This window comes from Pipistrellus hanaki (assembly GCF_964339955.1).
Source record: "Pipistrellus hanaki genome assembly, chromosome: 5".
NCBI classification, from domain to species: Eukaryota; Metazoa; Chordata; class Mammalia; order Chiroptera; family Vespertilionidae; genus Pipistrellus; species Pipistrellus hanaki.
In genome coordinates, this window is record NC_140507.1 from 69239426 (window position 1) to 69383604 (window position 144179).

Genomic DNA, 144179 nt, shown 5'->3' on the forward strand with positions numbered 1-144179 from the left:
AGAGCCTATCTCCTAAGATTCTGTGATTTAATCACCCGGCTGTCTCTCTTGCACTAACTGCTACAGCATTTCCTATGCGGTGGGCACTCAATACACACCTGCAACAGGTGCTCTATAAACATTGGTTCAATAAATGAACACACGTTAAACTGAATGTGGTTATTACAAGTTAGCAGAATTTCTAAATATCTGTATTTCTTCTCAGCCACACACACACACACACACACACACAAAATGATTGCTACTCTATGCTTTTCGTTAATAAAAATTACATAATAATCAAACATTCTGAGAGTATTTGTAACCTGGGAGGAAGTTCAGCCTTACATACAGGCATATATATATATATATATATATATATATATATATATAGTCTTATTAAGCCAGAGTTGTCCCTCTGAAGGGCTGGCATTGGCTATAAAAAGCAGTTTGTCCTTCCCTGCATGTCTCTTCCTTCTATTTATCTTAAAAAGGACCTCTATTTGGTGGTAAAATGGAATCAGTCCAAAGCAAGACCAAAGAAAAGGCGAAGGGCAGATACGATGACTGTTGTCCTTCGCGCCACCCCGTTGTTCGCGGCCGCCGCTGGGGCCGTGCGCGCGCATTTTGAAAGCCCGGCGGGTTCCAGGCGCTTCGGGAGCAGACGGACGTTGTGCAGGGCCAGCGAGACGCCGAAGGGATTGTGGGGTCTTGTCGGCGGCCCCTCGGGACCAGAGTTTGAGGCAGCCTTGGCCTGGACCTCCCGTGGGCCGCGGGCTCCTCCTCCACCTGCAGCGTGGCCGCCGCGGCCGGGTAAGCGGGGCTCCCCTCCTCGGTCCCCGGCCGCGCGGGCCGGGGGCGGGCGGGGCGTTCGCGTCGGCCCCGGCTCGCGGCCTGGCGGGCGAGTGGAAGACGTTGGACGGGAGGCGTTAAACCGGGAACTCTCTTAGGGCTCCTCTTCGCGACCCAGACTCGAGTGCGCGCCTGCATCGCGGGGTAGGATGGGGTTCGGGAAAGCAGTGGCTCTTCCTCGAGGCGGTCTATCTGTACCTGTTGATGGGGGCTCCGGGGGAGAAGACATTGGTCAGACAGATTTGGGGGACCCCCCCCCTGGTCCAGCAAGCCGACATGGCGGTTCGGAGGGCTCGCGGGGAGGCCCCCGGCTTTAGGCCGGTGTCGGTGGGGCGCCCGATCCCAACACCAGGCCTCATGCCTGGGGGAAACTGTCATCTCAGTTTCATGTCTTTTTTTTTTTTTTAATATATATTTTATTGATTTTTTACAGAGAGGAAGGGAGAGGGATAGACAGGTAGAAACATCGATGAGAAAACAAAAAAACATCCATCAGCTGCCCCCTGCACACCTACTGGGGATGTACCCTCAACCAAGGTACATGCCCTTGACCGGAATCGAACCCGGGACCTTTCCGTCCGTAGGCTGAAGCTCTATCCTCTGAGCCAAACCGGTTTCGGCTCAGTTTCATCTCTTAAGGGAGGTTAGAACCGGTGGAGGGTTTGTGGTGGGAATGGAGTGGGCTGGCGTTTGAGGAAGAAGCGTGACGCGCAGTTCCCTACTTTGAATCCCTCCACGAATGTTGCTCCCGGTTTTCAGATGAGCTGCCTGCGCAGGTGGGAGAAGGATTTGAACCGCCAGCCCCTCCACAAACTCCTAGAAGAGGGGATAAACAGTCTGAGCCTCTAGTCCCAGGAGTCCGGCTGAGGGTGCAGAATGCACAGAACCTCAGGAATAATCTGATCAGAGCTTCCCCCTTTGGTTTGCATCCCGCGTTTCCCCTCTGTGTTGCTTCTATTGGTTGTCTACGCTTTAGCTTTAGCCGTATGGTGGGTTCCAGGATAATGAAAAAGGGGTCTTCAGTGTGACTCTAGACAGTGGTGATTGTAGCTACCTTTAAAAAAATGAACAAACTTCTCAATAGGGAATTAAAGCTGGGCCTTAGAGATGATTTCTTTTTCCTTGGCAAGTTTTTATGTTTTAATATATTTTATTGATTTTTTTTTTTTTTACAGAGAGGGAGAGAGAGCTAGAAACATCGATGAGAGAGAGACATTGATCAGCTGCTTCCTGCACACACACACCCCTCCCAAAACTGGGGATGTGCCCGCAACCAAGGCACATGCCCTTGACCCGAATTGATCCTGGGACCCTTCAGTCCGCAGGCCGACGCTCTATCCACTGAGCCAAACTGGTTTCAGCGGCACAGAGTTTTTAAAGGTGCTGTTTTTTTAAGGGTTCTAAAAAAAATTAAATCAAATATTTTTTATAGACAAACCAAATGAGCTTTAGACATGTAGGCACAATTTGTTTTACAGTAACTAATAATATGAAATCTCACTTTTAGGAAAAAAAAGAAAAATTAATTTTGTAAAAAAAAAAATCTTTAAGAAATATGTTATGGAAGAAATAAAAAGCTTAGATTAACTTGCATATATGTGCAGTATGTACATTTTATTTGCATAGATGATTTTTATAATAGCTTGTTGAGATATAATTCACCTAGCATAAAATTCATCCTTTAAAAGTATATAATTTAGCCGGGACCGGTTTGGCTCAATGGATAGAGCGTCGGCTTGGGGACTGAAGGGCCCCGGGTTCGATTCCGGTTAAGGGCATGTACCTTGGTTGCGGGCATATCCCCAGTAGGGGGTGTGCAAGAGGCAGCTGATAGATGACTCTCTCTCATCGATGTTTCTAACTATCTCTCTCCCTTCCACTCTGTACAAAAAATCAATAAAATATATTTAAAAAATAAAAAATAATAATAAATAAAAAAAATTAAGTCTTTAAAAAAAAAGTATATAATTTAGTGATATACTCAGTCCTATTGTTGAATATATTAAGCCACTACCTAATTTAGAACATTTTCATCACCCCAAAAAGAATCCCCACACCCACTTCTTCCCAACCCCCAGACAGCTGCTAATCTATTTTTGTCTGGATTTGCCCATTCTAGGCATTTCTTGTACGTGGAATTACCTACTTATCTATTCATCATCTGATGGATATTTCTGTTCTCTTTTTTTGGCTACTATAAATAATGCTGCTTGCATAGACAATTTCTTTAAAGGGTATGAAAGCCCTGTTAACTACTTTCAGGAAGTGTGAGAAGGAGATTACTTTTTACCTTTTTGCAGTGGTGATTTTTTTTTTTTTAAGCCAAGTTCATATATTTTAATTAAGACAAAAAATGCCTTAGTTAGGGAAATGAAGGGACCCAGATTCGATTCTGATCCAGGGCATATGCCTTGGCTGCATGCTCAATTCTGGCCCCCGCCTTGTGCAGGAGGCAACGTATCACAAATGAGACACATCCATGTTTTTCTCTCTGCTGGTTTGATTGGGTTGCGAGCTCAATCCCTTGTAGGGGTAGGGTAATGCATGAAGCAGCTGGTGGATGTGTCTCCCTCATCAGTGTTTCTCTCTCTCTCTCTGTCTACCTTCCTCTCTGGAAAAAAGAAAAAAAAAAACTATATAAAAAAAGACAACAAAAGGAGATATATGTACTCATATTTGTAATACTTTAAACAAAATAAAATTTAAAAAAAAAAACTAGGAATGTTTGTAAGGACCAAAAAACAAAACAAAACAAAATATATTTTGCTAATAGTATGACCTTGGGTAAGTAATAGTACCTGTCTGGGTTTCAGTTTTCTCGTTTCTCATGCAAATAAAATTGGACTAGATAGTTTTATCTTTTTTCTTTCTTTTTAAAAAAATATTTTTTACCATGAGTGAAAACTTGATTGCTCCAAGCAATATGTGAATGTCACCAACACCTCATTGGGGCAAATATATTAAAAAGCACAATCATCTCAACTTCTCAACTAACGCACTGTACAGAAGCTTCCCAGGCCACACCCTCAGCACAACGGTTGCATTTCAGTGGCAGCAGCTGCACTTGCGGGAGCCTCCTCTGCAGATGCAGCCCTAGGCACACATGGAGTGGGGTGGGGGGAGGGAAGCAGTAGCTTTTTCAACATGTTTTACAGTTGCAAGCTGTGCATTTGTAGTTGTCTCCACAGATGCATATTCCTCCAGATCAGGGGTCCTCAAACTTTTTAAAGTGGGGGCCAGATCACGGTCCCTCAGAGAGCTGGAGGGCCGGACTATATGAACTACTAATTCCTACTGTAACACCTCGGCTGCGCTCACTGCCCAAAAAACCTGGCGGGCCGGATCAGACTCCTCTGCGGGCCGCATGTGGCCCGCGGGCCGTAGTTTGAAGACCCCTGCTCCAGATAAGCAGGAGCATTCCCTGGGGTCCGTGGTCCAGGTGTCCTAAGAGGCTCCCCTGCTGGCTGTGCTGGAGAAGGGAGGCTCTAGACTAGATCTTTTTCATGGTCTTTTTCAGTTTTCAAATTTAATGCTTCATATGATAAAATGAGAACTAGTATAGAAGGTTTTTCTTAATGAACTAGAGTTGTGCTCTTTATAACTGCAATGTAACTTTCAATTTATTTTTATCATAGGACCTAGAGTGATTATTACAATGGACGAAATCAATAATTTTAAGACACCAAGCAAATTATCTGAAAAAAGAAAATCTGGTAAGATAGGTATACTAGTAAAACTTTTTTTTTGTTGTTATTGTTATTAAAACTGTAGTTTGATGCTTTAATTACCATCCACAATTTTAGGATAAGTTGTCTTTATAATGTTGATCTTAGCAAATTAGACTAACACTGTTGGCCAGGACATGGTCATCTGTGACCTGATTTCCTTTATTCCTGATTATCAGGAATGTGTATTAAACTTTGTCAAGAGCATTTTCAGAATATATTGGGATAGTTTTATTTCTTTGTCTGTCAATATGGTAAATAAAATGTTAAACCAAACTTTCACTCTTGGGGTAAAGCCAATGTAGTCATGAGGTATCTATAATAATAAAAGTGTAATATGCTAATTAGACCAGACAGCCAAACAACCTTCCAGCCATCATTCCAAACGTCCTTCTGGATGAAGCCCGAGGCAGAATCAGTTAGGGGCAATCAAGCAGGCATGCATAGTGGTTAGGGATGATCAGGCAGGCAGGCAAACGGTTAGGAGCCAGTGGTTGTGGATTGCGAGAGGGATGTCCGACTGCTGGCTTAGGCCTGATCCCTGGGGTCCTGGATTGTGAGATGGTGCAAGCTGGGCTGAGGACCCCCCTCCCCCATGCACAAATTTTATGCACCAAGCCTCTAGTTTTATATATAACTTGATTTAATTTGCTAATATTTTCTGTGTTCAAGAGGGGATCCCTCAGCCTGGCCTGCCCCCTCTCACAGTCCGGGAGCCCTCAGGGGCGGGAAGCGACCTGGCGATCAGGGGAAGGCGACTTCCCCATCACACCTCTGCTGCTGCCATTGTCGGCAGTGCAAGGCTCGGCCGGCCCCAGTTACCTGAGCCTTGGGCAGCCACCATCCGAGGCTTGCCTGTGCTTCAGGCAGGCCCTGGGCTGCTGGGGGGCTGAGGGTATGGGGGACTCCAGAGGCAGGCACAGGGAGTGGCTGGACCGCGTGCCTGCCACCCAGGCAGGGCTGAGGGGACTGGGCACCACCATCTTGTGGCTCTAGGTGCTGCCATCTTTGAGGGCATGACAGCCAATTATCATATTCCCTCCTTATTGCCTGTGGGTTCCACCATCTTTATGAGGGTGTGATGGTCTATTAGCATATTCCCTCTTTATTAGATAGGATAATGCTTTGTAATATAGATATACTATAATTATGACCAATAATTATTACTAAGGTTTTTCTGAAGCTACAAAAGTGAATCCCAGTATTCAAATATATATGCTTGCTTGCATGTATGTGTATGATGTCTTTGTGCACATGCTGTATTGAGGCATTGGCAAACTATTTGTAAAGGGCCAGATAGTAAATAGTTTAGACTTCCTTGGCCATACAGAAACATCATTGCATTTTTTTTTTTTACTTTTTTTTTTTAAATCAACCCTTTCAAAAACAATTCTTAACTTCTGGATCATATAAAAACAAACTTCAGTGTTACTGTAACATAGAGCTCCAAACGTAGACTTACTCAAGGGGTCTCCATTTAAAACTAGGATGGTTAGTGTCAGATTGCTCTCCAAAAGATTATGCCAATTAATACTCTTATCAATAGTGTATTGCAAATGTTCAGATGCATTTGTCTTTTCAAATACTAATTTTATTTTTTAATTCTTTCTGACACTTAGTGTTATGTTCAACTCCATGTATAAAAATTCCTGCCTCTCCGTTTATGCAGAAGCTTGGCTATGGCACAGGGGTAAATGTCTACCTAATGAAAAGGTGAGTATACGATTTTAGATTAACCTTTTAAATGGAACCATAGTTCAGTTGTACTTGGAGACAAAGGAATAGGAAAATTCAAGTATTTGGATTTGAGGTTTTTTCCTGAACCTGCTGTATTCAGTCTCAGAACCTTTTATAACTTTACCAGAGCCCTACCTGTTATACATTTCTTTTAACTTTTCTCCTAATGGATTATTAAAGAGACAGTAATTTACCTTATCATTTTTCCTGGGCTTTATGGGTAGGGAATCAGCCTGCCTAACACAACATGTCTTTAGGTTTATATTGTTTCTAGATAGAAATGCTTTCTTTAATATAAAGCTAATTAATTGAGAATAGCATAGCAATAATATGTAAGTGGATGTTTTGAAGCATTTTTTGCCGTTTAAACACTCCTTTTGTTGTGTTTATATGTTTTTTTAGTGCCTAAAAACTGTCATCTAAGTTATTTTGAAAGAAAAAAATTCTTGTAGACTCATGGCTAGTCTCATTTTTTTTTTTTCCTTTCTTAAAATCTTTAAATGTAAAGTGTGTTGTTAATAAGTTCTGTATATAGCCGAGACCGGTTTGGCTCAGTGGATAGAGCCTCAGCCTGCAGACTGAAAGGTCCCAGGTTTGATTCCGGTCAAGGGCATGTACCTTGGTTGCGGGCACATCGCTAGTAGGGGGTGTGCAAGAGGCAGCTGGTCGATGATTCTGTCTCATCGGTGTTTCTAACTCTCTATCCCTCTCTCTTCCTCTCTGTAAAAAATCAATAAAAATATATTTAAAAAAATAATAAGTTCTGTATATAATAATAAAAAAGCTTCATATGGTGGCTGATTGAAAAATAGCAGTCCTGCCTGGTCCTACTACTCCTTGTAATGTGTCCCTGTCAGCCTGGGATTTTCCCTCCTGCAGCCTGGAGACCCTTTGTTTCCCTGGTGAACTGGATCTCCTGTTGTTCTGTACCTCACGTCTCACTATTTCTTGGTTTATATTTTGTTTTGTTTAAGGACATTTGGTAGCTCCCTATGAAAAAGTACACAGGAGATACATTTAAAAATAAGATATTTTTATGGATTTCAGAGAGGGCAGGAAAGAGAAACATGATGAAAGAGAATCATTGATTGGCTGCCTCCTGCATGCCCCCTAATGGGGATCGAGCTCTCAACCCTGGGCATATGCCCTTGTCTAGAATCGAACGTGGGACCCTTTAGTCCACAGGCTGACACTCTATCCACTGAGCCAAACTGGCTAGAGCCACAGGACATGCGTTTTTGAGAATTGGCATGTATTTATTTATTTATATTTTATTAAGTTTTTACAGAGAGGAAGGGAGAGCGACAGAGAGCTAGAAACATCGATGAGAGAGAAACATCAACCAGCTGCCAAGGTACGTGCCCTTGACTGGAATCGAACCTGGGACCTTTCAGTCCACAGGCGGAAGTTCTGTCCACTGACCCAAACTGGTTTCAGTGAGAATTTGCATTTTTGAAATGTTTTCGTTCTACACTAATACTTGAATGGCTCTTTTGTTTTCCTGGGCCAGAATTCTTTTTGGACATAATTTTCCTCCACAAGTTTGAGGATTTTGTTCCATTATTTGTTAGCCTGCTGAAAATTCTTAAGTGTTCCCACTGAGAATTCTGAAGCCTTCCTGATTGCTGATTCTTTTTGTTACCTGTTTTATGTTAGCTATTTCTCCCAGTGGTCTCCCAGATCCATTCATCACCAGTGTTCTTAAATTTCACAGTGACATGCATGGGTGTGGGCCTCTTGTATTCTGAAAATTCCTGTTCTTAAATTTTTAAGAAGTTATTAAAATTCCTTACTGACATTTTCCACCCCTGTCTTCCTATTTTTTTTTGTGGATGTTCTTATTAGACTGATCTCTGGTTTTTCCCTGATTTTCCTATTTTCTCTTTGTTCTATTTTCTGAGAGATTTTCCCAACTTCATCTTCTTATACTTCTCTTGAGTTTTTCAATTTTGTCTATTTTGTTTTTAATTAATTATCTGAAAATTCTCCTTTTTAAAATGGAATCCTAAGTTTTGGGATGTTCAAAATATAGAAATGTTCTATATTTTGATCTTGATTGTGATAGCACATATGAAAACTCATTGAACATATAGTATGCATATGGTTATGAATTACTGTGTGTTGGTATGTTCACAGACATTCAACTTTACCAGTAAACCTCAAACTAAAGACCTGCTTTAGCCACTTCCTTTTTTAAAAAAACTATATTTTATTGATTTATTTTTTACAGAGAGGATAGGAGAGGGAGAGAGAGTTAGAAACATCTACGAGAGAGAAACATCTATCAGCTGCCTCCTGCACACCCCCTAGTGGGGATGTGCCCAAAACCAAGGTATATACCCTTGACCGGAATCGAACCCAGGACCCTTTAGTCCACAGGCTGATGGTCTATCCACTGAGCCAAACTGGTTTTGGCAGATTTTTTTTCTTTAGAATTTGACCATTTTGTCTTTTAAAATTATTGGTTTAAAAGTTTTATTATTTTTTTAATCTTAATTGTTGAAAGTATTACATATGTCTCCCTCCTCTCCACTTGACCTATTCCAGCCCACTAAAAGTTTTATTTATTCACTTTTATTTTTTAATTTCTGCTGTTTCTATAGTTATGTCCTCATTTTTTATTGCAATATTATTTGTACCTCCTTTTATTTTTTTCTTGTGCAATCTCTGTTTTATTAGCCTTTTTAGTAAACTAACTTTTAGCTTGATTAAGTATTTTATTCAGATTTTATAGTTTTTGTCATATAGATCAGGATATGTTATGGAAAAGGTAAAGGATGGACTTGGTCCCCCTCTCTGCCTGGCCTGGTCAACCCCAACTTCCCCTCCCTTCCGGCCTGGTCGCCCCACACAGCCTGCTGTTCAATTGTTTGGTCAACCCTCATTAATCCCTCTGCCAGCCTTGTCACCCCACACAGCCTGTGTTCGGTCATCTGTCCAGTTGTTTTGGTCATGATGGCCCCTGGCTTTTTATATATTAGGATTATTATTGCCTTAGCTCATGTCTTTGAGTATTCAGTGAAGGTAGAGATGGATTGGTTAGTGAAGAGGCACAATATTTGTTGGAGAACAGTCTGCTATATGGATGATTACATATGGGCCAAATGTTCCTTACATGTCTCTTTTTTAAATTGTTTTTTAGAGATTAGTGTTTGTTATTTAGCATTCTAGAACTTGTCTGTGGTACATATAGTTAAACTAGTGGCCTGGTGCATGAAATTTGTGCATGGCGGGGGGGGGGGGGGGTATCCCTCAGCCTGGCCTGTGCCCTCTCCAGTCTGGGATCTCTCTTGAAATCTGGGATTGCTTGCTCCTAACTGCTCACCTGCCTGCTGGCTTGCTCACCCCCAACTGACCCCCTCCCTGCTGGCCTGATGACCCCCAACTGCCCCCTGCTCACCCCCATTCCCCCCTCAGCTGACCTGCTTGCCCCCAACTGCCCCCCACACCACAACCACCCAGCTGGCCTGCTCACCCCCAATGAGCTCACCTAGCGGCCTGCTCGCCCTGAATTGCCCCCCTGCCAGCCTGCTCACCACCAACTGTCCCCCCTTCCCCCATCAGCCTGCTTGCTCCCAACTGTGCCCCCCCCTTTCCCCATCAGCCTGCTCGGCCCCAACTGTCTCCCCACCCCCCACCCACACTCCTCTTGCTGGCCTGCTCACCCCTAACTGCCCCGATGATGGCCTGTTCACCTCCAACTGCCCTCCCCTGCTATCTGATCACCCTAACCACCTCTGCCTCGGTCCCACCACCATGGCTTTGTCCAAAAGGTCTCCCAGTCTAATTAGCATATTACCCTTTTATTAGTATAAATGTTTGATAAGTAGTTGGTAGTATGACATGCTTGATTAGAAAAATTTAAAAATATATAAGAACTCTTTTTTCTTTTAGTTCTCCCTTTTTATCCCTTCTTTCCAGCAATAAATATCAGACTACTCTTGTAATCAATTGATGTATCAGCTATTTCTCTTCCAGTTTGAAAAGGAAATGTAGCAGAGGTGTTGATAGTATAAAATTTTGCAAATTTAAAAAAATAACAACAAATTATCAAGTCCTTTTAAAAAATTGGAAGTTCTTGTTAGTCATTTGGAAATGTATTTATTATTTTTAGTTATCTTTATACTTTTTATGATTGATTATTTTTTTAAGATCTCCAAGAGGCTTGTCTCATTCTCCTTGGGCTGTGAAAAAGATTAATTCTAAATGTAATGGTGATTATCAAAGTATGTATCAAAAGAGATTAACTGATGAAGCTAAGATTTTGAAAAGCCTTAATCATCCAAATATTATAGGTAAGTTTAAATTTTATTTGGTAGCGGGAACTTATATATTATTCTGTTTATCAGAAATAATTTATATAATTTCTTAACCATTTTCAGTAATAAAAATGAAGAGGATGGTGGTAGAGTTTGGTAAGAATCAAAGTAATGTAAACATTCTGAAATAAAAGTTAGTATACATCTTTAGATGCTTAAGTATGTATTTAAAACATCATGGGATCACTTATATGAGGAATCTAATAAACAAAATAAGCTATGAACAAAAAAGATCCAGAGGCATTAAAGTATTCAACAGACTGACTTGTTTCAGAGGGAAGGTGGGAGGTGGGGGGGGAGAGATTACTCGATCTTACCTAATAATAGATAAACATGTAAATTAACCATACCTCCACTATGCCACCAGCCAATCAGGAATGATATGCAAATTAACCCAACAAAGATAGTGATTACTTTGTATGCGCATGTACCAAGTGACGGCCATGGCAATGATGCAAGCATTCTGCCCTAACCCTGGTCTCAGGGCCTCTGGGCAGCATGGGAAGGCGAGGCTGGAGTGGAAAGAGGCGGCTCTGGGGCCTGAGCAGAAAGGAACTGGGCCAGAGTGGAAAGGCAGTGTTGGCAGCCAGGGAAAGGAAAGCCCATCCTAACATGAATATTTGTGCATCAGGCTTCTAGTAAACTTATAAGCATATATGCATTGCCCATGAACAGACAGTGTGGGGAAGGCATGGGGGAAGAGGCAGAATCAGGGTGGAGAGATTCAGTGGGGGGAAAGGGGGAAATCTAATAATTTCAACAGTAAACATAAATTCAAAAAAATAATAATTTAAAAAATCATGGGAGTAGTCATGCCCTAGCTGGCTTGGCTCAGTGGATAGAGCATCAGCCTGCAGACTAAAGTGTCCTGGATTCATTTTCTGTCAGGGACACATGCCTGGATTGCGGACTCGATCCCCACTGCCCATCGATGATTCTCTCATCATTGATGTTTCTATCTCTCCCTCTCTCTTCCTCTCTGAAATCAATAAAAATAAGAATATTAAAAATACATAATTAAATAAATACTCATGATGCTGATACTATGAGGAATTCAGGAATATAGAGTGATCTTCATTTAGATAATTTCCTTTTCATTTTTAATATAAGTAGGGCTCAAGCCATTATATTTAGGAATCCATAAAATATTTTAAAATCTTAATTTGTGATACTATTTGTAAACACTGAAGGCATTTTAAAATAGATGATTGAATTAGTTTTATAAATATCTAAGTTCCCTTGACCTGGCCTGTGTCCTCTTGCAATCCGGGACCCCTTGGGAGATATTGGAGAGCCAGTTTCTGCCTGATCCCAACAGGCCAGGCCGAGGGACCCCACCAGTGCACGAATCTATGCACCAAGCCTCTAGTAGTATGTGTATAAGATCTTGGGTTAATCTCTTCCTGCCCTCCCCACTTCTCTCTGAGATTAATCAGTCTGTTCCATGTTTCCATGCCTATGGTTTCCGCTCCTGTGTTAAGTGTCTGTCACTAGTGGTCATTGTGCATCATAGCTACCAGCCATTCACTTAGGCTTTTATATATATAGATAGCTGTTTCATTATATATTTGTCAGCGGTAATCCAGGTCCATTTTCAGTCACAGTACTATAAAAAACTTAAGTACTGCTGTTCTTCCCTATTCTAGTAGAAAATGTTATGTTTCTTTAAGGTTATCGTGCTTTCACTGAAGCCAATGATGGGAGTCTGTGCCTTGCTATGGAATATGGGGGTGAAAAGTCTCTAAATGACTTAATCGAAGAACGAAATAAAGACAGCCACAGTCCTTTTCCAGCAGCCACAATTTTAAAAGTTGCTTTGAACATGGCAAGAGGGTTAAAGGTAACTGTACCATTATATTTTTTTGTGGAACATTAAAAAACTAAGTACAGTCTAGCTCAGGGGTCTTCAAACTACGGCCCGCGGGCCACATGCGGCCCGCAGAGGAGTCTGATCCGGCCCGCCAGGTTTTTTGGGCAGTGAGTGCAGCCGAGGTGTTACAGTAGGAATTAGTAGTTCATATAGTCCGGCCCTCCAGCTCTCTGAGGGACCGTGATCTGGCCCCCACTTTAAAAAGTTTGAGGACCCCTGGATAGAGTATCGGCCTGCAGACTTGAAGGGTCTCGGGTTCGATTCTGATCAAGGGCACGTGCCTGGGTTGTGGGCCTGTCTTCAGTGGAAGACATGCAGGAGGCAACCGATCCGTGGTTCTCTCATCATTGATGTCTCAATCTCTTTCTCCCTTTCCTTTCCTCTCTGAAATCAATAAAAATATATTAAAAAAAAAAAAAAAAGATTTGGGATAAGTTTTGGCATCATGAATAGTCATCTATAGCAGCAGTCGCCAACCTTTCGGACCTCACGGACCACTGGTTGGCGACCGCTGATCTACAGGTCAAATGAGAAAGCTCTCAATTTTATGCAAACAAATTATTGTGCCTTTGGATGGACACAGTGTTAGAAATAAAAATAATTCCATATCCTAAATAACTTAAACAGAAGTAGTGATGGTGCCACAAAACTGTTGAACAACCCAAATGCAGATAATGTAATGATACTGATGTCAAAATTGTATGTTAGAGTTTAAATAGAATTGATTTATGAAGCATGAAATTAGAAAAAGGCAATAATATTTCTAAAGATACATATTTTATTTTTGAAATATATTTTTATTGATTTCAGAGAGGGAGAGAGAATCATTGATTGGCTGCTTCCTGCATGCGCCCCACTGGGAATCAAGCCCCCAACCTGGACATGTGCCCCAACCAGGAATCAAACCGTGACTTTCTGTTTCATAGGTCTACACTCAACTACTGAGCCTTGCTGGTCAGGCCAAGTATATATTTTTAATATGTGTATAGAAAAAAACAATTTTAAGTGCATAAGATAAACTAAATCAATTTGATTATTTAATAAATGACTTTAAATATATATAATGGAATTAATAAATTATGTATTTGAGCATATTGTCTTTATGATGGGCAACATTTAAATCAAGCACAGTGAGTATTTCAAATTATATTACAAGAATTATCTCTGCATCATTTTCAAACCCAGTTATAGAGTAGATACTCAAATGCTGATAAATGAAAAAATAACAGGTTTATAAGATACTTTATTATGGATGTTGTTGTCAATACTAAGAAAGGCTTAGTGTATAAAGCAAAAGACAAGTCTTAGATTATATTTCTGCTTCATCTTCTTGTAGTAGCCCTCTGTAGCTACTACATAACCCCACTGTATTGTTTTACATCATCTCAATTTTAAAAAAATGTCTCATTTTTAAGATTCCAAAATAATTCCTAAAATTTTCTAGCTTCAAATAAAGTTGTGGTGTATTTTGATATCTCCATAGCGTGTGTGTGTGTGTGTGTGTGTGTGTGTATATATATATATATTTTTTTTTAATCTTCACCCAAGGATGTGTTTTACCTATTTTTATTTTTTTAATATGTTCTCATTGATTTTAGAGGGAAGATGGAGAGGAAAAGGGAGGGAGGGAGCAAGAGTCAGGGAGGGGAGCGGGAACGAAAGAGTGAAAGAGAAACATTAATGAGAGAATCATCAATTGACTGCTTCCAGCACAACCAGACCTGGAATCGAACCTCTTGATGCACGGGAAGGTACTCAACCAACTGTGCCACACTGGCGGGGCTTACTTATTTTTAAAGAGAGAGGAAAAGGAGAGGGAGAGAGAGAAACATTGATCAGTTGCCTCCTACACACACACCGACTGGAGATTAAACACAAAACCTAGGTATGTGCCCCAACAGGAATCAAACCCACAACTTTTTCATGTGCAGGACATTGCTCCAACTAACCTGGCTGGGGCTTCTGCTGTAGCATCTTTTAATGTAAAAATATGTAAGATGGGTTTGTAAATAAAAAATTTATAAGATTTCCAACAAACTTTTTAGATTTCTGATGTGTATGGCAGACCAAGATAACATGAGATATTTCCTTCTCTAGCTTCAAATAATTTGAAATGATAGTATAATCCTATATTTTAGGAAGGGGGTTCAGATTTTATTTGTTTGAAGGTTATTTATGAGTATTTAGTTGGCATTTTTATTCAGATATGTTAAATTTCCACTATTTTAGTATTTGCACCAAGATAAGAAGTTGCTTCATGGAGACATAAAGTCTTCAAATGTTGTAATTAAAGGTGATTTTGAAACAATTAAAATCTGTGATGTAGGAGTCTCTCTACCATTGGATGAAAATATGACAGGTGAGTAATATTCTAATTTTTTAATTTTTACACATATTTAAATAAGTAACTGTTTACATTCTTCAAAAATAAAAAACTAATAATAATAAAGTATACAGTAAAAATTATCCCTCCTTTTTACTCAGCCTCCAGCCCTGTCTCTTGCCACATACACAATATAAATTGTTGTTTTCTTATTAATATACTCCAGACTATTATGATTTCTGAACGCATAATAATCTGACCACTCAGTATGGGTGGGATCCCGCCAGCCTGACCAGGGGGAGGGGACATGGGTGGTTGGCCAACCTGCCTGCTGCTCAAACTCCTGGTCGAGGGGACAATTTGCATATTAGCCTTTTATTATATAGAATTATTATATAGGATATACACTGAATGGCCAGATTATTATGCTTTCAGAGATGATCATAATCTGGCCACTCAGTGTATGTTAACTGAAGATAACTTTAGGAACTATTTCTAACCTAGATTAGTAATTTTTAAGTGGTAGAAGATTTGGGAATAGAAAATAAAATTTTTAAAAAATGTTCTAGTTGTTGTTGTTAATCCTCACCTGAGGATAGTCTTCCTATTGATCTTTATAGAGAGAGTGGATGGGAAGGAGGAAGGGGGGGAAGAGAGTAAGAAACATTGATGCAAGAGATGCCTCCCACACATGCCTTGAGTGGGGCCCAGGACCGCAACCCAGGTATGTGCCCTGGGCCAGGAGTTGAACTTGGGACCCTTTGGTATCTGGGCTGATGCTCTAACCACTGATCCACATCAACCAGGGTGAAAATAAAATTTTAATAAGGTTTTATAAAGGAATTCATTTAGCATCAGTACAGTGACAAGGTTTGGGAAACTGATAGAAGAAACTGGAGTGGAAGTAGGAAAGAGGTGCTAGTAAAAGCCAGTCTTCTGCTTTTTACCCTGTCCCATCTCACTTTATTGTAAACTAGTGTCCTGGTGCACGGACTCATGCACATTGAAAGGAAATTAATTAGAAGAAATATTTTAATGTTGCTTTTTGCAACTTGCTAATGAAAAAAAAAAAAAAATAGGATTCTACTGAGTCTCCTATCTATCTACTCCAGGAATTTTGTGAGGATCAAATGAGATGAGGCACGGGAAAATGCTTCACAAACATTTTGTTAAACTGTAAAATGTTTGCACTTGGCTATAAAGCAAGTCAGGTTCCTGGGCTGAAGAAACTCAAAAGGATGCTAGTTTCTAGGGAGAGGAAGCTGGGCGTTGCTACATGATGTCATTAACCGGCACCCACAGCAGCCATTGCTGGGCTGGGCTGGGGGCTGCATTTTGTGCCATAGGGGTCTTGGCAGCATTGGCTGCGATTTGATGGGGTGTCACTCTGGGGTGGTCGTGGGCCTCTGTTCCACTTGGTGGAAGCCAAGTGTTGGTTTGTCAGTGCCAGGTCTGTGGTGTCATTTCTCTGTGTGTCATGGTAGCTCCTGTGTTGTGTGTCTGCCCCCTGGTGGTGAATGTGCATCATAGCTACTGGTCAGACAGATGGTCATTTAGCATTTTGTATATATAGATACTGTTCATTCTCTTAGGGAATTTAGGATATATTCTTAGTGAGAACCTAGAGACAGCCTCAAGGAGAAAGCTTATGCTTTTAACATATTTAATAAATAACACTTAAACTTTTCTCGTATGCTAGTCAGAATACACACACACACACACACACACACACACACACACATATATACCTTAATTTCTAGCTAAAGTTAAGGTCTATAAGTTGAATTGAAGGAAAAAGTCAAAACTATGAACCTCAGGCTGAGTAACTACCGGTACTACAAATATGAAACTTTAGGAAAGGAGAATTTTTAAAAAATATATAAGATTTTTTAACATAATTTTCTCAAACCTTAATATATGGAGTAGATAAAACTAATATGTAAAAAAAAAAAAAAATTTTAAAAGATTGAGTAGATAAGGTAAATCTATGCATTAGAAAATTGATTATATATATTGGTTAGGTTATAAAAGAAAACCTCAAAAAGTAGAAATAGCCTAATGGTTGATGTTCATTGTCCTTGGTGATATACATCTAGATATTAGTAGCATAGTTGGAAACAAAACCCCAAAGTTTTTAGTAATTACTTATAATTGATTCTAGGCTGAACAAATAAATCAAATTCTAGTTGTAAAATATTTTTTAAAATGAGAATGTAACAACAAATTAAAAATGATTTGATATGGTCAAAGCTACCCAAAGGAACACATTTTCATTATGTAACCTTTATGAAGTTGAGTCATTTCCTGAGCAAAAGCCAATATGTGATTCAACTCCCCTTTTCCCTGATTTAGCAATCAGAAGCATAGAAATGGTTTTTCTCTCAGCCTAATAATAGCATAGTTTGAAAATGAAGAAACAGGCACAGAGTAAATGTTTCAGGTAACAGAGCTCGTAAATGTCTTTGAACCCAGGCAAGACCATCTTGTTCTAGAGTCTGAACTAACATCCACAATCTATTTATGTTCTTGCCACTTTTTAAAAAGAATTGCTGATTCTCTACAACTTTGTCAACTATCAAACTTTTTAAATATTTACCAATCTGAATAGGAAAAACTAATTTGTATTAATTATTGAGGTTGAGTGTATTTTTTCATGTTTCCTGGCTATACTTGATAACCTTTAAACCACCTGTCAAATCATTTGCCCAGGTTTTTTTTAAGCAGGTGGTGGTGGTCTTTGTTTGCCTTTCTTAGGGAGTTCTTGTGCTGGCCATTGTAACAGTTTTACCTGTTTTGCTTGTTTCAGTAACTGACCCTGAGGCCTGTTACATTGGCACTGAGCCTTGGAAACCCAAAGAAGCTTTGGAGGAGAATGGTATTATTACGGACAAAGCAGACATATTTGCCTTTGGCCTTACTCTGTGGGAAATGATGACTTTAAGTATTCCACACATTACTCTTTCAGATGATGATGACTATGATGAAGGTATAAATACGTATTTTTAATGTAAAACCCAATCTCTCTGGTTTGAAAGATTAGTATATAAAATTACATTTTATTTTTCTATTAATTTTAAAAAGAGCAAGGTATTTGATTTAGTTGCATGAGATATAGATTATATTGTTACTGATGGCTGATTTGGTACCATCTCAGTTTAATTTCATACAAATGAGATGTATATTAATTCAGAACAGGGAGGTAAATTGAGAAAATTCAAAGGAGCAAAAAGTTACCTTAAAAACTCTTTGCCTGAGAAGATTATAAAGGTTGATATCCACAGATTAAATCCATTTAATAAATTCATGACAATAGCTAATCCACACCATGGCTGGACAGTGGAGACTGGTATAGTGAAAAGCATACTGGGTGAGGAATTGTTTCAGGAGGGTGAGTGAGCAGGCGGTAAGTTTTTCCACGATCGAAAGTGATTTTGTTTCAAACTTTCTCATGAGCAGATAAAACTTTTGATGAAAGTGACTTTGATGATGAAGCATACTATGCAGCTTTGGGAACGAGGCCACCTCTTAATATGGAAGAGCTGGATGAGACATACCAGAAAGCAATCGAGCTCTTCTCTGTGTGCACGAACGAAGATCCTAAAGACCGTCCTTCTGCTGCGCACATTGTTGAGGCTTTGGAAGTATTTGTCCAGTGATCTCATATTCATAACTACCTGAGCTTCAAGTATGGCTCGTGCATATAACTGTTCTCTTTACTGTAATACATTTATGCTGTTACTGTGATAACCCATAATTATTAGACTATTTGAATTTTAGAACCATAGTACCTTATTAACATTTGAAAAACTTTTTCTATTATAAAGGTATTTCATGTATACTTACCAGCATTTAATATTGTAGTGGATTTTCTATAAAACTTAAGAAATATTTAGGCGTAAGGAACAAATATTGAAATTTGTTCATAGAGATTTAAAACACTAGCAAAATGTCATAAACGCTTATGTCTAACATTAATTTGGGTAGGGGGACCAATACGTCTATTAATGATCTTTCTTGCATATTCTCTACTTAAATAGATCTATTTAAATTAGCACTTTGAAGTATAAAAGAAGTCTACATTTGATTATCTTTTAAAACATGAAACTTTGCTGGTCTTTCTTGGCTCTTGTGCTTATTAACGCTTTGCACTCCGCTGTCCCCTCTCAGGGGACATCGGAATTCTAGCATATCACTCGGATGTCCCCTCTCAGGGGACATTGCAGTTTATTAGTGATTACGGGGAATTGAGTTATTTCAACGCACGTTTGCGCCGCAAAGTAGCGTCGAGTAGCTGGTAGCCAATGTCCAGAATGGTTCGGAGTGCAAAGGGTTAAATATGTCATTGGCAGCTGAGAAAATATGGCTTAGAGTAGCTCCTTGGGTATTTCCAAACTTACAGTTAAGGCTTGTCCTTTTGGTTCTTCTCAGATCTTTGGTTTTTGCTTTCATTTATTTAATGTATTTCTATACTGAGATCCCTTTTTATTTTTTAATTACTAATCTAGCTCTTAAGCATTTTACAGTTCGGGTGTAAAAATAATAAAACTAATAGGATGATATAGAATAAAGGACACTTTAGTTACCAGAAGATGTGTTATCTATTTTATACTCCAGTTGATCTGAGTGTTGTCATTAAAGTTGAAGAATGAATGTGAGTAGATTTCTTTCTCTCTCTTGGCTTTATTTTGTTAGTCTGTAAAACGAGAGTGACTTGGATCAGTAATTTCTATCTGTGAACCATAGCTCTGAAGAGAGCTTAGTCTAGCCCAAGAGAATCAAGATTAGCCCCAACAAGACTAGCTAACCCCAGAGAGCTAAGCCTGGCCCCGAAGGGCTGAGACTAGCCCTAAGAGCCGATGTTAGTCCCAAAGGGCTGACCCCAGTGCCTGAGCCGAGCCTATCCCAAAGAGCCAAACCTAGTCCCAAAGGTTTTGCCAATATCTGAAGGACTGAGCCTAGCCCCAAACAGCTGAGCCCAGTCTCAAAGAGCCAAGCGTAGGCCCAAAAATCGGAACTGATATAATGAGCCCGTTATAGCATAACTTACAAAAAAATGCTGGGAGAATTTACCAAATATCAAGAATATAGTATTGGCATAGGACAGCCAATAAAACTAGTGGAAAACAGGCAGAAATAGACTTGCAAACATATGGAAACAATTTTTGACAAAGATAGCAAATTAAAACAAAACAAACAAAAAACAGATAAAAGTATAAGAGGCTTGAGTAGTCACAACCTAATATGGTCATCAACAGTGTAATTAGAATGTATTTTCAGGGTAGAATATTATATAGTAATAAAAGTGAGATTCGAGATGCAAATCAAAACAACAGTGCGGTACCATCTCACACCTGTCGGAACGGCCAACATCAACAAATCAACAAACAAGTGTTGGCGAGGTTGCGGAGAAAAAGGAACCCTCATGCACTGCTGGTGGGAATGCAGACTGGTGCAACCACTGTGGAGTTTCCTCAAAAAACTGAAAATGGAACTCCCATTTGACCCAGTAATCCCACTCCTAGGAATATATCCCAAGAAACTAGAAACACCAATCAGAAAGGATATATGCACCCCTATGTTCATAGCAGCACAATTTACAATAGCTAGAATTTGGAAACAGCCTAGGTGCCCGTCAACAGATGATTGGATAAAAAAACTATGGTACATCTACACAATGGAATACTATGCTGCCATAAAAAAGAAGGAATTCTCATCATTTGCAGCAACCTGGATGGAATTGGAGAACATCATGCTGAGTGAAATAAGCCAATCAATGAAAGAGAAACACCACATGACCTCACTCATTTATGGATAATAAAGAACATAAACTGATGAACCAAAAGATAGATATAGACAGTAAAGCAACAAGCAGACTGTCAAATTACAGCAGGTAGGGTAGGGAGATCTGGGGGAGATAATAGATCAAACGAAGGACTTGTATACATGCATATAAGTACAACCAATGGACATAAAACTCTGGGGAGGGAGGGTATGTGTAGGAGAGAGGGGGACAAAAAAAATAAAATATATTAAAAAAAAATTTTTTAAAAAGTGAGATTCACTTTAATGCAATAACAAATATTTTGCCATATACAATTTATATGAGTTAGTAATCCAAAGGTAGTTTAATGCCCTAACTGGGTGATTCAGTTGGTTGGAGAATCCTATATACTAAAAGGTAGCAGGTTTGATTCCTGGTCAGGGCACATACTGGAGAAAACCAATCAATGTTTCTCTCACATAGGTTTCTCTCTCTCCCCCTACCTCTCTCTAAAATCAATAAAAAACAAATTCCCAGATGAGGATTTAAAAAGTAGTTACATTTGAGGAAGATGATATAATAATTGAAGAGGGCAAGAGGAAGACTTCTGGGAAGGTGACTTTTTTTTTTAACCTGGGTAGTAGTTATGAAGGCATTTGTGATAACTATTTGTACATTTTTGAAAAATAAACCTTGAGAAATTTTAGATACTGAAAAGATGCAAAGACAGAATTTCCAAGTACCCCACACCTATTCCTCTATTATTAACATCTTACATTAGTATATTTGTCACAAAGAACCAATACTGATACACTACTATTAACTAAAGTCCATAATTTATTCAGTTATTTAGTTTTACCATTACAGTATCCCTTCCAGAATCCCACATTATATTTAGTTGTCATGTCTCTTTGTCTATAATATTTTCTAACTTCTTGTTTTTTAGACTTTTAGAGCAGTTTTAGGTTCACAACAAATTTAAGAGGAAGATACACAGATTCCCATATACCCACTGCCAACACATATATATAGTTTCCCCTATTATCAACATCCCCAACCAGAGTGGTACATTTGTTTCAACTGATGAATCTATAGTGATAAATTAGGGTTCATTCTTGGTATCCATTCTGAGTTAGGGCAAATGTATAAAAGCAACTATTTACCACTATAACAGTATCTACACTAATAAAAAGATGCACATTGACTGTACATTCGTGATGCCTACCAGCCAATCAGGAGTGTGTATGCAAATCAACCCAACAAAGATGGTGGGTTAATTTGCATATGCAGGTCCTGAACAGCTGGGGGCGGAATGCTTACATTGTTGCCATGGCGATGATGCAGGCATTCAGCATTACCGCAGCCACTCTGGGTAGTGTGAGAAGGTGAAAAGGTGGCTCTGGGCTGGAGCAAAAAGGCAACTCGGGCCAGAGCAAAGGCAGTGCCGGCAGCTAGGGGAAGGAAGGCCCATTCTTGCACGAATCTGTGCATCGGGCCTCTAGTACTCCAATATTTTCACTGGCCTAAAAATCCTATGTTCCACCTACTCCCTCCAATCCATGGCAGCCACATATATTTTTACCGTCTCCAAAGTTTAGCCTGTCCAGAATGCCATATAGTTGGAATCAGAATGTAGTCTCAGACTGTCTTCTTTCACTCGGTAATATTCACTTATGGTTACTCCATGCCATTTTGTGGTTTCTTTTTAGTGCCCAATAGTAGTCCACTGTCTGGATGTAGCTCTTTGTTCATCCATTAAAGAACATCTCGGTTGCTTCCAAGTATAGACAATGATGAATAAAGCTTGCTATAAATAACTGCAGTTTTTGTATAGTTGGATATATTTTCAATGATTAGATTTTTTACTTAAACAAGTAAAAACATGCACTTAAAATTTTTTTATTCATTTTAGAGAGGAAGGGATAAAGAAACATCAATTTGTGCCCTGACTAGGGATCATACTTGCAAATTTGGCATATTGAGGCAATGCTCTAACCAAATGAGCTATCAGACTTGGGGAACATGTACTATTTTTATAGCCACAAAAAATAACTTAAAATCAGTACTTCTATTATATTAGAATAGACAAAGAAAATATTGAAAAGAATTTTAATTGATCTATCACAAAAGCATTGAACAAGCAAATAATGTTAATAAAACTTTTAAAATAAAATATTTAAAAGAAAAACAGTAGTGCAGAAAATAAGATGTTTGCATAATTACACACATTTTTAACACTTCCACATTCTTTTTGGAACTCAAGCCTTTAAATTTTGGAACCATGTTAACTTACAGGCAAATAAAAGAATGCAATGAACATATTCTACATAAAGTCATAACCTGGAAAACTATTTCCCTAGAGTATTATTGCCAGATAGCAATTAAATGTTTTTTAGAATCAACAATCTGAATAATTCTGTGCTTTTCAAAATACCCAAGAATTATACTAGAAAACTGATTTTTAGAGAGATTAAAACATTTAGGTGTATCTATATAATGTCATGTTCTCTGGTCCATCAACCTAGATATATTTATTCACTAACCTTGGTTCTGATACTATACATTTTGTTAGATATACATTTGTTAGAATAAGATGTATTTTAGACATGCAAAAATTTTACAATGTAACAATATGAATCATCCCAATAGGGCATTCATTTAGTTGATCATTCCAATTAGCAGTAGTAAGTACACTAAAGTTAAGTAGCATAATTAACATCCATATACCAAAAATTAAATGACAGTAGTGCAATTAAGTTTAACTTTAATTAAATCTGGTGAGAATTTCTTGAGTAAAGATTTCTAAAAAGTGGAAAACTATAGAATTCTGTTCTACATGAAAATCTTATTCTTTACCATGTTTCCTTACTACAAATTAGACATTTAAAGACTTTCTGAATATATTTAAGCTGCTACCTATAAGGTGAGAATTCTGTGTACAGAATTCAGTAATTACTTTAAAAATTGGCAAGGAAATTATTTGTCTTTAAATTTTCCTGTTTGCTTCTGATTAAGCTTGAGATAATCCTGGTTCAAAAGTGCTTAATTAAATATAAGGGGTCACATTTCTATGGAAAACATGTCAGTATTCCTATGTAAGGGGCAAGTAATTTTCCAATTATATCTACAAAGTTTCATAATTAAGGATTCAGAGTGTTAGTCAGTATACATCATCCAAAAGGTTTTTCCTTTCTTTGAATCTCCAGATAATTTTCAAGAAATCTATCCCTGACTTTTCAATTTATAGGATTAAAACAGGCAGGTTGTGTGTGTGTATGTGTGTGTGTGTGTGTGTGTGTGTGTGTGCGCACGCACGCGTTTCAGTATTTTTATTTGACATTAGCTAAGTAGTTATTATATGATAAGCTGTCTTAATTCATCCATATAATAATTATTCTACAGTTGGAATTGGCTTTAACTATTAAAATTGTATACAAGGAAATTAGGGGTGTTGCAGTACTTGGCTGCAAATAACTTGCCATCTGGTGTTGGGTCAGAAAATGCTATTTCATTAGTGCTGAGAAAACAGCCAAACATGAAGCGATTCCTAAAAAACAAAAACAAAAAAAAGAGGAAAAGACAACTTAACAATGGAACCAAATTACAATTTTGATTAAACATTAACACACTTTGCCAAAACCGGTTTGGCTCAGTGGTAGAGCGTCGGTCTGCGGACTGAAAGGTCCCAGGTTCGATTCCTGTCAAGGGCATGTACATTGGTTGCAGGCACATCCCCGGTGGGGGGTGTGCAAGAGGCAGCTGGTCGATGTTTCTCTCTCATCGACGTTTCTAGCTCTCTATCTCTTTCCCTTCCACTCTGTAAAAAATCAATGAAATATATTTTTAAAAAGAACACAAAACATTAGCACACTTTATTTTAGCAATCCAAATATAAAAATTCAATCTATTGATAAATACTCAATTAAAATCCACATTTTAAGTGATAAAATGACTTAATGCTTTAGATTTTAGAGATGGAAGCCTATTTCACAGAGAAAGCTGAGGTCCAGATGAAATTCTGCTGAGGTAAAGGGAATCATAACAGCTGACTCCAAATGACGCATAGGAATGAGCAACTAATAAGAGGTAATATTGCTAATTAAAAACCATCAATAGCTCTAGCCAGTTAGGATTAGTGGCTAGTGTTAGCACCCTGGACTGAAGGGTCGTGGGTTTAATTCCAGTCAAGGGCACATACCTTGGTTGTAAGCTCAATCCCCAGCCCTGGTCAGTTAACATGGGGGAGGCAACCAATCAACACACATTGATGTTTCTGTCTTTCCTCTCCCTTCCACTCTCTAAAAATTAATAGAACCTGGCCAGTGTTGCTCAGTGGTTGGTCACCAACCTAGGAACCAGGAGGTCATGATTTGATTTCCAGTCAGGGCACATGCCTGGGTTGTGGGCTCAGTACCCGGTGCAGGGCATACAGGAGGCAACCAATAAATTATTATTCTCATCATTGATGTTTCTATATTGCCTCTCTCTTCCTCTTTGAAATCAATAAAAAATAAAAATAAATCAATAGAAAAAAAATATCTTCAGATGGGGATTAATTTAAAAAACAGATAAATTAAAACCATAGATAATGAAAAGAAAAAAAAACATCACCAATAACCAATATTCTTTTCAACTACACCACACACTCAAAGCTTTAAGAAGCCAAAAACTCTCCCAATATTTATTTTGGGAGGGGAAAAAGAAGGCAAAAACTATTCCATATTTTGACTTAAACTCTCCTTGATCCAGAGCTAAATTATAATTAAAAGTAGTAAGATGAAATGGTTGAAAGAATTCAACAAAATTGAGGGATAGTCTATAAAGTAACTGGCCTGTGCTCTTCAAATTCTTCAATGTCATAAAAGCAAAGAAAGCCTAAACTGTTCCAGGTTAAGGAAAATGAGAACTAAGGAGATAAGAGGACTTAAGTGCAATATTGGATCCTGTACAGAGGGAAAATGCTATAAAGGACACGAGACAAATGACAAGACTGAAATATGAACTGTACATTAGACAGAAGCATTATATCCATATTAAATATCCTGAATTTGATCACTGAACTGTGCTTATGTAAGAGAATATCCTTGTTCTTAAAAGTACAAAGAACATACAGTAAATGTTAAATCTTGAATCTGGGTAAAGGCACACGGGGGCTCTTTTTAACTACCGATACTCTTATAAGTTTAAAATTACTTCAAAATAAAAATGAAAGAATTAGATTCAATTAGAAGTTAAGATATAAGCTTCTGGTATCTCTACTATATCACTGAATACAAAGTTTATTGCTAAATGTCCAAAGCAAAATATTGGTTTGACTAAAAGTTCTTATTGTCTTTATTAGTGATATCAGCTATAAGAAAAATATTACATCTGTAGGTTTGAGTCCTTACTCTGTACTTCTATAGCTCATCAGTAAATTTGACTTTATAATCCCATTTGAGCCACAGGTGATTCTTCTGTAAAATAACTAGAAATAATTTTCTATTCTTATGATTATTTAAACACCAGAGGGGGTGCATGGATTCATGCACTGGTGGGATCCCTTGGCCTGGCCTGCACCCTCCCACAATCCAGAACCCCATAGGGGATGTCGGATAGCCGGTTTCGACCTGATCCCTGCAGGCCCCAATCCAGACAGGAGGGAGCCCGATCCTGTGCATTAAGAGTCTGTCCCCTGGTGGTCAGTGTGCATCATAGCTACCAGTTGTTTGGCCAGTTAGGCTTTTATACATATAGATATTGCCTATATAGACAAGAGACAATTCAACCTAAGTCTCCTCATATACAGGAGGAGCTGTCAATTGTTACTTGTATCTTCAACTCGGATGTGAGAAAAGACAGACATGTTCTCAAATGAATGTTTACTTCTCCTTTGAAGGCAACTTAATTTTCATTTGTTATTGCTTAGAGATGCCTTAGTACTAAAAGTATGATCTACAGACCAGCAACATTCAGCATCACCTGAGGGCTTAGTAGGAATACAGAATCTCAGGCCCCAACCTGACCTACTGAATCACACCTGCATTTTAATAAGATCCCAGGTGATTCATATGCACTTTCAGGTTTGAGAAGCACTAGACTACTGTCTGCTGGGAGTAGCTTAGATACTGCTATTTCTCATATCAAATTTATGTAGCTCTTAATACAAAGTATAGAAAATAGAGGTATTTTATAATTAACTATCCAATAAAAATCTCTATAGACCAATGTTTCTCAATGCTCCCCTTTATGGGTGGGAAGGATTATAGCCAAAGATTGGATCCCCACAGTGATCTTTGGTGTTCTTTCTTAAAAAGTGTATGTAACTGAAAGGGCTAGAATAGTGCTACTCAAAATGTGGTTCTTGCGGGGACCAGTTTGGATCAGTGGTAGAATGTCGGCCTGTGGACTGAAGGGTTCGGGGTTCGATTCCGGTCAGGGGCATGTACCTTGGTTGCGGGCACGTCCCCGGTGGGGGGTGTGCAGGAGGCGGCTGGCTGATGTTTCTCTCTCGTCGACGTTTCTAACTCTCTGTCCCTCTCAATTCCTCTCTGTGTAAAATCAATAAAATATATATATTTTTTAAAAATGTGGTTCTTGGTTTGGTTAAGGCAGTGGTCGGCAAACTCAGCCAACAGAGCCAAATATCAACAGTACAAAGATTGAAATTTCTTTTGAGAGCCAAATTTTTTAAATTTAAACTTCTTCTAACGCCACTTTTTCAAAATAGACTCGCCCATGCCATGGTATTTTGTTTAAAGAGCCACAATCAAGAGGCCAAAGAGCTGCCATGTGGCTTGCGAGCCGCAGTTTGCTAACCAGTGGGTTAAGGTGTAGTCATTCTCTGGTTTGTAATCTGTTATTAAGTATAGAAGTCAATAGAAGTGTTGTGAAGCTCACTTATCCACCTTAGACTAGGTAAATTAACGTGAGCAAGAAGTAAGCTCATTTGTCACATTAGAAACTTTAAGTATCAATATGCAGTGTTAACACAGTAGTTTAGAATGGAGAATCACTAATTTAGTTTTGAGATATAATTCATATACCATAAGATCAATCCTTTAAAGTGTATAATTCAGTCGTTTTTTAGTAATAGTCACAAAACGGCAACCATCTAATTCCAGAACACTTTCATTACCCCAAAAAAGAAACCCTGAACCCATTAGCAGTCACTCTCCATTTACCCTGGAAACTGACTGACTTATTTCAATTAGCATAATGTTTTCAAGGTTCACCCATATTGTATTATGTCTCATACTCCATTCCTTTTTGTGGCTAAATAATATCCTATATACAATATATATAATAAAGAGTTAATATACTAATTAGACCAAACAGTAAATAACCGTCCGGACAACCTTCCAGACAACGCCGAGGCTGCGAGGGCTGAGCCCCTTGCACGAATTTTATGCATCAGGCCTCTAGTTTTACTATATTACTGTATCGATATACCAAATTATATTTATCCATTAATCATAAACTTGGCTGTTTGCTTTTTGGCTACTATGAATAATGCTGTTATGAACACTCATATACCAGTTTTTGTGTGGACTTATCCTTTCTTTGGCATATATAGCTATTTGTCCACTTGCTGGGTCATATGGTAACAGTTTATTTCTGAGAAACTGCTAGACTGCATTCCACAGTTGCTGCATTTTACATTACTATAGCAAAGTACAAAGATTCCAATTTCCCCCCGACATCCTCACCAATACTTATTTTCCCTTTATGATTAGTCATCCTAGTAGATATGAACTGAGGAATCTTATAGTTTTTATTTGTGATTTGTTTTGGATAGCTAATTATGTTGAGCATGTTTTCATGTTTGTATTTCTTTGAAGAAATGTCTATTGAAATCCTGCCCATTTTTAATTTGGGTTATGTCTTTTTATTATTGTATTAAATTAGTTCTTTTATTCTGGATGTAATAGACTATTAGGTAAATTATTTGCAAATATTTTCTACCATTCTGTGGGTTGTCTTACTAATTTGCTTTTATATTTAGTTATACTTACATTTAGTTATGAGTTATAGTAAGAATTACTTACACACTATCAATGGACATATACCACGTAGAGAGTGGCTACAACATTTATACTGGTTCAAGACTCGGAATGACTTGTGGCAAAGCCACATGCAAGTCCTAGCTTGGAGGGCAAAGCCCTCCCAGCACAATTATAGCCTAAAGGCTATGGTTGTAAACTTGACCTTATAATCCACCCTGAAGTCCTAGGTTGCTGAGCAATGTAGGCTGTGTGTGCGCAGCAAGTGCTGCCAAAACAAGGCTTGATAGAGTTCAGAGAATGGCAATAATGGGAAAGAAGCAGATTTGAAATTCGCAAGAACACTGTAAACATCTTGCCCTTGTTTTGCTTTGTGTGATCTGATATAAAATAAAGTTTCGACTTACAGGCTGTGTCACTGTTTCCTCATCCAGGCAAAGTGATCCTACCTGGCCCCAACTACACTGAGTGGCCAGATTATGATCTCTGAATGTATAATAATCTGGCCACTCAGTGTATATCCTATCCTATATAATAAAAGGCCAATATGCAAATTGTCCCCTTGACCAGGAGTTCGATCAGCAGATAGGTTGGCCAACAGCCCATGTCCCCTCCCTCTGGCTAGGCTGGCCAGACCCCACCCATGCACGAATTCATAAACACACACACACACACACACACACACACACACACACACACAGAGTGGCCAGATTATTATGTGTTCAGAGATCATAATAATCTGGCCACTCAGTGTGTATTCTCTGGTCTGTTTTCTTTAATCCTTCACCACCTTCCTCAGGTTCACTCTTGGCCATGATGGACGCCATTCAGTACAATTTCTGTAATTCTTTTTTTAAACCTCTATTTTCTTCGTTTTATTTTTTCTTTTAAAATTTTTCTTTGTTTTATATTTAACTATGTTTATATTTAACTATGTTAAATATATTTATTGAAATATTAATTTTACATTTGTTGAATCAAATAAAATTAGGGCATTTTCCTTTATTTTTGGTTTTTCTTTTTAATTTTCTAGGAATTCATCTTTATTTTCTTTTTTTAAAGTGTTGGTCTGTAACAAACTTCACTGCAGGTAGTGTGAAAGCACTGGGTTAAAATGTTTCAGATCTGGAATATGCCCAAAACTGAGGGTTTTTTCCCTTTGCCAGTACTTACTTTACTTAGCCTGACTTCGATATAATTTATATAGCAGTGTCTTATCAACATCCCTTTGGGTCATGAGCCAGAAAAGATTCTGGGAAAGCTAATCTGGGTCTAAATCCATTTTATTTTACTTCTTACCTGAGCGTATCTACCAGTCGTCTTGCAATGCGCTTTCTTCTCTTAAATCTGAAGACCCAGATCCTACTTATCCCACAGACTGCAGGTACTGGCTCATTGGAACATCGCCAAGCCCTGTGACATTCTCTGGAGCCTGGGGATTCTGTGCTGGTTGGTTCAGACAGGACACGGAAGGCCTGTAATGATATATCGAAGCATCTAGAGTTAATACAGATAAGTTCACAATTCTTTTTTAAAGCCATTCCTTAAACAAAACTTAAGAATTTAGAATTATTCTTATTATACCTTCACCAAAGATGTTAAAATTCATTCATATTTTTGCAGTACTTGTTTTTTTTAGCCACACAATGCTTGAAAAAAGTACTAGTGGTACTGAGCTATTCCCAACATGCCAGTATATTACACACCATTATGAAACTTCTCTCTTTTATTTATTTATTTTTTTAAAATCAGACTGTTGACTTTTAGTACATAAAATATATATACTTCTCTCATTCTCTCAGCCTAATATGTGTGTGTGTGTGTGTGTGTGTGTGTGTATATATATATATATATATATATATATATATATATTTAAAAACTGATAACACAAAGGAGATTTTTACATCTTTTTAAAAATATATATTTTATTGATTTTTTACAGAGAGGATAGGAGAGAGATAAAGAGTTAGAAACATCGATGCGAGAGAAACATTGACCAGCCACACACTCCTTACTGGGGATGTTCCCACAACCAAGGTACATGATCTTGACCGAGTCGATAGGCTGATGCTCTATTCACTGAGCCAAACCGGTTTCAGTAGACTTTACATCTTAACTATGAAATTCGGTTGGCAGCTAAGGCTTATTTTTTTTTTTTTAATATTTTTATTTATTTCAGAAAGGAGGAGAGGGAGATAGAAACATGGATAAGCTGCCTCCTGCATGCCCCCTACTGGGGATGGAGTCCATAACCAGGGCATGTGCCCTGACCAGGAATTGAACTGTGACCTGGTTCATAGGTCAATGCTCAACACTGAACCACACCAGCTGGGCGGCATGTAAGGTTTTTAAAGAAAACTTTGTACTTTGATATAATTATAGATTCACAGGAAGTTAAAAACTAGAACAGTTCCCCCCAAGGGTTATACCTTCCATAACTATGATACAATACCAAAAGCAAGAAAGCATGGATATAGTGTAGGTGTATACTTTCATGACAACTCATTTCTTTCTATCATTATTCATTTAACCACCACCACACTCAAAATACAGAGGTATTGCATCATCACAAAATTCTCCCTCTTGCTACATCTTTATAACTCTACCCACCTTTTCCCTCCACCAGAAAGTATAAGATAAATTTATGTGTTTCATTTCAAGATGTATTGCAATAAGTATTTTTAAAAGGAAGAAGACATGAGTATGCAATATGATACAATCAGGCAAGAACACATTTTATCTATACACTGAGTGCCAGATTATTATGATCTCTGAACACATAATAATCTGGCCACTCAGTGTATATCCTATATAATAAAAGGCTAATATGCAAATTGTCCCCTCGAACAGGAGTTGAACCAGCAGGCAGGCTGGCCAACCGCCCATGTCCCCTCCTTCTGGCCAGGCTGGCCGGACCCCATCCATGCATGAATTCATGCAACAGGCCTCTAATTTATATATATTTACACACACACACACACACACACAGAGAGTGGCCAGGTTATTATGCGTTCAGAGATCATAATAATCTGGCCACTCAGTGTAAATCTCTAGGTAAAGATAACTCTGTATGCTCCTTGAAGGCAAAAACTACAATCTCTATCCTATATAATAATAAGGTAACATGCAAATTGACTGAACAGTGGAATGACTGGTCGCTATGATGCACACTGACCACCAGGGGACAGATGCTCAATGCAGGAGCTGCCCCAGCCCACAGTCCCCATTGCCCAATGGGGGCCTGCCAGCCAACCTCTTGGTTCCTTCCCCAGATGGCAGGCTCCAATCACCCGATGGTGAACAGGGAACTGGGGGTGGGTGGCAGCTGGGGAAGATGGCCCTGATCGCAGGCCAGGTCTAGGGACCAAACCTGTGCACAAATTTTGTGCACTAAGCCTCTAGTTCTAGAATAATCCTGTGAGGGGCCAAATTATATTTTAGGCTCTTTGCACCCATTCTACCCTGCCATTATAGCACAAAAGCAACCACAGATAATACAGAAATTAATGAGCATGGTTATGTTCTAATAAAACTGTATATAAAAATAGATGGCAGCCATATTTTGCCTACAGGTAAATTTACCAATGCCTTTTCTAAAACAATGCTAATTAGTACCTAAAATAGATTCTAATTAAGGAACAAATAATGACATTTGCAATAAACCAATATTCAATAACTGGGCTCTAAATTACCATAGTTTATAGGCCAGGTATAGAAATGACTACATGCACATAAGATAGACTTACCTGCTTATATCAAATATTAACAGATTATTCATACAGTTAAAGATGTTTTAATAGGAAAAAATGTTATTTATGGCAGTAATCTTAAATGCTTGAGATTTATTGAGACTTTTCCTAACTATTTTGCTGACAAATTATGCCAATAATTTAAAAGACTTATAACATACCTGTTGGATGGGCTCTGCAATTAAACACCCAACTACTTTCTTTTCATCAGATACAAAGAGAAACGTTTTGGTTTTGTTTGGACATCTGGGAACAACTTGCTGAAAGCCCAATTCATTATCGACAAGTTCTTGCACTTCTTCTACCTAATGACATTAAAAAAATCAAAAGAGGTGACTATGTTTTAAAAATTATAATTGAAACTACATATAATTATATATACAAAATTTATGATTACTGTGATTTTAGCTTATTTTATCTATATTTCCTAAATTTACAAACCCGCTCCTCCCAATCACTTCATTATTGATGCATGTATCTGCCTCTTTGGAAACAACAGGTTTCTAAGAACCTATTTTAAAATCACATTCAGAAGAAATTCAGACTCTTGGAAGGGAGAAAAAGTAGGAAGTGCCAAAACAGATTTTGTTTCAGTTTTATTCATTGTTCACTGGGGCTAAACATCTAACCCAAGAAACACAGGCCAACACTAAAGTAAGAAACAGATTCTGGGGCCATTCATCTCTCAGTAAGTTTATGTTTTTCACAAGTGAAAGATAAAGGTAAAGTTGTCTTTTGTTGTTGTTGTTAATCCTCATCTGAGGATATTTTTCCATTGATTTTTAGAGAGTTGAAGAGAGGGGGCGAGAGAAAAGAGAGAGAGAGAGAAAGAGAGAGAGAGAGAGAGAGAGAGAGAGAGAGAGAGAGAGAGAGAGAGAGAGAGAGAGAGAGAGAGAGAGACATCGATTGGTTGCCTCAACACCCCGACCAGGGCCAGGGATGAGCCTGCAACCAAGTTATGTGCCCTTGAAAGGAATCAAACCTGGGACACTTCAATCTGCGGTCTGACGTAATATCTACTGAGTCAAACTGGTTAGGGCTAACACTATTGTTTTTAATCTCCCAACTGCCATTCCTTATATTGTAATTCTGAGGCTAGTGTTGTTATGAACTGGTATGTGTACCGAAGTGTATTATCAATCCTTACATGTGTACCAAAGTAGGTTATCAATCAACAAAAGTAGTTTGCACTTCAACATATGTGATTTCTTGGTGGGGAGATGGAGAGAATAGAATAATTAAAAGGCTAATGTTCCATACCTTTTTGATAGCATAACTTGGATCATGTGGCAGGACCAACACAATTTTCCCATCCCAAAACTCTGCTACTACACGTTCTCTTTTCCACCCCTGGAGTAGACAAAAAGAAGAGAAATGATATTTTAAAAGATATAACAAAATCTAACTTTAAAAAAATGGGGAAAGGGAAATAAAAGATGCCCCAAACAAAGTGCTTGTCCTCAAGGGGCTGACATCCTACTGGGATACTAGAGGCCCAGCGTGCACAAATCCGGAGCTCATAGTTCACTTCCCCTTGCCTCAGATGGCCACCCAGCCCATTGCTGCTAGTAGCTCGCTGCCCTGCCCTCTGCTGCTCATAGCTCTCGGCCACTAGTAGCTTGCTGACTCGCCCTCCTCCGCTCTGGTCTCCACTGCTAGTAGCTCACGCCCTGCCCCACCCGCCATGAGAGCCAGCTGCTCCTTTGGTCGTGAAGGCGTTATGGCGATGAGCCTTTTATATAAGAGGCGAGCAATCCATTATAAAACAAGGTGAAGTCAAATAAGTGCTCTTCGTAGGAATGTGTTGGATCCATTATACCTACTAACTTGGAAAGGAATAAATTATTAGGAGTGGGAAAGTAGGGGAGGGGGAAGATAATAAACTACCCTGTTTCCCCAAAAATAAGACAATGTCTTATATTAATTTTTTCTCCCAAAGTTGCGCTAGGTCTTATTTTCAGGGGATGTCTTATGTTTACATGCACTAGGTCTTTATTTTCGGGGAAACACGGTAAACTAAAAATATTATGAAGGTATGAACTGTAACAAAAACGGGAGTGGGGTGGGGGTGCGGTGGAGAGAAGGATGATTTGAGTAGCAGGATCAGTCATAAAGATAAGTCCCACAATAGGATGTATTTGGACTAGATAGTTGCTTCATTGCCTGATAAAGAAACTTCTCTTTTCAGGAAAGAAAAATCTTGGATAAGTCATAAAAAAGCTGTTTCTAAGGTTATCTATAAAGAAGAAATTAAAATGGTGGTGTTGGTGTTGGTGGGGAGAGGGACAACAATCCTCAAGTCTTTTGAATTTTGTTGACTGTTAAACTCTGTTCAGAAAGCTAGAGGGAAGAATACAGGGTATTCACTTAACCTAGAACAATACTTCTCTTATAGTAGGATAGTTTAAAATGGCACTTTAAAAAAAGTTAACTTTTTAATACTGTCAGCCTCAAATATTAAGAACAACAAAACTGTAGTTGATGATGAAATATTTATGGGTATACATATCTCTCAATATTTAAGCAAAGATATATATATATATCTTTTAAAGCACTTTTATTTTTAAAACAAATTGAAAGACTCTTTGACTTACTGTGTATTTGATTCCCTCCAGAAATCTGTGGTGATGCTGAGCATGCTGAAGCTCATCTTCAGGGTTGGAAGCAGTATAGATCATGCCACAAGACTTACACATGGTGGCTCCAAAATTTTTCTGACCTGCGTCCTGTTAATGAAGGGGGAGGCCACATCTAAACATATCACAAATAGATCTACATTTAATACATGTAACCATTCATTCAAACTTTTCCTTATTTTTCTTTTATGCTAGCACAAGTGAAATACTAAGTGAAGTTTGGTTATAATATCCTCCTCCCCCAAAAATACAAAATGAAAAAGACCTAAAAATACAATCTATATATTTAAAACCCTAATATGCAAATAGACCGAACAGCAGAACAACTGAAAAATCAGTCGCTATGATGTGTGCTGACCACCAGGTGGTGCACGCGGAATATGGCAGGCATCGACAACAGGTGGCAGAGCTTGGAACATGGTGGGTATTGGCCATGGCAGGATGGTGGATCAAGTGAATGGGGGCACCAGACCAAGGCAAGGCACTGGCCACTATCATTAGGGAAAGCCTCTGGTCTTTACTGAAAACTCTGTTTCCAGCACCACAGTCCCACCCAGCACTCGCATCTGCAGCCAGCGCCAGCCCCACTTGCTCCTGCTGCCAGTGCCTGGCGCCATCAGCAGGTGCAAGCAATGGCTGTTGGCCCCAATCGCCCCTTAGGGCTTCTCCACCACCTCCTGCTCTTGAGGGGCATTTGGGGCCAGCAGCTGCCACTCACACCTGCTGATGACACTGGCCCCACTTGAACCCACTGCTGGCACTGGCCCTAATCACACTCTGTGCCGTCAGAGGGTGCGAGTGGGGCCGATGCCATCAGCACATGGGAGCGCCGGCAGCAGAAGCTGCTGGCAGACAGGGGACCAAGAGGGCAGACAAGAGGGTTGTGGTGGGAGGAGCCAGGTAAAGGTATGGAGGATGGGCCAAGACCTGCCTCTGTGCCCACAGCAGCCTTAATGCCCACAGTTCCTTTCAAGGTGCACAAATTCATGCACTGGACTCCTAGTAAATTAATAAAATAAATGGAATTATCTCGAATTATTTCTTGGAATGAACATTGTAAAAAAAAAAAAAAATCTCCCACTGTTGTGGCTCAGTGGTTGAGCATTAACCTATGAACCAGGAGATCACAGTTCGATTCCTGGTCAGGGCACATGCCTGGAATGCAGGCTCGAACAACAGTGCGGGGTATGCAGGAGACAGACGATCAATGATTCTCTCTCATCGTTGATGTTTCTCTCTCTTTCTCCCACTTGGTTCCTCTCTGAAATATATATATATATATATATATATAGATAGATAGATAGATAGATAGATAGATATACATATATATATACACACACACACACACACACACATATATATATACACACATACATATATATATATTTTTTTTTTTAAATCAAGATTCAAACGAAAGAAAAAAATTTAAAAAAAACACTCAAGATTCTTTGGCTAGATAGATCCATAGTTCTAAGAAGTAAAAGATTAAATCATAAAACTTATAGCTAAGATGAATAATGGAAACTTCTTTATTAAGCTCTTAAATAGAGACCTAAAAGCCTTATTTCAAAGAGGAAGGGCAAAAATTTTAGAACTTCTATATTCATTATGTATTTTTTTTCCTTAAGTGTTTAAGAATATAAAAATTCTTTGCCCTAGGGGTTGATAAAAATAAATACATAATAGTTAAGGAAAGCACAGATAAATTAATGAATATAGGGAAGTCAGAAATATTCAATGTCATGGCTCATTAATAAATCCACACTCTATATAATAAGGCCTTGCTTAATACTACTAAAAATACTAGGTTCTGAACAGTCTGATACAGGAGCTGGCAAACTTTTTTGCAAAGAGCCAGATAGTAAATATTTTATGCTTTGCAAACCACACATGATTTGTCACATATTCTTCTCTTTTCCCTAACGCTTTAAAAATGTAAAAACCATTTTAAGCTCAAAGGCCACGGTCCAGATTTGGCCCATGGTCATAATTTGCCCAACCTAGACCTAAAACAATGTAGCTATTTTCATTAAATCTTTTGCTAATCAATAATCTTCCTTATCTGAAGACAACTCACTCATCAGCACTCTGCTAAATTACTAGCTTCGCCCAACACTATCAATTTGAAAATATACTTGACAGAATAGCTTTAAACACTGCCACTCCAACAAAGCTGGCATTTATAAACTCAGAATATCTATATTCCATATTACCTATGCTAAGACAACAGGTTCTATATGTGAGAGCCACATATAGGAGGAGCTTTGTTTTAAATCTACTCACAATGACGAACTGGTTTTTTGTTCCTTTGTTTGCATCTCTGGCATTAATACTTTTCTGTGTATTGGTCTGTTTCAAAAAGTTAGTAGGTGTGATGGATGCCGCAGAAGACTGTTCTCCAACTAGAGACCTTAAAATAGAAAGTTGATAAACATTATTTAATCTGCAGAGCACCTGACAATTTTTAGTGCTTTTTATAGACAATAACTTGATATCAAGGAACAATTACCAGGAACAATGAGAAATCTTATTCCCACTCAGAGAGGATCGGTAATTTACTCAGGGTTAAGTAACTGGAAAGAATGGTGGTAACTCAAATCCTCATCTTAAAACTAGAAACACAAGGGGCTTTCATCTATGGTATCAGATGTACATATGCAGGATCGCTTAGTAACTTGATTTCACTTGTAAAAAATAATCTTTTGTTTGCTTTATCAAACCTTAGGATATTTAGCCATGTAGGTCTACAGAAATTCCTGGAATACCACACAAATAAGTAGACTCTAATATTAAAGCTTACAGGTAGGTCCACAGGAAGTTAGCCATCAGCATATAAACGTCTTTTTTACTTGGGCAGTGGTTGAGGCTAATACATGCACTTGTTCTCAAATTCCTAGGGAAAAAAATCTTTTGGCTGGATAGATGTTGAGGAAACTTTTCCCCACTCAAAAACAATGTTAGAGGTTGCAGATTGAAGCTCCCCCTCCCCCACACCCCTAGGCTAAAGTCAGCTAGCAGATATGTTTTGGATTAGCTACTAATATTTTAAAAATCTAGAGATTTCTCTTGAAAAAAAAAATATATATATATATAAATATATATATATATATATATGTAATAGTTAATGCTAATGAGCATTTACAACCTTATGATGAGCCAGGCAAAGGTACGGAGCATTTACAACCTTAATTGTATCCACATCACAGCTCTAAAAACTCAGGATAGTTCAGTACCACATAGTACTCAATACCATAGGTGTTCACCAAATATAGGAATAAACAAACTAAAAATGAATGTGAAACTGTGAACCAGAGAATCTGTAGTCTACCTAAAGTAATAGGTAGTAAGTAAATGCCTCTCACACCCCACTCTTAGCTTTAACCAGGACAGGGGTAGCTTCAGCTGGAATTTATCAAACTGCTGCAAATTACTCCTCTTACCTGAGTTTCTCATCTATAATATGGGGATAATAATGGCACCTACATCATAAGGTTGTAAATGCTCATTAAACATTAACTATCACTAATATCACCCAAGGAAGGCAATATAGCCCAGCGGGCTTTGATTCCGATGTGGATTCTAGTCCTGGCTCTGCCACCTAATAGCTGTGTAGCTGTGGCTGAATTACTAAGTTTCCTCAGCTAAAAATGGAATTGATAATGCCATCTTCCTTCTAGGTTGTTGTGAGGACTAAATGAGATAATGGATATATAATGGATATAGGCTGGTTATACATAAAAATATTAGCAATTATAAAGAACTTTCTCTTTTGAGCTCATAAACATCTTTTCTCTCAACTCTTAGGTTCTTAGGAAGTTTCTATGAAAAGATATGATTCCATCTTCTTTTCTTAATTTCTCCTTAGTGGAAAAGGAAAAATTGCTCTCCAAATAAAACAGTACAAGAAAAAAAAAAAGAGAGAGAGAGAGAGAGAGAGAGAGAGATCCACAGGACTCATCTCTATATAAATATAAAAGCCAAGTGACAGGAATGACAGAACAATTGGAAGGACCAGTTACTATGACGTGCACTGTAGGGGCAACCAGCTCGATCAGCACACTGATCACACCCTCCAATCTGTTATGGCCTCTCCCCTCCCTGCCCCCCTGGCCCTGATCAGCCCCCATGGGGGAGGGCTGGCCGGACCCCACCCGTACACTAATTTGTGCACCAGGCCTCTAGTAATTGAATTATCATAGAACATTAAAATGAAAACAATTCCTACCTTTTTGTATTGGCTGAAGATGCACTGAAGATGGGATAGACAATGGACTCAGAAGAAACTGGTAGAGGGAAAAGTTAATAATTTGTATTACAAAATAAACTCAAAGCTTTATATCTTAAGATTTTAAAGGCTAATGGGACCAAATACATTTCTTAAAGTTAAGATGTAATAGCAGTCAAGACAGTATGATATTGGCAAAAAGATTGACAAATAGATCAAGGGAACAAAATAGCCTAAAAACAGACCCATGCAAATAAAATCAACTGATTTTTTACAAAAAGGCAAAGGTACTTCAATGGAGAAAGGATAGTCAACAAATGCTGGAACAATTGAACATCCATATGCAAAAGAATGACTATTCTTACATATATACCCATGCTCAAAATGGATCACATATTTAAATGTAAAATGTGAAACTATAAAACTTCTAAAAGAAAATATAAGAGAAAAATCTGGGTTTTGTGCTAAGTTTCCACACAAAAACACAATAGATGAAAGAAAAATTAAGTTGGAATTATAAAATTTAAACATTTTTCTCTGCAAAAAATACTCAAGAAAATGAAAGGACAAGCCTCAGAGTAGGAGTAAATACTTACAATCCTATTTCTGATCGAGGACTTGTATCCAGAATACAAAAAAACCCTCTTACAACTCAACAATAAGAAAACAGTCTAACTCAAAATGGGCAAAAGATCTGAGTACAGTTGAACAAAGATAAACATGGGAAGGGAAGTTTTCTCTTACCTGCCTTGTTTTCACTGTGAGAATCTTCTGAAGAAAAACACTTATTTTCTTCAGATTTATACTCTCTTGAAGAAACTACTCCACTTGATGAATCCTGAAGATAATGAATAGGTAAAATTTAAGAAAACCATTTTCACTTAGTGAATGAATTCCAATAGATCTGTTTCTAAAATAAAATACCTAATTTATTATGAATTATTTTATAACATGATTTTAAATTCTCAATTTTCATCCTATTTTAAGGAGAATTTCCTGCATATTTACTAAGTATACATAACCCTTTAAAAGACAGTGTAGCCTGGGCTGGTGTGGCTCAGTTAGTTGAGCATCATTCCATGCACTGAGAGGTTGCTGGTTCGATTTCCAGTCAGAGAACATGCCCAGGTGGGGGCATGAAGGAGGCACCCATATGATATTTTCTCTCTCAATGATGTCTCTCTCTCTCTCTCTAAAAAACAATTTAAAAAAAAAAACAGTTAAAAGCAAGTCCATCATTTGTCATCCTATAAAAAATGTATTATAATTCTGGTAAAGATGGCAGACTTAAGCTTATTGAACATCCTTTTTGTAATTCATCAAAAAAGAAATAGTGCTGAAACCAGTTTGGCTCAGTGGAGGCCTGCAGACTGAAAGGTTCCAGGTTCCATTCCAATCAAGGGAATGTATCTTAGTTGCAGGCACATCCCAGTGGGGGATGTGCAGGAGGCAGCTAATCGATGTTTTTCTCTCATGGATGTTTCTAACTCTCCAACACTCTCTCTTCCTCTCTGTAAAAAATCAATAAAATATATTAAAAAAAAAAAAAAAAGTGAAAATGGCAAAAATTTCCCCAGTAGCCACCAAACTGGAAAGGGACTTTTTGTCATAAAAAGAACATTCTGGAATAGTTGGGGAGGCTTCAAACTCCACTTTTCGGGCAGGAGCTGGGAAGTGGAAAAAGCAAAATAGAATTCTGATAAATTTTACTAATACTATAGTTTGGTGAAATTTAGAAAATATATAGTTTGTGGGAAAGGAAAAAAACTTTTGCTTAAAGTAGAACTGCTTTACAAGACCATAATATCTCAGTAGAGATGGGATAATCCATCAATTTGCCATTTTGTAGGGCTCCATAACAAGTTGGGGAAAGGTTTTAACCCAATAACGAAAATGGGCTTTATCCCTAGCTAGTAGAAATAAACAGTAGTAGTGAGTACTTAATGAAATATTAAGAGAGGAGAGCCTAGTTCCATAAATTTAAGATACACAAAAGTGCAGCTTCTCAGACTGATGACAACTAGATAGAATCTAATATCCAGACCCTTAAAATGATGCTCAGAAAATAAAGCAGAAAAGAGCATTCAGATAATTTGTCATGTCACTCTACCAAATATAGAGAATACTAACTCGATGACTGGGTGCTGGATTGAGATTTAATTTTAGCTTGAATGGTCCCCCCAATTTTTAAAAATTTAGGCACTTTATATACAGTGAAGCGCACAGATATAAAGTATACAGTTTGATGAATTTTGATAAACTTATATGTAACCTAAATTCAAAACCCCCATCAAGATATAGGTTTTTGACCTGACTGTTGTGGCTCAGTGGTTGAGCGTCGACCTATGAACCAGATCAGGGTATACGGGTTACAGGTTCAATCCCCAGGAGTGTGCAGGAGGCAGCCAATGAATGATTCTCTCTCATCATTAATGTATCTATCTATCTCTCCTTCTCCCTTCCTCTTTGAAATCAATAAACATATATATATATATTAAAATTTATATATATGTATGTATGTATATGTATGTATATATATGTATATATGTGTATGTATATATGTATGTATGTATGTATACACACACACACATACCTAGCTATATATTATTAGGCTAAACATTTTCAAAAAACTTTTTAATGTGGCCATAAAAAATTTAAATTACATGCAGCTGGTATTCTATTTCTAACAGACATTAGTTAGTCTGGGCTGGCTGTGTTAAATTTATGAGTAAGATCAAAAGCATAGAATGGCAACCATGAAAACTTACTACAAAAAATAAACAAAAATCCAACTAGTGATATGTTAACAGTGATCATCTCCAAGTAATGGGTTTACAGAAGATATACTTTTATACTTTCTGTGATCTCTAAGTTTTCTACAATCTACTACTTTAAATAATAAGCTAAAACAAAACACCATATGCTCATACTCTGGAAACCTACTACATGAATTTTGTTATTTCTACTTTCTAAAAACACTATCGAATAAAAGTTGTTAAGTTTTTCTGGACTTTAGTTTGTCATGAGGAAATTTAATAAAATGTATACGTTAATGCCAAGGAAATGTTGGTAGGCTTCCTTAAGCCAAAAAGGGGGAAAAAGTCCCATCTTTCCATCCTGCCTCTAAATTCTTAATAGTGATTAAACTATGCTATTTGGTTTCATAAAAGCAGTCATCCAGAAGAATACAAAGAAAAAAACATTTTGTTCAATTACGTTACATATATAGTATGTATATTGAAGTTTTGTTATATAGCCAACTTAGTTTTTAAAATAGTATGTTTAGTTTTCTTTACCTTTATTAATTTCTCTTCATTTTCATTTCTTATACCCAGAAGCTCAATGTTCAGTTCCTTTTGTGGCAACAAGCACTTTGGCACTTGCCTTGTCTCCAAACCTTTTCTTTCATTGACAGTCTCTACACCAGAATCTTTAATCGTTTCTGATTTATTCTCTTGGGTGAGTCCCAGTAATGGCTTGTTTTCCAGAGACAATTTTCTAAGAGAGGATTTTTTCCTAACAAAAAATGCTGCTCCACCCTGGAGTGTTACTTGTGGTTTGACTTTTTGGCTTAGAACTCGAGGAGCATTTAAATTATTTTCAGCTGAATAACAACGATTCTCTTTCTCTACAATTGGTTTGTAGGCCACTCGATTTTGCTTGGAATTTTTAGAATTCTTTGATACAGGCTTATTGCACTTATAACTTGGTTGACACTTAGCAGTTAGACTCTTCTGTGGTTTTTTCTTCATCTTCTTGGAGCGGATTGATTTTTCCTGCATTTTTTCTGTCACACTGGGAAAAGATGTATCTTCATTATTAGTTTTTAGACAAATGGATCTACTCTCTTTTATCATCTTTCTCTCCAATGGATTGAGGTAACACTTACTAGTATTTTTGTTGTAAAAGGATACAGTAGACACACATGATTTAAAAGGTGAACCTTGATTTGCAGATGGTAATCTCTCTGTTTTAGTTGTTTTGAGAAGACTTGAAGTGAAATGGCCTGGTTGAGAGCAATTTTCTTCATTATTTTGGCAAATATATTTTTTATTAGGTGATGAAAACATGTTTTCAGTAGAATCCAAAATTAATTTCTTTGATGGAATGTCAGATAATAGGCTAAAAAAAAAAAAAAGTCCATTGTTAAGAACTGTTATTTTGCTTCAATCTTTTATGTCAATCTACTAAGTAGTAATAAAAAATTCTACCCAATGGTCACAAAACAATATATCTTCTCACCAAACATCCATTCACACACATTATTTGTTTTAACAGAGGATTCTCAAATTACGTTTTTACCAAAGCATTCAATTATTTTTCAAAAGACAGTGTTTATGAAAACAGTTTACAAAGAAGCTTAGAGATAAGTGTCTTAAAATCTATTTCAAAGTCCTGGCCATATACAAATTATAGCCCATATACTTTGCTTGAGTGGCTATAAGTCCCCTAACATGATTAATTCTATGTAATTAGGGCCTGTTCTGTGGGGAATAATTTATATCTGGTATGACATGTGATAAAGTACTAAGTACCCAGACTTTCTAGCATTGCTTACAAACAAGTATCTATTGTATGCAAAATGCTATGTTAAAAAAATAATAATAAAAAAAATAATTTTTAAAAAATGCTATGTTGTTACATAAAGAGTAAAAAGGAGCAAGGTAATAAAAGATTTGACATACATTTAGAAGCCACAGAGAAACAGCTCTTTCTCTGATTTCCTGGCAAAAGCATTAAATAATCCTATGTAATAAAAGGCTAATATGCAAATCAACAGAATGGTGGAAGAACCGGTCACTATGACTCGCACTGACCACCTGGGGGCAGACGCTCAGCGCAGGAGCTGCCCCTTGGTGGTCACTACGTTCCCACAGGGAGAGCACCACTCGGCCAGAAGCCCTGAGCCTGGCAAGCACAGTGGCGGTGATGGCGGGAGTCTCCCACCTCCTTGGCAGCGCTAAGGATGTCTGACTGCTGGCTTAGGCTCACTCCCCACAGAGAGCGGGCCTAAGCTGGCAGTCAGACATGCCCTGAGGACTCCCCAACTGCGAGAGGGGACAGGCCAGGCTGAGGGACTCCCTGACTGCTGGCTTAGGCTCACTCCCCACAGAGAGCGGGCCTAAGCTGGCAGTCAGACATGCCCTGAGGACTCCCCAACTGCGAGAGGGGACAGGCCAGGCTGAGGGACTCCCTGAGTGCACAAATTTTGTGCACTGGGCCTCTAGTTAATTATAAAAGCTTACAGTGTTCCCAGACTAGAATTAGAATATAAAATATTATTATAGCTACAAGAAGTAGGCCAGTGAAAGAAGGGAACTTTTAAGAGAAGATAAGAAAGTCCAAAGGTGAATTCTTCTTTTCTGAATTTCTACCCATAGGATGAGACTCACTTGTCACAGTTCAAAGAATTCTGCTTCCTCTTTCTTGGAGTAAAAGCTGACATCTTCTTAACTGAAACCTAAAAGCAACAAGACAATTACAATTACCAAATTCACCCAAATGTGCATAAAAACCAGTATACCAAAATTATAATTATTTTGGTATAATAATTTGGTATAATAATTTTTGGCTCAGTGGATAGAGCATCGGCCTAGGGACTGTAAGGTCCCAGGTTCGATTCCGGTCAAGGGCATGTACCTTGGTTGCAGCATATCCCCGGTGGGGGATGTGCAAGAGGCAGCTGATCAATGTTTCTCTCTCATCGATGTTTCTAACTCTCTATCCCTCTCCTTTCCTCTCTGTAAAAAAATCAATAAAATATATATATTTTTTTAAAGTTTGAAAAAATTTTTCAGATGGGTAATGGTTATAGATCCAAAAAAAGATAATTTCTAAAGCAAATTAGTTTAATAAAGATTTAAAAAATATAAATTAAAAAAAAAGGAAAAACACTACATCACAGTAGCAATGAGAACAGGAAATACAAGCAGGGAAATGACCCTATCAGAAAGGAAGTATTTTTTACCCCATTTCAGGGCACAGGTTCTCTTGTAATTAGCCTGATTAATTCCTACCAAGTTAAAACACTTTTCATCTGGAACGCCTCCCTTGACATTGCACTCAGCCTACACCTGCCACTGTGAGATGCTGTCCTATGCTTCCAATCCATCTATGCTTCCTTTATATTCCATTTAACACATTTTCTGGTTGATATAACGGTTTCTCAATAACCTGTATATGCAATGAATTGTTTGTAATTTTCATCAGAATCCAGAAAAAAAAAACAAAAAAAAAACAGGGAAAGCATAAACCTCTCCTATTTTATTAGCCGAGGACCCTGGACCAAGCCGCTTGTTCACTTTTTTTTTTTTTAATATATTTTATTGAATTTTTATAGAGAGGAAGGAAGAGGGATAGATAGTTAGAAACATTGATGAGAGAGAAACATTGATGAGCTGCCTCCTACACACCCCCGACTGGGGATGTGTCCGCAACCAAAGTACAGGCCCCTGACCGGAACCGAACCCAGGACCCTTCAGTCTGCAGGCAGATGCTCTATCCACTGAGCCAAACCGGCCCCGGCTGCTTGTTCACTTTTTATGTTATCCTTGCCACCATTTTATTGTTTGTTGTTAATCCTCACCCGAGGGCATTTTTTTTTTTTTTTTTTTTTTTTTAGGTAAATGAAAGGGAGGTGGGGAGACAGAAACATACACGTGTGAGAGCCACATCGCCTGGTTGCCTCCCCAACACGCCCCCTCGGGGAGGGGATGAGCCAGCATCTAACACACTAGCCCTTGACGGGAGTAGAACCTGAGACCCTGCGACCCTTCGGGACGCAGGCCGATGCTCTGAACAGCGAGCAAACCGGCCAGGGCCGCTGGTTCCCTTTTATAAAATGCCCTGACCTTCTACGGCGGCTGAAAATAAACAATCATGCAACTTCACTCTTCGAGCAGATGGCATGTTGTTTGCTCGGTAAAAGTTTCCAATTGCCTTCGGGTCAGGTTTATGTTTTTAAAAGCGTGATTTCAAAGTTAAACGGAAAGACCCGGGTCTCTGGGAACTAATGTCTAGCTGCGGCCCCTTTTTACTCCGGTAAAGCTATGACTCTTTTAAGTCATAAGTTAAATTTATTTAGAACTAAAAATGTTCCGAGAGTAACATACAGGAGCTGGTAACACAAAGATACGGTAAAAGTAATAGCGAACAACCAATGACTGTGCTAGGAACATTCCAGGTCCCCAAAGCAAGAACTCAGTTATAAGAGAGAAGACCCCTTTACGACGGAATGAGGGAAAGAGTGCCTTTCGAGGCAAAAAGACCAGAAAACCCCGGCGCAGGGAAGACGGAAACCCGGCGACCTGGAAGTGTGCCGAACCGGCTGGTGGCTTCGGTGTCAAGCCGCCGACGCGCCAAGTGCAGAGAAAAAGTTCTCTCGCTCCTTGACACGCAGCCCCACCACGTCCTATAGAATCTCCAGCCCCCCGCGTTCCATCCCAAACCGCAGCCCTCACAGCAATTACCTGCACCTCAGAGCTGGCGAGCTCTCCCCAGCCAAGCCCGCGGCCCCACCGCTGTATTCAAATTATCCCGCGCCGGGCGAGGCGGAAGCTGCTGCGTTCTGATTGGCCGCTTCTCAGAGTTTCCAGAAACTGACTCGGTGATTGGTCGTGCTCTAGTTATTGCCCCACCCACTTCGGAGGCGGTCTCCAAGATTCTCCCGCCCTTGGGAGGCCAAACGTACTCTGCTTCCCGAAAGTCACCCACAATCCCTTGCGGCCAGGCCTTGTTTAGGTGCGTTCTGGGAGTTGTAGTTTTTCCGTAAAATAAAGGCTCCCTTTTGAACATCCTGGGGTTCACTTGGTGTAAGATGTTTTTGTGAAGTAACCTTTTCGATATAAACTTATATTTCAAGTTTGCAGCCTTAGCGTTAGTTAAACTTTTTATTTGTAATACGTTAGGTTTCTAGCATTTTTTTTTAACTTTTCAAGTTAAATTTAAAAAATTAAATCATGGCACTAGTATCTAGTATGTGCCAGACATTCTTGCACGCTTTACGTGTGTTGTTTTATTTACTCCACATCACAATCTATGAGATATGTATTACCATTCCCATTTTACAGAGGACCTGAAAACAATCACTATTTATAGGATATAACTAGGTTCCTACTTTGGGGAACTGGAATGTGCCTAACACAGTCATTGGTTGTTAGCTATTACTTTTACTGTATCTTTGTGTTACCAACTCCTGGTATTCTCTGGAACATTTTTAGTTCTAAGTAAATTTAACTTATGACATAAGAGTAATAGCTTCACCGGAGTAAAATCATTACCAATTTACAGCAGAAAGCAATCTAAGATTCACAGGTTTGTAATTTGTCTCATCTCACAAGTAACAGTTGATTGGTTTTTTAAAATATGTATTTTTTATTGGTTTCAGAGAGGAAGGGAGAGAGAGATATAAACATCATTGCTAAGAGAGAACCATTGATGGGCAGCCTCCTGCAAACCCCCTGCTGGGGATCAAGTTGACAACCCTGGCATGTGCCCTCACTGGGAATTGAACCCAGGACCCTTCACTGCAGGCCCTTCACTCTATCCACTAAACCAAACCGGCTTGGGCAGTTGGTGGATCTTAAAGGCAGAACAGTGGTAGTCCAATTCCAAGAAGTATATTGCCTGTGGGTAATATTAACAACTCACTCGAGTGCTATATTCTAACCCTTCCCTCCCATTAACGTATTTAACCCTAACAAAATAATCTATGAATGAGCTGCTCCACTATCTATATACCATCTACATTTTGCAGATTAAGTGAAGCACAGAAAAATCAAAAGGTGTGCCTTACAAGTGGTGGAGCTAGAATGACAATAGTGGAGGAATTTGGGTTCATTCAAAACTTAATGAACTAAGGAAGTGTCAGGCACCCCCATTGGTGGAGTGAACACCCAGCTGTGAAGAAGACAAACAGTTTCTGTTCTTCTGGGAGCCCAGGTGGGTCAGGGGATGGGGTTGGGGGTGGGAAAGCATATAAAACCAACTGATAAGCCTCAGGACTTAACCTTCCACTGGGTGAAGGTTCTGAAAACAAATTCAGCTAATGACATTTTTCTTTTCTTTTTTTAATATATTTTATTGATTTTTTTACAGAGAGGAAGGGAAAGGGATAGAGAGTTAGAAACATCGATGAGAGAGAAACATCAATCAGCTGCCTCCTGCACTTCAGTCGACAGGCTGACGCTCTATCCACTGAGCCAAACCAGTTTCGGTGACATTTTTTAAGATGGTGGCATTTGCCCTGACCAAGGGTCCCAAGTTCGATTCCAGTCAAGGGCATGTACCTTGGTTGCGGGCTCATCCCCAGTGTGGAGTGTGCAGAAGGCAGCTGATTGATGTTTCTAACTCTTTAACCCTCTCCCTTCCTCTCTGTAAAAAATCAATAAAATATATATTTTTTAAAAGATGGTGGCATTTCAAGGGGATTGGGGTAGGTAAAAAAGGGTATGGGGGGGGCGCTAAACAGTGATGGAGACTTGACTTGGGATGGTGAGTGCACAGTACAAATGTATATTATTACAATTGTACACCTGAAACCCATGTTGCCCAATAAACTCAATTTTAAAGAAGAATAGCCCTATCTGGTTTGGCTCAGTGGATAGAGTGTCCGCCTACGGACTGAAAGGTCCCAGGTTTGATTCCAGTCAAGAGCATGTACCTTGGTTGCGGGCACATCCCTAGTAAGGGGTTTGCAGGAGGCAGCTGGTCGATGTTTCTCTCTCATCAATGTTTATAACTCTCTATCCCTCTCCCTTCTTCTCTGTAAAATAATCAATAAGATATATATTTTCTTTAAAAAGAATAAAAATAATATATGGCTTTTCCCACTGTATTTCCCAACCACCAGTCGTCCTGGCACCATCCTCTGGGCCCAGAAACACCGCGGCCCCGCCCAACGCCCTCCTCCGCGCCAGAATAAAACATGGCGCCCCCGGAGCCTGCGTTATGACGCTGCCCAACATCCGCCGGAAGTGCGCGCAGAGGCTCCCGGGAACCGGCGGCCTCGGGTCTGGTATCCGGAGCTTCGAGAATCGGGTGGTGCCGCTCCACGCCGGAGTCGCCCGCCGCCGCGATCATGGTGTTCTACTTCACCAGCAGCGGTGAGTGGGCGCCGCGACCCCGGCGTCCCTGCCCCGCGGGGCGCTCCCGAAGCCGGGCTCCCCCCAGGCTGTCGCGGAGCCTGGACCTCGCTGGGAAGCGCCTCCTCCGCGCTGGCTGCCTCTGCCCGCGCCCTCCCGGTCCCCTGTGCCGTTCTTTCCGGTGGTCTCCCTCCGAGTGCCCCCTCCTCTGGGTCTGGGGGTGGGGGGTCTGCGGAGGGACTCTCCTCCCCCCTCTCCCCCCCCCGCCCCGCGGTCTAATCATCCGGGAGTTGCGTTATCTGGAATTGGGCAGTTTGTGGGCTTCTTGACACCTCATTTCAAGACCCACTACTACCACCACCGCTACCGTGGCCTTTATTCTGCCTGTGCCCTGGTAATTATGCACTTTGATTAAAAAAAAAAAAAAAAAAAAAAAAAAAAAAAAAAAAAAAAAAGACACTTGCCAGCAACTCTGCCTTATGGCAAGCACGCCCTGGCCTTCTAGGGTCTGAGATGCAACAGAGAGCCATGAAAAGACCCTAGAATGGCAATAAAGCCACTCCCTGGGCAGAATTGACGTCTCGGATCTTGAGAAGTGACATCGGATGATGTTTCTGGTTTGTTGTTGGCATTCAGTGCTGTGCCTAGACTTCGTTTCTCGGCTTATGTGGTTCCCTTTGCTAAAATCAGTGCCCAGTTTTAAGTACTACACCCTTAAGACAGCTCTAGCTTATCTTCTTCAAATGCCTTTCCCGACCCAGCTCCCATCCGAGAGATTGCTTTGATACACCTCTTGGATACACTCCTTAACACTCCGTGTATACCTGTGGCATTGTACGTAAGGTAGTAAATGCCATCTGCCTGAGCTGGAGTGTAAACCCCTGGAAGGCAGGGACCAGATGTCTTCTCTTTATCCTGTTTTCCTAGCAGAGTGCCTGGCTCATAATAGTTACTCAGTAGATGGCTTGTTGGGTAAATGAATGTAATAGTTTTACTTAATAATAACACACTTTGCTGTTGCTACTGACCCTGCTTGCTTGTTAAAGGTGAGCTCCATGTTGTTTTGCCCCCCCCCCCCCTTTTTAATGGGTACGTAGCGTTTTGTACTTTCTCTGTAGAGATGAGAACATTGGGGTCCAGACCCAATCTACTCAATTACACGGTCACATCCCATTATTTTTCTCAGTACAATAGTTTAGACTTCCACAGTGTGCCATATGCTATTTCTCTGCCTCTGTAGATCTGGTTTGTCGTACCCATATTAAAATCTACACACTACATTCAAACTAGCCTGACAGCATTCATAGGCCCCTGAGCTCATTTTCAGTCCTTCCTCTGTTCTGTTTTGCGCCCTCTGTCATAAGATCACTTGAGCATCTCTTTGGAGTTTCTCCACTCGTGAAAGTCCCCAACAACATAGATATCTATTCAAGTTTGAAAGGGAACAAAAAGTACAGGCAGGGTATACAGGTATTAAATTATTTTTATGCTGGTTACCTTATTCTCCTCAAAGCTTATTCTAATTCTTTGAGCACTAGTCATACATATGCAAGTGCCCTTAATAGAACAAGAGTGCTTCAGCCAGTTTGTGAATCATATTTTTCTCATTGGTTTCCATTATAATGTCAGAATTGCTTTCTGTGGGAAAAATATTTAGCCTCTAATAAAACTGCATTTGTGCAGCAAATCTTTTAAAATTGCAAAGTTAATGGGAAAATTATAACTTTTCCAGGGAAATAGTAAAACTACATATTCCAAACAGGAAGAAAAAAAAACAAAACAAACAAAAAAAAACTTGAAATGCAGAATCTTTAGGAAATGACTTCGTAGAGATAGCCAAGCTTTCAACCAAGTGGTTACCACATAAAACATTTTTTAAAAATGGGGAGAAAAGTCTCAGTAGGAAGTGTTTGCCGTTCCTTTTGTTTTAAGATTAGTATCTCTGACTAAAATCTGTTCAATTTTATTCTTTCATGCTTTCTCATAATGGCATAATGAGACATTCGCTTTATCGTATTTCCAATATCAAATTCAAGATCATATGTTTTATGGACCCATAAAATACTTGCACTTTGCTCATTAAGTCCACTGGTACTTTTAGTACCTTTAATAGCATCTATCTTAGGATAAATTGTTCTGTAAAGTATGAGATTATCACCGAGCCTCTAAAATTGGGTTGGTTGCTACACCTGAATCAGGTCTCAAGATGATTCTTTCCCATACTAATCAACCCTTTTATTTGGGTGAGAATAATAAAATAATCCAGTTTATTTTTTCTTTATTTGCTTCTTGATCAGCAATCATCCTCATTTTATTTTTAATTTTCTATTTTGACATAATTGCAGTCTTTCAAAAAAGTTCTAAGAACAGTAAAATATTTCCTTTTTATTTTTCTCTTAGATTCCCCAAATTCTAACATTTTACCTTTTCTAACCAAATTCTAACATTTGTCTTATCTTAATTTTCCCCTTTGCTCTAACCCCCACAGACACAGACATGCACAATATTTTCTCCTGAACAATTTGTTAGTAAGTTGCAATTTACCCTTAAATACTTAAGTATTTTTTTCTAAACTAAGGACATTATCTCAGCGTTTTTCAACCGCTGTTCTGCCGCGAGATGTTGCCTGGTGTGCCGTAGGTGCAGACAAGACAAGAATTTTATAATTTTTCACTATTTTGTTTACTTAATATTTCATAATAAAGTAATTATAAAATACTTTCTTTGTGTTTATTTGATTCCTATTCAAGAGAATTACTTTATATATAGTCAATATAGGCACAGAGTTAAATTTTTTAACATTTTCTAATGGTGGTGTGCCTCGTGATTTTTTTCATGAAACAAGTGTGCCTTTGCCCAAAAAAGGTTGAAAAACACTGCATTATCTTATTAATTTTTAAAATACATTTTTATTAATTTCGGAGAGAGGAAGGAAGAGGGAGAGGGAGAGAGAAACATCAGTGATGAAAGAGAATCATTGGCGCCTTCTGCATGCCCCCTTCTGGGCATGTGCCCTTGGCCGGGAAGGAACCTGGAACCATTCAGTCCGTAGGCTGATTGATGCTCTATCCGCTTACCCAAACCAGCTAGAGCAAGGACATTCTCTTATTAAAAGTCATTCTTTAATAAGGAAATTAACATTGCCACAGTGCTATTATCTAATCAGCCTTTACTAAGTTTTCATCAGTGTCCTAATAATCCTATATAATAAAGATATAATATGCAAATGTTCGTTAAGCGGTGAAGCATAATGACTGACTAAGTAATGACCAGATCTCAGATTAGCTGGAGGGCGGAGGGTGGGGAAGTGAGGCGAGCTATCAGCAGGTAGCTGAGAGCTACAGGAGGGGGCAGGGCAGCAAGCTGTGGGGAAGGGAATCGGGGAGGAGGGAGCTACTGGTGCACGGATTTGTGCGCGGGGCTACTAGTGTATAAGAAAGGAAAATTACAAATCATTGCATTCAGTTGTCATTCATTACTCTTTAGTCTCTTCTAATCTGGAGCATGTGCTCAGTCTCTGCCTTTCATGACTCAGTTAGTTGAATTGTTTTGTAGAATGCCTCTCAGTTTGGGTTACTAGCAGTTAATGTTCTTAATCATCTCATTTTATAGGTCAACCATCCAAACAGTCATCTGTCATTCTCTTGGCTTAAGTTAGATAGCTTGGCCAACACAAACAGCTTTATTTTATTTCAATCATTTTAAAAATTAATTTTGTTCTGAATGCAAAAACCAACTGTATATTCTCTGAGAAAACTAAGGTAACTTGTTAAGCTGTAGATCCTTCTGTACATACAAAGAAAATGGGTGCATATATTAAAAAAAGATATTTAATTATGTATATGCAAACTACATATATATATTGTATTTTTACCAATTGAATCTTACTATATATAGAAAGACAAAAATGTGGGCATCTCTTTTTAAATGGGTACATTGCATTTTTAAATGGATATACTATAATGTGTTTAGTATAATTAGTGTTTAGATTGTAAAAAGAACATCGTTGCTTGATGAAGTATTTAATTAGTAGGATGTATTCCAAGTGGTGACATAGGATTAACAAGGTACATGTATCAACATGTATAATATTATTGTCAGGTTGTGCAGAGAAACTCTGAAACACTTTTTAGTTTTATTCCTGTACTTTTGACATTTACTATATGCCATGCTAAGGCCTTATCATGCTAATATAGTGCTCAGTTGTAGATAAGTACCATATTTCAGTTAGCTAATCAAGGCAAACATTCTCTCCTTTCAAGCTATTTCAACTATTGTACTTTCAAGTAATTATGGATTGTAGTCATTATAACTGCTAATTGAAGGCATTGGGAGTTTTCTTTCCCCAAGAGAGAGAACCACAATTGATGACTTAGGAGTGCTTCATTACTGAAAGTACAGGCAATCCTGAATTTTAGAATCTACAATGAAAGAATGCTGCTCTTTGGCAGCAGCTCCACTCGCATATGGTAGTTCTGTGTTCTGGAGTGACAGCCAACAGACTGCCTAGCCCAGTGGTCGGCAAACTCAGTCAACAGAGCCAAATATCAACAGTACAACGATTGAAATTTCTTTTGAGAGCTGAAAACTGACTTTTGCGCATGGGCCATGAAGTTTCAATCGCACTGTATGTGTGCGTGCCCGAACATGGTATTTTGTGGAAGAGCAACACAAGGGGCCAAAAAGCCACATGTGGCCCGAGAGCCACAGTTTGCCGACCACTGGCCTAGCCCAACCTTTGCCACCTGTGTGTCAGGCTTTGTAGACTGAGAACCCAGTAACTAGGAATTTAGATCTAAATGGGATCAAATAAGTTTAGGTAGACTAACTTGGAAACCAGGACCCAGTTAGCATATCAGTTAGAAAACTTAACTTTTTGTTTTACTCCAATGGGATGCCCTTGTTAAACACTAGCTCGGCAAAATAAATGTCATTCCTAAGGTAATCCATACCTGGAATATTTGGTTTGATTTAGGATAATGGTTCCTAACGCTGATTTCACACTAGAATCACTTGGAGATCTTAAAAACAAAAACAAAAACAGAGCCTGCCCCCAGAGATCAGGATTTGGTTAGTCTTAGGTGGAGCTGAGGTATCATTAGGCGATTCTAATATGTAATCAGAATTCAGAGTAACATTTCATGACTTTTACAATGTCACTTTTACAAGTTTAAGAGTCATGTTTCTTCCTAATGGAACAGGGATCCCATTATAATTTGTAGCACACCTGAAATGCAATTTAATATTTGCTAACTAGAATTATGAAAAATAAAACTTGACTAAGTATAGGAACCTATTTTTAAGTGATGGGGTGAAGGTATTGTATTGTGTTTTTTTGTTTTTGATTCTTTTGAAGAAGGCAAAAGCAAAGGACTGAACTAAAATTGCATTAAACTCTATTCAGGAAAGTAGCTATTCTATATAATCTTATATAATAAAAGCCTAATATGCTAAGTGTCCAGTCGTCCGTTCAACCAATCAAAGCATAATATGCTAATGATATACTAAGGCCCACTATGACGTGCACTGACCACCAGGGGGCAGATGTTCTGACCCGTAGGTTAGCTTGCTGCTGGGGTCCGGCTGATTGGGACTGAGCAAGATGGGCCGGACACTCCCTGGAGCCCTCCCATGGTTCCTCCCCAGCTGGCCAACCTCCCATGTTCCTCCCAAGCCCCAATCGTGTGCCGGTGGGGTCCATCGGCCTGGCCTGTGCCCTCACTATCTGGGGCCCCTCAGGGGATATTGGAGAGCTGGTTTTGACCTGATCCCACAGGCCAGGCCAAGGGACCCCACTGGTGCACGAATTTGTGCATTGGGCCTCTACTTTTTAATAAGGGTCTGTAAACTTCCTGTTTGGGCCAGATTGTAAATATGTTAGACTTTGTGTGCCATGTCTCTATGGCTTGTTCTTTCTTGTTTTGCTTTTTTCAACCTGCTGAAACATAAAAATCATTCTTAGCTTGAGGTCTGTCTAAAAACAGGGCTGGATTTGGCCTATCGGCCATGTTTTTTGTCAACCCCAAATCGAAGCATTTGTCGCTTGTTTTTCCTGTGAAACACTTTTGGTGATGAAGTTATCTAACCACTTTTTATTTTTGTTTTGTCTTAGTTAACTCATCTGCTTACACTATTTACATGGGAAAGGATAAATATGAAAGTAAGTTTTCCAAAGCATTTGATTTTGAAATTTCCAGAAGGTAAGTGTTAATGGCTTTTCCCCAATGGTTTTTTGGATCTGAGTTTTCAGCTACTACTAACACATTATAAATAACTATAAGGGATTAATCTTTCTAAAATTTAGTTATATTGATGATATTTTAGCTAATTGAACCACCTTTTGCTCAATAGAAACTTTACAAAGAGTTTTGATTTAGGTTGATATGAATCAGGTTAACCTTTGCTAATTTAGATTAAATAAAAATAATCTGTGACTTGGACTTTGAAAAGATCATTTTCTGCACATTTTTACCACATTTAAGGTTAGTGGAAACATATCTGATAGTTTTCTGGGCTGAAGATGGCTCTTCTTTATTTTTATTGTTAAGAGTATTACAGATGTCCCCATTTCACCCCCTTTGCCCACCTTCACTCAGTCCCTACCCCCTGAAGATGGCTCTTAAGTCATGAAATATTAACAGTTTTAACTTTGTTGACCATTCTTTTCAGAATGAAATACATTATTTCATACCGTACCCAATCATATAACTAAATGGTGTACACACTTACATAACTAGAACAAAAATTTACCAAAAAATCCATATTATTTGCTGTGCCCTCTGTTTTCAGTTTTTTCATGTTTTAAAAGCTAAACACAACTTGTTAGATTGTGTTTTTGACTCACTCATGAATTGGAACTAAATTTTAAAAAGAAAAACATTGCCTGAGGGATAACCTTTTGACTGCAGGATGGAGATGAAAGTGAAATTTAGCTTTCTTAATCCGGGGAGCAGTGAATCTACAGAACTGACCCTCAGGGTACGGAACACAGAAGTGAGGAGAAAAGGACAATAAGAGCTCCAGAGAAAAATGCCAGAATTACTCTTCTTTAGGCTTGGAGGACACACTGCTTATCTCTCAGGGTTGTGTAATGTTTTGGAAAAGATAGCTTTTAAGTCAAGCCAATTAGAGTTACAATTCCAGTTTTTTAGCAAACTAGCTATAGTTTCTTAACCTCTTTGAACTTCAGGTTTGTTAGCTGTAAGAAGATGATTAAGAGGTGGTATCTACCTTGCAGGGTTGTGAGGATTAATGAAAGAGCCTGAGTAAAGTATCTGAGCCATAGTGGGCACTGGAGCATCTTTAGTTCCTCAAAGCTGCCTCCTCCCTCACTGGGAACACTCATGGTTGATGGCTTTGCCTTAGTAGTCTGAGAGCTGGCTAATTCACTACAATCACCTTTCTTTAACCTCCAGGTATTGCTTTCTGTTTCTTTTCTAAAACCATCAGTGTCTGTTCTAGGTGCAGTTTGAAACTGGCAACAGTTTAAACTTGATCCTTTAAAAGAGGCAAGTATAACATTCTTCAGTATGAGATATTTTACATTAATGAAATAAATAAGGCCAAAAATTAAAAGATGTCAAAGAGCAGTGATGTAATTATATACAGGGTGTCCCCAAAAAACGTATACACACTCTTTTGGGATAGCTCAATTGATGTATCTTTTCAGATTTAACCCGTTGGAATTATTAATTACTCAAAGTGTGTATACATTTTTGGGGGGGTCCCTATAGTTAGTATACTTATTTATATTTAGGATATGACATGTGCATAATATATAGCATATATATGATATATAATAATGTGATGGGTAATTGTTATATATAGTTATAAATCAGATCTATATAAATAGTTTAGAACCTTGCTATAATACTGGTTGCTATAAAGCAGAATCAGTATAAAGCAAGACTACCACATCCTACCCAAGAGAGAAAAGCAAAACAGAATAATGTAACTTACTTATAATGAATTTATGACATTGATTCTAGGTGTGACTTAATGGTTTGCAGCACAGAAAAGTAGTGGAAGCATAGGGTCAAGTTTCTTATAAGAACTTTTTTATTATTTTGATTTTTTTGTTTTGTTTTTTTGAGAGAGAGGGAGGGAGAAAGAAACATTGATTCGTTACCTCCTGCATGCCACCTCCTCACTCCCACCCCCACCAGGGATCAGGCTGAAACCTGAGCCTGGGCCCTAACCCAGAATCAAACAATACCCAACCAACTCAGCCACACAGGCTAGGGCAGAAGATATAACATTTTTAAAGCACCCTATCCTAGTGCTCCTACCACATCACACTTAATTTCTAATAGCTTTGATGACTTCAGACTAAGGGCTGGATGGAATATAAATGCATTTTTTTGAATTTTTTACTTTCACTAAACAGCTTTCAGGTGTATTCCTCTTTTAAGCCAGTAGGTGTCACCAGGGAGCCAAACATTGCCTAAGAAAAAGGTTTTTAGATTTCCCTTATTTTTTCATTACCCTTCTGCTATTTGCTCAGCTTCCCACTTAAGCTAGTAGATGGCCCTTCAGAGAACTCATGGTGCCTGTAGTTGCTAAGAGTACCTTCAAACAAGGTTTACCATCCTTTTGCTTTTCTGGGAAAGAAATACCCCATTGAATTGAATAGATAATACTTTTTTTGGGTACATTTTTAAAAAAAATTTCAGAGAGGAAGGAAGAGCGAGAAAGAAACATCGATGATGAGAATCATTTATCGTCTGCCTCCTGCATGCCCCCTCTGGGAAATGAGCCCCCGAGGGCACAACCCGAGCATGTGCCCTTAACCAGAATTGAACTAGGGAACCTTCAGTCCACAGACTGACACTCTGTCCACTGAGCCAAACCGGCTAGGGCTCTTGGATACATATTAGATTATATATTATTTTGTTTATCTTAGAATTTTTAAATTTGTGTCTAATACTTCAATGGTGTCTGTATTAAACACAATTAATTACTAATTATTCATAGCTATGAGAAGTACAGGTTGGGCAAAAGCAGATTTACAGTTTTTCATATAGAAAATAATACAATAATTTATAAACAAGAACAAACTGTTTTTGCATACTCAGAACTAAAACCTACTTTTGCCCCACTCTGTTTTATATGGATATAATCTTTCTGTGGTGATATATATATATTATTTGACTTAAAAATGTGCATAAAGTTTGAATCCTTTCCTTTTAGAAATGCACCTTAAGGAAATAATCAGATATATGGACATACTTATTTTAAAACTAGAGGCCTGATGCATGAAGGTTCATGCAAGAATGGGCCTTCCTTCCCCTGGCTGTTGGCACTGCCTTCACTCTGGCCAGAGCCGCCTGCCTTTCCGCCTTCCCACACTGCCCAGAGTCTTGGAGCGGCTGGGGTGGTGTGGAATGCCTGGTTCATCACCATGGCGACAATACCCTGCCCCCAGCCACTCAGCACTCATGTATGTAAATTAACCTGCCATCTTTGTTGGGTTAATTTGCATATTCCTGATTGGCTGGTGGGAGTCCAGAAGGTACGGTCAATTAGCATTGATAGGTAGGTATTTATTGGAGTAATCCAAATGTCAACAACAATCCAAATGTAAGTTTATCCATATGATAGAATTAAGTTATTACATTTATTGGTTGATTCTGGTATGTGTCCTGACTGGGGATCGAACCTGCAATTTTGGTATATACTCTAACCAATTGAGCTGTACTGGCTGGATGAGAGAGACCTTACTTTTAACATTTAGCCATTTCTTCTATTTTATTTCCACGTGACAGAATTGAGACGAACTTTATTTTCTTTTTTTATACTTTGAGTGTTTGATTTATTCTTTTATTTTCTGTAATTTTATAATTGAGAAGATTTTTTTTTAAGAAGTAAAATGTAATGCCATTGGTTTTAGCAAAAGCATTTTTACAGTCAAACCTTGGTTGTTGACCAAAATTTCAGTTTTTGAGCTGACAACCTTTTCAGAATACCTCAGCATAATAAAAAGCATCTCTTAGGCAACCAAGGAGAGAATGCTTTTGTTGCTGGCTAAATCTACCTTTAGCACAATTCAAAGCTTAAAGAGGCCGTCAGGAGTACTAATGTTGGTAGGGGTGTAAAAGTGCTCACCAAACAGCTAGTATGGGCAATTGAATGGAGTGAAAACTGTTGTTGATTTGGATAAAGAAAAAGCAGTTAGTTGATGATAGCATTTAGTAGGCAGTGATATATGAAAACTTCCTTTAAGGTTAGTACAGTGGTCGGCAAACTCATTAGTCAACAGAGCAGCAAACCGTGGCTCGAGAGCCGCAGTTTGCCAACCACTGGGCTAGTAGGGGATGGTTTAATGTAAGAAAAGAAGTATATTTATTTATAGATTAAGAAGTTCACTAGACATGTACTGTATATAAGAAGTTCATTAGACATGAACTGTATATAAGAATCATTTGGGGATGAACTAATTCAATTTACATTATTTCTAGAGGGAAAAAATGATTTGGTTTTTAACAAATTGCTTCTTAAGCAGACTTCTGGTACGAATTAAGTTCAAGAACTGAGGTTTCACTGTATAAGTGTTATTTCAGTGATTCAATTTTCTAAGATAAGCATGTCAAGCTCAAAGGCTAACACAGGCCAAATAAGGTTTAAGTTTATGTGGGCTGCAAAAACCCAAAAGCTTCAATTGTCATAGGAACGTAGGTTTGTTTTGATACAGACATGCTGAATACAAAGGGCTGAAGTAAATGAGTAATCATTAACATCAAATAATAATAGAATATTTTAATAAAAATTAATATTTTTTCTTCAGCATTAATTTACCAGGCCCAGAATAACTGCACAAATTAATAAGTGTAACACAAACCTATTTTCTTGTTCTCTGAAAGTGAAATATTTCCTTTTGCACACACCAAACAAGTCAGTACAAGACTAATGACTTGGCAGTCGGCTGCTAACGTATTTGCTGTTAGTATTAGTGGAAAGAAATGGTGTGCCTGCCTGTAAGGCCTGTAAGGAAAATAAATGCAACACAATTATAGTAATCAGTCATTAGCGAACATTGTAGTTCGTTATTAATAATTATGTATAACAGAATATTGTAAAAATTAAGTTATGAAATTTTTATTAAAACATTTCTTACATATCATTATATTGGCTGGGGCCACAAAAATATTCGTTGTGGGCACAAGTTTGACATGCTTGTTTTAAGACATCATCTAACTACTTAACTGCTCTGATTTGTCAGTTTTATTATCTTCAAATAGAACAATCTTTGAACTTTATAATATTATTATAAAATAATTATAACAATTATAATTGTCCAGTTGTAGAAACTATTTTTACAGAATTGTTAAGCATCAAAGACTCTGAATTACTCATTTCTTCTTTAAGGGAGGAAAACAAATTTGAGGAAAGGATTGATATTTCTCCCTTTCCAATCCTATATAATAAAGAACTAATATGCAAAAGGTCCTCACACCCTTACACTGTCACTCCATTATGGCTCAGACAGTCAACACTGGGGAAAGAGGAATGGGGATCAGCCAAACACAAATGAGCTCGCAAGAGAGGAATGGGGACCAACCAGACTGCTGCCTGGGAAAGAGAAAAGCCATCAACCCTGCAGGCCCAAGCACCAGCAGCTGGGGCTGCAGCCTGGGAGAGGGACAAACCGCCTGCCCCATAGTCCTGGGCACCTGCAGATGCAGCCCTGGGGCTGCAGCCAGCCCAAGGAGGGAATCATGGGTCCTGGGTGTTGGACAAGACAGAGGTGGTTAGAGGCGATCAGGCCAGCAGGGGAGTAGTTAGGGGTGATCAATCAGACCAGTAGGGGAGTAGTAAGGGGTGATCAGGCAGGCAAAGGTAGTTAGGGGCAATCAGACAGGCAGGCAGGAGGGATTAGGGGTGATCAGGTAGGCAGGCAAGCGGTTAGGAGCCAGTAGTCCCAGATTGCAAATGGCAGTTGGACATCCCCTGAGGGCCCCAGATTGAGAGGGTGCAGGCAGGGCCGAGGGGCATCCCTCCTGTGTCGTCCCCCCCCCCCCCCAACAATGCACTAATTTTGTGCACCAGGCCTCTAGTTATCTATTATCTGGCATATCTTCATTTGACAGTTTATTACTTTTTCTTTGTTCTCTTGTATCTCCCTATAGATGAGGATCTAATAAAGTATGGCTGGCCTGAAGATATTTGGTAAGTAACAATTTGGGTTCTGCTTTCAGTGGATCATTATTTACTTTCTTAGACCTGGCCAGCCACCCGAATCCTATGATTAAAATTTTTCCATCTTCTGCTTCCACTACTCATTCTGACCCTTGTGATGTCTGTCTCCTAGAGCCTCATTCTGCCTATAGAGTGGGATATGATCTCCACAGCTCCTAACACCCCTACCAAATGCTCTCCCCAAAGATCCTATTACTTTAATAATAATAATAATCTCTATCATAAAAAATCCCCATGATTGTGACGCCATCACGGTGGAACGACCAAAGACTGGTCATCGGGAGGTTGAGTGTGCGGCCGCCGGGGGGAAGGGAGGGGGACTTGACACAGGTGCGGGTGGGCGGGGCTGTGAGCTCTGCCAGGCGCGCGAAGGTGGGTGGGACCGTGTGATTTCACATGCTGGACTTCTAGTAATGAACAATATTGAGCATTTAACTACGTATATGTAAATGTTCACTCCATTAATACATTTAGTTTCAATCAACCCTGTGAAATAGTTACTGATATGCCCATTTTTCAGATAAGGAAACTAAGGCTACGAGAAACTGAATAGATCTGCTCTGGTTATTGCTGGCCTCTGGTTAGCTGTAGTTCTAAATCACAACTTCTCTGTCCCTCTAAGCTGCTACTCTTGGCTGCAGGTCACTTCTTTCTTCCCTCAAGCTGTGGCTGTGGATCTCTCTGGACCTCTTTTCTCCAAGTGGGCCCAGGTCCTTCACTTAATTCCCTACAGTGACAGAGTTAAGGCTGCCACTTTAAAAGAGTTGATTTTCAGTAAAGTATACAGCAGTGAACATTTAGTAGGAAAAATATTACAGAGACTAACTGAGGCTACCCCTAGACTCAGTTCACTTATTTTGTATCCTCAGACCTGTCTGTAGGCACGGCTAAAGGGTGCCTCCACTGCTGCCCCTTTATGAAGGGCTAATTCATGACCCCAGTGGAAATGCTTTCCTGTCTGTCTGCCTTCTCTAAAGTCTACATGCCAGGAACCAAGAGGCTTTAAGAACCAGAGGAATTTTAAAGTCTTTTTGTGCCCCCTGTCCCAGCACAGTGGCCCATCTTCTGGTATGTCATCGAGATAGACAATGCCTATTAGACTGTCCCTTACCTCAGGTGGACAGTTTGCACTGCTGAGGGCTTCTGGGCTGGCTGCTGCCTAACTTCCTAAGACCCTTGCTTGTAAGCCCCATGAAGACTGCTTTGTTAACTATTAGGTTCCCAGTACCTAGCATAAGACCTGGCACATGGGTTCAGTAACTGTTTGTTGACTTCCTAATCGACTAGCTCTCTGCCTGTGTAGAAATGATCTCCACTGGGCATTTTTTCACAATAATTGCATTCTGGTTATCTCCATTTTGAGCACCTGTCACCCCCAACGGATTGTTTCAGTTGCCCTTAAAACCCAAAGATTTCCAGACTCTGTCAAGGGGGATAAGAATGGCTGCACCTGTTATGTAATTACCTTTTGTAAATCTTTTAAAAATATTTTTAAAATTGATTTTGGAGAGTAAGGAAGAGGGAGAGAAATATAGAAACATCATTGATGAGAGAGAATCATTGATTGGCTGCTTTCTGCATGCCCCCCACTGGGGATTGAGCCTGCAACCCGGGACCTTTCATTTTGCAGGCCAATGCTCTATTCACTGAGCCAAACCAGCTAGGGCAAGACCCATGTTTTTATACATTGCCTGCCCTGAAGGTAGAATTGTACTTACTTGCCTGAAAATGGTGTATACCAGCAGTGATATTCCTATATGTGTTTTAGTACTTTGTCTATTTATTTATGAACCCATTAGATATATATTGAATTGTTTGTGTATGTCATTAGTCAAATTTTACATCAGGGCCTTTAAGGAAAATCAGAATGCAATGGGTATATATGGGAGTTGTAAATAGAGAAATGGTTTAAAACAAGGAATGGAAGAACTTACTCCTCAATTGAGCTTGCTTATTAATGGGGTGTTTTTCTAAGATCCTGAAAGGGAAAAATGGCATATGTAATTTCTAGATTTGGGCACAGACACACACACAAATTTTTCAGGGAAGTGGGGAATGCCAAACTGGAGATGATAATCTGTAGGAATCTTTTACATGGAGATGCAAATGAGTTAACCAGATGGGGGGAAAAATCAAGACATTATTTATACTCACTTCTTGCTATCAGTAATGGTTAAGAATAAAATCTAGCTTTGTCATAGGCTGCCAAAATGTATAATATTTTTCTGTATCCAAAGGGACTAGCAAGATGCTTAACCTCTTTAAAGAGGACATTAGAAACAGCATAATCTTAACCTTTATATAGAATTACACTGTGTGAACATTTCACTTGTGAAAAAATACATTAATGCCAAGAAAATGCCTAGAGAAGTATATGATGGTATGTGATGGTGCCTCCTTAGGGTTTTACTGTACATTCTTCAGTCTGGAAAGGCAAGGACTAAGGAAGAGATGACTAAAGTTAACAGAATCATAGAGTGACAATCTTGTGTTATCATGTGATGCTAGGATTCTGGGACATCTTGGTGTTGCAAGAGAGAAAGTCAACTTCATTTGGTGAATTGTAAAAATGAAAAACTTCCCAAAATATTTAATCAGGTGAAAAAGAAAGTATATTTTAAAAGATTTAATTAAATTGGTGGATGATAGAGCTGTAATGAAAGATAAATTTAGGACGTTGAGGTGGGAGAGCATTTGGAATTTTTTAGGACAGTTTCATAAAGGGCAATCACCATGCTCTCCTAGGAGATGTATCCTGGTGGTAGTGCCATTGCCAGATATAAGGCTGGGTGAATTCTCTGTTTACTATCTACATTCCTCACCTGACACTTCCAGCTCTGCTTGACATTCTCTTTGGATTGTTTTGCCCTCGCTTGAAACTCAGGATGTCCCAAACCAAACTCCTCAAATTTTACTCTAAATTGGTGCCCTCTCCTGCTGTAAGGTATTTCTGTCACTGGTCCTATAAATCTCCCACGGCTTGCAGCATTGGAGTCTTGCTGACTACTTTTATTCTCTTCTCTTCTTAACTAAATTCCTTGCCCTACTTTCTCTAAGTCCTGTGCTTCATTCAGGGACCTACCAAATCTGTTTGCCAGTGAAGCCTTTTGTCACGGATAGCATTTTCTCACTTGAAATAGCACCTGTTCTGGCATGTAACATTCATTGTCTCTCGTACTCATCTTGACACTTAGTCTCACACAGCTGTAGAACTTTCCATAAAGTTTATCTTATCTCTCCCGGTTGATGGTGAGCCCTGTGGAGGCAGTGACTGTGTTTTATACTCCCCATGATGCTTAGCATGTGGTAGGCACTGAGTTTATACTTTCTGGATTGGAATGTTTTAAATGCAGGTGGCCCAAGAAGATGGTTGTCTTGTACAACTTGCTAAAAGTGGTTTTCATTCTTTGTAGGTTTCATGTGGACAAACTCTCTTCGGCTCATGTATACCTTCGATTACATAAGGTAATTGGATTTAAACATGGATTCATGACTTTTTCTTTAGTGATGAGCATCATATCTTGTCCTCTATCCTTTTTTATGCAATTAAATTGCTTAAAGTAATAAATATGTGCAAAAGTGTGAAAATTAGCAAATAAAGAGATGTCTTCCCCTGACACAGAGAATCGCTAAGGGAAATTCCAATGATTTTGAGTACTATTTCCAAGCTAGAAGCACTGCTTTATTCGGTCATTTCAGATGTGTTCTCTGTCTCCTCTGTTTCTCTCCCTTTCATTTCCATTGACACTACTGGACTTCCTATCTTCTCCGGTGGCGCTTCTTTTTTCTCAGGCTTGTGATTTTCCTGCATCACCAAGGGCAGCTGTTCCCAGTTGTCAGGGGCTTTGGGGTTTAAAGCACCATTATACTAGTAAAGGAAAAAGTGAATGTGCTATAGTAACATAAAACCACTATTTTTCCAATTTGTCTTTACATCCATAAGTTACATTTTATATAGTTGAGTCATAGAGTGTGTATTTATACTTATTATATGTATTGCTCTTTAAAATGTTTTATTTTGGAATGATTTTAGATTTACAAAGAGCGTGCAGAGTTCCCAGATACCGCACACCCAGTTTCCCTCCATGTTAGCATCGTACACTACCACAGTAGATTTGTCAGAACTCAGAAACCAACAGTGATACGTTATTATTAACTGAAATACAGACTCTATTGGTTTCCTCATTTTTCCATTCACATTCTCTTTCTGTTCCAGGGTCCAATCCAGGATCCCACAGTGCATTTAGTTGTCATGTCTGCCTCGTCTTTGGTTTGTGACAGTTTCTCAGTCTTTCCCTGTTTTTCATGACCTTGGCATTTTGAGAAGCATTGGTCAAGTATTTCATATTGGGTTTATCTGATGTTTTTGTCATGAATAGACTGGAGTTACGGGTTTGGAGGGAAGAATAGCAGAAAGGTCCTCTCACTTGACAGAGCTAGGAGATAATGTGTTTATACTAATTCATGTATACACTCATGAACAGTTGTTTTTGTATCTCTACCTGTGTCCACATTTAGCTAAATAGGAGCTCGTGCCATTGTCTCTGTCCAATCCATTACAATCGGGCCATTCTAGCTTTTCCTCCTTGGTTATCTGTAAGATCTTCTCTGACAGTGAGAAACCTAGCTCCCACCATCCACTTTTATTTGCTTATTTGTTTGACTTCAATATATGTGTAAATGGTTTCAAATTTGTTAACCCATATTCCCAAATGAAACAACTATATCAACTGCAGTACAGTGTTTATGTGCAGTTGTTTTTGTTTTTGTTTTTTTGTCTTATAGTTTCTAGTCAAAACAGTTTTCCAAAGTTACTTATAAGCTCCCTCCTCCCACCCACCCCCAGTCCCCTTCAGTGATGTTGTGTCATAAGCTTGTAATACAATTAGATTCTTTTGTCTCAATCTACTGTCCATCCTGGCATTGCCTGGTTGATTGTATTACTCTTTTTTTTTTTTTTTTAAGTTGTTATTATAAGGGCTTTAAAGCTGCGGTCACCAACCTTTTGGACATCACAGATGGTGTCTGTGGACCACCGGTTGGAGACCACTGCTTTAAAGTTTTTGTTGTTGTTGTTGATTTTTTAAATTCTCACCTGAGGATATTTTTCCATTTGTTTTTAGAGAGAGTGGAAGGGAGAGAAGCAGAGAGAAACATTGATGTGAGAGAGACATGTCTATTGTTTGCTTTCCCACATGCCCCAACCAGAGCTGGTGATCAAACTTGCCACCTAAGTACATGCCCTTGATCGCAATCGATCCTGGGACCCTTGAGTCCCCAGGCTGATGCTCTTTCCACTGAGCCAAACAGGCTAGGGCTATTGTATTACTTTTAAAGTGACAGTCTATAAACTTTTTCATGTTACTGTGTTGTTGTTTTTTTGTTTTGTTTTGTTTTTTGCTGACTGCTTTGAGTTGGCAGTATGCCACAATTAATATGAAAGCTTCTATGTCAAACTTTAGATTGTTTACAGTTTTCAGCATTGTGACTCTCCAACAAGAGAGAGAGGAAAGGGAAGAGGGAGAGAAACATGCATGTGAGAGAAACATCAATCGATTGCCTCCAGCACATGCTCTGATGGGGATCGAACCCACAACCTGGGTATTGTCCTGATGGGAAATCGAAAGCACCACCTTTCATTGGTTCTTTGGGATGATACTCCAACCAACTGAGCCACACTGGCCAGGACAAGAAATATTTTTTATGAACTGCTTTCTGTTTTTTCTTTTAAGTTATTTTTTTAGAGTAATTATCAGAAATATAATTATTGGGTCAAAGATATAAATAGTTTGGTAACTCCTTTTATGCCAGATTGCTCTCTGAAAGTACTGTGCTAATTTAAAATGCTATCACATAAATACAGATTTTCCCAACACTTTTGGGAATTTTGTAACTTAAAAAGCAACCAAATACATGATGCTATTTCATTATGGTTATAATATTCATTTTTTAACTTGCTAGCAAAGTTAAACATTGTACTCCATCTTTACTTATACTGCTGTTTTTGAAAACTGTATTGTAAAGAAAAAGAGGAAGATTGTGAACTCTGTGCTGGAACAAAATTCTGAATTCTCCTAGGCCACTTCTTGCCATTTTGGAACTATTTTAAGTTTAGAAAAAATAGAGTATGGTGCTACCAAGTTTCCTTTTGGTTCACATGAAAGTTTTTCCTTTGGGTTCTGCTGTGTTCAAAATGAAAATAATGGTGGTTATCCCAAGTTTGCATTACCACCAGTTTTTACTTATTTGAATAGAAGTTTTAATGTTATTTTTCTTTAGAAGCACATATTGAGCTCAATAAAAATATGTACTCTTTCAGAAACTCTTACATGGTTGATCTCCTGCAGTAAATGACATAGATCTTTGTACCTAGTAGGTACCAAGTAAGTGTTGGAGATGCAATAGGACTAAGTGGTTCCGAGCTCAGACTTCTAGGTTTGAATCCTATCTCTGCTGCTTGCTGTGACTCTGAACAAATTATTTAACTGTGCTCATTTCATCATCTGTAAAAGAGAGCTAACAATACCAATTTTATTGGGTCACTAGAGGCCTAGTGCACCAGATTTTTGCACTTGGTTGGGAGTAAGGGATCCCTCAGCCTGGCCTGTGCCTTCTCGCAGTCCAGAAGCCCTTAGGGGATGTCCAATTGATGGCTTAGGCAGCAGGACATCCTTAGTGGAGGCTCCCACCACTGCTTCTGTGCTTGCTAGCAGTGAACCTGGCTTCTGGGCTTCTGACTGAACAGCACTCCCCTGTGGGAGCACACTGAACACCAGGGGGAAGCTCCTGCGTTGAGCGTATGCCCCCTGATGGTCAGTGTGTGTCATAGCAACTGGTCGTTTCACTGTTTGGTCTATTTGCATATTATCCTTTTATTATATAGGACTAGAGGCCTGGTGCAAGAAATTCATGCACAAGGGGGTGGTCCCTCAGCCTGGCCTGCGCCTTCTCCAATCTGGGACCCCTCGGGGGATGTCAGACTATCGGTTTAGACCCCATGTGGGATGGGGCCTAAACCAGCAGTCGGACATCCCTCTCACAATCTGGGACCGCTGGCTCCTAACCACTTTCCTGCCTGCTGGCTTGATTGCTGCCTAACTGCTCCTCGTGGCCCCAACTGCCCTCCCCTGCTAGCCTCACAGCCTCCAACTGCCCTCCCCTGCTGGCCTCACAGCCTTCAACTGCCCTCCCCTACTGGTGATGGCCCCTAACTGTCTCTCCCTCGGCCCCCACCACCATGGCTTTGTCCGGAAGGAAGTCGGACTGTAGGAAGATGTCCAGTCTCCCAGTCTAATTAGCTTATTACCCTTTTATTAGTATAGATAGGATTGTGAAGATTAAATGAGCTTATCTATCTGAAGCACTTAGAACAGTGGTCGGCAAACTGCGGCTTGCGAGCCAGTTGTGACTCTCTGGCCCCTTGAGTGTGGCTCTTCCACAAAACACCACGTGCGGGCGCACACATACAGTGCGATTGAAACTCCGTGGCCCATGCGCAGAAGTCGGTTTTCGGCTCTCAAAAGAAATTTCAATTGTTGTACTGTTGATATTTGGCTCTGTTGACTATTGAGTTTCCCAACCACTGACTTAGAATAATACTTGGCACATGCTAAGCACTGTAGGCTTTTCTTTTCTTTCTCTTCTTTTCTTTCTTTTTCTCACTGAATTCAGTTGAATACAGCCCAAACATTGAAGATCACAGATATTCAGCTGTGCTCTTTCCTAGGTTTCTTTTATTTTTAGAAACCCGTAGAAAAATCTCACTCATCTAGAGGTTTCTTATCATATTAACATAGATGGCACAAAGCCCACAGTTAAAATTCTGATCTTTACATCTTGAGAGTTCCTTAGACTCTCCAATTTGTTTGCTCTGACTTTATGAATAATGCTAAGTTGAGTGAGGTTTGTTTTTCTGCTCATATTATATTAGAAGTTGCCAAATAGAAGTGGAGATTGCTCCAGGAATAGTGACAGCCACAGGTAGTAAGACGGGAAATATCCTGACATCAAGGATATAGCCTGACATCAAGGCCAACAAACTAATGTTTCCACAAGAACCCCATAAGCACCATTTCTGGGCCAATTCTTAGAGCATTGTTCTAGTTCTGGGTTTGTCTCTCAGTTCTGTGAGAGATATGTGGGACTTTCCCCACTTAACCTCACTAAGCTTCATTTTCTTCATGGGTAAAATGAGGGTAATACAATGCATTTTGTATGACTGCGAAATACCTGGCATGTGATGTGTACTCATAAACTGATGGCTATTGTTTTTATTTTCTTTTTGACTTATTTAGCACAGGGTCCATCAGCTCCTGTGTATTGTAGAAGCCCCTGAAGGCATCACTATCACTATTATGGTTGATATCCATAATGATGACATTGTGTAATCAAGATGTTAAATTCAGAAATCCTCTGTGTGGTCAGGGAATAGCACAGGATGAGATACATCACTAAAGTAGTGACACTTAAATCACTCGGTTTTGTGTCACAATTTATATATTTGAGAGATTCCCATTTAAATCATTGAATGTAAAGAAAATGTGTAGAAACATAATGGAATATACTTAATTTATCTCAAGTATTTATGTAGGTAGAACATTTCAATCCCAGGCAGAACTCTTCTGTAATCCCATGCCTACTAGGAGTCAATACTGGGCTGATTTCCATTTGCTCTTGCCTCTGAAATATTTTTCTTCTGAAATGGCTTTGCTTATGTCGTATTTTCCAGCGTATAAGATGACACTGTGTTCTAGTAAAAAGCCTGCTCAGATTGGCCAGAGTCAGAGAGGTGGTCTATTAAAAAAAGAACTGGTGTTGCCTCGGAAGTGGGGGGTAGTCTTATACAGCGAATATAGGCCTAAACCTATGTTTTAACTGTAAAATTAGGGGGTCGTCTTATATGCTGGAAAATACGGTATTCAGTTTTGACTTTGATACATTATCTGTAGAGAATAGAATCCATATTATTTCTTCCTTATAGTGAGTGGTTTTATTTACCATACCAAAGAGGTTGCTTCCTGATTAAGGCTAAGGATAGATGACCTACTACCATGTTTCCCCCAAAATAAGACAGTGTCTTATATTAATTTTTTCTCCCAAAGTTGTGCTAGGTCTTATTTTCAGGGGATGTCTTATCTTTCCATGCGCTAGGTCTTATTTTCGGAGGATGTCTTATTTTCGGGGAAACACGGTAGATATTTGAGATCCAAAGCTATAAGGTGTCTCTTTGAGAGGAACGTTGTAGGGACCTCAGCTAAGAAGACATCCAGTTGTCAAAAATAGACACCATTTCCGCACAACGTTTCTAGAAGTAAGAATGAGAAGAAGAAAGAAATTACTCAACATAGTTAATATTTGGTAGTTTTCTTTTATACCCTGTGTTTGTATTTTTTACTTATCATGTATCAGTACTTTCTATATCACTGCCTTCTCTCAGTTTAAATAAACATTCCTGTAACAGGCTTCACTTTTCATTGTTCTGAAATACAGTTGAAGAGCCTCTGCTTTTAATAAAATTGTTCCTGGTAAGTCAGCAAAGCCCAATGAGTGCTCTAGAATCCATCAGTAACAACATAGTAGAACATTTGGATATCTTTGTGTTTCAGGGGGAGAACATAGAAGACATTCCCAAGGAAGTATTGATGGACTGTGCCCATCTTGTGAAGGCCAATAGCATTCAAGGTCAGTTTTCCTCGAAGTGCTTTCAGACTTAGCAATGATTTCCCTGTGTCTGAAATGGGTTACATTTTAGAGAAAATATTCCTGACTTCGGCTTGAGTGAAAGGACTGCCATGTAATATGCCTTTGCCCTGTTTTGTTCTTTAAGATGGAATTTCTGCTACCTATCAAAGAACTAAAAAGTAATCTCCCCACCCCTCTAATGTTTATGGCCCTGCCTCAATTCTTTTACCTTGATTTTCATATATAATTTCAGAGAGGAAAGGAGAGGGAGAGGGAGAGAGAAACATCAATGATGAGATAGAATCATTGATCAGCTGCCTCCTGCATGCCCCCCACTGGGGATTGAGCCCACAACCGGGGCGTGTTCCCTGACAGGGAATCGAATTGTGACCTCCTGGTTCATAGGTCTACACTCAACCACTGAGCCATGCTGGCCAGGTTTGTTTTTCTTACCTTGAATAGTAAGTTGTCTATACTTGCCTACCTTTAAGATTATTTGTAGACTTTCAGAAATCAGGATATGTTAATAGCTAAGCAAGACATGTCTCTCATGGCTTTATTTTTATGTTGTTTGATGTCTTTATTTCCACTCTTTGCCATTAGATCAGGGGTCCTCAAACTTTTTAAAGTGGGGGCCAGATCACGGTCCCTCAGAGAGCTGGAGGGCCAGACTATATGAACTACTAATTCCTACTGTAACACTTCGGCTGCGCTCACTGCCCAAAAAACCTGGCGGGCCGGATCAGACTCCTCTGCGGGCCGTAGTTTGAAGACCCCTGCATTAGATACTAGAACTCAAGTCTCCAAATCACTCTTGCTTTCACTTCTTACCTTCTCTCCTTATTTTGTTCTCCCTGTAAATTGTGAAGATATCAAATCAGTTGTTTATCCCCCAAAGAATCTTGTTTAATTGGTCTGGGGCAATCTGTGAGTATAGGTATGCTTGATATGCTCTCCAGGTGATTCTAATGTGCAGAGAGAAATGAGAATTGGTGATAAATGTTTCAGGTAGGGTCTGTAATACTGGGCTTGGTGCCTGTCTATTTTATTCACATAAAAAAATAATACAAACTAAAACTTATATTCTCTTTTCTTGTTTGTTGCAACTCCTTTCACGTGTTCTTGTCCTATTTCCATGCCCCTGGCTGGCAGATGTGACTTTATTAAAAGAGCTTTGGATTCTTTATTCTTGGCCCAGCCTCTTTTTTCTTAATCTCTGTAGATCACTAGTTTTAGAGAAAAAGAAAAAGGGTAAGAGTCATGACACAGAATTCTTCTTCTCAGCCTTGCACAGCGACAGCTCACTTAGCAGAAAAAGGAGCTGGGTCTAACTAAGAGCTTCACTCTTGTGAGTCAATAGCAGAGAATGCTGAAGAGTGAAGGAGATTTTCTTTGCTGTGAGCTTTGCTCAGTACTCCATTTGTGTCACTGAGTGGTTAAAATATTTTCCTCCGTGGTTGACCACCTTCAGCACTCAGAACCCAGGGACTTGGGGTTAAACTTGTTTGTATTCATAGAGTCAGGTCAGCCTGTTTTATATTCATCTTTACTCTCTTGCCAGATTAAACTTTCTAAAAGCTTAGATATTTCATGACACCCTCACCTTGTCTATACAATTAAATCCAGACTTCTTAAGCTGGCATTAAGCCTCTTTGATCTGACTACATAATTCCTTTTCCCTGCACATATTTCACACTCCAGCCAAACCAAGTATTTGCTGTTTTTCTACATTTGCTTATTCAGTCATGTGTCATTTAATGATGGACATGTGTTCTGAGAAATGCATCATTAGGCAATTTTTGTCATTGTACAAACATCATACAGTGAACTTATATAAACCTGGATAGAATAGCCTGCTACACATGTAGCCAGTTGCTGCTAGGCTACAAATCTGTACAGCATGTTCATCTAGTAAATACTGTAGCACAATCATAAGTATCTGTGTGTCTAAACATAGAAAAGGTACAATTAAAAAATGTGGTATAGCCGAAGCTGGTTTGGCTCAGTGGATAGAGTGTCAGCCTACGGGCTGAAGGGTTCTAGGTTCGATTCGTCAAGGGCATGTACCTTGATTGCGGGCACATCCTCTGTGGGGGATGTGCAGGAGGCAGCTGGTCGATGTTTCTCTCTCATCAATGTTTCTAGCTCTCTATCCCTCTGCCCTTACTCTCTGTAAAAAATCAATAAATTAAAAAATTAAAAAGAAAGAAACCAATGGCTGAAACTGGTTTGGCCAGTGGATAGAGCATCAGCCTGCAAACTGAGGGGTCCTAGGTTCGATTCTGGTCAAGGGCATGTATCTTGGTTGCAGGCACATTCCCAGCAGGGGGTGTGCAGGAGGCAGCTGATCAATGTTTCTCATCAATGTTTCTTAACTCTCCATCCCTCCCCCTTCCTTTCTGTAAAAAATCAATTTTTTAAAAAAATGTGGTATAAAAGATGAAAAATGGTACATCTGTATCATGAATGTAACTTTCAGGACTGGAAGCTGCTCTGAGTGAGTCATTAAGTGAGTGAATGTGAAGGCCTAGTGATGAGTGAAGGCCTAGAATATTCCTGTATACTATTATAGCTTTTATAAGTACTATATACTTATGCTATCAGTTATCTTATATACCGTCTATATATAAGTTTTCCTACTGTTCTACTACTGTCCCTTCATAGCATTTTTCTAATCCAGGATCATGTGTTATGTTTACTTGTCATGTCTCTCTATCTCCTTTTATCTGGAGACACTTCTTTGTCTTTTAGGGCACTAATACTTTTAGAGTGGAGACCAATTGTAGAATATCCTGTGATTTAGATTGGTCTGGTGCTTCTTCTTGAATAGAATCACATTACAAATTTTCAGGCAGTAATACTTCATAAGCAAATTGAGGTGGTGGCCACAGATTTCTCCATTGTACTTGGTGATTTAATAAACTGAAATATATTGCCATCTAATTTTGAAGGGCCTTAAAGAGTGTTGGACCAACAATTGAACTGATAATTTTTGTTGTTGTTAATCCTCACCCTAGGATACTTTTCATTGATTTTTTTAGAAAGAGTGAAAGGGAGGGGGAGAGACGGAGAGTAACATCAATGTGAAAGAGACACATCGATTGGTTGCCTCCCATGTGCACCCCAACCAGGATTGAGCCTGAAACTGAGGTACATGCCACTGACCGGAATTGGATCCCGATCTCTCAGTCTGAGGACCGATGGTCTATCCACTGAGCCAAATCAACTAGGGCTAACCTGTGATTCTTTGAGCTGCCTAAGGCTGTTGGCGTAGAGGTATTATGTGTTTCTTTGATAAAAGAGGTTCCACTGCTAAAAGAAACAAAAACAAAAATGTTGCTACACTAGTCCAGTGACTCATGTTTCAGATGAGATTCTGGGAGCTGTGCGGACTTCCCAAGGTGGCACAGCTGGTTTGTTGTAGGGCCAGGATACAGTGCCGGTCTCTTAAATCCCAGGCCATGGCATTTTGCTTTATCTTGCTGCTTATCTTTTATTGGATCAAGGACTCCTCTGAGAATCTGAGCAAATCTCTTTAAAAACCGTATTTAGTAAGTTTGCATTCAATTTTAGGGAGTCTCAGAAGTCCCTAAAGCAAACCCATGGACTCTGCTTTCTGCTGTCATGATTTTGCTTGAATTGTGTTTGTCAACTTTACCATTTGCCTTTTGTGGTTGATTTGCAGTTTGAAACACTTGATGCCTTGTTCAATCTAAGCTTTTTCCTTCATTGGATTATGGTGATCTGCCAGTGGGTAAGGGGACACTTTGCTCAGTGCCATCCTGCCTGCACGTTGAAGATAGTCTCTCTTGGCAGGCTGCAAGATGAACAACGTCAACGTGGTGTATACACCGTGGTCTAACCTGAAGAAAACCGCTGACATGGACGTGGGACAGATAGGCTTTCACAGGCAGAAGGATGTAAGTGTCCTGCACCACCGAGGGAGGCGGAGTCCTGCCACTGAGTGGGGTATCGTCTTCTCCGTCTAACATCTTTGTTGTTGAGGGCTCAGTATGATGTATGTTTTTTAAGGAAAATTAAGCTGGTGACTGAGCCCCTGGAGAGCCTCTCCCCTGTTCTTGTGGGGAAATCATATAATAAAGATTCAATATTTTCCCCTGTCTCCCTCAAAGGTGAAAATTGTGACAGTGGAGAAGAAAGTAAATGAGATCCTGAACAGATTAGAAAAGACCAGAGCGGAGCGGTTCCCAGACCTAGCAGCAGAGAAGGAATGCAGAGACCGGGAGGAAAGGAATGAGAAAAAAGCCCAAATTCAGGAAATGAAAAGGAGAGAAAAGGAAGAGATGAAGAAGAAGAGGGAAATGGATGAACTTAGGTATGTTTGAGCTATAGTACTGGTATTGACCTTGAAGATTCTTCACTGTCATTTTAATCAGGACAATACCCTAAAAAAAAAAAAAAGAATGATATGCTGGTGGAAAAAGTGATATAAAACAAGCTCAGAGCTTTAATTGAGTTAGAAAAATACATTTATATTGTGTTGGTCAAGTGAATTATCCTTTTATAAGGGCAGGATATAAGAGCGTATGAAATAAAATGGCTAATTTCATTTTTGAATAAACCATAATAAATTATTCTTAAAGTTTGGTTTGTAAACATCTTCAGGGGGGAAAAAGATGCTGTATTAATTGTTTAACATTCACTAGCTATGATATTTGAATAGAGTTGTCTTAGCTCTTAGCTCTAAAGGCTAGTGCTAGTAACTCTTAAAAATTGTTTTTAAAACCTTTTTTGAACATTTTATGTGTTTTACATTTTGAAAGGTCAAAGTAATTAATGTAGTGAGGTCTGCTCCAAAACACTGCATTGTTTTCTTTTTTATTGAATTTATGGGGTAACATTGGTTAATAAAATTATATAGGTTTCAGTTGTACAGTTGTATAATACATCATCTGTATATTGTGTGTTCACCACTTCAGAAGTCAAGTCTACTGCCATTACCATTTAACCCCCCTCATATCCTCTTCTACTTCCCCCATTCCCCTTTCTCTATGGTAAACACCATACTGTTGTCTGTATCTTTAATTTCTTCTTCAAAACACTACTCTTTTTTTAATGTGTTTTTTTATTGAACTTGAGAGAGAGAGAAACATGGATCGGTTGCCTCCTGTACACATACTGACCGGGGACCTAACCCACAACCTGGGTAATTGCCTTGATTGGAATCGAACTGACAATCTTGTGTGCATAGGTCAACCAACTGAGCCACACTGGCCAGGGCATCAAAACACTACATTTTTAAATAATAAAGAGTAGTTAAAAATATAATTTGGATCCTGAAATTCTAGTTTATAAGGCTATAAGAATACTTAACTGTATTAATTTTCTATTGCTACTATACCAAATTACCACAAATATAGTGGTTTAAAACAGCCTATATTTATTATTTTATAGTTCTGTATGTTAGAAGTTTGATGTGGTTCTTACTGGGCTAAAATCCAGGTGTCGGCTGGGCTATGTTCCTTTCTTGGGCTCTAGGGGAGAATCTGTTTCCTTTTCCAGCTGTTAGAGCTACCCACATTTCTTGGCTTGTGACCCCTTCTTCCATCTTCAAAGTTGGTAACATTGCATCTCTGACCTTCTTCCATAGTCATAGTTCCCTCTTCGATCACAGCTTCTTTGCTTTCAAGTTCCAATGTGGTGACATTGGGTGCATCCAGATAACCTATGGTACTCTCCCACCTAAGATCCTTAACTTTATCACATCTGCAGAATAGTCCCTTTTGCCTTATGAAGTAACATATTTATGGGTTCTAGGGATTAGCATGTGAACATCTTGGGGTAGGATTGTTATCTGTCTACCATACTGAATCTATATATAATAGATGAATAGCAAGAAAAGTAATTCTGTGACTAATTCCTAGATTTTCCTAGTTATCCATAGATATGTGATAAGTGGACCAAAGGGGGGGGGGGGGGAAGGTATTGATGTGTTATACTCTTGGGAAGGATATAGTAACAAAATGAGCTGTCTTGCCATGTCCCAGTTTCTTTGGAATACTTGGAAATATTAGAAAGATTATTGGGTCAGAATTTGGTATTATAACCAAGTACTGGAACTTATTAGTTATCCATATACACACATATTCCTGTTGGGGATTCTGCTAAAATAAAATGAGGAGCTTCATAGAATTCCCAAGTGTTATCTTGGGTTATATTTGCTAACATGAATCAGACTAGTGCTAGATTTAAACATTTGATATTACCTAGAATTGCAAGTCTGCTTTCTGTTAGGAGTGGAAGAGAAATGATCAACTCATCAGTGTGTTAAAATTTTTGAAATTTTGAGTGATTGTGGGATTTACTAGTAGAGTTTATTCGTTTTTTGTTTTGTTTTTAAATAATTTTATTGAGTTCAGAGAGGAAGGGAGAGGGAGAGGAAGAGAGAGAAACATCAATAATGAGAATCATTGATCATAATGAGAGAGAATCATTGATCGGCTGCCTCCCGCATGCCCCCTACTGGGTTATTGAGCTCGAAATCCAGTCATGTGCCCTGACACGGAATCGAACTGTGATGTGGTTCATAGGTTGATTGTCAACCATTGAGCCACTCCCACCAGGGCCTTGCTGCTTTTAGTTTAATAAATTCCCCTGAGCCTCAGAAAACCAAAAATAGTTGGTGTGTTCATTTCTGAGAAGTATGTGCCACAAAAATGACTTCCATATGCTGCAGAAGGTAGAAGAATGTGAAGCAGTGACATATCAAAGGTTCGCTTGGCATGTGCAGAGCTGCTGTTTGCATGCTGTATTCTGCAGCTTTTGTGAAATTTCAGCAACAAATTCTAAGTTTTTGATGTTTTATATTTTGTTTTTATACATTTGTAGTACTGGCATCACTTTAATTTCTGCCTTTTGACTTTTCAACCTAAGAGATCAAATGCTTTGACTATAAAATTTTCTTATTTTAAAGTCTTTCTCTTGGCTTTCTGACAATGAAAGTACCATTGAATTTTACCAACTGGGTGATTCTTTTATTTGGACCATCTGTTAAAGAATGTCAAGTTGCTGTGATTGCTTAAGAAATTGACATTTGAATCTTCAGGGGATTCCACAGATAAAATCAAGAAAATATTATCCCAGGCGCTATCCCCAGTGTTCCCACATGGTTTCAGTGAAAAAGTACTTAGCCCAATATCCAGAAGAGCTACATTCCAACTTCTTTCCAATCCTGAAACCATTATTTAGACCCTGGACTCCATTCTAACTTTATGAACAAGGGCAGAAGAAGGGCAGGAAACTTTTAATTTCTACTGCCGGGGTGGGGGGCGGGGGAGAAGTGGATGGGAGTTGTTTGAGCTCTGGTCGGGATCATATCCATCAGCTCTCTGCTCAGAAATGAAGGGAGCAAAACAGAGCAAAGAAGGTGCTGCCTTCCTTCTCCAATGGAAAGAACAGTAGCCCCTGGAGCTCCATTTTGTTCTTGCTAATAAGCGCTTTACTCCTTGTCCTCCGTGAGCAGATATGATACTGATCGGTCATGTACACAGATCTACAGAAAGGTCATCGTTTTTTAGGTAGTTTTTAGAAATATTTGGGTGGTTGGGAGGGTGCCAAAGTGTGAAGACTAGAGAGTAGCAATATATTAACACCTTCTGTTAATCATTTTATTCATTTAAACAATAATGAAAATTTTCCCCTTTGACTTCACATATTCTCATTTATCTATTCTGTTCGTTACTTCTATAGACAGTATTTCTTAAAATTAAATTTTTATATGCTTTTTAAAAATATATTTTTATTGATTTCAGAGAGGAAGAGAGAGATAGAAACATCAATATGAGAGAGAGAGATCGGCTGCTCTTGCATGCTCCCTATTGACGTCGAACCCACAACCTGGGCATTTGCCCTGGCCAGAAATTGAACCATAGGTCAGTTTCGTTCATAGATCAGTGCTCAACCACTGACCACACCGGCCGGACTAGACATTATTTTTTAGCTCACACTTGCCCTCAGCCTAAGATCTAGGAGTTTTAATTTAGAGAATCTTTGTAAAGGGTTAGGTATAAAGAGGAAGCCACATATTGGTTTCCTTTTCTTACCTGCTATGCTGGAAGCCATACATAGAGTTAAGAGAAAGTATCAGAAGAGACTCAACATAGGTTTTGAAAGGATTTGGAGCCTTGGAAGTGATCTTGCCTGGAGCGTTAAAGAGAAGCAGAATGTCTTTCACTCAGTCTACATTTGGTTTTAGAGAGGAGCGTATGGAGAAGTCTTCTAGGCCAGCGATCGCCAACCGGTAGTCATAGACCACTGGTGGTCCGTGAGGTTTGAAAGGTTGGCGACCGCTGTTCTAGGCTGGTACCTGTGAGTCTACCATAGACACAGTCTCTTCTACTACTACTACTACTACTACTACTTCTTTTTCTTCTTAAAAAATTTTCTGGAGAGTGATTATTTTATTATTTACTCATATCATAAATTGACAGTTCAGGATCAAATCACTTGAAGTGTAACAATATCACTAGTACCACATGAGATGAGTGTAGATAGTATGTCCATGGACATGTTTTAACAGTTATGTAATTATTTCAATAAGTATTAGAAAAACCAGCGCATCAAAGCTTGTGATTATGGATGTTATTGCTTAAAGTTAGGCTAAGTATGAAAAAGGAGTGGATATGTAAAGATAAATACTAATCTTAACTTAGTACAGATGCAGCATCTGAACTTATAGAGCTTAGGTGGGGAACCTTTTTTCTTCCAAGGGCCATTTGGGTATTTATAACATCATCCACAGGCCTTACAAAATTATCAGTTTAAAAATTAGCTTGCCATATTTGGTCAAACATTTAATTAACTCACCCCTACTGCCTTAGCAGGGCTCCGGCCCTATGTGGCCTGGGGGCTGGCTGTTCCCCACCCCTGTTGCAGAAGATGCTGCCACTTCTTGACATGCTAGGAAAGAGTGACCACGGCTCCCTTTAGTGTGCCATAGGAATATTGTTTCATCTCAGTAGTTGAATTTGTGATGTAAACAGAAGTTTGGAGCATCCTTCTTGAGAAATTAAAACATTTATTCAGATAATGATTTTCAAACTAGGGAACATAGCCCTAGGTATGCACTGAAAATATGCTCTAAAATCGGGGGCTGCAGTAAAAATAGGGTCAGGTTTTTGAAGTTAGAAGCTACAAGGAACTGATGATTAAAGAGATGGTTTGCTAGGGAAACAAGACCACAAACTGACATCATTTATTTTCTGAGTGGTGTGGACAACTGGACTTTTTAACCGTCAGCTTGACTCAGTGGTAAAAATGACAGGTAACATATGATCAAGTGTTTCTCAACATGCTAGTTTCAGCCTAGGCATGTTGAACAAAAGGGTTTTTTTCATCACATAGTTACAGTATAAGGAGTGGGGGTTTTTTTGGTTTTTTTTTTATTGACAATAACGAAGAGTATGATTTATCAAACAGTACAGTTGGCATAGGGGACTGTTTGCAGGTAGTGGAGCCCAGAGGGCAAAGTTGTGCTTTGTAAGCAGCTTCAGAGCTCAAGCTGCAAAAAAACTAAATATTGGGCCACAAGTTATGATATTAAAGTTTTTGTATTGATAAGTCCTCAGTGGTCACATCTAGTGATATAATCCAGTGAAAGCTTACCTGTTCTATTTTAACGTTGTATTCTCTTATTTGGCTTTTGTGGCAAACGTATCACATCAGAATCAAGCTCACCATGTGGATGTTGAAATAAACAAGAGTCAGGGTAATGTAGTTATTAGAGGATAAGTGAGAAACAGATCAGAAAAGACAAAGGGTATATGGCTACCTGAGATAGGGGTATTTAAAGTGGCTGTCTGGGAGGTCAGAATTGGAACCTAAGTAAGGCTCAGGTGATTAAAGTCAGAAGTACAAGACCCAGGTAAAATGGCAAGTCACACAGGTACACATATCATCAGTTTGAACATTGACGTGAACTTGATTTGGAGGCAGAGATTACTTCAGCAAGGAGGTTATAGTTGATAAATAGCAAAGCAGGAGTTCAAACTCAAGTCTGTAATTCTGAAGTCCATACTGTGACTGTACCATGCTGCCTATAAGGTAAGGATGAACAAGTTGACAAGGCCAGAGTTAAGATTGTACTTAGGGAAATTTAAAAAAAATAAAAAGCTTTAAGTTTAAAATTTCATGTTGTAATTGATATTATAATATTCTTGGGATATTAGTAGGAAGTAGACTTGTAAGGATGAGGAGTTTAGTGGCAACACGTAGGAAGAGGTAATGGTGAGATCATTGATTAAAAGGATGATATAGTCTAATGTGGAATTGACTTCTGTAATTGTACTCCTTTTCTCTCTGACACACTACCACGCTGCCGTCTATAAATAATGCTCTATGCCATAGCTCTTCGTTTTAATGATAAGCTCTTTCAGAGAAGCACTTACATACATCCTTGTATCTTCTTATATGTGACCCAGTGCTTTACATATGCAGTGGGTGATTAGTCAGTATTTTATAGATGAATAAGTAACAGATTAGCTTCCCTTATGCAGTGACTCTTGAGCTAAGATCAAGACTGTTTGCTGGTTAAAGGGGCTGGGGGTAGAGGTGGGATAGAAAGAGAGCTCTTAGTAGAGGGAACCATGTATGCAAAGAGGGAGCAAGGCAAAACACAGGGCTAAAAATAGAAAAATATGTCTGGAGCATCTGGCATGAGGGATCACTGAGTCAGGGTGCCAGTCCATGCGGTGCCTCATTGACAGTGTTTGTCTTCATCCTGAGAGTTTTGTAAGGTCATTAAGCAAGAGGTAGTGTGATAGTTTTGTGTTTTGGAAAGGGAGTCGGGTGGTTGTGGCTAGGCCACTTAGGACGCTATTGCAGTTGTTCATGTGACAGACAGGTATCTTGGACTGTGGTGATGATGGGAGGTGGAGAGAGGTGGACCAATGACAAGAAATTTTGGCAGGATATGAATGAAGATAGATTGAATTTAGGGGAGAGACAGGGGAAAAGAATGACTCCTGGCCAGGACCAGTTTGGCTCAGTGGATAGAGCGTCAGCCTGGGGACTGAAAGGTCCTGGGTTCGATTCCGGTCAAGGGCATGTACCTTGGTTGCGGGTGCATCCCCAATAGGGGGTGTGCAAGAGGCAGCTGATCGATGATTCTCTCTCATCAGTGTTTCTAACTCTCTATCCCTCTCTCTTCCTCTCTGTGAAAAATCAATAAAATAGAATAGAATAGAAAAGAATAGAAAAGAAAAGAATGACTCCTGGGCTTCTGGTTTGTGGAATGGAATATGGATAGTAATGCAATTCTTTAAGGTAGAGAATACTGGAAAAGAGCTCAGCCTTTTCTTTTTGTTGTTTTCTTTGTTAATCTTCACCCAGTGATATTTTTTCTTTTCTTTTCTTTTTTCTTTTTTCTTTTTATTTATTTTTTTCTTTTTTTGAGAAGGAAAGGAAGGAAGGGAAAGAGAAAGAGAGAAACATCAGTGTGAGAGAGACACATTAATTCGTTTCCCCCACATATACCCCAACCGGGGTTGGGGATTGAACCTGCAACCAGCTCCAGAATCAAACCCGAGGCCCTTAGGTGCATGGGCTGACATTCTAACCACTGACCCACACCAGGCAGAGCACCAATAATTTTTTATAGTGAGGAAGACCATGAGTTGGATATGGATATATGAATCATATCTGCCCTTGGCTATAGGTGAATTTCCTCATTTGTATAATGCCACCTTCCACACAGTTATTGAGTTTGAGTGCTTCATGAACTATGACAGTGCTGTGTACATCTTATTGTTTGTAGATATTTATCCTTTTTATATTGTCTCCTTGAGGACAGGGGTTGTATTTTTGTTTTCGAAAGACCCTCAGCAGTGCTAGATACATGTAATATTTGAGTAATTCTTGCCAGCTGGGTAACCTTATTTTAAACGTGTTTTTTCTTCCAGGAGCTATTCATCACTAATGAAAGCTGAGAATATGTCTTCAAATCAGGTATGCTCAAGTTATTTATTCTAATGTTGTGCCTTGAAATAATTCAGTAAGAGTTATTAATAATTGAGTTACTGGCCAATATTGACTCACATGTTGCACAACTATAGAACACTCAGGTGGATTCTATTAGGCATTGCCTCTCCTTCCTTTTGGACTTCCTCATGTGTTTGTTTTTGAGTAGGTCACCTTGTGTCATTCCTTGTCTATTGTGAAGTGTGGGTCTTTCTCCTTCATTTCCCTCTTTCCTACTTGCAGGCAGGCAAGAGTGCCATTATTTATTAGTGTCCTATATGAATGTGACTACATTTTATATTATAATTAAGTGAGAACAAAATTATCACCTTCGATTAAAAAATAAAACAGAAATATTAATTCTAAGACGTTATCTGTAGTCTAAGTGACTACATTGATGGTTTTCATGTTCCTCAAGACCTGAATCAAAGAGAAATGGCAGTAGTCTATCTTATCTGAGAGGATCTTCTAGCATTAGCACCTAATTATTTACTGACATATTATTGTTCACGAGTACTATCTTCCCCAGAGTTTATTTTGAAATGTCTGGAGGTAGCACAATTGAGCTATTATTAAATTGCCTTTGCCCAAAATAAAACTGAGTGAATATGTTTGCTATATTGAATATTTACAAATATGTGCTTTAGATTTGTGTTTTCCAATACACTAAGCATGATTGCATGTGGCTATTTAAATTTAAGTTAATTAAAATTTAATTTGACTTAAAAACTCAGATTCTTAGTCATATTGACCACATGTGTCCAGAGACTACCATATTAGTGCAGAAATAGAACACTTTCATCATCACAGAAAATACTGTTAAACAGCACTGCTTTAATATTTGAAAGTTTATATATATATATATATATACACATATACATATACATATACATATACATATACATATACATATACATATATGTATGTATGTATATAGCATCTGATTATCAACAGATGTTAAAATTTCTAGAATTAGTCCTGGCCGGTTTGGCTCAGTGAATGGAGTGTCATCCTGTGAACTGAAGGGTCCCAGGTTCGATTCCCGTCAGGGTCGTGTACCTTGGTTGCGGACTCATCCCCAGTGCGGAGTGTGTAGGAGGTAGCTGAATTGATGTTTCTCTCTCATTAATGTTTCTAACTCTCTATCCCTTTCCTTCTCCATTCTTTGTAAAGAAAATCAATAAAATATAGTTTTTAAAAAATCTTTTAAAAAAAAGTTCTAGGATTAGGAAATCAGATTTATAGACCAAAGGATTACTAATCCTGCTTTTCCTCTCCCTCTGTTATTTGCTGCCCCTGTTCCTGAGCTCCAGGTTTGAATCACATTCAAGTTTCCAAGGAAGCTTTGTGCTGGTTTTGATAATTTCTTGCAGTGGAAGGACTTTTATAGCTTTTTTTTATACTTCAAAAGACTAAGCTTTAATTCTCCTTGTAAGCATCTTCTGTTAAGGGGATACAGGCCTTTCATGATCCATTTTGGCAACATGATCAGTCAGTTTTCAGTTAAAAGCTGGTGTTTCTGTAAGGTAATTTTTAATTTAGTTTATTCAAGTGGGAGAAGTATTAGTCTTCTGCTCTTAAGGTGGTTTCACTTTTGAGTTTGTGCTCTCCTATTTAAATTGGTTCTCTTCCATCTATAATTTCTTTCTAGCCATTCTAAGTTTGGTATCAGGAACCATAACAATTACTTTTAACATTTTATGTGCTCATCATCTTATAAGTGTGTATGTAACAGGAGACCTATTTTGCTATATTGAAAAACATTTTGACTCTTAAAGGGAGTCTAAAATATAAATATTATCCTAATAAAGTTTTGTAGTTCAGATATAGATTTAAAAGTTACTCTAATCCTAAAATACAGTTTCTTAGACACATGGGAACTCTTTGCAAATGTAACTCACAGCCTTTATAGGGAATGATGCATTTTCATTGTCACCAACCTAAATTATCTTGGTGACTTTTTCTTTCCTTTTTAATAATTCTTTATTGTTTAAAGTATCACATATGTTCTGTCTTCTCCTCCAATGACCCCCTCTAATCCACCCCCTGCCCCAGGCCTTCACTAGCGTATTGTCTGTGCCCATGGGTTATGCATATATGCTTACAAGGTCTTTGGTTAATTACCTCCCAACCACCCTCATTTCCTTTGAGATTCCACATTCTGTTCCATGCTTCCATGTCTTTGAATCTACTCCATCAGTTTATTTTGTTAATTAGAGTCCACATATGAGTGAGATCATGTGATACTTCTTTTTCTCTGACAGACTTATTTCACTTAGCATGATACTCTCCAGGTCCCTCTGTACTATCTTAAAGGATAAAAGGTTTTCCTTTTTTACTGATGCATAGTATTTGATGGTATAAATGTACCATAGCTTTTTTATATACTCATCTACTGATAGGTACTTGGGCTGTTTCCAGATCTTAGCTATTGTAAATTGTGCTACTATAATGAACATAGGATCATATATTCTTTCTGACTGGTGTTTTGGATTTCTTAGGATATATTCCTAGAAGTGGATTCACTGGGTCAAATGGCAGTTCCACATTTAATTTTTTTGAGGAAACTCCATACTGTTTTCCGTAATGCACCAGTCTGCATTCCCACCGGGGTGTACTAGGGTTCTCTTCTACACATCCTCACTAGTACTTGTCATTTGTTGGTTTGTTGCTGGTAGCCATTATGACAGGTGTGAGATGATACCTCATTGTAATTTTAATTTGCATCTCTGATGATCAGTGGCTTTGAGGATTTTTTCATATGTCTCTAAGCCATCTGTATGTCCATTTTGGAAAAGTATCTATTGAGGTTAAGCATGTCCAACTCGCAGCCGGCGGGCCTTGTTTAAATAAATGTGGGCTGCAAATTTGACATGCTTGAGTTAGATCCTTCACCCATTTTTTAATTGATTGTCTTCCTTCCATTAAGCTGTATGATTCCTTATATATATTTTGGATATTATTAGTGAGTTTTTCATTCTCGGTGTTTGGGATCTAAAACTCACCTTAAGAGATACAGGATGACTCGTTCAACCGCTCTACTGCTGTTATTCAGTTTAGGACTCTAGGGCAGTCGCAGTTCTAGAGTTTACATACAAGACAGGCCTTAGTGTGCTCTTTGTACAATTATTATTTATGGCATTTTAACTGTGGGCTCAGTTTATTTTGCTAATTGAAGAGAAGCTCACAGAAAACTTCTGGACTTCACAGAAACCCTTGTTTTTTAAAATATATTCTATTGATTTTTTACAGAGAGGAAGGGAGAGGAGAGTTAGAAACATCAATGAGAGAGAAACGTGATCAGCTGCCTCATGCATACCTCCTACCAGGGATGTGCCTACAACCAAGGTACCTGCCCTTGACCGGAATCAAACCTGGAACCTCTCAGTCAGCAGGCTGACGCTCTATCCACTGAGCCAAACCAGTCAGGGCAAAACCCTTGTTTTTTACCTGTATCTCATACTTGCCCATCTACCTCAAATAAGAGCTATTAAGGAGAAAACCATGTATCACTTGAAGCCCAAGTCCAACAGCTCAGGTATCATACTGTGGGAACATGAGAGAAGCTGAAACAAGTGACATTTCCAAGCCAGTGTACCAGAACTTATACCACTAGTGAATGTTGGCCCTCTGAGCTGTTTATTTTTTATTGATTTTTAGGTAGAGAGGAAGGAAGAGGGAGAAAGAGATAGAAACATTGGCTGCCTCCTGCACCCCCCTTTACTGGGGATGGAACCCAATGATCCTGGCATGTGCCCTGATAGTGAATCAAACCTGGGACCTCTTGGTCCATGGGGAACAGCACTTAAGCCACGGAGCCACACCAGCTGGCCAGAGCAGTTTCTTAGGGTATGCAGTATTTCAGGAAGGGTTTGGGCTCTGTTTTTGTTTTTCAGGTCTTATTTGTAAGCCATACAATCAAAGCAGTCTCTTTATCTACCATTATGTATGGTTTTTTTTATCAAAAGTTTGAAAGCCTATGACTTCCTAATAACTTGAATAACTTCCTAAAAACTCTTCCTAGTTAAAAAAAAAAAAAAAAAATCAAATGCATCTGCAAGCCACAAATAATGTGATAACCTTGAAGCTCAAAATAGTGAAATTTAGGCCAAAAAGTATTTTTGCATTTCAGCAACATTGTCGGCATAAGAACATTTTGATCTCTCATTATTTGGCATATTTATTGAAGGAACAATTGCATTTTTCTGTTACATCCTATATTCAATTGGTTGGGACTTATTTAATAATTTGGGTATAATTGGTCACCTGTTGTATAATCCAGGCCATGTAATGACACCTTAACGCAGTGTTTCCCAAACTTTTGACATATGTGTACCCCTTCTATAATTTCCGTAACGCTGAGTACCCCTCTTACTCATGAGAACGTAGAATTAGGCGCAGCTAAGCACGGTGCAGTGCATATCCCCACCAAACTCCGGTGCAACGCGTACCCCCACCAAACTCTTCCCATACCCCTGGGGGTACGCGTACCACACTTTGGGAAACACTGCTCTTGAGAATAGAATATGCGCTTTGGGAAACACTGCCTTAGAGAATATAACTGTTAACAGTCTATTCTAAACAATTTAAGATAGAGAAGTGATGAGTGAGTTTGATTATTTTACTTTTTTCTTTTTGAACTCTACAGTTAGGCATAAGGAGGCTTGTTACTTAGGACTTAATTGTAAATTTTATAAATTGAGTTATGTATTTTTGAAGACTTTTATGGTTTCACTTTTTTGTTTCCTACAGGACGGCAATGATTCAGATGAATTCATGTGAATGGAGAGATGGACCTTTTAAAGATGTGAATTTAGAGACAATTGCAGGTGTTTTGATGTCATCCATGTTCTGAGTTAAGAGAAACAAACAACCTCAGTCTATGCAAATATCAACTTGGGAGTGTTTTTTAAAAGGTGTTCCTTTTTTTGTTGACAGAAAAGGATCAGATATGTATGTGTGTGTGTATATATATATATATCAGATATAGTTGGACTTGAAGACGGCATATAACTTTAGGAAAGTGAAAATATTTCTGCCCGAACATATCTTGGTAACTCATGAAAGTTGGCTGCCCTTTTTCTTGGAATAGACTTTAGGACGAACTACTCTGAAAAGTATTTCTGGTACTGTGGTTGATCCCTGAAAACAGATGTCTTGAAAAGCTTTTTATATTCTTAAAATAGCTTCACTTCTATTAAGGAGAATGTATTGGTGAGCAATATATAGGAAATGTTCCTCTCACCCTCAATGTCCTGATTAGAAAAAGATGATGGTGTGTTTTGAAGATGATAGTGATATTTTCATTCATGTTCCATGGTGTTGTCTAAGTCAATTAGCAGAGTTGTCCTCAGCAATCAGCTTGCCACATCCTTATTGTCAGAGTGAAGGCCTTCTAGGTACCATCAGACTTAAATAGTTGGTGTTAATCCAGGTTGGCCCTTGTGTGGCAGTTTTTCCCAAGTAACCCAGGCCACAGAGATTACAGCTTCCGGGCCCTGGACTCATGTCTCAGCACTGAGGGGAGAAATCGAAGGGGGGCTCTAGGAATTGATGTAGGTTTTGTCTTGGAATACAGCATAAAGCAAAAGTCCACGTTGCAATTATGTTTTTAAAAAGAATTTAGCATTTCACTAGCCAGCAAGTAATTTGTTTATTTACCCTGAAATAATATTTATTTTGCTTTGTAACCCAGAGTTCAGATTTCTCCATTGTAGATCACTAATGTATTATGTAGCAGGACTACTCATTCAAACCACCTGCTTTCCAGTGTGATTCTGAATAGAAGATATATTTTTATTGAAGTGTGTAAGAGAACCCCTGCAGAAAGAAACAAAGGAACAAAGCCTGCGGGCCAGAAGGCATTCAAATTCATGTTTTAACCACACCCAGAACTGTATGTGCAGCAATCGTACTCTTGATCTAACCCAGCAACGGTGACCTCCAACAAATCTATCTGTAATAACACCTTGGGACAGAGGCTAAAACCAGAAGACTTCAGTGTTTCTATTTTATCTCCAGTTGGGGTATGGGGTTGAACTGGAAAACTCCAAGGTATAGGTTAGCCAAATTTTGAGACAGAGTATGGGAGACAATTCCAGAAATTGTGTGTGTGTGTGTGTGTGTCTAATGACATTCAGCCTGGAGTTCTGTGATTTAAATATACGTATAATAATAAAGAATATTTTTTTAATTTGGAAAGACATTGTTAGAATTTGCTTGTTATCCCTATCCTCAAGTTGGTTTTGAGAGCCTCTGGCTATAAAAACAAAACAAAAAAGTCATCTATCATGGGTTCAATGATGCATCTCTCCCCAGAGGCCCACTGGGTCAAAGTGGATGACCTTTTCCAGACACACTGTTGATTGGATGTAGGTCAAGCATGTCAAACTCATGGCCCGAGGGCTGCATGCCTTATTTATTTGGCTCATGTTAGCATTAGAGTTTGACATGCGTGGTGTAGGTGCCTGAGCAGTACCTGTGCTATCCTGCCTGGTTACTGGAGGCACTTGTTTAACATTGCTGCAGCCTCGAAAAGGGGTGGATTTTGCCTCCAGCGTCACCTGTGTCACCTCAACTTTCTGCTTCTCAAGGTCTCTTCTGTACCCCACATTACAGCATATATAGATAGAGGTTTTTGGAAACTACATGCACTTTGGCTGTAGTTTAAGGGACCCAAAGGTCCAAATTTTAAATGTTCCATAACTCTCAGCTTTTAAATGTCAGAGGCCTCTCTTCTGAATTCTCCAAGTTGATTCAAAGCTCAAACCTTTTCAGCTGCTCTGTGCTGTTCGGCTGTTGCCTCTGCCTGTGTGCTGGGGAGTTTTCCCCTCGGGTCTCTTGGTCCCAGAAGAAAGCAGGGGTCTTCTCTTTTGAGAACATTGGTTCAGAGTCAACAGGTCAGACTCTTGGCACTGAAGTCATTTCATTTCTGGCCGCTGGCATGTTTCCTAAACTTCCTGTCGGAAAATTCCAAATTAGTGGTCTTTTATGAGCGGTGCCCTTGATCAGATATTTGTACATCCCAAGGATTTCTCTTTCCAACTGTCTCCAGTTTCTGTACTCTGTTAGATCTGTATGCAGGCGAGGTTCACTTTGTCATTTATTTCACAAACTGCTCTATTATATTCCTGTAGCTTTAGAATTTGTTTCTTATACGCCTTTGTGGACCTAGATCACAGTCTTTGTACAAGAGAGCTCTGTCTGAGTGCTTGGGAAGTTACCAGCATGGAAGGTTTGTACATTAGCAGGCAGCCATACGCTGTAGTTGAACCCTTGCAATATCTTTTGTTATATTTTAACTTCTTGAAGCATGGGTTTGGTGAGCCTATTTTTTTTTTTTTAATACTGTTTAGTGCCAATGGTTTTCCCCCCTCAGGAAGGAAGGGGGGCCACGCATACAGCAAGATTAGAAAGGGAGAGTTCAGCTGTGGCCTCCAGTTTAAAAGCAGAGCTCTTCCTCCCATCAGTCCAAGAGGGGACGCTGTTTTCCAGGCTGGAGTAGGTTATGGGGAAAAACTGAGCAGGACGGAGAATTGAGCACTTGTCCAGGCTTCCTGAGCTGTGATATTGAAGCCTTCTCTTTCTCTGTTGGATTTGAAGCATGTGTGCACTGTGTGTGTAACAAGTCCCAGACTCAGAATGATCATTGAAGAATGAGCGCATGACTGATGTTAAAGTAGATCGTGAAACAAACTGTAAGTGTAAAATGCAAAACTTAAAAATCCAAGCTAATATCAGTCTTGGCCCAGCGAGTATGTGACGACCCCGAAATGAGGACAGCGCTGCTGGCACCCAACAGGCTCACATTCCAGTGTGGCGAAGTGGGAGCTCTTCGCTGCCGGACACCCGTGGGCCTCGCCTGGAGCAAGAGACTTGATGTGCTTTGTGCCATTTCACAAATGAGGTGGTGCCAACTGCCTCTTTGCCGTGTCCTGGATGAATGATATGTAAAATATAATAAAAGCTTATAGTTTGAGTAGAACCAAGTGTGTGTGTGTGTGTGTATGTTTGGGTTTTCACTTTTTACCTTTCTCCTCCAAGACTCAGTCAGGGATGTGCAAGTAGGGAGAAGGAGGTTCTTGGCTGCCTGACCTGATACCTTCAAACTGGGCTTTGCTTCTTTGAAGGAGGAGAAGATCCAATTAGAGTAAAGCGAAGATTGCCCAAGGATTCCAGGAAGAGAACCATGGAACCTGGAGCGTAAGGGTCAGGATTTGAAGTTTACTATTTGATATCCTCCCCTCCACCCCAGGGTTCTGCCTGAGGTCTTGACCAGAGTGAGGCTGCCAACATGAAGACTTGTTGGAATGGTACCACTGATGAAGGTAGTGGCTCCAGACCTGTGTTCTGTTTATACATTCACCCCTTCTGTGGTAGCACTTACTCTAACGTCACTCAGAAAGGTATTGGGGTAGAGGGAGCCACAGAAACATTCTCCCAGCTGTAAAAGCATATTTGAATTCTTAAATATTTATTAGTTGACATTTGGATTATATTTCTCACTAATCAGGGCAATCAATACCTGCATCCTTTTGGTTTTAATGGCCTTAGGTAGAATTCTGGGATTTGTGGTTTTTTAGTAAATTATTCTACACTAGAGGCCCAGTGCATGACATTTGTGCCCTGGGGAGAGGGGGGTCCCTCAGCCCAGCCTGTGCCCTTTCAGTCCAGGAGCCCTCAGGGGATGTCTGATGGCTTAAGCCCACTCCTTACCTAAGCTGGCAGTCGTACATCCTTAGCACTGCCACCACTGCATTCACCAGCTGTCAGCCCAGCTTCTGGCTGAGCAGTGCTCCCCCTGTGTGAGCCCACTGACCACTAGGGTACAGCTCCTGTGTTGAGCGTTTGCCCCCCTGGTGGTCAGTGCATGTTATAGCAACCAGTTGTTCCTCTGATTAATTTGCATATTACCTTTTTATTGTATAGGATGGGGAATATACCGGTAGGTTGGAACCAGACTTTCATATGAAAAAATGTAGAGATGCATAAGTATACTTATTAGACTCAGGAGTATACTGAAAATACAAATACCTATCAAATGCCATGAATTAACTAACTATGGTTTATCGTTAGAATGTATGCACCTCTGTTTTTTTGTTTGTTTGTTTGTTTTTTGTCTCATTTGTTTACTTCATTTGTCTTTCTGATTTCATGGTGGTAGCAGTTACTGGAAGAACTCTGAGCCTTCTACCATAGTGATGGTGACTATAGTTCGGCACTACGCCAAATGAAATAAGAAACAAGTCTCTCTGGAAAAAAAAAAAAAATCAATGGAAAAAATATCCTCGGTCGGGTGAGGACTGACAAAAAAAAGAAAAGAAACAGGTCTCTGCCCTCTGCTGTTGGCATGCACTGGCTGGCGCTGACTTGGCATTTTCTGCCTTTGTGGACAGCCAAGGAATGGAGGCCAAGGGAAATGAATGCTCACCCTAGAAGCCCGTGTAGCTTTTGCTAGTTTCCAAACCTGGTGAGTGGGTGTCAATATTTAAGGCTGAAAAAAAGAAGGAATTTTCTCGAGTCAGTATTGTTTTTCATTCCCACATCAACCCCATCCTGTAACCACGCAGTAAAAATATAAGACAAATGGCCTGGCATTTCACATCCTGCCTAGATGAGGCCTGAGCCGCCTGCGTTCTGCCTGGTGTTTTGGTTTCTGCGTCAGCAGTTTGCCTTGCGTGGAGAAGACTAACATTTGCTTATCGTCTCTGGGACATGCTTTGGAGGAAAGGATCTTTCAGGTGTTGCAGGCTGTTCTGTTGGTCTTGAACCGTTTTCACTCTGGTCAAATTCAGGGTCAACAGGTCAAAATTACAGTCTGAAAAAGGCAGAGAAAAATATTAGAGGCAGTGCCCTTTTACCTAGCTCAGCCTTGCCAGAATTCTCTTCAGCTATGAAGCCCTTCATTATAACATATTCCTCCAAAACTGAAATTTTAAAAATATTTTTTTAAATTTATTTCAGAGAGGAAGGGAGAAGGAGAAAGAGAGAAAAATCAATGATGACAATCATTGATGGCTGCCCCTGCACGTCCCCAACTGGGGATCAAGCCCACAACCCAGGCATGTGCCCGGACCAGTAATCAAACCATGACCTCCTGTTTCACAAGTTAATGCTCAACCACGGAGCCACCCCAGCCAGGCCTGAAACTTTTGTTTTATAGTTATCTACTCAGCAACAGTGAGGCTTACATAACTTCTTTCAAAATTAGAATTGCTTTAAGTGTCTTTAGAAAGGGGTGGAAGGTCTGAAATAGAGCTTAAATTTGGTAACAGAAAAAGCTTTACTGGTGCAGATGGTTAGAAGACGTTCCCTTTTCAATAAGAAGGGAGGAGGTGGTCCATGTTCCTGCCCCACACACCCAAAGGGAAGCCCTTCCCGCTTGGTCCCTCTTCTGCTGGTGGAAAGCAGCGTGCTGCCACATTTAAAACCAGCTATGGAGCCCAACCATGTTGGCTCAGTGGCTGAGCATCGTTGACCTATGAACCAGGAGGTCACGGTACGATTTCCGGTCAGGGCACATGCCCAGGTTACACAGTCGATCCCCAGTGTGGGGTGTGCAGGAGGCAGCCAATCAATGATTCTCATCAATGTTTCTCTCTATTCCTCTCCCTTTCTGAGGTCAATAAAAATATATTTAATACATAGAGTCTCCTTCAAAGAAGAAGGGTGATGAGTGTTTACAGCTTCCCTTCTTGAAGGCAGCCACTATTACTATAGTTGTTTGTTTGATTAAAGACAGTAGTTCTAGATCTGGCCTCAGTGAGCGTGGGGGTTCTTGCCTGTTTAGTGGCCTGGATGTAGCAGTGACTCAGCTAAGGAATGAGGGGAGAGGTGCTTCTCTCTGCCTTTGCATCCTGGGCATTTAACCCAGGAGGAAATGCCCAGCCACTTCCCAGACAGCACACCTGGCTGCTGGGGCTTCGGGAGAGGCGATGAGTTCAGAAATGGAGGGGAACAAGAGGGCTAGGAGTGCCGTGATGTCCCCACCTACTTACCAGCCTCTGCTTGTGCCCCAAGTCACAGGACAGATTGTCTCGGAATAAGCACCTGTGTTCCAGTTAAAGAGAATGATCCAGGGACAGGAAGAATGCCACTAGCTTTCATCTGTTTGTGCTTCAGGGTGGGGCTGGAGGTATTGGGAACAAGACTGGCCTCAGGCAACTGGAGATGCCACCGCCCCAACTTCCCTTTGATTTTCTCTCCCACCCCCAGTCTGCTACCTTAGCTACCCAGTGTCCTGGTACACCTTCCTACCATGTCAGGAGGATGGGAGAAAAGATCTAGTGTGGGTGAGGATGTGCACAGTAGGAGGAAGCAAAGGTAGCCATACACCTTTTCTACCCCTAGATTTTACCTTTAGGAGTGTGGATTGTAGAATACAACTCAGCTGCTTTTCTGTCTGACATAGACAAGTCAGTTGTCCCCTCCAGGCTTCCTTGTGCCAACTGGAAAGTGTAGATTAGGGCTAGCTCAGTGGTCGGCAAACTCATTAGTCAACAGAGCCAAATATCAACAAGTACAACGATTGAAATTTCTTTTGAGCCACATTTTTTAAACTTAAACTTCTAACGCCACTTCTTCAAAATAGACTCGCCCAGGCCATGGTATTTTGTGGAAGAGCCATACCCAAGGGGCCAAAGAGCCGCATGTGGCTCATGAGCCGCAGTTTGCTGACCACGCGACTAGGTTAAGGATTCTAAATTCCAATGCTGTAGGGATCGGGCAAGTAATGGACATAAGGGCTGATGAGCAAGGTGAGCAAGTGTGTGCTTACACTGTATGAGCTCCTAACTCTGCTGAAGAGGACAGCTGCTCTTCTGCTCTGGCTAAGAATTGCCATGGGGAAATAAGGTTTATAAGAGAAACCAATGAATAGCTGATTCATTGACGGGCTGAACTTGATAGGGTAAAGAAAAAAGAAATGGCTTTTTTTCTTCCAGTCACTTTCTTTTTTCTTTTTTTTATTTATATTTTATTGATTTTTTTTTTTTTACAGAGAGGAAGGGAGAGGGATAGAGAGTTAGAAACATTGATGAGAGAGAAACATCGATCAGCTGCATCCTGCACACCCCCCACTGGGGATGTGCCTGCAACCAAGGTACATGCCATTGACCGGAATCGAACCTGGGACCCTTCAGTCCGCAGGTTGACGCTCTATGCACTGAGCCAAACCGGTTTCGGCTTCAGTCACTTTCTTTAATACTCTGATTTCTCTTCCCAACCCTTCGATGGCATCTTGGATGAATAGACCAGATTCTGTGACTTTCTGATCATTTCTCAATACAGGAGCAGTTCCATTTTTAAATGGCAACTTCCTTGTACATATTACAAGTTCCAGTCTCGGCCTGGCCTGCATGGCTCAGTGGTTGAGTGTCAACCTATGAACCAGGAAGTCACATCCAGGTCACATGCCAGGTCACATACTTGGCTTGTGGGCTGGATCCCCATAGTGGGGCATGCAGGAGGCAACTGATCAATTATTCTTTCTCATCATTGATGTTTCTATCTCTCTCTCCCTCTCCCTTCCTCTCTGAAATCAGTAAAGCTATATATGTATTTTTTTTAAAAGTCCAAGTCTAATTTAAATCACACTTGCAATCACGAATATAATTCAACACATCAACCCACCTTCGGGTTCAGGTCTGACTCTTCACTCTGCCTCTTCCAATGCAGCCCCCATTCCCACTCCCCACCCCCTTCCCCAGCAGTCGGCTTCTCCCAAAGTGGGCAGAGCCTAGAAAGGTAGATTTAAGGAAGGTTACCGCTTAATCCTCCACATGGGCCAAGGGTAGGGTCTTTTGTGACAAGCACCATTGTGATCTGGTTATTGGTGTATCTTGCAACTAGAACATGGAGGGACTCACCTTACCACTCTCAGCTTTGAGACTTCTGATATCCAGTAGCAAATTACATTAGAAATCTGATTTTTAAGTCAAATTTCCCAATTAGTATGTTAGCTCAAAAGTATTTAACATTGCTGGACCACACCAGGTCTACCTGTGGGCTGTCCATTGCCCATGAGCTATCTGTTGGAGAGCTTTGGGTTAGAACCAGTGCCAAGGTTTCGTGCAGCCCTCATTGTCTGTGAATTTATGACTTTCCTAACAAGATCCACTGCAAGTCATCCAAGCTTTACGCATTTAGGCAGTTCCCCTGCACACACCTCAGGGAATTTGGGGTGGCAGCGGCCTCCTGGAAATGTATTATTCTGAGTGCACACCACCAGTGTCCTGGAGAAATCAGAGATGAAGGGAAGGGCCAGCAGGTGGCAGGAGAGAATAGCACGGGTCTCAGCTTCCATGTCCAGGTGAGTCTGTGTTGTGTTCTTGCAGTTAGACGGGAGGTTGAACACAGGACCTGGTCCCCACTCTGGTACCAAGAATCTTAAAGCACATCTGGAGAAGCTATCCTTGTGGGGTGAGAGATGGGCTTTACAGCTCTTTGCCACGGAAATCTTAGACATCTGAGGTAGACAATGCCTAAACCTTCTACACCAGTGTTTTTCAACCTTTTTTGGGCAAAGGCACACTTGTTTCATGAAAAAAATCACGAGGCACACCACCATTAGAAAATGTTAAAAAATTTAACTCTGTGCCTATATTGACTATATATAAAGTAATTCTCTTGAATAGGAATCAAATAAACACAAAGAAAGTATTTTATAATTACTTTATTATGAAATATTAAGTAAACAAAATAGTGAAAAATTATAAAATTCTTGTCTTGTCAGCACCTACGGCACACCAGGCAACATCTCGCGGCACACTAGTGTGCCGCGGAACAGCGGTTGAAAAACGCTGTTCTACACCAATGCCATGTAATTTTAGAAGAAAATGGCTGTCAAAATATAATGCTTCTATCTGAAAACAAATCTCTTTTGTATCAGATTCTAGCTTCCCTTCACAGGCATAAGGCACAGGTTTTGTAGGAATGTGGGATTTCATAGAACCATAGCCCGTGGAGGTTGGAAGGGACTGGAAAGGTGGTCTCGGCCAAGCATACATTCCATTCCCTCTACAACATCCTGGAGTAGAATTTCTCCAGTCTCAGCGTGAATGCCCTTAAAGATGGAAGCTCACTACTTGATAAAGCCATTCAGCTATCAGAAAGTTACCTTACTGAGCCAGTATCAGCCCTGCAGTAACTTCTGCCCATTATTTTGTCTTCTGGAGCCACATGAGGCACATTGAGTTCTTTCGTCCAATAGCCTTGGAAGGTTTTAAGATAGCACTTGCCAATCATGACTGGTTCTAAGCCCCCATTGGCAGGAAGAGCAGGCATCTGAGGGCAGAAGATGGCTTCTCACACCACATGGGTCAAGTTCCCCCAACTCTCCTGCTTGCCTAAGTCCCAAGGAAAGAGTAGTTCCCTACTGTGCACAGTCCCCCATGAGCCCAGTGGCTCGCACAGGGCAGGGTAGAGACCATTCTTCTCCATAGTAGCCTGGATAACCTGGCTTTTTTACTTACATTGTCAACTAAATCCTGAAGTTTCTTTCACCCCTCATGTTGATTAGATTGTTGGAGCTTCAGGATGGGTGTGTGTGTGTGTGTGTGTGTGTGTGTGTGCGCGCAGTGGGGCGGTTTGGACCAGAGACTTCAGATTTATTCCTTTAAAAATACTATTTTTTACTGTAAAATGTAACACCCAAAAGAGTGCATGGAAATATATATTTACTTTCAAGGATAATAATATAAATACCTGTGTTCTTTTGCCCACGCTAATACAATAGAACAGTCTCCCCTTTATGCCCATTCCTAATCACATTTCTTTTCTCCCTGCCTACTCTCCTGACTTTTGTGATATTCACTTCCTCTTTTTTCTGGCTTTTATCCCCTACATACATTTTTCAAAAACAATACTCTGGTTCTGCCTGTTTTGAACTTCATATAAATGGAATCTTATTGTAATTTTTTTCTATTACTTGTTTCTTTCACTCAGTATTTCGTATTTAATGAATTTCCCCTACTAAAGATATGCTGTTAGAGTCTATTGAGTTAATTCTGGCTTTAATTATTTCTTCTAACATAATCCCCATTACCAACATTATCCACATATTTATAAGCATTCCTTCTCTATTGTCATCCTAAAAATTTGGGAAAATGTTGAATGAAGAAGGTCTCAGGATAGTACTTCCAGAAAATTTCTAGAAATGTGCTTTCTGGCTCACATGCATCAGTTATTCAGCACTCTTTGGGCACACTTCCCTGGTACCTAATCCTCCAAATTTAACTTTAATCCAGATTATAGTTTCCTACTTGCTCGGATGTTTATCATCTTGCTTGAAATCCAGATAAAATCAATATGTATATGGCTTTTCCGGATCTACCTGTCCAGAACCTTGTTAAAATGAGGCTTAGAGAACTCAGGATGGCTCCTAATATTTGCTAAACCATTTTCTAAGTAAGAAGGAAGCCCTTTGGTTTCTATAATTTTGCCTGAGATTGATGGCAAGCTCACCAAGCCTATAGTTGCCGGGAATTGGCCTTTGGAAAATCAGAACTATGTTTTCTGATTTATTGCTTGCCATGATTTCTTCAAGTTCACAAATAATGCTTGAGTGGTTTCCCTTCATAAGTTTTCAATACCTGGAGTGCCCTTTTTTCTGGGCCAGGAAATTATGACTTGGAGAAAACAAAGAGACAACTGATCCACTGAGACAAGGAAGGCATTTTTAGTGCAGAGAAGGGAACAGGACAAAGCTCTTAATGACTGGCTTCTGGAAAGTCATAGTTAAAGTGCTTTTAAGATATTGGCCTCAGGAGTGGGTTTAAGAAATGGAGGGTGAAGGGGCAAGGTTGAGATAGTCACTGGAGTCATGAGAAGCATGCAATTATGAGAAATGAACCAAATTGCCCAAAGGCGGTCGTAGAGTTAGAATGAGTTTGTCTTCGGTCCATTTAGCATGGAATGATAACTTTCTCCACCAGCCAAGAAACAGGAGAAGAGAAAGGAGAAAGGATATTCCAGGGCCCAGGGTGTACATTTAGTTGAGCTTAGGTCATTTGTGAGGGCAACATCCAAGGGCCGGAGGAGCTCCAGGTCTCAGGGGAAGGAAATCAGATGGAACAACAGGAGGCGTAGACTGGGGAAAACAGGACAGGTTATGGGACTGGCGGTCCGATGAGAGGCAGTGGGTTCTGATTCTGGTAGGAAAGGGGCAGCCCAGAGGGTGACACTGGGTGAATGGACACACGCAGTAGGGTGCCAGTGTGGCCTGAGGAAGTGGTGGTGGTGTCTCCGTGCCCATGGGCACCACTGCCATCAGGGCATCAAGCCCAAACATTAGGTGCCAGAGTCACTAATGTTGCAGAGGAAAGTACCAGAACCAGATGTGAACTTCAAAAGAAGAGCAGGGAGACCCAACAGGCGCACGAGGCTGCAGCGGGGAACCCAGCCAAGTTTCCTGCCTGGTCATAGAATGCGGTGCAATGAGAGATGTCCTCGTGCTACATCTTTGGCCAAGGAGATGGGTGAAGAAGAAGGGACTGGGAGTAGGTGGAAGCTCACAATGATAAAACTGGCATGTCAGGCTCAGGGCTTTGTGACAGCAGCTCTGGGAGTCGGGCTCTTGGGCACAGGGCTGAGGCTGACTGGTGAGTTGCTGGACGTAGTAGGGGAGCTAGTGAATGGATTTTTAAAAATTATTTTATTGATTTTTTACAGACAGGAAGGGAGAGGGATAGAGAGCTAGAACATCGACCAGCTGCCTCCTGCACACCCCCTACCGGGGATGTGCCCGCAACCAATGTACATGCCCTTGACCGGAATCGAACCTGGGATCCTTCAGTCCGCAGAGACGCTCTATCCACTGAGCCAAATGAATTTCGGCACTAGGAGAGATCTGTGGGTAAAAGAGTTGGCAAGTCTGCGTGGGGGCCAGGAGTGGTCAATCTTGTTGAAGCCTCACACAACCCAATGGAGAGAAGATGTTCTACTTTTTGTGGATGCAGAAGCCAGACTAGATAAGGACATAAACAATGAGTGCTCTGCAAGCAGGTCTGCTGGGTCTTCATCTTCACGCCTACAGGAGTACCGGTCCCCATAGGAGAATTCATAACAAAATGTTTTATCCTCTCAGCACAATACCTAGGACCTTTTCCAGGGCATTTAAAAGCACGCATCGGCTTTCCAAATCAAATAGAAACCAGCACAACCTAATATGTACTTGGCTCATATCTACAAATGTATTACTGGTATGCCATCCTTATGTTTAGAGTTAGCATTCATAAACATTTCATTCCATTTTACACCGGCAAGTTAGCAATGCACATTGATTACCGAGAAATCTTAATCACCTGTGAACTGTGTTCATCAAAGCCAAACCACATCTGAATCATTCCTGAATTAAGGTCGAGCTCAGTCCAGAGTATTCCTGGCACAGCCCCCAGTCTCACCAACTTTATCTCACCAAAGGGCCCCAGGGCTGATCTCATTGTTCTTTTATCAATCGTTGCCAAAGGCCAGAACACTGAAACCCACGGCCTGTGTGGGCAGTAAGCCAGCCCTGCTCTCATTCTTGCTTTATTTTTTAAACTTGTTTTTTGGTTTAAACATTTTTTTCCTTGCTTTATTTTTAGCATGTATCACCATCTGCCACACTACGTATTTTTTGTGTCTGTTGAGCTTGACTCCACACGCGCTCCATATGGGCAGGGATTTTTGTTAACTCTGTACCCCCAAGACCTAGGGGTGCCTGCTCATAGGGGTCATGGACTTCATGGAAAGACGGGGAAGTGTTTTGGGTTGAAGAAGACTAAAGAAGCACGACAGCTAAATGGAACACATGATTATGAATTGGGTTTTTGGCATCAGGGGCATTGTTGAGACCACGGCAAAACAGCCCTAATGTGGTGTGAAGTACCAATGTTAATTTCCTGGTTTTGGTGGTTATACTGTGCTTACGGAGGAAAATGTTTTTGTTTGTTGGCAATACAACTAAAGTGAGTCTGTGCAACACTCATGCCAACAGTTTACTCTCAATTTGTTTGGGGAAAGTTCTTTGTACTTTACTTTGTACTTCATAAATTTGATTTCTTTTTTCAAAACTAAAATGATAGCATTAAAAAATGTATGTTTTCTGGGTCTGTCTGTTAAAGTGACTCAAAAGCAGTGATTGACTACTAGCAATGAGTGTCTCCTGTGCCCAGATGATCAATTCTGAATACCATTTTCCACCAAAAGGAGTCAGAGTTCCTTAAAGAATGCCAGAGTATGCCGAAACCGGTTTGGCTCAGTGGTAGAGCGTCGGCCTGCAGACTGAAAGGTCCCGGGTTCGATTCCGGTCAAGGGGATGTACGTTGGTTGCAGGCACATCCCCGGTGAGGGGGTGTGCAGGAGGCAACTGGTCGATGTTTCTCTCTCATCGATGTTTCTAGCTCTGTATCTCTCTCCCTTCCTCTCTGTAAAAAATCAATAAAATATATCAATAAAAAAAAAAGAATGCCAGAGTAGAGGTCCCAGGCAGGGAATATACAAGATAAGCCAAGAACATTTTACCATTCCTAAAAGCAAGGAAACTACCAAAGACTACTGAGCTTGGGTCAGAAGAATTTGGGGAATAATGTAAGGAGGTCAAAGATGGGACGATTAGAGCACAAATAGAAATAATAAGTGCAACAGATGGAAACACATCCAAATTACTAAAGTATGCCCTGGCAGGTTTGGCTTTAGTGGTTAGAGCCTGGTCACCCCTAACTCCTCTGACCCATGAATTGAAGGATCTCAGGTTTGATTCTTGGTCAAGGGCATGTACCTGGGTTTTAGGTTCTATCCCTGACTCCAGCTGGGGCGTATGTGGGAGGTAACCAATCAATGTGTCTCTCTCACATCAATGTTTTTTTTCTCTCTCTCCCCTCCTTCCTTTCCACTCTCTCTAAAAATCAATGGAGGAAATATCCTCTGCTGAGGATTAACAAAACAAAAAAAATTTGTTAAAATTCAGAGTTCAAAATAATAATTTATACTAATAAAAGGTTAATATACTAATTAGACCGGGTCAACTGGACATCTTCTGGTCATCTGGTCCTCCTTTCGGACAAAGCCACAGTAGTGGGGCCCAAGGCAGAGGTGGTTAGGGGCAAGTAGGCAGAAGTGGTTAGGGGTGATCAGGCTAGCGGGCAGAGGAAGTTAGGGCTGATCAGGCCAGCAGGCAGAGGCAGTTAGGGGTGTTCAGGCAGGCAGGCAGAGGAGTTAGAGGTGATCAGGCTGGCAGGGGAGGACAGTTAGGAGAGATCAGGCCACAGGGGAGGGCAGTTAGGGGCATTCAGGCAGGCAGGCAGGCAGGCAGAGTGGTGAGGGGTGATCAGGCAGGTAAACAGGTGAGCGGTTAGGAGCCAGTAGTCCCATATCGAGGTGTCCCAGATTGGAGAGGGTGCAGGTTGGGCTGAAGGACCCCCACTTCCCCATGCACAAATTTTGTGCACCAGGCCTCTAGTAAAAATAATAAAGAGAATTCATAGGCTATCTTGGGATAATAGCATGTGGGAACCCACTCATTCTGAAAACTGGAAAACAAGGAAGGGAATTAAAAATGCACTCTGTCTTTCATATAGGAACTGTAATTGTTATTTGAGGAGAAAAAGTTTCTCTTTGAAAGAATTCTAGCTGGTAAGTGAATACGCAATGCTAGAATCACTTTTTTTTTTTTTTTTGAAGCCTTTATGATCTAATGGACCTAGATAGTGATCATCCATATCCAATAACATCACAAAAATAGAGACAGTAGACATTATGTACCTACTAATGGTACAACATCATGTGACTATGAAGCACGTTGCCCAAAATCACACCTCACATCTATACATCTAACTACCAGTTTACAGGAAATACCTGTAAACTGAACATGTTTTTAAAATGTGACTAGCATAATTCAGAATATGGGATACTCTTGGAAAAATGACCTGGCTTCTCTAACAAATGAAGTTTACAAGAAAAAAAGGAAAAAGAGGAGCAGGAACCTATAGATTCAAAGAGACTTAAGAGACATATCAACCAAATGCTATATTGACATTTAGGGTGAATTTGAACACTGACTATTTGATGATGGTATGGATTTGCTTCAAAAGTATTATGGATGATTTAAAGCATAACAAAAGTAGACAGCAATGGACAGTGGAAATGGGCAGTGGAGATGGGCAGTGGAGATGGGCAGTGGAGTGGGTAATGGTACAGTGGGAGAAAGTGTGACCATGAGTTGATCTTTTAATTGGCTGCCTCCTGCACAGCCCTCACCAGGGACCGAGCTTGCAACCCTGGCATGTGCCCTGATCAGGAATTGAACTGTGACCTTCTGGTTCATAGGCCTAGGCTCAACCACTAAACCACACTGGCCAGGTGAATTAATATTAAAAAAAAAATCTGGGGGATCAATACATAGTAGTCCATTGCTGTCTACTTTTGTTATGCTTTAAACCATCCATAATCCTTCCAAATGTCATTAAACCCGCTGTGCCTACTGCTTTCTGCCTAGGTTGTTCCTGCTCTGGTGCCTCCCTTAGCCTGCCTCCCAGCTCTTCCGGGGGAGCAGGAGGTCCTCTGAAGTGTTAACAGCACCCCCTTTGACAAACAGCCTTCCTTCTCCCTCCACCCAAAGGCAGGGAAGCAGAAACAAGAGAAGAGGTTTCGAGGCCGCAGGCGGTGTAAGTCCTTGGATGTCAAGCCTCCAATAACAACTGTAAGGAGTGCTTGTGAGGCTCAAATAGCTGAGATAATATATACGAAAGCGTGTACGTAGAAAATGATTTGCAAATGTAAGCCTCGATAGTTTTTATTTTCAATTCCTTCTCCTGAAGAGGATTTTTCTTGGCCCCCAGCTATAAGAATATAGGAAAAAGGAGTGTGGGGCAATTATGCAAGCCTAAGAGAAGTCTCTCTTTGATTTTTCTGCAACCACATACCACTGAATTTGCTGACCTGGGGATCCTGACATCTGTGTCCTTGGGCAAGAGCTGCGGGGGCCAGCAGGGAGGGAGACCTGCAGGGAGGGAAGAGAGGAGGGCAGTGGGCGGGACCCTGGCCATGGGGTGAAGTGCGTGAATCAGAGTTGGCTGGAACCAGGCAACAGCACTAGCCTGGCCATGCAAGCGCCACAGCTGGATTTGCTGGCTCCAGCCCTGGGCCAGCATCCCATGCCTCTGGGCACAGAGGGCATCTGGGGAAGCCAAGCAGCTGCCCACATAGCAAAGGGGCTCCAGTGGTCTGGGGGTATCTGAGGTTGGGCAGGTGAGTCCAAGCTGGTTTCCAGGGGCCTGGAAGCATCCCCTCAACCACTCCCATCCCCAGCATCAAATCTCAACAGCTCTATCCAAAAAGATCCATGGTTGAAGTTTCTTGGACCCAACTGGGGCATTGATGAGAAAACCAGGATGGCACGGAAGCCTAGGTGGGTGTGCAGAGGCCACAGCGTTGTGGGCAGGACGCCGGGGCCTCTTTCCAGTCCTGCCTTTGTCTGGCCTGGTCTCTTCGCCCTCCTCCCTGGGTCTGAGTTAGCCCAGGTCTTGAGTGAGGCCCAGAAATCTTGTCTTATAAAATCCCTTCAGGTGACTCTGATGGTCACACAGTCTGCTTCTGACCTTGGTTTTTGGAATCTGATCCTGCATGGTCCTTTGCCTTTCTCTGAACTGTGTTTGTTTAATTAAATAAACAAATATATGGAAAGTTCTCATTCCAAAGGGAAGGAAGGCAAAATTGACATTCTTAAGGATTTATTCAGTGTTGGATACTTTACCAACTTCAACTTACAGCCCCCCACTCAGAAGATAGTCACAGACTGTGCACTTGATCTTCACCAACAGACTGAGAAGTGATAGTCATAGTCTATGGATGTACTTTCAGCAACCTGACTTTCTCTCTTTTCCTGACTGAAAGGCCAGGGCTACCACTCTGCTGGAACTCTCTCCACACTAAGGGGTGGAAATGAGGAGGGGGAGTATTTTAGTTACATTTACGTTAATTAAAAAGTTATATTAAGAAACATTCATATGTGGTTTTAAAAGTCTGTGATGAAAAAGAGTCACTGTCTGTTTTCTCCCCAAATTCTAAAACTGTCCCCTCTCACCCATCACTCAGATAACCACTTTTACCCATTTTTTTTTTTTTTTAATTTCAGAGAGGAAGGGAGAGGGAGAGAGAGATAGAAACATCAACGATGAGAAAGAATCATTGATAGGCTGCCTTCTGCACACCCTCCTACTGGGGATTGAGCCTACAACCTGGGTGGGTGCCTTTGACCGGAATCTAACCCAGGACCCTTCAGTCCACAGGCTGACACTCTATCCACTGAGCCAACCCTGATAGGGCTTTACCCATTTCTTTTGCTAGTTATCCTTATAGTATAAAAATAATATGTCTATACTGCTTCTTTTTGAGGTGACATATCTTGGTAGTTGTCATGATAGTATATGAGATATTTAGCTCACTCACGACCTCCCCACCTCTTGTCTTCCCATGATTTCAAAATACTGTAGTTGAAGCACTATTTTTTATATTATGTCAGTAATCAGGGTTTCCATCATTAAGACTTTGTAAATGTTGTTTGTGGCAGAGTCAAGTAGCACATTATGATTGCATTCTGTTTCCGGCATAGCTTCTTGTTTTTCCTGGAGTTCTTAATTGCCTTTTGTAATTGCATAGTTTTCCATACTTCTTCCCAGAAGCTCCATAATAAAACTTATTTATGTTTCAAGTTTAGTTTTTTCCTAGAGAGCTCCTTTTCAGGACCCTCCACTCTTCTCCCGCCTGGAGAGGTGACCCCCTGATCGGCTCTGGAATGTCCTCTGAGGCTCCTTTACCACTCCTCTGGGTTACAAACCCATTTTCTGGAATCTATGTCTTTTTCTGTCTGGGTTTACCTTTTTGTTTTGCTGGCATCTATGTTACCATAGTTTCCTAAGAGAGTGTGGATGGGAACGAAGTTTTCTGAATCTTTGTATGCTTGGAAGACATTTCTTTCCTGTTCTCACATGTGGCCGATAGATTAATTCAGTACAGAAATGTAAACCGAAATAATTTTGTCGTAGTTTAAGATACAGTTGCTCCGGAGAAGTCTAATGCCATGCTTATTCCCGCGTGTGTAATTTTTTTCTTTATTGCACCTCGGGGAGCTTTTACATTTTTTGCTTTCAGCTTGCTACCCTGACATTTTAGGATCAAGCACTCAGGTTCAGGTCTTTTAAAATTCTTTGTTCTAGACCCTGGGCAGATTCTTTTAATCCAGTGACATGTACTCTTTAAGTCTGGGAACATTTCTTATACTATTTCTTTGATAATTTCTTTTTCCCCCCATTTTCTCTCTTGTTTCTTATTTCTCCGTTCTACCTTCTGGGAAACATCCTCAATCGTCAAACTCTTCCAGGGAATGTTTTATTTCACCTATGAATTGCCAAGAATGATTTTCCAGTTAAATGAGTGTACCTTCTTCATAGCTCCCTGTTCTTATTTTATGGCCTTTCATATTTCTGGGAACATATGAGCTATGTTGTCTCATCCTATTGAAGAATGAGGAAGTACACACGTTGATTGGATGCTCTGTGTTGCTTATGACTTTAGGGGGACTGAGATGAGATTTTGCCATTTCTTTGGAAGAAGCGCCTTCCTCCTAAATATTACTATCTGGAAGATTTTTTCTTGGGGACTTTTCACTTTCTCTAAAGCAGCCTGTTTTCCAGCCAGAGGGAAGGATGCCCATCAGCAGGCAGGGTGAGAGAGGGAGGGGCTGGAGGCCTGCCTGCTCCATAGTCAGACTTTCAATTGCTGCTTTTCAGCCCTGCACTTACCCTCACTATTGGTGCCTGGAGCCCCCAAGTCCATAACCTCTTCTGTTCTCCTAAGAATAAATCCTAAGAATAAGGACTAAGTATCTGGCTGCTAGCATTCTGAAGGTAGGTGGGTTTCTAATCTATGCCCTCATCTTCCTCCCACACCTCCCCCGGCCCTCCTCCCTACCTGGTGCCTTCCCATCCTAAGCCTTTCCAGGGGCCTGGCTTGGCCCTTTTCTCATAGATTCCGTTCTCAACTAGCCCATTTCTCCTCCTAGTGCTAAAATAGTTACTCCTCCCCAATCACACAGCAGCCTCTTTCCCTGCTACATCCACACACCATTCCCAAGTTCCATTGGTTCCTCCTCCCAATCGCCTCCCACAGGTACCCGCTTCCCCCTTCTCTGCCTTCACTTCACCTCCACAGCCAGACCCCTGTTATCTCCTGCCTGGTTCACTCCAACAGCCTCCTCTGACAGTCTCCTCGCCCTCTTGTGTTTCTCTCGTTCAGTCAGCTCACATCCTGATTGTTGTGGGATCAAACCCTGGGTTCAAAATAAGACCACCGGAGGCTGATAATTTATTAAAAAAAAAAAAAAAAAAAGCAAACAATGATTTATTGAACTGGCCAAGGCAGCCGCAAGAGCACCACACACAGGCAGACTCCAAACGACTGCGAGGCTTTAGGGGCAGGTAGTTATTTTTAAAGGTTCTGAGAATGAAAACCCCCATTCTGCAACAAACTGTTGTTTGGAATTTTCTGCTGTTCTTCCCAGACAAAATGTTGCTTTCTAGTTTGCTTTAGCCCATTTGAAGAATGATGAAGATAAACTTAGCTGTCTGACCTTGCAGGCCAGAGACCAGATATACCCACAGTCTCAATACCATGCCAGGTGCACTTTTCTTAATTGGACAGAACAGCATTGTTTTCGAAGCCAGCATCGAGATAACCACTAAGTGTGCATAGGGCTGGCTCTTTAATGAGAAAGAAAGTTCTGCCTGTAACCTTGCCCAGAACTTGAACTCATCCTCCCTAAGCCCATCGCACGATGAACAAAGAAAGTAAGTGAAGGTCAAAGTCAGAATAGTAGGGTTAAAATTCAAACAGTAGTTTTTACCCAAGTATGATTGCTACCATATTTCATTCCCTACTGGTCTTTTGGGAATGAATCTAAACCTTAGATTCATTACTAGTATCTACTAGTGGAGAATACTGAGTATGTACGACCATTAGTTTCACTGCCTGTATTCTATCCTGTACAAAATTAACCAAGCATTTTATGAGGCATGGCCCAAAGATTAAGCCTATAAGTAATAGTAATAGTGGGCCTGCTATGACAGTCAGTAGGGTGGTAAGCCAAGGGGACCACGAGTACAAGTTCTCGTACCAGTTTCCTGCATTCTTCCGAGCTTCCTCTCTGTCAGCTAGCCTCTTTCTCAATTGATTTAGGCTTTCCCTTATGACCCCGGAATGATTGGTGTAGAAACAGCAGGTTTCTCCTAGAGCTAGGCAAAGTCTCCGTTGCTTTAGGAACAACAGATTTAAGCCTCTTCTGTTCTGCAAAAAACTATTTCTGCTAGGGACCTGACCAATTCTTCTAATTTTTCTATCGATTTATCTAGGTTATTTAACTCCTGGTCTATTTGTTGATCTAATTTCTGCTCGTACATTTAGCTTTACTTAGCCTCAAACTTTCTCACTGGCTAGCAAAAAAAATTTTTTTTTACAGTTACCAAAACCCCTAGTACCACAGTTCCCATCAGTACTGTCCTCACTGAAGTCCAATTCCCCTCCCGTAGGCATCAAGTCTCCTCCTGGCCTGTGTGGAACCTAGGCTAGGGATCTCACTGGTGAGGCCACTGGTTGCCATGATTCAGGCCGTTTTCTGTGCAGGAACTGGGAGTGGTGTAGCCAGGTCTGGGTGCCATCTACTTCAATAGCCGTGGACGTGCTCAGGGTAACATTGTAGCATCCCTTTCAGGTTGGGGTGAGTCCTTGGGCAGTGAATTTCTTTACCCACACAGAGTCTCCGGGCTGGATGGGGTGTACAGGGTCCACAGTGGGCACTGGCAGTGCATCTGGAACAAGCTTATGGGTGGCTCTCTGGGTAAATTGCAGAGCCTGTAAGGACTTGAGCAAGGGAATGGTTATGAATTCCAGCTTTCAGTTTCTCCCTGACCCCTGGAAGGATGGAGAAAGGTCTACCATACATGATCTCAAAAGGGGGGAACCTATCCCAGTAGGGGGTACACCTGGCCCATAAGAGGGCGAAGGGCAGGAGGTTGGTCCAGTTTTCACCGTTTTCTAGGACAAATTTAATTAAACTTTTTAGAGTTCTGCTCATGCCTGTCCTAAGGCTTGAGCTATACTCTGAGTTACCTTGCTACAAAGGCTGGGCTATTATCTGATCCTATGACTACTGGTAGCCCAAATCTGAACTTAAGTATAATCTCCTGGAGTAATTTCTTGACTACTATAGAGGCAGTTTCTGTCTTGTGCTTTAACCTAACCTGAGAAGGTGTCTATAAAAACTAGCATGTACTTGTACCTCAATGCTGGTGGCTTAATCTCTGCGAAATCCACCTCCCAATGCTCCCCTGGGGAATTTTTCTGGGGCCTGAATTCCCAGGGAGACCCTCCTACCTCAGCATTTACTTGTATATAGACAGTACTTCTAGCAATCAGGCTTTTAATTATCTTATCTAAGCTTGGTAGTATCTGCCTTACAGAAGTTCAGAAGTCTTGGTGACACCTAAGTGGGTAACCTGATGTAACTGGGCAACTAATGTCCGACCTAGAGCCTCTGGGACCAACAGTCTATCATCTGGTAGGATCCACCAACCACCTGGTCCTTTGATGGCTTGTTTTTGTTCAGCCAATTCCTTCTCTTGTTTGGTGTAGGTCAGGGTCCAGCAGGGTTACTAAGACTTGTAAATGCCCCACTGGTTTTTGAGCATCTCCTTAGCAGTTTGGTCTGCGGCTCTATTTCCTTTGGCTTCAATTATCTCCCTTTTCTGATGTCCTTTGCAGTGCACTATTGCAACTGCCTTTGGGGGTCAGATGGCCTCAAGTAAGCTAAAATCTCTTCCTTATTTTTAATGTTTTTTTCTGGCTGAAGTTGGTAACCCTCTTTCCTGGGGGATGGCACTGTGTCCCCATTGAAGGACCTGGATTAAGGCCAAAGGTTTAGTAACTGTGCCTAAATGGTGTGGTCCAGGGTGACTACCGCTGCCCCTGTATATCAGATCCCATCCTGAACATAACTGCTCCCATCAGTGTACAGTACCTCATCTGGTGATGACGGCAGGACATCTGTCAGTACTGCGTCTGTTACCTCTATGCAGTCATGAATGGGTTCCTCTGGATCATCTGGAAGCAGGCTGGCAGGGTTGATGGCCAGTGTCTTATGGAACCAGATGCAGGGTTGGTCTAGGAGAAGAGCTTGGCACTGGGTGATTCTGGTGTTTGATATCCATCTCTCTGGAGCACCTCAAAGGAGGGCCTCAATGGCATACGGTGTTGTCAGGGCTAGCTCCTGGCCCAGAGTCTGCTTATCTGCCTCCTTCACCAGCAATGCAGTGGTGGCCACTGACTAGAGGCACGCTGTCCACTCTGCTGCCACAGGGTCTAGCCTCTTAGACAAATAGGCAACAGGTCTCTTCCAGGGACCTAGAGTCTGAGTGAGAACCCCTTTGGCAATGGCCCTTACCTCACTCACATAGAGGTGGAAGGGTTTCATAACATCTGGCAAGGCTAGGGCAGGTGCTGAGATGAGAACCTTCTTTAGCTCCTGTAAGGCCTGTTGTTTCACTTTGGTCCAGTTCAGCGACTGCATTCCCCCAGTATGTGTTCCTTCCTAGGTCCATAGTGCTTCATGATGTCCAAGGAAAATAGGCAGTTTGTCTGGTGGCTTCCTGGACTGATATCTTCTTAGAGGTCCCATCGGCTCTGTCAAGACTGAATGGACTGCCCCAGTATCCACCAGGAAACTAATAGGTTTGCCCTCTACTTGTAAAGTTACCCTTGGAGGCTTAATTGAAAGGAGCCTTGGTCCTGTCAGTCTTCTTCCTCTAAGTTAAAAACCCTTGGAGTCTAAGTCTCCCTTTCTTTCAGACCGTCTCTGTCTCTTCCAGCCTCACCTTCTGTCTCTCTCCCTCTCTAATCTCTGTCCCTTCCCGTCTCTTGCTCATGTCTCTCTCTCCCTGTTTCTTCTTATCACATGTATAACCTTCACAAAAACTTTTACTATTTTACATTAGCCTTTAAACCTTCTTTCTATGTTTTTCAAAAATGTATAACCATGCTTTAAATTTCCTATTATTTTAAAATATTTAGAAAAGGCAGAGGGAGGAGGGAGCAGGCCCAGCACCCTGTTTCCAGGCCTCCAGCCGCTTGAAATTTGAAATGCCACATTTTCCCTACAGATATAGATCTCACATTCTGATAGGCCTGGAACGGGGAATGGGAGAATTTCTAACTGCGCCTTTAAGCCCCCTAACAGAACAGGGTGAAAAGTGTCCAAGCAGTCACCGGGGGTTGTTTTGGGGTCTCATTGGGGTGCAGGGGGTCACAAAGGAATTTCTCTCCTAGCCGCAGCCTCCTCCATCTGCTCAAAACATCCCCTGGAGGTGGGCGGAGGCAGGGAGCGCGGGTCCCAGATGGTGAAGGAGGAGCTCCCACCCAGGCGAGGCGTTTTGCGTTTTCATCTGGCGGTTCGCCGCTTGCCTCTTGCTAGCGAAGGTGCCGTGGGGGAACCAGTGACCTTTACACTGTAATCAGACTCCCTGAACTTTTTGAAAAGCTCCTCTGAGTGTGTTTCCATTACTATTACTAATTTTAAAACTATAACTTAAGAGTTGACATACATACATAAGGACCAAGCTGCCCTCAAAATATTTTCCTTTTCTTTTAAAGATTTTATAATGTACTGTAATCATTAATCACATCAAGCTTAAATTGATCAATTGAAACAAACAATTCTGAGACCGTTCCTCTACCACTGATCAAGACTGGGTGGTGACAGAAATAAGATTCATTTAGTTTTTGAGCTTGCTGGGCAGACTTGGCGACTTTCCAGCTCAAGCTTCCTTCTTGTAAATAGTTAACTTTAGAATTCGGTCTCTGCTTTTAACTTTTTGTACCACAATTGTTATAATTTCATACCTTTAAATCAATTCACATAGACATAAATCTTGTTAGGTGGGCCGATTCCCCTCTGACAGAAAGCGATTCCCTTTAACCCTGGGAAAAAGGAATCCCAGTGGCCACTCGGGGCGGTTTGCTAGCCGTAAGAGCACTCAGCTTTAAACAAATTAGAGGTTTCTTTCTTTCTCTTTTTTATAGATTTTCACATTTACATGAACAAATAATTATGCCCAAGTAGACAAACAAAACATCAAACAAACGTCTGTACTTATACCCTTTCAGTAAACAAGTACTATTACAATGTTTCAGCAAAAACAGAAATGGCACTCATGTTGGACAAAGGAAACAAGACTAATACTCTAGGAACTGTGAGGGAAAGTTATCCTACAGACCGGCGTTGACCTGGGAAAAAGAGTGGTTAAATCAAAAGCATTAACATCAGAGCCGTATTCGTCCGCCCGTTTCTTGAAGTCCTGGAAATTTTTCAAAAAATACTGTAGAGGGGAACACAGAGACACTGATAGACCTTGACCCATTTTGACGGAGACCAAAACACAAAACACAAAACAAATAGGACTGACACAAACACGACAAAACACAAGACAACCCGTCCGGACACTTGGGCCCGAGGACACCGTAGTGTCCTCCCGGGCCGAGGACACCGTCGAGTCCTCCGGCCAGAGCCTAGAGGTTAAGCCGCATCCAGCCCTCCAAGGACTCTTACCCTTTTGAGATCTCAACCATAACCTGGGCGCCTTACCTTATGAGACCGGTCTCCCTGATTTCAATAAATCCTTGCGCTTCTCCGGCTAAGGTCCCCGAAAGGAGGGAGAGCCTCCTGTGGAGGACAAGCCTCCTGCCCCTTCCGGGGGTCCCTCTCTCCTCTCTTTCGGGTATCTCGCTGGGGGCCTCCAAATGTTGTGGGGTCGAACCCTGGGTTCAAAATAAGACCACCGGAGGCTGATAATTTATTTTAAAAAAGCAAACAAGAATTTATTGAAATATCTGGCCAGGGCAGACGCGAGAGCACCACACGCAGGTGGTCTCCACACGACTGTGCCACTTTAAGGGCAGGTAGTTATTTTTAAAAGGTTCTGAGAAGGAAAACCCCCATTCTACAACAAACTGTTGTTTGGAATTTTCTGCTGTCCTTCCCAGACAAAATGTTGCTTTCTAGTTTGCTTTAGCCCATTTCAAGAATGATGAAGAGAAACTTAGCTGTCTGACCTTGTAGGCCAGAGACCAGACATGCCCACAATCTCAATACCATGCCAGGTGCACCTTCTCAATTGGATAGAACAGCATTGTTTTCGAGGCCAGCATCGAGATAACCACTAAGTGTACGTAGGGCTGGCTCTTTATTGAAAAAGAAAGTTCTGTAACCTGTAACCTTGCCCAGAACTTGAACTCATCCTCCCTAAGCCCATCCCTCGATGAACAAAGCAAGTAAGTGAAGGTCGAAGTCAGAATAGTAGGGTTAAAATTCAAACAGTAGTTTTTACCCAAGTATGGTTGCTACCCTATTTCCCTGATCATCTTGTTCTCCTGCTGAAAGCCTCCGTTCCTTAGGGTAAAGTCTCAACTCAAGTGTGGGCGGTCAGGCCTCCACTGCCCATGCGTCCTCTCCCTTTCCTGACCTCCTGCCCAGGCCCACGCGCCATCTCCAGCGGGAGCGAAATATTTCTCTTCCTCCGTGAAGCCGTGCTCTCTCCACCCACCGAGCCTGTGCACATGTTGTGTTTTGCTTTCCTTTTTCTTTTCATGACCCTACCTAACCTGCCAGGCTCGCCTTCGGTGTCATTTCCTCAGGAATGATGCTCCTATACACACTTCTATAATAGCACCATTTGTCCTCAACAAGCTACAAGCTCGTGCAGAGCAGGGACCATCGTGGGTCACTAGTGCCACCCCAGGGACACAGTGGGCACATAGTAGGCACTCCATAAATATGTGTTGGACAAATGCGTATGCGAATAAGCGACTGGGTTCCCGTGTTCCCATGCAGAAAGTGAAGTGTGGAGAGGCCAAGCAAGGTCACACAGCCAGGATCTGTACTGACGTCGTGTGTCTCCAAAGCCTAGGAGGCCCATCGAGTGACGGGTACCTCGTCTCGAGCTGCACTGGCTTTCTGACACCCTGGCCTCCGGCTCAGAGATCTGACTGGTCCCCTTGGGGGTGATGTTCCCAGGGCCTTCTGGGGTGGCTTTATGGTCTCCAGCTGCCCTGCCTGGGTCTGGGAGGCCCTGCAGTGGGCAGCTGCCTGGCAAGTGCCCCAGTGAAACACAGTGGCCCCAGAGGGAGGCAGTGAGGGTCAGCCAGCCCTGGCCCTGGTTCCTGAGCCCGCTCCCTCCCTCCCCAGCTCCCCTCAGCACTCACTTTCTGAGCCCCTGGCACCCAGAGGAGCTGGGCTGAGGGTTGGTGGTGGGAGGGGAGTGGGAAGTGAGAGGGAGGCAGCTGGTCAGTGCCCTCACTAATGGCTCCTAATGAGCCGAGGTGTGAGTTCCGTTTTGGTCAAATCTCCCCTCTGGGGAGAAGCAGGGCCAAACGTTCAGATTATTTTGCAACTTTTGAAGCAAACATCCACTCAGAAAATATGATGTCACCGAGGATGGTTTGATTACTCTGTGGGGCGCTGGCAGCAAACGCCTCTCCCGCATCTCCAGCTCCTCCTCTGGAAGGAGACAGCAGAGCGCGCTTCAGAGCCAGGGCTACGCTTCTGAAGGGCTCGGCCCAGAGTCTTCTGGCTGAGTGTGAGCGTGTGTGAGTGTGAGTGTGAGCGTGTGTGTGAGCGTGTGTGTGTGAGTGAGAGTGTGAGTGTGAGCGTGTGTGTGAGCATGAGTGTGTGTATGTGTGTGTGTGTGTGTGTGTGTGTGTGAGTGTGTGTGTGTGTGTGTGTGTGTGTGAGTGAGTGTGTGTGGGTGTGTGTGAGTGTGTGTGGGTGTGTGTGAGTGTGTGTGAGTGAGTGTGTGTGAGTGTGTGTGAGTGTGAGTGTGTTTGTGAGTGTGTGAATGTGAGTGTGTGTATGTGTGTGTGTGATTGTGTGTGTGAGTGTGAGTGTGTGTGTGTGTGAGTGTGTGGGTGTGAGTGTATGTGAGTGTGAGTGTGTGTGAGTGTGTGTATGTGTGTGTGAGTGTGTGTGCGTATGAGTGTGTGTGTGTGAGTGAGTGTGTATGTGTGACTGTGTGAGTGTGTGTGTGCATGAGTGTGTGTGAGTGTGTGTGAGTGTGAGTGTGGGTGTGTGGGTGTGTGTGAGTGTGTGCATATTAGTGTGTGTGTGTGAGTGTGTGGGTGTGAGTGTATGTGAGTGTGAGTGTGTGTATGTGTGTGTGTATGTGTGTGTATGTGTGTGTGTGAGTGTGCATGCGTGTGAGTGTGTGTGTGTGAGTGTGTATGTGTGACTGTGTGAGTGTGTGTGTGCATGAGTGTGTGTGAGTGTGGGTGTGTGGGTGTGTGTGAGTGTGTGTGTGTGAGTGTGTGTGTGTGTGTGAGTGTGTGTGAGAGGGAGAGAGAGAGAGACAGACAGAGAGAGACAGAGAGAGACAGAGAGAGAGACCCCCAGACTGGAGATGAGGAGGTGTGAAACAAACCTATGCAGGGATTCTGTAAATGCTCTTAACTGTCCTCACTGCTGGAACCACAGCTGGTTCAGGAAGCTCCCCTCCAGTCCAGCCCAGCCTGAGCCTGTGATATTGACCCTAAGGAAAGTGAGGTGACACTGACTAATATTTCTTTTGCTGTCCCTAAGGCCTTACTATTTTTTATAATCCTTATCCGAGAATATGTTTTTAATGATTTTTAGAAAGAAGGGAAGGGGCAGAGAGAGAAACATCAATTGGTTGCAGCCTGATAACCAGGGATCCAATCTGCATCCCAGGTATGTGCGTTGGCAGGGAACTGAGCATGCCACCTCTTGGTGTATGGGACAATGCTCCAACCCACTGAGCCACCCACTCAGGCAGCCCTTACTCTCTGAGTGACCCATGTGGGAACCCAGGAACCTGAGAAGAGAGTGTTAACTCTTCCCGTCCATATACCTTTTTCTTCCTTGCCTCTTCGCTCCTTTTTTGTTTGGATTCTTTCCTCCTTTTAGATGTTCTTTCTCTCCTTTTTTCTTTCCTCCTGCTTCCTCTTCTCATCTTCTCACCTTAAGCTAATAGTGTCTAACATTCATTAGTTATTATATGCCAACCCCTCATTTTTCTAAACACCTTATGTGTAGTGTCATTTAATAAAAAATTTCACCCTTAAATGTTTTACACAAGTAATTCTTGTTCATTGTAAAAAAAAAATTAAAAAATTTTAAAAAAGAACGTGCAGGTGAATAAAACAAACCAAGCAACCAACAAACAAAATAATGAAAGTTGCCCTTAATCAGAAGGTTGACATTTCAATGTATGCTCTTCCAGATTTCTCTGTAAGAATAACCTCTTCCAAATCTACTAGAAAATTCTCTCCAAGTCAGAAGTCCTGGGTTGGTAGCTGAAGCTCTACCCTGAGCCAGTCACAACCTCTGCTCCCTCCCACCCCCACTCCCACCTCCACCCCCACTCCCACCCCCACCCCCACCCCCCACGCCGCAGTCTGAACCTCAGTTTCCCCAGGCTGCACCCCCATTGCAGAAACAGGCCTGGCTGGGGCTGGGTAGTCACACCCAGATCGAAAGACCAGACTTTCCTCTCAAGGAAGCCCCAGCCTGTTGCCACCATGTTGAGAGTCAGACCTGGATTCTTGGCCCAGGATGCACCCCCTCGGACCCCCTCCTGCCTCACCCCTGACTTCTCAGCTCTCCCTTTCCTGCCAACTCGCTGGAAATGGGGCCTGTTTTCCCTCCAAACACAAAGTGCTGCTCCAAGCACCTTTCCCCATGTTGGGAGAGCCCCGTGCCAGGCGCAGGTGCTGCACAAAGGCCCTAAGTGCTCCTGGGCAGGCCCCTTGCTCCATTGATGTGCCCGGCTCAGGCCTAGGGCCCAGCGGTGTGCTGGGAGGCTCCTCTCCCGTGTGGCTCGGGGCTGTTTTTCCCTCCGGAGGATCCGGGCCAAGTTTCCGCGGCCCCGTGTGCAGGGACCCCGGGCCAGGGCTGCGGTGTGGGCAGCTCTCGGTTCCATGTGGGTTCCCAGCAGGAAGGGCTTTCATGTGGGTGCCAGCTGGACTCCCGGGGCCGGGGCAGGGCCCGAGGAGGGAGCTGGGAGTGTGATAAACACACTCTGTTTGGGGGCTGGCTGGGGGGAAGGAAAGACAAGAGGGTGGGGGCCAACAGGTCGAAGAGTTTGTCCAGGCTGAGGAGAGAGAGACCACCGTGACCCTGTGGCAAACAGACAGCCTGGCCTTTTGCACCCCTGGAGAGAGAGGCCGTGGCGGGCACTCGGGGAAGAAGGTCCATGGGGCGGGGATGGAAAACAGTTTCTCAAGCCTGGTTTGCTCCCTCTCCCTCCCCAGGCTCACTGAGCCTAATCAGGTCAAGCATCCAGCTCCGGCTGCCAGACACAGTGGCATTGTTTTAATACCCCGGCCTCTCCCGTCCCCTCTCCCCACCGAGGGCAGGGCGTTCTGACAAAGGAGGCCCTGAGGGACGGGCCTGGGAGGACAGAGGTCCAAGGTCTAGTCACTCCCAAGGTCCCTCTCGCCTCCCTCCCGCTGGTTACTTTTCTACCAGGGACCTGAGAGGGAAAACAAGCAGGCCCCTGGAAGCCCCGAGGCTGTTTTTGTTTACCTAAAGGCGCTTTCCCAGCAAACGGCTCCCCGAAAGGTCAGCGCTAAGCCCAGGCGGCGCTGGGACCTGGGGCCGGGCTTGGGAGGTGGGGGAGAGAGGAAACTGTGGGCCGCTTTGGGTCAGATGACTTCACCGGAGCCGGAGCCGGGGGAAATGGCAGGCCAGGCGGCAGGGAGGGGAGCTTCCTGGAGAGGAGGCTCTGGAAGACGTTGGCTGCTGCATAAAACTTCACTGGGGCTTCTTTCTCTGCCTTCCAGAACACCCAAGAGCATGGTGGAGAGGCCAGAGCCCAGAGCCACGGGCAGGACACAGCAGCTGGCCTTCTGGGCCTGGATCTGCCGCTGCCTCTGGCTCCAGCTCTCTGGGCCTCAGTGTGCGTGAAGGCACCAAGGTAGCAACTAACCCAGACACTATAGGCTTTCAGCGAACATTGACTTAGCGTGCATCATGTCCCTGATCTGATACTAACCCCAAGGTCCCAGATAAGGTGACCGATTACCCCAGTTTGGCTGGGACTCTCCCAGTCTTAATACTGAAAACCTGGATGGTTGTTGACACCAGCCCTAGACCTCAAGAAGCTCCTGACCTGGGAACAGTGACAGACTGTTTAATAAATAGAGAGGGATGAGGGGTCTACGAGAGGATATACACAGGCAGGGGAGCTGGGAAATTTCACCATGCTGCCGCTTGTGAGCAATGGGGAACTATGGGTAGATTAAAAAAAACAAACACACCCAACTGTATTGAAGTATAAATTATATACAATATGGTGTACATACTTCAATGTCTAATTCAATGAATTTTAATGAATGCATATATCCATGTACTGTGACACCTATCAGAATATTTATGTCCACCCCCTCCAAACTTGCCTAGGGCTCCTTTATAGTTAATCTCGTCCTAACTGTTCCATTCAAGGGAACCACTTGTTTCTGTAACTATAGATTAATTTTACCTGCTCTAGAATGTCATATAAGTAGACTCATACAATCTGTGCTCTTTAGAGTCGGATTTCCTTTGCTCAGCATAATGTTTCTGAGATTCACCAAAGATACTGTGCATATCAGTAGTTTGCTTCCTTTTTATTTTAGCGTATGGCTATAAGCGTAATTTGTTTATCCATTTACCTGTCAATGAACATTTAAGTTATTTCCAGTTTGGGTTTTTGCTGTTATGAACAGGATGTTTTGAATATTACATACCAGTCTTTAGATTTATGTTTTCATTTCTCTTGGGTAAATAGCTAGAAGTGGAATTGTTGGGTTATCGGTTAAGTATATGTTCACATTGATAGGAAATTGCCTACTTTTTCCAAAGTGGTTGTGCCATGTTACAACTATACTATCAATGCAAGAGCGTTCCGGCTGCTCCACATGCTCACCAACATGTAGTACTGTCAGTTTTTACCATCTTAGTCATTCTCACGATCTCTCATAGTTGAATTTGTATATCCCTATTGATTAATGAAGTTGAACACTTTTCATTTACTTACATGTCATTCATATATCTTCTTTTAAATATGTATATTTTATTGATTTTTTACAGAGAGGAAGGGAGAGGGATAGAGAATTAGAAACATTGATGGGAGAGAAACATTGATCAGCGGCCTCCTGCACACCTACTACTGGGGATGTGCCCACAACCAAGGTAACATGCCCTTGACCAGAATCAAACCTGGGACCTTTGAGTCCGCAGGCTGATGCTCTGTCCACTGAGCCAAACTGGTTAGGGCCATATATCTTTTTTTAAAAAATGTTTAAGTCCTTCCCCCATTTTAAAATTGGGCTGCATGTTCTTTTCAAAATTGATTTTTAAGAGTTCTTTAGATGTCCTTAATGCACATCCTTTATCTGATATATGTATTGCAAATATTTTCTCATAGTCTTTGGTTTGCCTTTTTATTTTCTTTCTTTTTATTTTTTATTTTTATTGATTTTTTACAGAGAGGAAGGGAGAGAGATAGAGAGCTAGAAACGTCAATGAGAGAGAAACATCGACCAGCTGCCTCTTGCACACCCCCTACCGGGGATGTGCCTGCAACCAAGATAAATGCCCCTGACCGGAATTGAACCTGGGACCTTTCAGTCCGCAGACCGACGCTCTACCACTGAACCAAACTAGTTATGGCCCTTTTTATTTTCTTAAAGGTATATTTTGAAGAACTGAGAGTTTTGATTTTGATAAAATCCTATTTATCAAGATTTTTATTTTATGGTTTTTGACTTTTGTATGCTAAGAAGTGTTTACCTATCATAAGGTCATGAAAATGATCTCTTATGTTTCCTTCTACAATAGAAGTTTTACTTCTTACATTTAGGTCTGTGGTCCATATCAGATAAATATGTTCTGATAGCTAAAGGGAAATATGCTCATATAAATGACAAAATAGGGAATCTCAAAAGAGAAGTGGAAGCTATAAAAAAGAACAAATGGAAATTTCCAAACTGAAAATGATAAGAAACTGAAATAAAGTATTTACTGGATGGAATTAATAGCACATTGGCAATGTAAAATAAAGTCAATGAACTTAAAGACAAATTAATAGAAATTACCCAACCTGAAGAATAAAGAGAAGAATATAGCAGAAAAGTGAATAGACCCTCAGGGATATATGGGAAAATATCAAGTAGTCCAACAACCTTGATGAAATTGGAGAGCAAGAAGAAAATCTGAGAATAAATACAAAGGAAACCACACCTATGTCCTTACTAGTCAAACTGCTCAAAACTAACGATAAAGAGAAAATTTTGAAAACACCCAGAGAATGAAAGACACATTACATACAGAGGAACAATGATATTAAATATCACTGACTTCTTTTTTAACTCATTTTTTATCAATACCAAGTGATAGTCATTTTTAAAAATATATTTTATTGATTATTATTATTTATTTATTTTTTTCTTTTACAGAGAAGGGAGAGGAATAGAGAGTTAGAAACTTCAATTAGCTGCCTCCTGCACACCCCCTACTGGGGATGTGCCTACAACCAAAGTATATGCTCTTGACTGGAATCGAACCTGGGACCCTTCAGTCCTCAGGCTCCATCCACTGAACCAAATCAGTCAGGGCATCACTGACTTCTTATCAGAAGCAATAGAGACAAGACAATGGAGTGAAATCTGTTAACAGAATGTTATATCCAGTAAAAATATCCTTCAAGACTGATGGGGAAAACAAAGATATTTTCAGAAACATGAGAGCTCATAGAATTCAGAGCCAGAATATCTGCATTATAAGAATTGCTAAAGGTTATTTTTCATGCTAACAGGAAATATCAGAAATGTGGATTTATAAGAAGAAAAGAAAAACAGCAGAAATGATAAATGAGTGGATAAGTAGTAAAATTTATGGCATTTTTATTTTCTCTGAATTTTCTTTTTTTTTTAATATATATTTTATTGATTTTTTACAGAGAGGAAGGGAGAAAGATAGAGAGCCAGAAACGTCGATAAGAGAGAAACACCAATCAGCTGCCTCCTGCACACCCCCTACTGGGGATGGATGTGCCCGCAACCAAGGTACATGCCCTTGACCGGAATCGAACCTGGAACCTTTCAGTCCACAGGCCAATGCTCTATCCACTGAGCCAAACCAGTTTCGGCTTCTCTGAATTTTCTTAAGAAACACCTGACTGTTTAAGAAAAATTATAGTCATAGGGCATTTATAATGTAAGTACTTATAAAGTATTAGGAAGATATTATGATAATAGTGTGTTAGACGGGGAATTGTGCAAATGAAATTGTAAGGTTGTTTTAAGTGCAGCACACCTGCTGTTGTAAGGTTATTACACAGGCCGCAAATAATCACCACTCTCTCTTTCTATGGCCAGCTTCCATTTCTCCTCCATGTTTCCTGTTATCCTGGGTGGGTCAAATTCACAAATTAAATAATAAATAACCAGCACTTTACCAAACTATTATAGAGGTATGCTTCTTATTGACCAGAGCTCCATTTACTTCTTATTTCCACACATTCCCTCACTTTCTTCTTCTGAGCTGTTCATTTTCTCAACTATCTGCCCATTCCTTGTTTTGGTTATACGTGCCTTTTCTCTGCTTTATTTCCTATTAAAGTTTTTTTCTTTCTTGTTTCTTGGGTCATATGAATATGATCTATGCACCTTTGTGTAAATCAATTTATATGTGCTGGACCGTGGGTCTACTGCCCATGTATCTTCTTCTCTTTACTCCAAACTCATGTGTCTGGGAACTACGTGCACTTTGATTACATTTCTTAGCATACATCTTTCTGGGAAGAAAGTGTTGTATAATAAAGAGAGTCCACATTTGAACCAGAGAGATGTTGGTTTGAATCCTTGCTGTGTTGTTACCTTGTCTTGGGGAAGTTAATTCTACCTCATTGAGCCCCAGCTTTCCTTCTGAAAAATAAGTGTAAGACTCCTTACTTCCTAGAGCAATAGTGAGGGTTAAATGACATTTGTATGTAAAGGGTATATTTTAGTGCCAGAGCTTAGTAAATGTAGCTCTCTCCTCCCTCCCCAAAGATGTTCTCCAACTCCTCTTTGCCAATTAATCCCACAGAAACTATGTCACATACATTCTCACCATCATATTCAGGAACACCCCTCATCAGGCATATGTATGTAAATCAATTTGTGTATGGTAGTCATATGTAATATATATAAATATGTAAATATATTATAAATATAAATTGATTTCCATCTATAAATTGACTTATATACATGGGCAGTAGACCCACGGTCCAGCACAGCTTTGATGAAAATTGTCAGATGATGGGGGTCCTGTATTCTAATCTCCCATCTGGAACCTGGCTGACCTGGGAGGGTTTGTGACCAGGCACAGGAGAATGAAAAGGGCGGGAGAACATAGCCGGGAAGATCAAAGACTTCAGTAGTTGAAAATTGCGGAAAGGGAATCATAGGACTCCCAAGAAGATAGGCCCAAGATCGAGGAGGAGGAACAGAACCTTGAGGTGATAGATAAGAGGGTCATTTGGCATTGAGAGTTACAGGAATCCACAGTGGGCAGGTTTAGTGAAGCTGATCAAAAGCCTTCCCAGAAGTCACTCACATGTGGAGAAACAGGAAGTGGGTGAGGGCAGTCAGCCAGAGGGGTGCCAACATTGCTTACAATCAGGATGAAACTCCTGGCCTAGTTGACAGTGTTAGCATGTTTATGAAGGTGTGTTAAAATGAAGCATGATGTCATGACAAGGGCAAGAAGAAAGGAAGGTGTCGGAGAGTTTGAAAAGGAGAAAAAAAGTGAAGGGAAAAAAGAATCTCAGAGATTCTGCCACTCTGGCCAAGGGAGAGAGACTGAGCTAGGGGATTAAGATAAACACGCTCCTAGCTGGTTTTGAGAAGGCTAAAAGACTAATTCCAATGTAACCCTGACATTGGGGGTAGGGAGGAGCGGTAAGGGGGAGGAGAAGACCCTAGCAATCTGATTCTGTGCCGGTAACCTAATGTACATTTTTTTTATAACCTATAATTAAGTCACTGCCTCTTTCTCCACAATCTGGTCTTGCAAGACCTGTTTACCTAAAGTACTACTTCCATTTTAGAGAGGTCATAAACTATGAACAATACACAATCCCCAGAGGGGATTATCAGGGCTGGTGCAGGCCAGGCCCTTAGATACGGTCTCAAGGTCCCCATCCCAGCACACGGGGCTTTTTGCAAAGCCCGAGGAAGGTCCAGAAGTCCCATCCATATTTGGGGAACAAAGAAACCAAAGGGGATAAAAGGAGAGCTTCCACCATATTGGTTTGCTCAGACATTACCTCCTCTGAGACCTCCGGTGTAATAAAGCTGTGTAACTCCATTTCTTTAAGCATTTCTTGGGTTTCTTCAGTTTTCTACAACAGTTTGGCTCAGTGGATAGAGTGTTGGCCCACGGACTGAAAGGTCCTGGGTTGTAGACTTGATCCCTTGCTCACGAGGGAGGCAACCAATTGATGTGTCTGTCTCAAATCAATGTTTCCCTCTCTCTGTTTCTCCCTCTCTCTAAAATTTTTCTCCCTAGAAAGCTCTAGGCTTGGATGAATAGAATGATTTGCTATCCTCTCCAGCCTGGATTAAATACTCCATGCTTTGGAAAGGCAGCCTGACTTCTTTACTTTTTTTAAATTTTAACATACAAACAATTGCTTAAAATATTCACAAAATCCAAAGGGGGCAAAAGAATATACAGGAAAAGTTAGGCCCAGTTCCTCAGTTTCCTTTTCCAGAGGCAACTTCTGTTTTCAAGCTTTTACGGAGCCTCCTAAAAACAGTGTCAGCATTTAATAACAGCTAAATATTTACTTATGGTTTTCACACAGATGAGAGCACACTGTGCATTTCCTTTTGCACCTGGCTTTTTACAGATTTTAATTTTTACAGCATATTTTGGAAATCACTCCTTCTCCGTCATAGAGAACTGCCTTAATACTCTTTTAACAGCCACATCGTTTCCAGCTTATAGACGCATCAGAATGTAACCAGTCTCCTATCGATGGGAATTCGGGTTAATTTCTGATCTTTGCTAATTTCTGATCTTTCTGATCACACCCTTGAACAAGTCATTTTGTGCATGTATGTGTGAGAGAGAGAAAGAAAGAGCAAGCACAGGAGTGGATTTGCAGAGTCAAAGGATATGTGTGTTTTAAAATATGGAGTCTGCCTCCCTTCTTGAGCATGCTGGCAGCTCATTTTGAGCAGGTGGAACTGGCCTGCCTGTGAACTAGGTGACTACTGATAGGAGGAAACAGCTGAAATACCATTGCATATGCTGTTTGTCTCAGTTCTGCCATCAATGCTGTGAGGTACAGAGTTAAGTAAATCCTATGTTTTGTCCAAGAAAATCAAGCACAGCAAGGTTCTTTTATATATTTAGTTAGTTACTTATTTATTTGTTTGATTTGAAAGAGAGAAACACCAATATGTTGTTCCACTTAATTGGAACATTAATGCATTCATTGGTTGATTCTTATATATGCCCTGACGGGGGATCGAACCTATAACCTTGGCATATCCGAACGATGCTTTAACAGTGTAAGCTACCCAACTGAGCAACCTCTGATCAGTCTGTCACCTGCCCTAAAACTGGGGAAGGATGCATCTCTTTGGGTAAAAGATGGAGATATTTGATCTCTAGAAGTATGAATCCTTCAGGATAAATAACCTAAAGCAGCTTTCCAAGTTGGTTGTTGGGGTGAGTCTGAGCTGAGAGAGCACACCTGGGCCTACTCCCATCCCACTGCTTCTGCATTGCCCTGGGGCCCTGAATGCCCCAGCTGTGCCACCCCAAGCACAGGGTTCCCAAGATTCTAGAGCAATTAAGTGTCTTCTCAGAGCCCACACACCCACATCCAAGCACAAGGGGACTTTTGTTTCCAAAGACAGGGCCTTGGGAAGCCCGCTCTACCCACCTGAGCCCCTCCTCTGTGGTGTGGGAAGATCCTGAGGTAGATATAAATGAGACACGGCTCAATGCCTTATTAACATCAATCCGGGTCACTTGGTTTATCTTGGAACCGCCACAAAGTAATCACGCTTTTGATCAGCAGCTCCTGTTTCATTTCCTCGTTCCTCAGCAGCTCCCACCCCCAGCCCGGCTACACCCCTTCCCGCTCAGCTTTCCAGATTCCGAGAAAACCAAAGCTGCTCCCACTAACCCCCCACGTCAGTCCTTTGGTTGGAACCTGGGGGTGGGGGGAGGGGTCCTGTAGACCCTGGACCCAGGGAGTGGCTCCCCTGGATGCTTCTGGAACTGGCTTATCAAATTTTTCTCTAGGGACCCCTTCTGATCTGTGTGGACACACTTCTTTTAGGGGCTTCTTCTGATTTTCAGGCTTTTCTGAGTGACTGGATTGCTCACTAGTGTTTTCAGAGTATTTCCCATGGAATAACAGGTTCTTAGAAGGTGCCTTGGATTGCTAAGGGGAACCCTTGAACCACAGAGTTCCAAAAATCGCAAACTATATATCCTACATTCAGAAAAGTACAAAAACTCGTATGTGCAGATTAAATATTATTATAAAGCCAATTCCCATGTACCCTTCATCAGGTAAAAAAATAGAATATTGCCAGTATTTGCCAAAACCGGTTTGGCTCAGTAGATAGAGCATCGGTCTGCAAACTGAAAGGTCCCAGGTTCGATTTCGGTCAAGGGCATGTACATTGGTTGCGGGCACATCCCCAGTAGGGGTGTGCAAGAGACAGCTGATCGATGATTCTCTCTCATCGATGTTTCTAACTCTCTATCCCTCTCTCTTCCTCTCTGTAAAAAATCAATAAAATATATTTTTTTAAAAATGAATATGGCCAGTGTCCTAGAAGCCCCCCTTTTTTGTGGCTCTCCCTAATCTATTTACTAATTGAGATTCAGGAGAGATTTCTCCTCTTAAGCAAATCTGGAAAACTCTGAGTTGATGTCCTTCCTGAATGGCTTCTAGCTCTATTCATACATATCCCCGCTGTTTTCTCTCTAGGCCTATGAAGCTCTGAAACTTTGCTCTCTCCCAGCCCCTGCCTTCCACCCCACCACCCAACCAGATTAGGAAGAACTTGTTAGTAGGTAAAAATCCTTAACAAATAAAATGCATAGGCTATGATAAATCTTCCCTTTGCCTTTCCTTTTTTTAATGAATCTTCACTGAGGATATGTTTTTTATTGGTTTTAGAAGAAAGGAGAGAAAGACAGAGACATCGATGTGAGAGAAAAACATTGGTCAATTGGCTCCCGTACACACCCTGACCAGGAATAAAATCTGAAACCCAAGTATGTGCCCTGGCTGGGAATCAAACCTGCTACCTTTTGGTGTATGGCACAATGCTCCAACCAACTGGGCCACTTGGCCAAGACACCTTTTCTTTTTTTCCAAAGAAGCATTTTGGGGGTTTGGGGTCACTATCAAGGACTTTGGCAGGTTTCCCCCTTTATCTTGGGGCCTTTTGAACCCTGCCTTCCTTTCTTCCCAGTCATAACTCATGCCTGGCCATCAGCCATGAGTACAATAAGACATTCCTTCCTGAAGGTGAAAATAACTTTCGAGTACACACTATACTCATTTACAAGGGCTGGGCACAGAATCCATTTCTGTCCATCATTTTTAGTTAGGAGACCTAAGTTCCAGGAAGCATTCAATAAATAGTTTTGAACAAATAAAACCTTCTTGGACTCATTCCTGTTGTCTAGTTTTCCCCAGGCTCAGCACTCCTATCTGAAACCTCGGGAAACCACCACATTCCTGCTTAGTTGTTCCCAGCCTCTCTTCGTTGTCTGAGTTGAGTATCCTCCGGTTCTCTTGGCCAAGGCCTTGACCGAGGGTTTGATTTCTCACACTTTATTTCCTGGTTTGCTGTGTCTTCAGGGTCCACTCATGGGCAGAAACCACACCAGTTATTCAATAGAGAGAACTTAATACAAAGAAGTGTTGGCTGGTATGAAGTTGTCCATTAGAGAAAAGGCAAGGCAAGAACCCAAGGTTTCATGCAGCAAGCATTGCAGGCAGCAGCTGCCACCTCCAGAGCTGGTAGAGCAAAGGGGTGAGATTGAATTATTAAGACTCAGAAACTTGCAAGAGGGGCCTATGAATCTGAAACTCAGATGTCTGAGGAGGGGGGTTGGCTCAGCTGATGCTGAGGTCTCTCAGCTCGGACTAGGGGAGCCAGCCCTCTGAGAAGGGGCACCAGGCTTCCGGTGCTGGTGTCTCCAACAGGAGAAGGGGGTGCAATAGGCTGTCTCTGTGTTGGACAAACTTAGAACTGGATTCGGGTACTGTTACTGGTAAAGAAGGGAGGTTGGGGTGATGCTCACAGGAACCAAAGGTTTCCAGGAAGCAGACAGGAAGGAACGAGCCCCTTCTCTCCCTTCAGTCTGGCAGTCTCCATCTCGTGCCCGCTCTGGGCAGAACTGAACAGGGAGCCAGGTGGGAAGAGAACTGAGGCCAGCGTCATAAAGCAGGGAAGGAGGAGTGCAGAGTTTGAGGCTGAGAGACAATCGTGTAATAATAACTGACCCAGTTGGTCAGACAGGTAACCCAGGACTGGTTCCGTTGAAACCGCCCACTGAGGGCTCTATTTGGTCCGTTTCAGCGTCCATGGATTGAGCACTGGATTCTGGAGAAGCAGAGATGAACATGTGAAGCACAGCGCCTGCCCTCCAGGATGCAGTCTGGTGGGAGAGTGCATTTCGTACAGATTCTCACAGTGCGAGCAGTCCGTGTGAAACGCTCCCTGTCTGCAGCTCCCTACAATATGAACGTCTCCCCTCCTTTTGTTGTTGTTCATGTTCACCCAAGAATATTTTTCTTTTTCTTTTAATTAATTAATTTATTTATTTAGAATATTTTTCTTTTGATTTTTATAGAGAGAGGGAAAGATAGAGAGAAATATCCATGTGAGAGAAACACATTGATTGTTGCCTCCTGCACACACTCCAACCAGGGCCTGGGCCCAGGAGGAGTCTGCAACCGAGGTACGTGCCCTTGACCAGAATCAAACCCCTGACCCTTCAGTCCTCAGGCCGATGCTCTATCCCCCTACTTTTGAAGAGTTGATCAGGGAAGGCCCCCCGAAGAAGTGACATTTTGGTGAGTTCTGAAGGATGAGAAGCAGTCTTCCTGATGAAGGTCATAGGAAAGAGTTCCAGACAGGAAAACCCACAAGTGTTTACACCAAGCATGTCAAACTCATGGCCCACAGGCCACATGCGGCCCACAATGAGTATTTTTGCAGCCCAACCAATATAACAGTATGTAAGAAACGTTTTAATAAAAATTTTGTAACTTAATTTTTACAATATCCTGTTATGCATAATTATTAATAACAAACTACAGCGTTTGCTAGTGACTGATTACTATAATCATGCTGCATTCATTTCCCTTACTTGTCTTACATGCAGGCACACCATTTCTCTCCACTAATACTAGCAACGAATATTTTAGCAGCTGATTGCTACGTCATCAGTCTTTTACTGTCTTGTTTGGTATATGCAACAGGAGATAATTCGCTTTTGGAGAATAAGAAAAATAGATTTAGTAAGTTAATGTTGAGGAAAAAATATTAATTTTTATTAAAATGTTCTATTCTTTGATGTTAACGATTACTCATTTACTTCAGCCCTTTGTATTCAGCATGTCTATCGAAACAAACCTGCATTTCCATGACAATTGAAGCTTTTGTTTTTTTGAGGCCCACATGGACTGCGACCTTGTTTATTAGCCTTCGAGTCTGACATCTTGGTTTACACCATGAGAGTGGACCCCGCTGGCCGGTTTGAGGAGGACCAAGACCTCTGTGTCTGGGGGAATGAACGAGGGGCAGAAGGACAGGCTAGAGACATCTGCAGGGCCTAGAGCAGGCAGGGCCTCCTGAGCCTTGTTAAAGAGTTTGGATGTTATTCTAAGTGTGATGGGAAACTGCTGGAAGGGTTTTAGGCACGGAAGAGGTGTGGTCTGATTTGCACAGAAACAAAACCCCAAACTCTGGTTGCTCTGAAGAGAGCAGCACCACAAATGGCAGCGGACCAGAGTGTGCTGGCAAGTGTGCTGTGTGGGCCTGACACCCAGTAGGTCAGTTCCATCTCAGCCACCCTGTGGATGGCTTTCATTACCCTCACTTCACAGACACGGAAAGTGAGGCTCAGCAAGGCACACAGCTGGTCGGAGCTGAGATGCAACTTTAGATGCCAGGCACATGCTTTACCCATGCCCCGCCAGGCCGCTGCCCTGCTGTTCCTGTTGAGAAGGGAAGAGAACGGGCCAAAGAAAACCTCCTCCGAGGTATTGGAGGGGCGGGGAGAGGGTAAGAATTCTCTGACTGGCGGGCATATGATCACATGAGCTAGGTTCTCAAGTTCATTGTGAAAGGCTAACGGCAAAATAAAGGATGTTGATGGAATTAGCTCATCACTGAAGAAAATAAGAAGCAAAACATATCTCAGACACTATGTCAGCTCCAATGCCTTTTACCATTTATTTCTTTTTCTTACTTTATTAAAATCTACAGGTCCTCCAGTTCAGTGTTGAATACAAGTGGTAGGAGCAGCAGACACCCCTGTTCTTTTTTTAGTATTATATTTCAATTTTTTTTTCAATTACAGTTGACATACAATATGTTAGTTTCAGTCAGATGCCTTGCTCTTGATCTTAAAGAGAATGCCTGTTCTACCTGGGCAGCATGGTTCAGTGGTTGAGCTTTGACCTATGAACCAGGAGGCCACCGTTAGATTCTCAGTCAGGGCACATGCCTGGGTTATAGGCTTGTCCCAGAAGGGAGTGTGCAGGAGGCAGCCAATCAATGAGTCTCTATTAAAATCATTGATGTTTCTCTCTTTCTCTCTCTCTCTTCCTTCCTCTCTGAAATTAAAAAAAAAAAAAAAAATGTTTTTTTTTTTTAAAGAGAATATACATTCTCTCCCTCTCTCTCTCTTTTTCTCTCTCTCTTCCTACTTCCTTCCCTTTCTCCTCTCTGTCAAGAGTATTTTATTAATTAATGTACTGGAAGATGGAGGCAGGGAGATGGGGGGAGGGGAGGAAGTGGGACTATATTGCCTTCAGGGCTCTGAAGCTGCTTTCTGGCTGTGCCTTCTTTCTCAGACAGGATCTTATCTCATTGTTAGGCAAATGGTCACTGACATTCCAGACTTTCTGTCTCCTGACTTGTTTACCCATAAAGAGAAACTGCCTCTTTTCTAATATTTCCAGCCAAAGTCTAGAGGTGACACTCTCTGGCTAATTGGTCCCATCTGGGTAACACGCCCATTCCAACAATTAGTGTGGCCAGAGCAATGGTACTCTCCCTGGTGAGACCTGAGTCACTGGTCCACTTCTGGGCAGTGTGTGTGTGTGTGTGTGTGAGACCTCTCACGAGGTCACCTCATTTGAACAAGATGAAGTGGTGATTGTTGTGGGGTAGAACCCTGGGTTCAAAATAAGACCACCGGAGGCTGATGATTAATTAAAAAGCAGGCAAAGATGTATTGAAATATCTGGCCAGGACAGCCGCGAGAGCACCACACACAGGTGGTCTCCACACGACTGCACCGTTTCAGGGGTCGGAAGTCCCTTTTAAAGGTTCAAACCACAGGAATTTTCCTTTGTTCTAAATTCTAAATCCTAAAGACTGCATCCTAAAGACTGGGGTCAGCCCAGCAGGGTCGTCGCTAGTCACAGCTTGCTGGACATTGGAATGTGGCCCTATCTTGCAATAGCCTATAACATATTGTAGAAGCAGAGCTCAGAGGTTTACAGTTTCTATCTCCGAAGGTTACTGAGTCAGTGGGAATTACTCTCCTGTGATCCTGGTCCCAGGCAAGGGAAAATTGCCTTAGACTCCAAGTCTCCACCTGAAAGCTAAGGTAAATAGTTGTTGTTTTTCCCCCATGTTTAATTAGGTGCAAGAGTCAAACTAGAAGGGTTAAAATTCAAACAGCAGTTTTTACCAAAGTATGGTTGCCACTATATTTCATTCCCCACTGGTTTTATGTGCATAAGTCAAATCATTGACTCATCCTACTTCCTTTAAGGGCATTTTTTTATTCTGTTCTTGCTCTCTAGTTTCATAGCACATTTAGTCTTATTTAGCCTTGGATTTTTTCACTGGCTAGCAAAAAATATATTCTTACAGTTACTGAAACCCTTAGTACCACAGTTCCCATCAGTACTGTCCTCACTGAAGTCCAATTCCCCTCCTGCAGGCATCAAGTCTCCTCCTGGCCTGCATGGAGCCCAGGCTAGGGATCTTACGGGTGAGGTCACTGGTTGCCAGGATTTAGGCTGTTTTCTGTGCAGGAGCTGGAAGTGGTGTAGCCAAGTCTGCGTGTTGTCTACTTCAACAGCCGTGGACGTGCTCAGAATAACAGTATAGCATCTCTTTTAGGTTGGGGTGAGTCCTTGGGCAGTGAACTTCTTTACCCACACAGAGTCTCCGGGCTGGATGGGGTGTACAGGGTCCACAGTGGGCACTGGCAGTGCATCTGGAACAAGCTTATGGGTGGCTCTCTGGGTAAATTGCAGAACCTGTAAGGACTTGATCAAGGGAATGGTTATGAATTCCAGCTTTCAGTTTCTCCCTGACCCCTGGAAGGATGGAGAAAGGTCTACCATACATGATCTCAAAAGGGGGGAACCTATCCCAGTAGGGGGTACACCTGGCCCATAAGAGGGCAAAGGGCAGGAGGTTGGTCTAGTTTTCACCGTTTTCTAGGACAAATTTAATTAAATTTTTTAGAGTCCTGCTCATGTCTGTCCTAAGGCTTGAGCTATATTTTGAGATACCTTTGCTATAAAAGTGGAGCTGTTATTTGATTCTATGACTACTGGCAGCCTGAATCTAGGTATAATCTCCTGGAGTAATTTCTTGACTACTATAGAGGCAGTTTCTGTCCTAGTTGGGTGAGCTTTGACCTAACCTGAGAAGGTGTCTATAAAAACTACAATAGTATGTACTTGTACCTCAATGCTGGTGGCTTAATCTCTGCGAAATCCACCTTCCAATGCTCTCCTGGGGAATTTCTCTGGAGCCCAAATTCCCAGGGAGACCCCCTACCTCAGCATTTACCTGTATCTGCCTCACAGAAGTTCAGAAGTCTTGGTGATACCTAAGTGGGTAACCTGATGTAACTGGGCAATTAACGTCCGACCTAGAGCCTCTGGGACCAGCAGTCTGTCATCTGGTAGGGTCCACCAACCATCTGGTCCTTTGATGGCTTGCTTCTGTTCAGCCAATTCCTTCTCTTGTTTGGTGTAGGTCAGGGTCCGGCAGGGTTACTAAGACTTGTAAAGGCCCCACTGGTTTTTGAGCATCTTTGATCTGCGGCTCTATTTCCTCTGGCTTCAATTGTCTCCCCTTTCTGATGTCCTTTGCAGTGCACTATTGCAACTGCCTTTGGGGGTCAGATGGCAGCTAAAATCTCTTCGTTATTTTTAATGTTTTTTTCTGGCTGAAGTTAGTAACCCTCTTTCTTGGGGGATGGCACTGTGTCCCCGTTGAAGGACCTGGATTAAGGCCAAAAGTTTAGTAGCTGTGCCTAAATGGTGTGGTCCAGGGTGACTACTGCTGCCCCTGTATATCAGATCTCATCCTGAACATAACTGCTCCCATCAGTGTACAGTACCTCATCTGGTGATGACGGCAGGACATCTGTCAGTACTGCGTCTGTTACCTCTATGCAGTCATGAATGGGTTCCTCTGGATTATCTGGAAGCAGGCTGGCAGGGTTGATGGCCAGTGTCTTATGGAACCAGATGCAGGGCTGGTCTAGGAGAAGAGCTTGGCACTGGGTGATTCTGGTGTTTGATATCCATCTCTCTGGAGCACCTTAAAGGAGGGCCTCAACAGCATAGGGTGTTGTCAGGGCTAGCTCCTGGCCCAGAGTCTGCTTATCTGCCTCCTTCACCAGCAATGCTGTGGTAGCCACTACTCAGAGGCACACTGGCCACCCTGCTGCCACAGGGTCTAGTCTCTTAGACAAATAGGCAACAGGTCTCTTCCAGGGACCTAGAGTCTGAGTGAGAACCCCTTTGGCAATGGCCCTTACCTCACTCACGTAGAGGTGGAAGGGTTTCGTGACATCTGGCAAGGCTAGGGCAGGTGCTGAGACGAGAGCCTTCTTTAGCTCCTCAAAGGCCCGTTGTTCTACTTCAGTCCAGTTTAGCGGCTGCGTTCCTCCAGTATGTGTTCCTTCTTAGGTCTACAGTCCTTCTTGTTGTCCAAGGAAAACAGGCAGTTTGTCTGGTGGCTCCCTGGACTGATATCTTCTTAGAGGTCCCATTGGCTCTGTCAAGACTGAATAGACTGCCCCAGTATCCACCAGGAAACTAATAGGTTTGCCCTCTACTTGTAAGGTTACCCTTGGGGGCTTAATTGAAAGGAGCCCGGTCCTGTTAGTCCTCTTCCTCTAAGTTAAAAAACCCTTGGAATCTAAGTTACCCTTTCTTTCAGACCGTCTCTGTCTCTTCCTGCCTCACCTTCTCTCTCTAATCTCTGTCCCTTCCCGTCTCTTGCTCATGTCTCTCTCTCTCCTTTTCTCACATATACATTCGCACTTATACACCCATATCACTTTCTCTCCTAATCTTTGTTTCTGTTTCTGTCTAAATCCTTTCTTCTCAGACTCCTAGAGTCTCTTTCTTAAGTCTTTGTCTCGTTCTTTCCCTCTCTCCCTCTCTTTCTCTCTAGACCTCTACTTCTGCTGTTTCCTTCTCTCCCTGCTTCTTCTTCTCATCACATGTACAATCTTCACAAAAACTTTCACTATTTTACATTAGCCTTTAAACCTTCTTTCTATATCCTTCAAAAATGTATAACTATGTCTCAAACCTCCCATTATTTTAAAATATTTAGAAAAGGCAGAGGGAAAAGGGAGCAGGTCCACCACTCTGTTCCCAGGCCTCCAGCTGCTTGAAATTTAAACTGCCACATTCTTCCTACAGAGAAAGATCTCAGATTCTGATAAGCCTGGAAAGGGGAATGGGAGAATTTCTAATTGCGCCTTTAAGCCCCCTAGCAGAACAGGATGAAAAGTGTCCAAGCAGTCACGGGGGTTTTGGGTTTCATTGGGGTGCAGGAGGTCACAAAGGAATTTCTCTCCTCGAGTAGCCGCCTCCAGCTACTCAAAACAACCCTTGGAGGTGGGCGGAGGCAGGGAGCACTCGGGTCCCAGGTGGCGAAGGAGGTGGCTTCCACCAGGGCGTTTCCATCTGGTGGTCTGCCACTTGCCTCTTGCTAGCGAAGGTGCCATGGGGGAACCGGTGACCCCTATACTGCAATCAGACTCCCTGAGCTTTCTGAAAAGCTCCTCTGTGTGTGTTTCCATTAATATTACAGATTTTAAAACTATAATTTAAGAGTTGACATACACATACAAGGACCAAGTTGCCCTTAAAATATTTTTCTTCTAAAGATTTTACAATGTATTGTAATCATTAATCACATCAAATTTAAATGGCCAATTGAAACAATTCCTCCACCACGAATCAAGACTGGGTGACAGCAGAAATAAAATTCATTTAGTTTTTGAGTTTGCTGGGCAGACTTGGTGACTTTGCCAGCTCAGTTTCCTTCTTGTAAATAGTTAACTTTAGAATTTGGTCTCTGCTTTTAATTTTTTCTTGCACCACAATTGTTACAACTTTATACCTTTAAATCAATAAACATAGACATAAATCTTGTTAGGTGGGCCGATTCCCCTCTGACAGAAAGCAAAGCACCCCTGGGAAAAAGGAATCCCAGTGGCCACTCGGGGAGGTTTGCTAGCCGTAAGAGCACTCAGCTTTAAACAAATTAGAGGTTTCTTTCTTTCTCTTTTTTATAGATTTTCACATTTACATGAACAAATAATTATACCCAAGTAGACAAACAAAACATCAAACAAACGTCTGTACTTATACCCTTTCAGTAAACAAGTACTATTACAATGTTTCAGCAAAAACAGAAATGGCACTCATGTTGGACAAAGGAAATAAGATTAATACTCTAGGACCTGGGAGGGGAAAGTTATCCTACAGACCGGCATTGACCTGGGAAAAAGAGTGGTTAAATCAAAAGCATTAACATCAGAGCTGTATTCGTCCGCCCGTTTCTTAAGTCCTGGAAATTTTTCAAAAAACATTGAAGAAGGGAACACAGAGATACAGATAAACCTTGACCATTTTGACGGAGACCAAAACACAAAACAAATAGGCCTGACACAAACATGACAAAACACAAGACAACCAGTCCGGACACCTGGGGCCGAGGACACCGTCGTGTTTTCCGGCCAGAGCCTGGAGGTTAACCCGCGTCCAGCCCTCCAAGGACTCTTACCCTTTTGAGATCTCAACCATAACCTGGGCGCCTTACCTTATGAGACCAGTCTCCCTGATTTCAATAAATCCTTGCGGCTTCTGTCTCCGGCTAAGGTCCCCGAAAGGAGGAAAGGCCTCCTGTGGAGGACAAGCCTCCTGCCCCTTCTGGGGGGTCCCTCTCTCCTCTCGCGAAAGAAAGAGCCTCCTGCCCCTGCTTGGGGGGGTCCCTCTCTCCTCTCTCTCGGGTATCTCGCTGGGGGGGGGGGGGGGTCGAACCCTGGTGGTTCAAAATAAGACCACCGGAGGCTGATGATTAATTAAAAAGCAGGCAAAGATGTATTGAAATATCTGGCCAGGACAGCCGCAAGAGCACCACACACAGGTGGTCCCCACACGACTGTACCGTTTCAGGGGTCGGAAGTCCCTTTTAAAGGTTCAAACCACAGGAATTTTCCTTTGTTCTAAATTCTAAATCTTAAAGACTACATTCTAAAGACTGGGGTCAGCCCAGCAGGGTCGTTCCCAATCACATCTTGCTGGACATTGGAATGTGGCCCTAACTTGTTATAGCCGATAACACAGAAGCAGAGCTCAGAGGTTTACAGTTTCTATCTCTGAAGGTTACTATGTTAGTGGGAATTACTCTCCTGTGCTCCTGTTCCCAGGCAAGGGAAAATTGCCTTAGTCTCCAAGTCTCCACCTGAAAACTAAGGTAAATAGTTGTGTTTTTTCCCCCCGTGTTTAATCAGGTGCAAGAGCCAAACTGGAAGGGTTAAAATTCAAACAGCAATTTTTACCAAAGTATGGTTGCCACTATATTTCAGTGATAGGTTTATTATACAAAGGTAGACTGACAACCTTATGGGCTGTAAATAACATTTGAGCTGGATTTGCAGGATAGGCAGGATTTAATCATGGAGATACATTATTCCACTTAATAATTTCTTGATATAGCCTAATGACAAATCTGTATTCAGATTTCCATGATTTCCTAAAAAAAAAAAAAAAAAAAAATGTCCTTATAACTTGGTTTGTTTGAATTAAAGTTCAAACAAAGTCCACACATTGCATCTGGTTGATACAGCTCTTAAGTCTCTCTCAGTAAACTGGTTGAGCATTGACCCATGGTTTGAATCCTGATTAGGGCACATGCCCGATTTTCAGGCTTGGTCCCCAGTAGGGTGCATGCAAGAGGCAGCTGATCAATGATTCTCTCTCATCATTGATGTCTCTATCTATCCCTCTACTTTACTCTCTAAAATTAATTAAAAATTTTTTAAAAAGAGTTTATTCTTTCTAATGGCTGAATAATATTCCCTAGTATATATGTTTTATGTTTTCTTCTTTTTTAAAAAAAAATATATTTTATTGTTTTTGTACAGAGAGGAAGGGAGAGAGATAGAGAGTTAGAAACATCGATGAGAGAGAGATATCGATCAGCTGCCTCTTGCACACCCCCCACTGGGGATGTGCCCGCAACCAAGGTACATGCCCTTGACCGGAATCGAACCCGGGACCCTTCAGTCTCCAAGCCGACGCTCTATCCATTGAGCCAAACCAGTTTCGGCTTATGTCTTTATCCATTCATCCATTGGTGAACACTTAGATTATTTCCATATCTCGGCTATAGTAAATAATGCAGCAATGAACACCGGGGTGTAGCTATCCTTTTGAGTTAGTGTTTTGCTTTCTTCAGATAAATACTCAGAAATGGAATGTAAATATCTTTTGATCCATAATATTTCCTCTACTTTTTACTTTTCCCGTGGCAAATACTTGTTGAACAGTCATTCTGGTTTGACTGGCTAATATCTCAAGATCATGAAGATGGTGTTAACATGCTTCTCTCTTTGGAGCTGTTGTTTGTAAACTGGAAACTAGATCTAGAGAATTGATTTCTTAGGGTCAATTTTCTTTTCTTTCTTTTTTTTGGCAAGTCTGCATAGGTGGTGCTGGGTACTTTCTATTGCATCATATCAGGAGGTATGTGAAGTCTGATTCTCTTAAGGGGAATGATTTTGGTTTTCACCTTTATAAAAGGTGTTTTCTGTGGGCTTTTTTTTGTAGATACTGTGTTTTATGTTTAAAAGTTCCCTTTATTCCTAATTTGATAAGATTTTTTAAGTCACAAATGGATGCTTAATTTACTAAATGCTTTCTTTCTTCTTTTCTTCTTCTCCTCCTCCTCCTTCTCCTCCTCCTCCTCCTCCTCCATTTTTCATCTACTTACTGGTATTCTTTACGGTTTTGGTAACAAGGGTTTCTATCTTCATAGAATAAGTTGGTGAACACTCCCTATTCTGGTTTTTAGAAGAATTTGTGTTACATTAGAATTGTGTCTTTTTTTAATGTTTTGGTAGAATTAGCCTGTAAGTCTTTGTGTGTGGACCTGGTGTTTTCTTTGTGGGAATATTTTATCTTTTTTTAAAAAAATATATTTTTATTGATTTTTTTTTACAGAGAGAAAGAGAGAGGGATAGAGAGTTAGAAACATCAATGAGAGAGAATCATCAATCAGCTGCCTCTTGCACGCCCCCTACTGGGGACGTGCCCGCAATCAAGGTACATACCCTTGACCTGAATCAAACCTGGGACCTTTCAGTCCACAGACCGATGCTCTATCACTGAGTCAAACCGGTTTTGGCATGTGGGAATATTTTAAACTACTGATTCTGTTTCTTTAATGGCTTCAGAATATTCCTGTTTTCTATGTCTTGAGTCATTTTGATGAGTTACATTTTCCTAAGAATTTGTTATAAGTTTACAAATTTATTGACATCAAGTGTTTTTAATATTTTTTCATAAAGTCACGTTTTTCATTTCAAATGTATTTTTCTTGCCTTCTTTCATTTTTCTTGATCAATAGTGCCTAAAGTTTATCAATTTTATTAGTCTTTTCAAAGAACCAACTTTTGGCTTTCTTGATCCTCTCTATTCAAAAACCTCTTTTTCCCATTTAATTAATTTCTGTCCTTTATTATTTTCTTCTTTCTGCTTTCTTTTAAAAAAAATATGTTCTTATTGATTTTAGAGTGAAAGAAAAGGAAAGGGAGAGAGAAACATTGATCTGCTGCCTCCTGCATGCCCCATACTGGGAATGAGCCCACAACACAGGCATGTACCCTGACCGGCAATAGAACTGTGACCTCCTGGTTCATAGGTCGACATTCAACCACTGAGCCACACCAGCCAGGGCTTTCTGCTTTCTTTATGAGTGTTCTGGTGCACTTCTTCCAACTTTCTAAGTTGGGCACTCAACTCATTAATTTTAGCCTTTCTTCTTTTAATGTAAGTGTTTTCTCTCCGAGGCCTTCCTTGGCTACATTCCTCCACTTCTAAGATTTAGTCTTTTCCTTATAAAATAGCTTAAAAGTATTTTCTATATCTATTTCAACCTGATTTTTACTATAATTTCTCTTTTGACTCATGAGCATTTGGAAGAGAATTTCTATTTTTTATAATTAAAAAAGTGATTGTTAATTTATATTTAGTGAAATGCACAGATCATGTGTATAGCTTCATGAGTGTTACTAAACGTATGTATCTGTATAAATCACACATCTGTCAATATATAGACCATTTCATGACAGTAGAAGCTTGTCTTACGCTCTTTCCACCTGTACCTGCTCTTCCTCTGCACAGCCGGAGGCAGCAGCTATTCTGATCTTGAGCAAGGTAGACTAGCTTTGCCTCTTCTAAATTTTAATATAAATGGGATCATACTATATGTGCTATGTACCCTTCTGCATCTAGGTTTTCTTCATTATAGTGGTTGTGGGTGTTTTCTTTGTTGTTGCTTGCAGTTTTAGGATTTATCTTTCTCTTCTTTTTAAGGATTTCATATTTCATTGCATGAAAATACCACAAATTATGTATTCCTTCCTCTGTTGATGAATAGTTGGGTTGTTTCCAGTATGGGGCAATTATAATGATGAAAGTTGTTATGAATGTTTTTGTACAAGACTTTTTGTGAAGTACGTTTTTATTTCTCCTGGGTAAACACCTAGAAGTGGAGGTGCTGAAGTCATGGGAGAGGTGCATGTTTGCTTTTATAAGAAACTGCCAAACTGTTTTTGAAAAAGGTCCTACCATTTTATACTCCCATTGGGAACATCCTCACCAACACTGAACATTTTAAGTCTTTTTCATTTTAATTAGTCTGGTGAGTAAAATGTGGTATTCTAGTTTTTTTTTTTTTTTTTTTTTTTAGAATCAATTTTATTGAGGTATAATTTGCATACAATAAAATGCACACATTTTAAATGTATAATTTGTTGAAGTTTTTTATTGATTTTAGAGAGAGAGGAAGGGAGAGAGAGAAACATCAATGAGAGAGAAGCATCAACATTGATCTGCTGCCTCCTGCACACCCCTTGCTGGGGATTGAGCTCAAAACTCATGTATGTGCCCTGACTGGAAATTGAAGCAGTGACCTCTTGGATCATGAATTGATGCTCAACCACTGAACCACATCAGCTGGGCTAATTTGGTGAGTTTTGACAAATGTATATGCCTGTATAAACCACCATCTCTAATCAAGGTATAGGACATTTCCATCACCTCGGGAGATTTTCATGGAACTTTACAGTCACTTCTGCCCCACTGATGCTCCAGGTAACCATTAATCACATTTCCACCACTTTTGATTTGTTTTGGCTGCTCTAGAATTTCATAAAATGGAATCATTCACTATGTGCTGTTCGTTTGGTATGGTTTCTTCCATTTAGCATAATTATTTTAAGATTCACCCATACTTTCATGTCTAGCATTAACTTTTCCTTTTTATGCTCATCTCACTCACAGACACATGCTCCCTGTACGTCCACACACTCTCCTTTCATTCTCTCACTCACACACTATCTTGCAGCTTGCCTTCCCATCAGCAGCCATCTTCCTCTCTAACATTTTCCTTTTTATTGCTGAGTGGCATTCTGTTGTATGGATATACCACAACCTGCTTGTCTGTTCGCCTGAGGCTGGACATTTGGCTTGTTTTTACTCTTTGGCTATTATGAGCAAATCTTCTATGAATATTCTTGCACAAATATTTTTGGGTATATGTTTTTATTTCTCTTGGATAAATACCTAGGAGTGGAATGGCTGAACCCCTTGAAAGGTATTTGGTGAACTTTTTAAGAAACTACCAAACTGTTCTCCGGCAGCATATGAGGGTTTCAGTTGTTTCACATCCTTACCAACACTTGGCGTGGTTGGTCTTTTTAGTTTAGCTCTTCTATTGGTTGTGTAGTGCTATCTCATTGTGGTTTTAATTTGTATTTCCCTGATCACTAATGATGTTGATCATCTTCTCATGCACTAAGGTCTTTTTGTGAAGTGTCTGTTGAAGCATTTCATTATTTCTGTGGGGTCTTTATATTCTTATTACTGAGTTGCAAGACATTTATATATTCTGTTTATAAATCATTTGTCAAATATTTTCTCCCAATTGTGTAACATATCTTATTTACTTATCCAGGTGTCTTAATGTGCAGATTTGAATTTTATGAAGTCTAGTTTATCAATTTTTTCATTTACGGTTAATGCTTTCTTTGTTTTAGCTGCAAAATCTTTGATATACTAAGGTCATGAAGGTGTTTTCCTATGCTTTAGTCTAGAATCTCTATAATTTTAGCTTTTATATTTACCCATCTTGAATTAATTTTTGTTTATGATGTAGGCGTCAAGATATACTCTTCCACAAATGGATATTCAGCTTTTCTAGCACCATTTTTGTTGTTGTTGTTGTTCACATTTTGGTATAGTTTATTAGCAGGGAGCAAGAATAAAATGAAAAGTAAGGCTAGAAAGGAGGAAAAAAACAAATATCAAATGGTGTGTTTCTGAATCAACCATAGTTTCACAAGAAAACAGCTGGTTCCACAGTCATGGGGAAATCTGTAGCGTGCAGGATGGGAGCAATTACTGCCAGATTCTTGCGACAGAATCTTATTAGCCATACTTCTCACTTCGGGGTACTCTCTCCTCCCCACTTCTGCCCTGTAGCTTCTCTATTTCTACAAAGGAAAATGCAGGGACTTTGTTTGGGATTGCACTGACTATAGACCAATTTGGGAAGACTGTACAGTACTGAGTCTTTCAATATGTCCTGTAATTGAAAAATAAAAAATGATTTTAAAAAATCCATGAATATGTATATCTCCCCATTTGTTCTGGTTTTTAAAAATTTCTCTCGGCAGTGTTTTATATGTAGGAACTTAACACAAATTTTGTTAGTTATTCCCAAGTATTTTATGTTCTTTGATACTGTTATAAGTGATATTTCTCTTTTCAATTTTTCATTGCTAGTATATGAAGATACAACTGATTTTTATATAATGGTTTTATATCCATGACCTCAATAAGTTCCTTTTTTGTATAAGTAAGGTTTTTTTGTAGATTCTTTAAAATTTTCTACATATACAATTGTTTTGTTTGTACATAGAGACCCTTTTACTTCTCTTCCAATCGTTATATTGTTTTGCTTGCCTTATTTCACTGGCTAGGACCTCCAGTACCATGTTGAAAGCAAGTGCAGAGGCAACACCCTTGCCTTGTTTCTGATTTTAGAGGGAACACAATGGGTCTTTCTCCTTTAAGTGTGTTAGCTGGAAGATTTTCATAAGACAGCTTTATCGAAGTTTGACATTTTATTTTATTCTAGTCTGTTGAGGATTTCAATTATACAATATGGAATTTTAACAAATTTTTTGCATCTGTTGAGATGATCAAGTGGTTTTTATCCTTTTTTTCTGTATATATGATAAAGAATATTAATTGGTTTTCAAAATGTTAAACTAACATAGTATTATTGTGATAAACCTCATTTATTTATATAAATAAAGCTATGGCTAGGTTTGATTGCCTAATACTGCTAATTCAATTTGTTAAGATTTTTTATTTTATTTATATTCATGAGGATTATTGATCTATTATTTTATCTTCTTCTATTGTACTTTAGTGGTTCCTTCCTCCTCTTTTGAAAGAATTTGTGTAAGGTTGATATTTATTCCTTATATGTTTGAAATAAATCTCTAATGAAACCATCTGGGCCTGGAGGTTTTTCAGGGAAAAACTTTAAATTATGAATTTAATCTTTAAAATATGTATTATTTTAAGAATTAAATTACTTTGTATTAGTTTCTGTAATTTTTGTCTTGCAGGAATTTTTCCATTTCATCTAGCTTGTTGAATTTGATGGTATAACTTGTTCACAATTTTCCTTTTTATCCTTCACTGTAGGCTCCACATCATGGTCCCCTCTTTCATTCCTAATACAGTTCATTTATCACTTCTCCCTTTGTTTTCTTGATCAATTTAGCAAGGGTTTATCAATTTTATTTTTATTTTCAAAGAATGAACTTTGGCTATGCTGATTTTCCTTATTTGTCTGTTTCCAATTTTGTTGATTTTGGCTTTAATCTTTACTGTTTCCTCTTTGAAATTACTTTGTGTTTAAATTTCTTTTTCTAGCCGAAACCGGTTTGGCTCAATGGATAGAGCGTTGGCTTGGAGACTGAAGGGTCCCGGGTTCAATTCCGGTCAAGGGCATGCATCTTGGTTGCGGGCACATCCCCAGTAGGGGGTGTGCAAGAGGCAGCTGATCGATGACTCTCTCTCATCGATGTTTCTAACTCTGTATCTCTCTCCCTTCCTCTCTGTAAAAAATCAATAAAATATATTAAAAAAATAAATAAAAAATAAATTTCTTTTTCTAGCTTGTTAAGAAACATAAATCAATGACTTAAAATCTTTCTACTTTTCTCATATAGTCATTTAAAGCTCTAAATGCCTTTCTAAACCCTGTGCTATATCTGCACCTAGCAAATGTTGGTATGTTATTTCTACCATACCAACTTAAAATATTTTCTAAGTCTTCTTGTGATTTTTTTTTCTTAAGTGTGGTGTGTTTCTTTTTAAATATCTAAGAATTTGTGGGTTTCGTATGTACCTTTCTGTTATTGATTTCTAATTTAATTTCATTGTGAGAGCGAATATTATCTGGATAATTACAATCATTTGAACTTTATTGAGACTTATAGTCTAGTATATGATCTATTTTGTGATCTATCCCATGTGCCCTTGAAAATAATTTATGTTCTAAGATAAACTGATGAACAAAATAGATCCAGAGACATAGAAGGATGGAACAGACTGTGGAATCTCAGAGGAAAGGTGGGGACAGGAGGGCGGGTAGGAAGGGATCAACCAAAGAACTGGTATGTATATTTGCATAACCCATGGACTCAGACAATAGGGTGGTGAAGGCCTGTGCAGGAGAAGGGGGCGGGCTAGAAGGGTTCAATGCCAGATTTGATTATTTAAAAACGAAGTGGCCTCAAATGAGTGAAACACAGTAAAAAGATGTTTTCATTTGTAATAATTTGTCCCTCACCCCGGAGGAGTTAGTTGGGCACACATTTTGGAGACCGTGGGTTCAAGGAACAGGCCACAGGGAGGAGAGCAGCCTGGCTGAGGGCTGGCATCTGGCTTCCTTCTCCAGACCTCCAGCTGTCACAGAGGGAAGCGTGCTTCTGTGTCTAACTCCTCCGCTGCTCTTGCTAAACCCTAGTTGTGTTTAGTGACAAAACAACCAGGATAAAGAAATCTGGCATCTCTGAGGCTTGGGTCCTTGTCACTAGCTTATTCTGGGACCTCAAACAAGTCCATTTCTGAGACTCTTGGCTTTCTTGTGTACAGAACACAGGCCCTCGGCA

General features: G+C 40.8%; 3 protein-coding genes and 1 long non-coding RNA gene across 16 annotated transcripts; 3 read left to right on the forward strand and 1 right to left on the reverse strand.

Moving 5' to 3' along the window:
* Positions 1 to 563: 563 nt before the first annotated feature.
* PBK (PDZ binding kinase) lies at positions 564 to 19393 on the forward strand. 3 transcript variants are annotated; one of them, XM_084886455.1, is made up of 9 exons: positions 564 to 792; positions 4467 to 4544; positions 6176 to 6269; positions 10446 to 10588; positions 12283 to 12452; positions 14712 to 14841; positions 17612 to 17791; positions 18262 to 18960; positions 19155 to 19393. In XM_084886455.1, exons 2-8 carry the CDS (start codon positions 4487 to 4489, stop codon positions 18459 to 18461), a joined length of 975 nt encoding a protein of 324 aa, XP_084742581.1. In that variant the 5' UTR covers positions 564 to 792; positions 4467 to 4486; the 3' UTR covers positions 18462 to 18960; positions 19155 to 19393. The 3 variants fall into 3 exon arrangements, with proteins under 3 accessions (XP_084742581.1, XP_084742583.1, XP_084742582.1); XM_084886456.1 differs by lacking the exon at positions 564 to 792 and adding an exon at positions 840 to 975; XM_084886457.1 differs by lacking the exon at positions 4467 to 4544.
* Positions 19394 to 20603: 1210 nt separating this feature from the next.
* ESCO2 (establishment of sister chromatid cohesion N-acetyltransferase 2) lies at positions 20604 to 46735 on the reverse strand. Of its 2 annotated transcripts, none has more exons than XM_084883199.1 (11): positions 46627 to 46735; positions 44552 to 44619; positions 42455 to 43280; positions 39903 to 39996; positions 39159 to 39216; positions 37217 to 37343; positions 34892 to 35023; positions 33558 to 33647; positions 32459 to 32602; positions 29848 to 30023; positions 20604 to 24113 (listed from the first exon to the last, which is right to left on the reverse strand). In XM_084883199.1, exons 2-11 carry the CDS (start codon positions 44602 to 44604, stop codon positions 23981 to 23983), a joined length of 1833 nt encoding a protein of 610 aa, XP_084739325.1. In that variant the 5' UTR covers positions 44605 to 44619; positions 46627 to 46735; the 3' UTR covers positions 20604 to 23980. The 2 variants fall into 2 exon arrangements, with proteins under 2 accessions (XP_084739325.1, XP_084739326.1); XM_084883200.1 differs by lacking the exon at positions 46627 to 46735 and adding an exon at positions 46465 to 46574.
* Positions 46736 to 49128: 2393 nt separating this feature from the next.
* CCDC25 (coiled-coil domain containing 25) lies at positions 49129 to 90425 on the forward strand. 10 transcript variants are annotated; one of them, XM_084883206.1, is made up of 11 exons: positions 49218 to 49261; positions 55353 to 55400; positions 56702 to 56748; positions 61366 to 61405; positions 64849 to 64900; positions 65652 to 65705; positions 71041 to 71116; positions 74933 to 75036; positions 75250 to 75452; positions 83035 to 83080; positions 87845 to 90425. In XM_084883206.1, exons 6-11 carry the CDS (start codon positions 65688 to 65690, stop codon positions 87872 to 87874), a joined length of 477 nt encoding a protein of 158 aa, XP_084739332.1. In that variant the 5' UTR covers positions 49218 to 49261; positions 55353 to 55400; positions 56702 to 56748; positions 61366 to 61405; positions 64849 to 64900; positions 65652 to 65687; the 3' UTR covers positions 87875 to 90425. The 10 variants fall into 10 exon arrangements, with proteins under 10 accessions (XP_084739327.1, XP_084739330.1, XP_084739334.1 ...); XM_084883201.1 differs by lacking the exon at positions 56702 to 56748 and having other exon boundaries at positions 49129 to 49261; XM_084883208.1 differs by lacking the exon at positions 65652 to 65705 and having other exon boundaries at positions 49135 to 49261.
* LOC311622260 lies at positions 71123 to 73323 on the forward strand. Its single transcript, XR_014794973.1, has 2 exons — positions 71123 to 71726; positions 71909 to 73323. It is a non-coding gene; the product is annotated as an uncharacterized lncRNA (long non-coding RNA).
* Positions 90426 to 144179: the final 53754 nt, after the last annotated feature.

What these genes read in the sequence shown, in the direction of transcription:
- PBK (XM_084886455.1), top strand. Translation starts at nt 4,487, where the DNA reads ATGGACGAAATCAATAATTTTAAGACACCAAGCAAATTATCTGAAAAA. An exon ending in ATCTGAAAAAAGAAAATCTG is followed by an intron (nt 4,545 to 6,175) that starts GTAAGATAGGTA and finishes TCTGACACTTAG; the next exon opens with TGTTATGTTCAACTCCATGT. An exon ending in ACATGGCAAGAGGGTTAAAG is followed by an intron (nt 12,453 to 14,711) that starts GTAACTGTACCA and finishes CCACTATTTTAG; the next exon opens with TATTTGCACCAAGATAAGAA.
- ESCO2 (XM_084883199.1), bottom strand. Translation starts at nt 44,604, where the DNA reads ATGTCAGCTTTTACTCCAAGAAAGAGGAAGCAGAATTCTTTGAACTGT. An exon ending in TCACAGTGAAAACAAGGCAG is followed by an intron (nt 39,217 to 39,902) that starts GTAAGAGAAAAC and finishes TCCCTCTACCAG; the next exon opens with TTTCTTCTGAGTCCATTGTC. An exon ending in TGGAGGGAATCAAATACACA is followed by an intron (nt 33,648 to 34,891) that starts GTAAGTCAAAGA and finishes TGTCTACTCCAG; the next exon opens with GGGTGGAAAAGAGAACGTGT.
- CCDC25 (XM_084883201.1), top strand. Translation starts at nt 49,237, where the DNA reads ATGGTGTTCTACTTCACCAGCAGCG. An exon ending in TCATGTCTGCCTCGTCTTTG is followed by an intron (nt 65,706 to 71,040) that starts GTTTGTGACAGT and finishes TTTGTGTTTCAG; the next exon opens with GGGGAGAACATAGAAGACAT. An exon ending in GCTTTCACAGGCAGAAGGAT is followed by an intron (nt 75,037 to 75,249) that starts GTAAGTGTCCTG and finishes TCTCCCTCAAAG; the next exon opens with GTGAAAATTGTGACAGTGGA.